Source organism: Primulina tabacum, chromosome 13 (assembly GCF_025594145.1).
Source record: "Primulina tabacum isolate GXHZ01 chromosome 13, ASM2559414v2, whole genome shotgun sequence".
NCBI classification, from domain to species: Eukaryota; Viridiplantae; Streptophyta; class Magnoliopsida; order Lamiales; family Gesneriaceae; genus Primulina; species Primulina tabacum.
In genome coordinates, this window is record NC_134562.1 from 32,803,909 (window position 1) to 32,915,578 (window position 111,670).

A 111,670-nucleotide genomic window follows, 5' to 3' on the forward strand; every position below is an offset into this window, starting at 1 on the left:
TAACAATCTCTCTCAATAATTGCATTACTTGCAATCAATAGGAGGAGAACACATGACCTTGAATTTGATATCAATTGTAGGACCAATCGCTTGTTGTTTTACCAAAAAACTATAGTCGGTGATAACGGTGCAACTCAAATCGTTTAAACCATATAACAGTTCAAACATAATATTCCGGTTGCTGTTGTGTTCCGATTGCTCTATCAAAAATGACAATTGTAATACTCCAACATTAAAATATTGTAATCGTGTTAATAAATCTTAATTGCAACCAGTGAGTGACTGAGTGGTTGGCTAACAAGGCACATATATATACACGTGCTCTTGATTTACAGAAGCCTTCTTTATTTTTTATTAATTTTATATATATATATATATATATAAAATTTAGTGAAAATATTTTATGATATGATTAGCCGTCTTAATTTGAATGAATCAAATCTAACTTTCTCAAGTTTTTGACTAATTAGTGCTTCATCACCTTATCGAAGTTTCAAAGAATCAGCTACATATTAATATTAACCTTGCATGAATTCCCCGGAAATTATATATACAATATATTTAATTCACAAGTTAAGTATTTATTATAATTTAAATAGCTATATATATATATATATATATAATTTGAATTTTACAATATATTTAATTCACAAGTTAAGTATTTATTATAATTTAAATAGCTCCTCATCATGAGATCAAAGATTATACTCAATCCACTTATGCGGTCGATTGACTGATGCAGACAACTTTGTGATAAGCTTGGTCGTGGAGATTAATTGCAATGCAAGAAAATAAAAAAGAGTAAACAAATCGTTACTTCCTCAGATGAAATTGATGATATATGATTTGATTATACATGAAATCTTTGACCTTTCTATCGAACTAGTCAATGGTATTATGCGGAAGCTCTTGCGTTTGGCCTATAAATTGGGACGTCCCTTGTTACATTTTTCATCCAAAGATTTGAGCACTCGAACACAACTGTAATATTGTGTAGAAAAATGGGTTCCAAGAGTTTAATGTTTCTCGGCCTTCTGTTTGCTGTGATAATACTGATATCTTCCAGCATGGTTTCTGTTTCTGCTGGAGCTGATCCTGCGACGGTCACTGAAACTAGTGAGTTCAAAGATATATATATATATATATATATATATATATATAGCAGCTTCCTTAACGCAGACTCTTTGTTTGTCTTCTTTTCTTTACATTTCTACTTTTGAAAATTTTTTAGCCACAAAATTTATGGATTCTTGATCAGATTTTATGATCATTGTGTCAAAAAGATGAATCCTGATTATCATTTATCTCCGTCGTTATCGGAATCCTTTGTTAATATGGAGTCGTAATGGCAAAGATTTCACTCTTGTTAGTTAATTTTTCTACATCTTACAAATAAATGTTCTCGAGATATAGATCCACGCAACATATTATATCTAACTGCTCGACTGTTTTGATTCTTTGTAAGAGAGCGACGTTGAAGCGGATAGATATCATGGAGGAGGGCATTATGGAGGAGGGCATTATGGAGGAGGGCATGGAGGAGGGCACTGCCACCACCCTCCGTGCTATGAGGGTAGCAGCGACCATGAAGAAGAATCAGGAGAAGCAGATCGACATTATAAACCCAAACCAAAGAAGTGCAAGCACTGGCCTCACTGTTAGGCCTGAGCTCCCGCATGCATGCAAGTGCGAGTGCTGGCTGACTGGCTAGCATTTTGCAATGGTTATCGATAATTTGCTTATGAATAAGGTTGCGGTTGGACCAGTGAGCTAATTAAAATATCTGTATTATTAGCTCGAAATCAGTTTGTGTGTGAGAGTTGTCATTTGATATTCTCGATATTCTGTTGAGGTCGTCTCATATAAATTATATGTTTGTGTGTGTTTGGTAAGAGATTTTTGATTCATGCAAAAATCATCTATAATAAAGTTTGTTTGTGAGTTATACTTTTTTCTTCAATTAAGTTCGAATAAATTGGAATACAACACGAAAATGGAGATCAAAACTACTTTTTATCAAATTTGGAAAAGTATAAAATGACGACCCAATAAGCGATCAAATAAAATAAATCATCCCCGTTTCCGGCCGATATACAGCCATCATTCCGGCAACTTCTGCCTCACAACGTCGCCAGAAAACCAGAAAATTCAATCTATAAAACTTGTATTATTAACAAATGATAATAGATATAATACATATAGAATAATATGGATTGAAACAATTTTTTTAAAAAATATTTATCCATCCACCTACCATACATTAAGAAAAATAACAAATAAAGAGAAAAAGAAAAAAAATGAACGATTTAGATAAAGATGAAATGACAATGAATAATCGGACTAGTATGTATCAAACTATAATGTTCCTAAGGGGACATATGAAAGACTTGGACTTATAACATGAAGTTAAATTATCTACCATCTTGTTAATTTTCTTGTTACATTTATATGAAAGATATGAATATAATTTATTTTTAACCATCCATCGTTATTGGTTCCTAATGTTATTGTAGGTAGAAACTATTGGATATTTTATTCATCCTTTTATTTAATTTAAATTAATTTTAATTATATAGTGATATCATGATAATTGAAGACTTGATTTATTACTAATAAATAAGAATATTAATAATAGGTCGTGGATACAAATACTTTTATAGTTTGACATCCGTTTACATAATAATACAATATGCTAATGATAATTTGTAAGGGTGTTTTCCAAATAACTAGAAATTCTTAGATTGATAAATAAGAAGATACTTGAATTAAAGAAAAAAAATTAGGATTTCAAGAATTCTTATATGTGTTGATTTATTAAATAAGGTACCACTATCAATAGTTCATTGGGATTGAATCCCTATATTATCTTGAATTAATAAGTAACTATATTGTGTGGGCACATGACTTGCAACTCATATTCCCAAAAATATTTATCGATAATAATTTTCGGACTATACAATCAGTAAAAATGGTTTGGTTGATTAATTATCAAATGTACTTGATATGTTGTCTGCAGTAAAATATTGTATATATTATGTTAACTAATTAATGTTGATTTTTTTACTTGACCCAAAGTTTATTACTATAATTTAAGATGCAGTATATCAAAATTGTCATTTTAGTAAAATAATTTTTTGGGAAGAACATGGAAATTAAATGTAAACCAATTGATGGTGCATTCTATATGCATATGTATGTATTTATCCTTTTATGTATTGACACGCATTTTCATGATTGAAGTAGATTGAAAGAACGAATGAAGGCGATCCGAATAGTTAAAATCTTTTAATTTGAAAATTTTCGCATAAAAATAAAGCTTAAAATGATCGAATAACTAGTTTTCAAGTTTTGTTTTGTTTTTTTGTTTTTTGTTTTTTTATAAAAAAATTAAATTAGTTATCATTATGAATACTATACACACGGAAAAAATACTTAAAAAAATCAGGTTTTAACTCTTTTTTTTACATCCAAATTGAAATTTGTATTTAACAAGATTCTAATAACTTTTCAAGGTGTGCAATACAATGTGACAATCACGTACATATTGATCGACATTATCGGCTCAATCATACGTAGCTATATAAGATGGCCTTCGTATAACATTTTTAACGAGGTTTTTTCACTTGGATGACCATACAATCATCTTTCTAACTAGAAAAACGATCAAAAGAATGCAATAGTTTAGTGCAGCTATCACACTCGTTGAAAAGAATGTCCTATTCGGATTTGTTTTTTTTTTTTTTTTTTTTTTTGGGGAAATTGGATGCAAAGTTTCTAAAGATAGCTTTTTGATCATGCATAAAATAACATATTTAATATCTTTCGATCAAGCATAATAAAATAACATTATTAGTCAAATTCACCAATCACCCAACTAAATCTTTAGTACACTACACCAATAAGCTGCAACAAAAGCCAAATAAAAAAAAAAAAAAGGAAAACGTCGAATGCACGAGTTGTGGTCAATATTTAAAAGAATTCACAGATTATCCCCACGACATGTAAGCAAAGTGCAGCACGACTAAAGCCCAAAAGGCCAACCAGTGCCCCATGCGGGTGAAAATAGGAAATCAAACAAGTTGAGCTGGCTTGAAGGGTCGGGCTGAAACTAAGGGTAGTAAGGACCCGGAGGAAAGCCTCGATATCCTGGTCTTGGAACTGGAGGAAGGTAATTGTCAATTGTATCCAGCACAGGTGCTCTGGGAACCATATTATTCATACCAACATGATTCGACTCACCCAATCCAGAAGCATATCGGTTCATTGCAGAAGTATTCATCCCACCATAAAATGGGATCGATGCTGCATTTAATGGTCTGCCTGGAGATGGAATCCCGGGCCCCAGATGAGATAGATGCTCGGGTCTTTGATTCCAGGAAATTGGTACCTCTCTTCTCGGAACACTTACATGTGGGTGATCTGTCCTTCCGAAGGGATGATATCCCATCCATCGATCATTCAAGCCCCTAAGATCATATTCAGGATTAAGAGACTGAGAGTATTGTTGTCTGCTGGCCATTCCGGGCATACTTGAGTATTGTTCCTCGGAATTCAAGCTGTATTTTCTCACCAAATAATCGTCCTGATTGCCATCATATACAGGTTGAGAGTAGGGGGAATATGAACTCCTACTATCAGACTGATGGTAATCATCCCTCCCAGCATTAACATGCGTTGTTCGTTCAAGGTGTCTGGAAGAATATAAGTCCAGTGGACGTCCATCAGCTAAATTTGGTGAAGCCTTACCTGATACAAAATGTTTGTTATTGGACTCATCAACAAGAGACTTATCGTTGTTTGATCGTCTTCTCTTTCTTGGCTTGTCATCAAGCCTCTTTTGTTTTGCTTCAGAATGATTCTTAAACGGGACATCTTTCTTATCATCTTTAGTGCTTTCTCTGTCGTGTGGATAAACAACCTGCCGACTTGGAGTTGCCCTAGCTTCTTGTTCCTGATTTTCTTGTTTATCGGGATTTTTATCTTCCCCTTTCCTAACACAGGGTTCATCAAGATTATGACATTCCTGTTTAGGAATAAACGAGTGCATCTCGTGATGAGTTTCCTCCAAGCTATTTTTCTTCAGAGCTCCAGATGAATGGCCATGCCGTACAGCAATATCCTTGTGTTTGGATGTCCAATCTGGATGACTCCAAAGGTAAATAACAGGTGCAGTATTGTTCCAATCCTCAATTTGGTTGTCATGGACATCAACTGACCCAGGTAGGTAAAACGACTGAAACAGACAGCACATTAAGAGCGATACTCAAACAACCTTATCAGATATGATCAATATTAAAATGCAAACAAAAAACTGAAAAACAAAAAAATAAAAACAAGCTACCTTGCCACTGAACATCTGATCATCCTCCCAAATAAGATCATAAGGGAATTTCTTTTCATCCAACCTGATCAACAGAAGAATAACAGACTTAAACTTCTCCACAGGATACAGATGATAAACATTTTCCTTGTTTCAACTTTTGAGCTTAGCCAAAAAAGTAAAAATTTACCGCTGTGTCTCCCGTGGAACAATAAGGATTAGGAGCTTTGGTTTAAACTCGAGGGCTTTATCAATAAATTTGTTAGCAAGAGCAGCATTAACTCCAAATGGTGGGTTCAGCCCCATGATCTGAGAGAGAGAAGGAAAGAGAGGGAGAGAGAGAATATTTTACGAGGCACCAAAATTTGTAAAAGCAGAGAGGGAGGATTTTCTCACCAATCTAGATCCGTCAGGCAACTCATTTGGTCTCACTCCCATCCAGTCCCTTCTTTCAAAATAAAAATCATCCTGCAATAGAGACGACGCTAAAATTTAATAGATAGGTAAAGGTAAAAAAATGACGTGTCAGAGATTTCCTAAGACACAAACAAATTATGGGGACCGCCACCGTGTTCAATTCCCAAAATGTCAAATTTCTCCCCAGAGTAGCCTTGACAAAAACAAAACAAAAAAAGAAGGAAAAAGTGCAATACTAACAAATGATTCAAAAAGTAAAAAACCAAAACTTTTACCATTCAAGTTTTATCCAAAACTCTGAGCCCATTCAAATGGTGAATTCAATACAGATAGGACCATATTCTTTTGAAAAGAAGATATGATATTCATTAGAGGTTGCCCTTTATGCTAGTAAAGCCTCAAGGTAATAGTGGTACACAACTTTCTAGAAAATTAAAGTAACAAATTGGAGAAGAAAAAGAATGGAACAAGGTCTAAGAAAAAAGATAATCTCATAAAAGCAACATCCGACTCTAGAATCAATGGAATCACGACAATCTTTCTCATTCCCCAGCTAACATCCCAAGATCAAAGCAATTGCACCACATTTCACGTATCAACAACTAAACAAGTAGATATAAACTATGATTTGCAAACTTCAAGGACCCATCTATCTGTAAAGTAAGAGAAACCATGCTCAAACCCAAGGAATGTAATGATGTGTGCAAGAGAGAGAAAGAGAGCGCATGTGTTTCATATTAATTTTCTTCAAATACTACATGAAGCATCATGAAACTTAACCAAAACTTTCTTTCTTCCACGATATTAATTAATTTAGTTTATACATACCTTACAATATAAAAATTATAATAATTATTGTTGTACAAGGGAACACGCATATTTCCACAATATCATGATATTGTCCACTTTGGGTATAAACTCTAATGGATTTGTTTTTGAACTTTACCCAAAAACCTCATGTCAATAGAAATATCTTCCATCTTATTAACCCATGATTTTTTTCATGTATTTCCAATATGAAACTTTGGTTGAAGGAATTCTCCACTCAAACGAAGGACCATCATTATTCTCATGATCTATATCTCCCTTCAAGCCAATCCGTCCGTCCTCTCCACTTGGAGGATCATACATTCCAATTGAGGTCACTCATCTCCACTACGTCGGGGAGTACACGCCTAACGTGAAATACTTGGAGCACCACCTGCCTTGAGAGCTCATCACGAGTTTACTGGAAACCCCACATCCTTCGTTTGAGTATCCAATGATTCCACCACATGGCTCAATCTAAACCATGACTCTGATACCACTTGTTGTATACTTGAACCCGCATATCTACAAAATATTATGATATAGTCCACTTTAGGCATAAACTCTCACAGATTTGTTTTGAAACTTTACCCAAAAAATCTTATACCAATGGAGATATATTTCCATCTGATTAACTCGTGATCTTCTTCATGTATTTCCAATATGATACTTTGGTTGAATTGCCAACAATCCTACCCTCAAACAAAGGACCATCATTATTCTCATGGTCTGGATCTCCCCCCTCAAGCCAATATGTCCATCCTCTCCACTTGGAGGATCATATTCCAATCGAGATCACTTCTCTCCACTGTGTTGGGAGTACACGCCTTACGTGAAATACTTGAAGCACCACCTGCCTCGAGAGCTCATCACTAGTTTACTTGAAGCCCCATCCTTCGTTTGAGTATCCAAGGATTCCACCCACAGGACTCGATCTAGACCATGGCTCTGATACTACTTGTTGTACAATTGAACACACATATCTACAGAATGACATGATATTGTCCACTTTTGACATAAACCTCGTGGATTTGTTTTGAGACTTTACCCAAAATGGCTTGTACCAATGGAAATATATTTCCATCTTATTAACCCATGATCTTCTTCATGTATTTCCAATTTGAGACTTTGGTTGAATTCTCGACAATTATAATAAAAACTAAAAAGCATTTGATCAGTGACCATTGAGCTGCTCTGTAGTCCTCGATGGATCTTTCATAAATTTACTTAAATCTTAAAAATTACGTAAAGTGTTTTTTTTATCGAAAACAAGAATATATTATAATATTAATAAAGATTACAAAGTTAGTGAATGAGCGATCCACAATACATAACAGGTATCACCTTTGCTTGATGTATGTCATAGTTTTTGAATGAGCACCTCCTTCCGACCTCGTCGAGCTTCCTTTTTGCGAGGCAGCTGAAATCGTTTGAACCGCAACAGAAATCGACCAGCTGATTAACAAACACAAAATAAGATGCAGGACAATCATTACGAAAACATGTAGGTTAGTAATTGATACTGAATTAATTCCATCTCAATCTGAGCTTCGGAGTGCATTCTAGAAACGAAATGCAAGCAACTACAGGTTCAACAATAACTAGAGAAATTTAAACTTCAAAGAAAGATATAATCAAAATCAACTGAATAAAAAGGGGAAAAATAAGAAATAAATGCAAACTATTGAACTATCTGGCTCAAATTGCAGCTGCATGTGTAAATGCAGGAAAATCTGTCATGAACTCTCATCCTTCAAGCATCTTTTCTAAGATGATAGCCATCAACCAGCACATTATTAAACAAAAAATCATAGGACACACAAGAAACATAGAAACAAATCTGAAAGTATTAAACCAATTCAAAGGGAGATTCTCAAGTTCAAACGGTACTTTACATCACAATATCACATTCATAAAGTCAATTCATCAAACACAATGTGAATTGGGATTTTCTGGATTTTGTTTTGATGAAAAAGGGGTTTGGAGGGAGATGGAGAAGGTGGATCAAAGTATGTGTGTCGAATGTATCATTTTCTGCTATGATTAACGGGAGGCAAAGGGGTAAATATAAGGCGTATAAAGGGCTTAGACAAGGAGATCCCTTTGTCTCCCTTTTTGTTCAATTTGACAGTGGATGTGTTGGAGAGATTGATTGACAAACCCAAGGAAGGAATTTTATAAGGGGGATCGAGGTTGGCAGAGACATGATAGAGATATCTCACATTCAATTGCGGAGGATACACTTTTCTCTGTGAGGATTGAGGACCATATCAGGTTTTTGGTGTAAGTTGTGAGATCGTTTTGCGAAATGTCTGGATTAAAAATCAATTGGGAAAAGAGTGCTTTGTTGAGTATCCACTGTGAACAAGGAGAAGTTAAACTGTTAGCACAACAAATTGGATGTGGTACGGAGAAATGGCCTATTAAGTATTTGGGAGTGCCTTTAGGTGGAAATCCGTTACAAGCATCATTATGGGATCCCATTGTGGCTAAGATGTCGAAAAAATGGGCAAGTTGGAAAAAAGATTTTTGTCAAAATGGGGGAGATTAACATTGATATCATAAGTTTTAAATGCAATTCCAATATATTACATGTCTGTTTTTAGGATGCCTAAAGGTATAGCAGAATTAATGAAGACTTCGAGATATTTTTTATGGGACGGAGCGGATGGAGATGTATATAGTCACTTGGTCGCGTAGGAACATGTGTGAAAACCTAAGGAAAAAGGCGGATTGGGTGTTGGGAATATTATCTTGAGAAACAAGGCCATATCGGGGAAGTGGTGGTGGAGATTTTACGCGGAAAATGGGCCGTTGTGGAAGAAAATCATTGTAAGTAAATATGGGTTATAAGAGAATGGGTGGGATGCGGGGTTGGCAAGAAACGTTACGTTCAGCTGCCCATGGAAGTTTATTTCCCGAATATACCGACTTTTCAGCAACGAGTTTCAATTAAGGTGAGAGGAGGTAACAAGGCTAGATTTTGGGAAGACAGGTGGTGGGGGGATTCTTCTATTAAAGAATTTTTCCGACATTATTTCGGTTATCCGTGGTTCACAATTTGCCAATATTACATAATCTTGACAATGCCACGTCTACTTAATCATGTGATTTTCATTTTAGAAAGGTTGTGAGAGATGAGGAGCTTTTTCAGTTGTCCGAGTTAAGGTGTGTTACAGAGCACTAGGTTGATTGAAACGGTAGATGATTTTGTGTGTGGACAAAAGATTCTTCTGGTATTTTCTCAGTCAAATCTTTTTTCGAGTCTTTTTTTCCCCAATCTCGTTCCCCGTTTTTCCTCTTTTCCATGTTATTTTGGAAGGTAAGCTACCGACATCGGAGATGATGCAGAAAAGGTGGCCCTCAATTGCTATGTGCCCAAATCGGTGTGTGTCGTGTAGAAATGAAACAAAAACTCGGGATCATATGCTCATCCATTGTCCATTCACGGCCGGATTATGAGCTAGAGCTTTGCAAGAGCTTGGATTGGTTTTGGTGATGCTTAAGTCAACGAGGGATTTATTCTCTATGGAATTAGGACAGCTAACTGGTACGAAGGGAAGAATTTTTTGGCAAGTCGTGGTTCATTGCATATGTTGGATAGTATGGCTGGAAAGAAATCGAAGAATTTTTATGATAAGGAAGAAACTAGAAAACATTGCTAGGAAAAAATCACGATCAAAGTTACTATGTGGATCGGCACTCATGATGATTTTAAGAATGTCTCGATATTAGATATATTGTGAGATTGAGCTTATGTGTATCATTAATACAACATTTATATTAAGTACTTCATGATGAAAGTGGACCACTAGTTCACTGATGTACTTATTTCTTATGATATTATTAATAAAATATCGTTTCTTATATATAAAAAAAATTCATCAAACACAAAAACTTGCTCATTCTTTTCTATGCCTCAGTTTGAGTGCTCAAAGTTAGACGAGCTGGTTTCTAAAGAATATACAGGTCAAAGCAAGAGTCAATTGTGACCTTGTTTTTATCTCTGATGTTTAATCTGCTCCAGAAGTAACATATATAGCATTATTCAATAGTTACATTTTAACCCGATACACTTTATTATTTTTAAATTTAAAGAACCTCCTTCCTAGACATCATTCACACATATCAATTCAAACAAATTTAGTAATACTTTCAGACCCTCTAAAGCAATTGTAAGCACTCATTCGTTACGACAACATGCCAAATGACAGCATATTCTACAACTTTCCTAAATTCAGTTTAGTCCAGATCACAAGTTATAAAATTTAAACAGCATTTGCTTTCACTTTTAAAGGGTCTATAATTCTGCAAGCCCATATTTTTTCTTTTTTCTTTTTTCTTTTTCAAAACAGATCCTCATGGACACTGCAAATTTATTCATCTTTATCCCGTGTATGATACAATACATCTCTCATGCCTTACCATCTAAGCAGCTGAAAATCTGAAGCCATTTGTTACGGCAAGACTGTAACAGCAATAAAGCTGCTGTTGATTATTATCTTGAGATGACATCTCAGTGCTCCGCAAAATGAAGAAATGTTTGGTTTGAGCAGTTTATAGCAAGAAAAGTTTAAAAATTCTCAGGTTTTGAATCCAAAACATTTCACAGGTCAACAAATGAATATAGAAACAAAATTATCACGAATTGAAACATAAATTTAACTAACTAAGCTGATCATGACACAGTACCACTTCTTACACTATGACATCATTTCTATGCAAAACTTACTTATTATTTAAAATTTCCAAAGCAAACCAATCTCAAAATTTCGGATAAAATTCAACACCAAAACTATGAAGGGCTATTCAAACACAGCGTAAATATTTCCCCCTATTTCCGATGATTAATTATCAAATATTTAGTAAACAAAATAATTGAATGATACGGTACCTCCAGAGATAATATAGAACTCAAATTTCCTCAACCATAGAGCTCAGAGGTTGAAATGACACGGTTTTCTACAACACTCATCCACTTTGGTATTAAAAAGCTCAACAATTTCATCTAGAAATAAGTTATAATAGACCAATATAGAAGAGTGGTGGTCCTAATGAATCAGAAGAAAAGGTAGACTATTACCATGTCACCATCTTGAATGTACCAATGCAGCACATCAACGATCTGCATGGTGAAACCACACAATCAGACCAGTAAACAAAATAAAAGATTCCATTTAGGAAATTCAAGATGAACGGGTACTACTGAATCACATGAATTAGGGAGAAAACATTACTTTGAATGGGAAAAAAGTATCCCGCAGGGTTCAGGATTGCTACAACGATGCAAAGGACCGTAAAGGAGACTCGCACATGCATTTCAACAGAAAATATGGAAAGCCACATGCATGTATTCACACAAAAGCTTACTGCATATCGGGAGTAGTTTGTGCTAAAGAGTACCAACACAAACAGCTGCTTCTTTTTAGTGAAAATAAGAACAAGTGCATTTTTCTGAGAACATATCATGAGAGCTTTAGCACCAGGCCCTAAGATGAGTAAAATTATAGGTACTAAAATCATGATTTCAAACGTGCTCATTGGTAACACTAAAAATAATTAATGATTTCTTGAAGCAATAAACATAAATCTCTCCCATAAAAGTTCTAAGAAATCAACTAACCTCTTTCAGTTTTTCTATTTTGGTGAAATGCCGACCAAAGGATGTGTAGCGCATGCCATATAGAAATGGAGCAAGATACACCTTCATCTTTTCCTGCACAAAAGACATCTACATGTAAAACAACTTTGCTCGTGTTCACTATACACAATTGGCAAGGCCATTGGATTATAAAAACTTCTCCGTCGCTGAATCTTGACTTAGGACCATTGATTGGAGAGTACCGATCCCTTTAATCCAATGTAATTTAGTTTTGGTACACGATGTAAGTAAATAAAATTTTCATCACTAGATAATCCAAACACTAGCATCTGATAAAGGATTTAATCACATCTTAAGAGAGTCTGACTCCTGCTTAAAAATACAATCTTAGAGCATTCCAGATCCTGCTTAAAAAGGAAAAGGAAAAGGAAAAGGAAAAGAAAAGAGCATTTCTGTTTCCATAATTTGTCCAGGTAACACACAACACCAAAATAGTTTCCAGAGTCAGATAAGCTCGGGGCAGTGTAACAAAGGCAACCTCGATATTATTTATCCACTTAATCATCAATTTTGTTAAACTTCTACCCTTGTACTACGTTACAACCACAGAATATTTAACGTACAAACAATGGAAAAGAACAAAGGATTTAAGGTAATTTACTGGAATATCAGTGCATATAATTTTAATAACCCCAGAGTTGAATACTTCATACAATAATTCACAATATCGTTCCCTAGCCAAGCTAGCAACTTCCCATTACAAACTTATAAATGACAGAATGTATGACCGTTTCCAAGCTCCCCACTATATCCCCTTTTTCGCGCACGTGTATATTTTATATACCTTACTTAACATTGAACATTCTTTTCTATCCTTGAACCTCTATCATAAAGTATGGAAATGATTCCTGGCCAGAGGAGTCATGTAGAAAACAGTTAACGGACTTAGTTCATTGAACCTAAACTAAAATTTATAGTTGTATCCGGTTTTACGTCCAAAGAGTAAGGATGATGCGAACCCAGGCATTTTTCACATCGCTTCACACGATGACATCTGCTTTATGACAACATATAAGGCAGAAAAGTTTGGTGTAATACCACAATGTAACAAAAACACGGCAAAATTATACCTTCCCGTAGCAAATATATATGTTAAACTTTTATCTTGCTAGTTACTAACATCCTGTCCTACCCTTGATTTGTTTCATAATATAATGCAAGATGTTTGCAGAATCTAATCAAAGTTGTTTCACATAGAAATTAGTCAACAGATTATAGTTCCTTACTCTAGTAAACTAAAATGAGTATTTGCAGTGTTTCAATTACACAATAGTATCGGCTTATAATTACATCTAAAGAATAAAATAAGTATCCACATTCACTTAAATATTATATTGGCGTTTGCTCATGTGCTATCAGAGAGGCTATGACAATAATTTCCAATAGCACATGAGCAAACGCCATTCTGCCTCGTCACTCAACTTCCCTATACACTGGTCAAACATGGAACCTAAACAAGCATACCTTAATACAGCCGTGAGCAATTCTATTTCCTATCCAGGTTGCGGTAAGTAGGTATATAAACTCTCAAACTAGAGAAATCAGTGAGCTATGGAAACTATGGTAACCAGGAACCACCTCTTTAAATTTGGTTATTACCTTGTACTAATCAAGATTTCCATGTATTTGTTTTTTAAAGTTTCCAGAATATTGTTAGGCAATTGAAGGGGTAACTTGTACCGCTGCGATGCTTCTCAAAGCTACAGAATGTATAAACCAAAATATGTATCTCTTTGAGATGCTTCTTGAAGATGCATGAGGTATAAACAAAACTTTCGACATATTTCTCCCTACATGATCCAGCAGAAAACTACCTTCCATTTCATCGTCTGGACGAGAAGATCATTCCCGCATACTGCTTTGGCATCTTCAATGCTGCCTCCTTTATCCAATTTCTTTAGTGCACCACGTATAGCCTGCAGTGACACCAAAATTTAACTTCCATTAAGATTAGTCAGTATATTTCCAGAACCCCTTAAGTACATACCTGTACTGAACCCTCCACCTTCCCCAATGTAATATGTTCTGCGGCAGATCTTGAAGAATGACCATGAGTAGATGGTCCTTTATGCCTTCTCTTAATTTGCTCAATGGTAATTGAAGATGAAACATCTTTCATCATAGAGGATATTCTGCAAACAAAAAATAAATGAAAATAGTAAGTTACAATTTATAGAAAACTCTAATACTATGGCCGTGTACCCCTGGATGTTTACATACCCTAGCAAACAAGTAGACCATGGCCAGGGTTCACATAGGGGGAGAGAGAGAAATAGAAAAGGAGGGGTATAACCACATGTAAGGAATAAGCAACACCTTTTTTTCGTATCAGCATCGAGAGCCAAACAACTGTATATCCTCTTCTCAGGCTTAAACTTCTGGCATTTCTCATATTCGACATCACCTCTTTCCCCCCTGCTAGACTTCGCTGGTTCAGAATCAGCACCGTAGAAAGTGGCAAACAATTTACCGCCTAAGGATGTGTCACTATCAATAGTGTTGGATTGATTCTGCTTGACATGACAACATCTGTTAGAAGCCACTTTCTGCTTTTTAAAAGACCCCTGTTGAGGAAATTTTTCCAGTCTCTTTCTAGAAAGATCACCAAGATTTGAATTAAAGGACAACTTTTCCACCCCTTCTGATGGTTTTACAGCATTTCTCTTCCCAGCATAATTTTCCAAAGCAGAACTGCTTCCCTTCAACAGAAGCTTCGTCTTGCTGGACTCCAATGGAAGCTGTTTCTTGATCTTTTGCTGAATGCCCGGGAATTTTATATGGTTCCTGGGAGGGGTCGCTAACTGAGGATCGATATCGTGTTTTCTGATTCAAAAAATATAATTAGGTGAAGCGTAAACAACTAAGAATAAACCAGATAATAAAGAGGGTATGACACTCACAAGCAATATATTAATATACGGTTAGGAATCAGTCCCACCCAAGCTCTTTGCACTGTGTTTCGTGACATATCCACATCCTTTTCAAAAGCAATTTTCCTGTCAAGCATCCAACCAAAGAAAATGATAGAATGCTAATCTCAAACAAATTTGCTAACAGGATTCAAATTACCTAGGTAGGATTCAAATTACCTAGGTAAACACTTTCTGTGGAATGCCCGAGGACAACGGCGACAAATGGCAAATTGCAACTCACGATCCGACCTCACTTCTAATCCCTTGCAAACAGAACATTTGTGTACAGGGCATGCAAACTGTTCCCCAGAAGAAATCTTTTCTTGTTGTTCTTTTGCTGCAGCTTCATTACCGGGATGGAGAAGTTTTGCCACACAATAGGGATGATAAAAGTGCCCACAAGCTCCGTTACCACAACGAAATACCTGCGAGATGACAGGCCAGAAACATTTTAGATACGAAGAGACACAATAGCAAGCACCTACCAATATGTTGAGCGTTTCCACATAGCCAAAAAGAACCACAAAAACAATGAAATTATAACAACACAAGAAAAAGGACAAATCGAAATTAAAAGAGTTGACGGGTATTGCAGAAATGTCAACCTTTGTTAAGTCATTCCCACAAATAAGATGACTCTCAGTAGGAGCTCAGCAAACTAATGCAATCAAAGTTCACAGGAATGTTAAAACCATAAGGAGCTTCACCTCAAGCCCCATCAAGGTTCAATGTAATATGAATCAGGAGAAAGGCACTTGTTTTGGTGCATCAAGTAACAGTGGGAAAAAGCCATTTCCACATGACAACATATAGTCTTCAATCAACAAGGGAGTGCCTTGTGAAATTTCATGGTTCAAAACTTGAGAAGGACAACATACCTCAGCAACAGATGAATCATCAGAGGATCCCAATTCCCCACATGCGAAGCATTGGTGCCTTTTATGCTCGCAATTTTTACAATAAAAATCAACATTTTTTAATGCCTGAAATCATGAACACACACACTCTTAAAGCTTGATTGTGCTGAAGAAAATCCATGAGAAAATATTACTTGACGAAAGTAGAGAAAGCAAATGTAGGAGGTAAAATAGGTGGGAAACATACTTCTACTTCTGCATCATTAAAGCCAAGAGATTCACACTTCGATTCTTCACCATCAATAAAGTTTGCATGAAAAGATCTCATGCACTTTCCCTCACAACTAATTTAGACAACATGAGACAAATCATCAAAAGACAGGAAAATAGGTTAATTAATTATTTGCAAAGCAAAGAAGGCAAACATGAAAACATTAGTACAAAATACAAAATCACCAAAGGTAGACAAGACAATTGCATGGAGGTTGCAAAAGAAACAACGGGTTCACACAACAAAAGGTGCTGTACAAAATAAAATAAATGAAAGCAATAGATAATTCAAGAGAAAAGCGATCACCCATGATAATTAAGCATAGCAACTTTTGTGATGGAATCATAACATAAAAACTCTCCCCACAGCAATCCCACAGAACTGTCTCAATAACTAAGTTTCCTATAACTCCATAGGCCATTCAAAACATCAATTCAACATGAAGTCCATAGCATCAAATTTTTCACAGCCATTAATACACATTATTTCAATCCCAGTGTCAGGATTTTTTGTTAAAGACATCAATAGACTTTGCGATCCATTTGAAATTCAAGTGGGGACTATGAAATGGACAGGGATAATTTTTGACTAATAGAATTTCAGTCGTACTCGTACAGATGTGAGGTGAACTGAATTATGGTGGAAAATATTTTCGAGAGAGAGTGGTATATGGAACATTGCTACATCCAGGATACGAAAAAAGCAGCACATGATACTCTGTATCGTGCAGAGAGAGCATGTGAAAGTATGGTAATGTGATCCAGCTATGTGTGGCTGGAGGTATATCCAAGGTTTTTTAGAGAAAGCCAGAAAAGTAATACACTGATGGATTGATCGACAGCCACTAAAAGGTTACAAGATTTAAATCACAATAAATAGTAACAAATAATATGGTCCTTTCTTCAAGTTGGAAAATAATTAAGAACCAGAATATTCATGATAAAAACGAAGGACAACGTGAGCTTCCATAGCATCAAATCGCATAAACATGAAAAAGTTCGTGACACAAATGAAAGAAAATGTGAGCTTCCATATTAGCGTATAGACAATGCAAAAATGTGAAAAAAGTTAATGCCGCATGATTAATGATCTTAATACAAATTAATTTACAGGAAAAAAAAAATTATTAGCTCATAGACAACGCATAAATGTGAAAAAAGGCAATATAAACATACAGAATTATGTTGCCCCCATTATCACAAATTGCACAAACGGAGTCAAAACAATCATCCTCCCCATCCGACTCATGTTCTTCACTTTCGTCAATCTCGTCAGGCTCCTCGTCTTCATCTTCATTATCATCAACTATGAAAACAGGCTTCGCGTCCTAAAAACAATATTATATGATTATTAAGAACAGTAAATTCAGGTTATAAATTATGTCTCCATCCTTGTGCATCACTGCATCAGTATATGTGTAAGAGACGTAGCACAACCTCATTTATTGCCTTCCTCTTCAAAGCTTTCTCCTCCAGAATTGTAGACAATAGCTATAAATAAAAAAAGTTACGGTAGATCCAGAATTAGAGTACAGCAGAAACTATGAAGAAAATTAACCATTGACAAAATCCACAGATAGGAAGGGAACAACTTTATCTTTATTTAAAGGGAATGTTTCTAATTTGCAAACACTGGATCTCAAAACTTTTTCCTAAATTTCTAAAGTCCAACGAGTAATAAGAAATGACGACAAACCTTGGATTTTGCCAAAATTTCATCCCTCTTAACAGCTTCATTAATCAAAGACATATGATCAAGCAAATCACCCTCTGAAGGCCTGACTTCGAGCATCCTACATATTGCGAAAAAGGTGAACTGTATGCAACAAGGCAAAAGGTAATAAAACACAATGAAACCCCTTATCAAAACCTGAATGATTCTGTAAGATGATCCCACAAAGCTTTGCGTGACCCTTGAGGATTCCACTTGGCGAAGTGTAAAAAATTCACAGTGATCAAAATTGTTCTAATTATGACCACAAAAGCATTCCTTGGTTTCAGAAGATTGATCCAGTTCCCATCTTCAGAAAACACTGAAATCTCAGGCTTCTCATATGAAAGATCAAATTTCCAAGCAGTAACTGGCTTATAGATTTTTCGAAGACCATTATCAGTTTTTCCTTGCAAGAAGATTTGTTGCTTCCCATGCAATGGGCTTGTCCTGGTTTTATTCCACCTAACAGGCAACTCAGTGAAAGATATAGTTTCGTCCTGACCAGAAATAAAGTCATACTCTGATACATTGCAAATTGTTTCGCCTTCATCATCAGAAGAAACCATCTGTTATTCAGACACTTCAAATGAATATCACTTGTTTATAAACATAACTACAAGAAACAGACAATACATGGGAAATTAAAATGTTCTTCATATGACAGCATATGAAATCTCAAATCACACTCCTTTTTGCATGAACAAGAAGAAGAAACACTTGAAACCTATGGCACTTTTTTAGCATTTGAATGGCTTCACAAAAAACGTATATTCATAGTATATATTCCTTTATTTTTAAACAAAATAATCTCTTATTTTTCTTTCTTCGATAAAAATAGAGAAAAAAAAGGGTCCAAAAACAATAAAAGAGTAAGATCCATCCATATAAGTTTCCTATTTCGAACAGTCTAACTATGGCTTAAACTTGGAATCAAACAGAAAAAAGTTCAAACTTTCCTTGTCATTCAAACAATGTGACCACTCACTGAACCATAACTCGGTGAAGAACAGACAAGGCAGAAAAAGCAATGCAAATCTACAAGAAGAATGATTAATAAGTCAAATTCCACTAACAACTCCACACACACACACACACACACACATATATTAGGGTTTTAAACAAATAAATTAGATGTAGTAACATGTGGAGTACCAGTTTGCAAGGTAACAATTGCACACACTATTGGCCAAATTTTGCAGAACCATAAAAAGATAACCCACTCACGAATTGGCCAACAGAGCAATAACCACAGCAATTCACAACTACGATAATTCACCACAATTGGGTGACATAGCATCCAGGAACCTAGGGTTAATACCGAATATAGAATGACGACGACGACGATTACCTTGTAACGATGAATTACAATGGGTTTTACAGGGAATAACGACAGGCTATTTCCCTCTGCTTGGAGAACAGGATGAAATTCGCCTCGCCCCTGCAAATTTTCGGGGAAATGAGGAAAACGGGAGTCACGGGAGAGGGAGAGTTTCTTAAAAAAAAGGGAGCGAATATAATTTACTTTTTTATCTTTCGTTTAAAATTTGTTTAAAAATTAATGTTTCATTAGTGTATTTTAATTTTATATATATAATAAAATTTATAATTTAAATAAATAAAAAAATTTACTCGACTCAATTTTTTCATTTTTTCCGACTCAATCTTAGATCTCATCTCATTCCTCACAAAAAAAAAAATTTTCTCAACCTTCCATCATCTCATTTTTTGGCTAACAATTAACCATAAGACTACAAGTTATTTTTTTGCAACAAATTCAGCAAAAAAATCAGTAAAAAATTTATTTTGAGATGTGAAATTTATTGGATCTCGTTAATGTTCACGACCCAGAGTGAATAGCTTCACCCTGGGTCGTGAAGCCCAAAGGTCATGAAGCACGGCTTTCACGACCGACGGCTTCACAACCCAGGGTCGTGAAGCATAAGTCTTCACGACCCATTATGCTTCACGACCCACTCGTCACAAAATTGGGTCGAGATTATACTCGACCCACGCGACCCAATTTTGGTGGGTCGAGATGGGTCGAGAAGCATAATTTTGGCTTCTCGACCCATAAAGCTAGCTATATATATATATTGTAAAATCTATATAGATTTTAATATATTGTAATAGATGGGCTGAGAAGCATATTATTATAAAATTTGTTAAAAATTTTAGTATAATTATAAAATTTATAAATTTTGTTAATATTTATATATAATAAACATTAATTTCATATGCTTTGATATACATTGAAATTTGTTATGAATTTTTTTAGTTCTATTATTATAAAATTTGTTAAGAATTTTAGCAGAATTATAAAAATTTTTAATGTTTATATACAATAAACATTAATTTCATATGCTTCTATATGCATTCATTAAAATGAATATGTAATGAAATATTTTATGAATTTTTTTAGTTCTATTTAGGGATGTAATCGAGTCGAGCCGAGCCGAACTCTTGAATGTTTGAGCTTGGTTCGTTTATAATCGAGCCGAGCTCGATCTTTATTTAACGAATATATGCATGGGTCACGAGCTTATTCAAAGCCTTTATCGAGCTCAAACAAGCTTAATAAATATGAATTATACATTTAAATTTTCATTAAATTAATTAAAAAGTAAATTATATATTTAAAGAAAAATATATTATTCTTATTAAACTTTGTAAATTTATTATAATAAATAAATTTATTAGATTTTTCTATATATTTCATAAATAATATGCAAAATCAATAAATCAAATAGAAAAACTATTATTTTTTCATCGAAAAGATTACTCATGAACTTACCAACGAACATGTTCACGAGCTAACGAGCCGAATAATGTAAAGATTGAGTTTGGTTTGTTTATCTTAACGAGCCTCATTAAACGAGCTCAAACGAGCTTTTATCGAATCGAGCTTCTAATAGATCACAAACGATTTGGTTCATTTACATCCCTAGTTCTATTATTATAAAATTTGTTATGAATTTTAGTGGAATTATAAAATTTGTTAAGATTTTTAGTCGAGTATAAATTCAACCCACATTGTTAGAATAAGAGATACATTCTTCTACTTGTTATGAATTTTTTAACTAACATACTTAAATTATAACATATAACTAATGTTTACACAAATAAATTTTTTATATATATTTACATTCTAATCATATATAAAGTGAATTATATATTATAAAATGATCAAAACTCAAAAATATCAAAAATTTCCAACCCACTCGACCCATCTCGACCCAAACCCTAAACCAAACCTCTAACATTATCACTCGACCCACTCGTCCCAAAATTGAAACAATTTACCACCCGCCCGACCCAAATTTAAAAATCTACTACACACATTACAATCTTGTCCACTTGACCCATACCAAAATTAAAAATTCACCACAAACACATTACATATTAATAAAATCAAATCAATTGTCTTTAAATTCAAACAAATTACATATCATTCAATCTTATCTTCTACCAAATTCTCCTATCTGTTTTGTTTTTTCCTTCCAGTCTTCTCTTGATCACATGTGGCATAACCTACAAAACATAGATAAGATTATTATATTATAGACAATAGTATGAATTTAAAAAAAAATGCTATATTATAAATATGATGTTATATAGACGTATTATGTGGGTCGAGGTGATGTGGGTCGAGGTGTGCACATGCACACCTCGACTCATAGGTTGGTGCACATGCTGTGGGTCGAGGCACCTCGACCCACTCGAGACAATAGCCAGAACTATCACTCTTTACTCACACTCTACTATTCAGACATAGCACATACGATCATACTCGAATCACACTCCATCCACCTTCTCGACCCACAAAATAAACACGTTCCTCGACTGTAAATACTCACATTAACTCCATTCACAAAAATTCTAAAAAAAAAAATCAGAACTAAACTGAATCAAATCTAGCAATACAGAGTATTCGAGTATATACTTCTCTACAAGTCTTCAAATTTTCAAATGATTTTTGATTATTTTGTCGTGAAGAACACAAAAATAACTGGAATAAATGAAAACTCAAATCGAGGAGGGATATATCAATTAAAAAAATATTTTTAAAAAAAATAAAATCTAACTAACTAATTAATGACCTAATAAATGAACTCACTTAATTAACAGCAGTCAACTCCCTTTTTTCGATTTAAAAAAGTCAAAATCCCTTTTATTTAATTAAATTTAAAATGAGTCGTATATTTTTTATTGTCCCCAAATTTTCCAAGCAACACGCAGATTTTTAAGTTGAAAGTCATTATATTTTTTAAAATTAAATATGTCATGAAATTTAATAATTTTTTTATATAATTATAAAATATAAAATTTTAAAAATATTTTATAAAATTAAATATATATTAGAGTTAAATATGTGAAAGAGTGGTTGTGGAAATGTGGAATTAAGAAAAAAGATTCACTAAAATTGGTTAATATTCAATCATCTTGTTTTATTATTTACCGTCACACACATAGTTAACAAAATTTTTAAATTGAAATTACGATATTTTTCCATATGGCATGAGATTTAATAACATAATTTTTTTTACAATTATAAAATATGAAAGATGTAAACATATTCTACAAAATTAAATATGCATTAAGAGTTAAATATTTGAAGAAAGTAGTTTTTGAAGTAAGAATTTTTTTTATCAATATGAGTGGGTCTCTTGTGAGACGGTCTCACGAATCTTTATCTGTGACACATGTCAACCCTACCGATATTCACAATAAAAAAGTAATACTCTTAGCATAAAAAGTAATATTTTTCATAGATGACCCGAATAAGAGATTTGTCTTACAAAATACGATCCGTGAGATCGCCTCACACAAGTTTTTGCCTATCAATATTGGTTACTATTCAACCATCTTGCTTTATTAATAAGATATATATATATATATATATATATATATATATATATATATATATATTGTGTGTATAGTACATGCAATGAAAAGTTGTGGCAGCGACTTGGTCCTCGAGAAATACCACAATACCTAATAGCATCTCGTGAGAAAATACTCTTTCGAAGTATTGTAGATAGTAAAATAAACTTGTAACTTTATTAGCGGAAATGAATCGAACAAAATACTAATAAATTACAATAGAATTTTATAAGACCAAACTAAAACATAAAATTTAAAAAGACAACGATTTATTATAAATATTTCACACAACCGCTGCTAGATCATTCACCAATATTTCCTTCTTTATCCAATTCATGGATAACCGCATCTAGAAATGACTATAGATAAAGAAAATAGAGAGATTAAGTCTTTAAGGACTTAGCGAAAATCAATTAATAATATATATTATGTTAAATTTAATAGAATGATATAATAGACAATACGATTAGCATCGGTTATATGAGTGCACAAAAAAAATACGGTTAGCAAGGAATAATGAGCCAAGTGAACTAATATATCCGGACCAAAGTCACGTTATTCAATGGACATAATCTCTAGACCAAAGTCTGTAGTCCAATGCTCTGTTTCGATCAATCGTTTTTAACATTCGATGATTAACCAAAAGCTCATTTAGTGAAAGTTTGATAAGAATCACACTTGTTGTGATGATATTATAATGAGAAATTTTCATTGAAGCATTACATTGTTACGTAATAACAATAATGAGTAAATTAAGTAGAATATATTTTTTTAAATACGATGTGATCAAGATGATAGATTTGATCGGTAAGAAGGACATCAGCGTGATTGAGGATTTATTATGATAGAATAAGTGACTGTGGAACTGATCATCAACGAGATTAAGAGATACAATGAATATGCACAAGCACAAGAAATCAATAAAACATGACGAATATCATTTAAAAATATATCATATCATAATTTACAGGCCAAATGTCAAGATTATAGAAAGAACGGTAAAAAAAACATCACCTTAGTGACTTACTATAGATGAGTGTGAGAATCTAAAGTTCAAGCCAATCCTATTGACCAAGGTGATTATCGTCAGTATAGTATAACATTTTCTAATTCAAGTATCATATTATATCTGAAAATAGTAGTATTAACATTTAAAAATTTACAGTAAATGAAATACTAATGTGAAATTCACGAAACTTGCACAGTAGCCTAGAATAATATAGAACATGATTCGAAAAATAGAAATTTTATTTTCCACCAATGCATGTAGTCGCCGGTTATGGCGGCACGTGGCCGGCGTCCGACCAATACGCGCGGCCCAAAATTTTCCAGCATATGGGACAAAATGATTTACTACAATTCGTGTATTATGAGTTTTCTTAAATTCGCAGCTGAAACATGCCAGAAACGAAAAAACTAGTAAAACTCACACCCCTATTTTGACTATCGGAAAAAACTATTTTCGAGGTCGATTCCGGGAAACCAAAGACATAAGTGAGAAGTACGACATATAATGAACAACTTTCATGCTCAGACTAAGGTATAATAAGGTAAGCAGAGGTACGAAAAATGGGAGTGAAAACAGTACCTGAAAAATAAGTTTTTCGGCACTATTTCCTTTCCGGGCAATGGTGGTTTCTGAATTTTAACGAAAAATTGGCTTCTGGTTTTTCAACACTTCCTTTTTTGATAACTTTCTGGGTAAGTAGAAAGTGTTCTGGAATTTTTCTTGGAATTTTAGAGGAGTTTGAGATATATAAATGATTTTTTCCTTTTTTTTCAACTATTTTAAAGCTACATCCTCTTACCATTGTTACCCTATTTTAGACCATCCCTTAAAACTCGAAAATTATGCTAAGAAACTGTTGAAATTCTTCAGGTGAAAGACTTCATTTTATAGGCAAGAACCAAGCATTTCCTCCAATCCATGTTGGACAACTTTCGATCACCGGTTGGACAAGAAAATAGGTGGTGTGTTGGTTAAACTAGCATAATGATGATATAGTTATGTGAGATCGTCCCTACTTAGTGAATAATAATACGAGTTTCTCATAGCTAATAACTTAGCCCTACTTATAACATGATCTCAGGTAGTGTTGATTGCTTTATACATTAACTGCTAAAGGTTAATGTATAAATACGAATATATCAAACTAAAACAAGTAACCTAGAATATAAACTCTCAACACACTAACAACAAAGATCGAAGAAAAATAAAAATTTGAAAAAAGAGAAAATAAAATTGATAGTAGTAGCAGCAGTAGTGTAGATTTGGCGTTGTTGGTGAGCTTCAATTGCCCTCGAGAAATGCTAGCTGACACAGCCTAATTGGAGGGCCATTCTTTCTGGATGTCAAATGTGTAGTTGATCTCCAAATAGCATTTGTTGTCGTCATCAACGAACTGAATCAATACATGATAAGGAATAAACCATCCAAACAAACCACCCTCCCTCAATAAGTTGTTCCTTTTTTGTTGGTGTGGAAATTCTTTCTCAATAATAATGATGATAAAAATTTCAAAAGAATACCTTAGTTCTTGCTGTATAAGACCCTCTGGCAAAGATTCCGGCCGGAGTCGTCTCTTCTGGCATTTCATGGGTATAGGGCTCCGACTGAGGACTAAAGGTCCCCATCATCTCTTTCGAGCCGTGAACTGTGCATACCATTTAGCTTTTGATTAAATTAACACATTTGTACTTTGAGTTGCAATATTAATTGTCTTTACTAGGAGATTAACATTCTAAAGTTACGACCGGCTATAGTATTTAGTAAAGCGCTAAACAATTGTATTAAATAGGTAATATATAATGGTAGATTAAAATAGAGCTCTAGCTAGCTATGGAACCTTTGATTCCAGTCTTCCACACGGTATTAGTGTACTTCAAGCCACAGACGATATCATTGCTGACTTTGATGGAAAATCTGAGGTGGTAACGACTTCCTTCTTTCAGTGTAAACCACAATCCTTTAGGGTTTCCATTCGTCGGTATCGAAAGCACAATATCAGGTCTACCCGCTGACACGATTGTGAGGCTCAAAATCTTTACATCTGGTTCTTCATTCTCTACAAATCCGCGATTTAAAATAAGTTTTATACGTGATATTCATGTATATCAGGCAATCAAATCGTGCACATGCAAAAGAACAGACATATACCGCACCTTAAATGGAGACAATATGTTTGAAAATCTAAGTTATATAATGTTAGAACATCTTAAATTACAAGTGAATCGTACTCCATTATTCACTTCAAATTTTGTGGGACAAAGCCAATCTGACAAGAAACTAGAGCCAACTTTATAACATAAACTTGCTAGGAAAATTGTCCAAATACCTTGAACAGCAACAGCATCCAAACCCCCTAGAAGTTGTTCTTTCCACCTTCTCAAGCTCTCATCATCCTAGATTTTCAACAAGCTATAAAACTTGCAAAACCGAAAGCGAAACCGTGAAACGAAGAGATAGTATAGAATCAACCTTATCTTTCTCAAGGTGCTCTTTGATACTCCACTTGGGGCCTAACTGAAGGGACAATTCTTCATCTTCCTCGGTTGCATAGCAAGAAGCTTCACTAGCCTGCCTGCTAATCATCCCCGATTCGGAATCGGAGGCCGTATCCAGATCATGCCCTGCATTACTATTTCTCTCTGTCTCGCTCTCTGAATGATGATTCACATTCATTTCTCCTTTGTTTCCTTGAGATCCCATCTCCCCAAAAAACAAATTCGAAATTGAGCTGCTAAGAATTCAGGGTTCTCATATCACCACACTTGCATGCGTTGTGATGAATTATTTTAGTTGCATGAGTGATGAAAAATGGTGGTAAGGGAGAAAGGGAGGTGGAACATTAATCCCGATGGAACAAGTTTTCAATTAATATGTGGTGATCCGATTAAATGTGCACGAAACAAATTTTTTTTTTTTGGGTGAAAATGGATTAATACTGGTTTTAGAGAGAAATCCGAGGCAGTGATTGATTAATGCTGAATTTCGAGAGAGATCGAAGGCAAGAATGGCGGAACTTCTACTAGTTTTTGAGAGATTTTAGTTCTTTGAATGGAAGTAGATCTTTTTCCAAATTATTACACCAAGAAACAAGATTTTTTTATTTCGATTTATTGGAAAACGACTTTTTTTTAATAATAAACAAACAAAATATTTATATTAAGGGAAGATAATTTTTTTAAAAAAATTCTGTTTTAAATGAATATTACAAATATTTTGTAATTAAAAATGACGTGTGATTTTATTTCTGTTTGTGTTAATTTTTAATTAATACTATTGATTAATAAGACTTGCAGTAATTAAGAATATTACAAATATTATATTAGTAAATACTGAAACAAGAATAATTTAAAAACTTGATTGAATGAACATTAAAAAAAAAACAATGATATCAACAAATAAATATTCGTAAATAGTGTGTAGATTTATAATTATTAGATTATTAATGTAAATTTTTTTATGAGATATATAAGTTATTACAATAATAAATAATAATTTTAAAACAAAAAATGGCTATGAAATAAATAGAAAGTGAAAATAGTATATATATTTTTATATCAAATTGAATAATATTAGAGTCGTATGAGAAAAAAAAAACAATTTACAATATTCTAGTCGGAAGATGAACAAAATTAAATGCCAAAATGTAACACTGAAATAAAAATGTCTAAACAATTTTCAAAATTAACCACAGAATATTTGACTGAGCGAGGTCAGCATGCGGACTGATTGCTTCGAGGCCCCCCGAATATTGGTCTCATGTAAGTATCATCAAATCTCCGCCAGAATGAATGAATGGTGTAAACAGGCCTTTCCATGAGCATGGACAAACTTTCTTTTGCTCGGAGAAGATTCGAGCTCGTGGATTCTCGGATCGAAAGCAGAGGAAGCATCATATCCTCCTTGTTTATACTTGGTTCCCGATCAATGTTGGCACTTGTTGGAGTGTTGGAATGCGGAACAAGATAACTTACAAGTGGCCTTGTTAAAAAGCCAAAGACCTGCATTCCAGAAGGAAAACAAAAAAAAAGTTCAGAGAAATGATAGATGGTAACACTTAAAATTCAAGAATCTCGACTCACAATTGTGCTAAAGAGCACAATGATAATTGTTGTGGTCACCAATGTGGCATGGATGGGATCCAACGTCACGCCCATCTGGGTAAACTGCATTTTCGACGTATATGAGCCATTTTCAAGTGAATAACACCACCATGCAAGCAAGAGAAATGGGACTTCCCTTAAACAGATTTACCTGTTTGAAGGCCAGAGCAATAGAGACTGCTCCTCTCATCAGACCAGCCCACCAAATTATTATCTAAGTTGAAGGACGGGAGAGTTAGCAAGTACAGTTTAAAGAGAAGTGGAAAATTACATTCCTTCCAAGAACAAATTTCACAAAAGAAAGTTGTTCCAAAAAAAACTAATCTATATAGGAAGTTCTAATTTTGCCACGACAATTCCCTCCCCAATGCTCGAGCTATTTGTGACAGAAAACATCACTACGCTCAACTCGGTTAGATCTGTTGTGCGTGGCAATTTTCAACAAACGGAGTGTGGTAATAGGCAATTCAAGGAAATGATAAAAAGCAATTTACCCCAGGAAGGATCTATACGAAGGCAATTCAAATGTGCTAACCTGGTGCTTAAATGTTAAAGATGATGATCTTGTAGGAGATCGGTTCAGACAATTTGATAGGGCGCCGAGAGGAAACACAAAAGCAGCACGTCCAAGCAATATTAGAAGCATGACGCTACTATAAATACCAATCGAGTTCCCAACACTGTAAAGAATATAGTAGAAATAAACATTTCAGTTCATTTCACAAAAAAGGATAGTTAAATCAAGTACAAAAGGAGAAGGTGTTTACTGAAAACGGGGACTCTTTAAAATGATTTTTTAAAACAAAGAATAGCAGCAGTTATTTTTGAATATGATAGTTAATATATATACTTCATTTTTAAAATAAAAACCCAAGCAAAAACAACTAAAAGATGCCATTCACCATTTCAAAATTTATTGAAGCATAAGAAAGTAGTCGATATTACATGTAAAATGGGTTTTCTCAATAAAAGGGCAACAGATGTACTATCAGGTCACTCGGTGAGCAAACCAGTTGAGCACCCAGAATGACCGGATCACGATCTCTACTCTCTTGCTTAGTCTAATCTGATGTTTGTAACTGTTTTATGTGGCCACAAAGGATAATAGAATTCTAACATTAATCACATCAAGCTCTGAAAAATGGGATTCCTCTTTTCATAACAGTTATACCTCAATTTGCTCATTTTCCACTTCTCAATATCCAGGGCATCGGTTCCCACATATAGAAATATGAATGCTTCTGCAATAAAGGACATCATTCCAAAAACATGCCTGCAAACGAGAGTGAAATATGAAGACCAAGATATTGATTGCCAAGTGAATCTATCGTTACAATTTTAGCTATGGCAAATTTATGCTTACTTGGTGGTGATCCTTGAACTGTCAGTCACATTATGCCACGCATAATGTGACATGAAAATTCCGGAGAAGAAGACAGTTAAGATGCCACTTAGACTAAACAGCTGTGAGGGAAAAAAAATCCAAGAATCACATGCCTCCTCAATGGTATCATAACCTAGTAAAATAATGCCAGCCCGAACATCGAGAAATAGGGGGAAAAAGACCAAGAATGTGAATGTGAATGTGAAAGTTTCCTTGACCCAATTAATTGTAGAAACTAAAAAATCTTGTTGAACCGGAGTTATTAACAGAGTACAGGGGGCACGCATTGGCTTAAGACACAGCATGGCTCAGTCCTTGCACCTAGACAGGCACAACTCTTGTATGAAGAGTGCATCTTGACCATGAAACACAAACCTAATGAATATTAGTTTTATTATGATTCAATAGCTTGTAAAGTATAAGTTGGATGAAAAGTAACGAATTTTTTTATATGCATTCAAATTTATGTATTTGATGCCTCAATGAGCCTCATTTCTGCAAGACTCGTCACTTACGCCCTGCGCCTTGATATGTCTTGCGCCTCTAATAACCTTGGGTTCAAGCACCGGAAGATGGAAAGAGGGAAAATCCATAATTACCATTTGACGGGACACAAGTGAAAGGGTTAGTTGGAGATGAACAAATGTGAAAGTTCAAGATCATTTCAAACCCAAAATCCTAAAGAAATTAGATGTTTGATGAAAGCCTCTACTCTACTGCACCGTCAATATAGTTTTTGCCTACTGTAGATACAAAGAGACGAAAATAAATACGACATATATAAGTAAAAGGAGAAACTATGTACATTTATTTACCTCCGCCAACATGTACGAAAGATATGCCATTAGAACCATCAGAGAAATTTCTCGAATGGTCGAATGCCTGCGGACAAAAATAAATACCAAATCCATAAACATTGCTCAATCAAAAGCATTTATCAAACTCCACTTTGTATATCAAAGCTTCTTACCCAATGCAATCTAGTTGTATCATGCTAGACCAAAAGAAATAGATTAAAGCATTTTACCTGCCAAAGTACAAGCCCTTGAGAACAATTGCAGTCAAAAGCCCAGCCTGAAAGCATAGGGAAAAAACTGAGCTTGTGCATTATCTAGCAAGAATTAAAATGCTGAGCAAGGTACCAATATAAAATGATTCCCTGACTTGAAAGCAGTATTCATTCCTGGCCCAGGATATAATAGAACACAAATTATTTTCTTTTCTTTCACATCTTTTTCATTAAAATGAAAGGCTGGTATCCAAAGTGTGACCACTCTTAAGTTCCCACCGATACACATATCTGATCTCAGTCAAGTCACTCTTTTTTAATGCACAAAACATAAGCATTCTTAGTTTTCAGTCTCGCAATAAAATTTTGTGCAAGTGTCAATGTGTCATTCACTGGTAAAAATTAGAAAGGGGCACCACATTCAAGGAGCTATGAAATTAGATGGAGGATGCAACTAAGTATAGTATGGAAAAAGTGTGAAGAAATTTGAAATTTTCTCGTTAGCTGCAGACTTCACCTGATTGCCCCAATTAGGTCCATCCCTAGACATTCAGATGCGAAACGGGCGCAAATTTGGAAGGAGTGAACAGAGCAAGGAACTTTAAAACAAAGCTACGCAGTTTCATTAAGTCCCGAATAATTAAAAATTCTAAAACTCACAGCAACTCCTAGCGCAGTGCTTGTTGAGAACAAATACAGGAAGTCCACAAGAACTTGGACTACCGTCCATCTGTCAATTCTACTGATATCAAGCTTTTGAATCGCGTTGAATAGAACAACTGAAGTGGCATCATTTACCACCCCTTCTCCAAAAACTAGGCTGTACAACAAGGGAGTCTCCTCTTGATGAAGAACCTGAAACAGGATGCCACATACCATCTCTAGAACTTAATCAAGAAATCTGGTTATTTTTTTGGGAATGTTTACTAACCTGCAGCGTGCATACGGTGTCCGTCGAAGAAAAAATTGTTCCAATTGCTAGTTTTAAAACCAGTTAGATATCATGTTAGTTGAAACATGACAAGCTAAGAGAAGATCATTTAATCACAGTAATCGGGACCAACCAAGATAGTCGCGTGGTTTCAAGCCGACCAAATCGAACTTCGGAAATAGGAGATAGCTGCCTACATCAATGACACGCAAAAAAGCTCTTGAATTCTACAAAAAACCAAAACCAAAGGATATAGATGGACTGACACGAGAAATTACCAGCTGTGATGATAAAAGATGATATGAAAACTCCAACTACTCCGAACAACATTATGGTAAAGAAGTTGTGGAAGAACTGTTTCTTCTTGACCTGAAATCTGTAAGAAAAATTTCAATGACAGCACAAGATCAACAAAAGCTATTAAACTACCAAAAAATACACCGGTAATGGGAAGATCAAACATCCTCACCCAGCATTGAATATTATTGGTGGAAGGAGATAGATGAAGAAAAGTTCCTCATCAAATATCAGTATATGCGAACTCTTCCCCTTGCTTATGAACAGAATTATTGTCCCCGTTACACAACCCTTGTCAAAAAACACACGTACATTATCATAAACAGATAAAATAATAATAATAATAATAATGAAACATGAAGGATAAAGATCGAAAACCCCATAATTCAGAACAAACACCAATATGCTAGTAACAAATGCATTCAAAATCAGAAGAAAAAGAAAGAAACTTTGAGGCATTACGATTATAAGGGCGGTGATGGATTCATTAACCCAACGATTTTCTTCGAGCAAATGTCCGACCACTAAACAGAAACAGAGAACCGCGACGAACACTGTTAAGGGTACCACCTGTTGGTGGGTTCCTGAAAAATTTTCCCACAAAGCCTCCATTAATTCATCCGGAGTTTCTCATCAAATTGCATCAGTAATAGAGAGAGAGCACGAACACTGATCTGATTCGTTTTTGATAATTTAGGATGTGAACAAAAAATATATATATATATTTTAAGAGGAAGACAGCTTTGAAGTTGAGCATTTGACATATGGAACTCTGTTGGATTTTTTTAAGGCGTGTCACCTCTCCCTGCTGCATTGCTGTATGGAATTTTCTACTACCTTTTTTTTGTTCGTTTTATTATCAAAATAAAATTTGTCATTGTTTATTTTTTAAAATAAAATAGCAATTATTAATATAATTGAGCAATGATACCCTGCACACTCTTTTCCTACACACCTGTGGGTGCCTGTCTACGTGGCACGCCCACAACCACACAAATTTTTTTGTTTTGATTTTTTTTAAAAAAAGGATGACCAACATGTATTGAAAGATCCATTAATACAAGCATGAAAAATAAAAATATTAAAAGTAAGAAATACGTCCGTAATTTTCTAATCTAATCTAAGTAAAAAATATATATATTGATTTTTTTATGCATGACCGAAACATAGAATGCCACAACTCAATAATTAAAGCATCTAATACTTAAGATTTCAGAACATTTTTTGTTAAAAATAAAACTTTAAATAACGTTAAATATATATTAAAAAAAAAACCTCAAATGTCGTCATCAGCAATTAAAAAAAATAATCTCTTTTGACAATTCAATGACAACATAAATCTTTAATTTAAAAGCACTAATCACATCGATGAAATTCATTTACTTAATTTGAAAATGCGGACAGTAAAATGATTCGGATATGTGATCTTCTACACTAGACCATCTTTTCTTGACATTTAGAACCACTTCATTCTTCTTTATCTGTATCGGTAAAATATAATGAGCCTACGAGTTCAACACGTAATTTTCATTGGTCTTTCCTCATACGTTAGATTCAGGGTCAATTGAAGTGACTCACAATTCAGTACATGCGACGGGTTATATGCGTGTTTTTCATAACGTAGAGACATGAAAAACGTTGTGCACTACTGTCAGGTACTGTGGTAATTCCTATTTGTACGCCAACGTCCTATTATTTCCAAAATCTCAAGTTTCCAACAAACCTCAGACTCAATTTCCCTCTCCTTCTGAACCTCATTATACCCTTCACCTGCGTTACCTTAAGGAACATGTTGTTCCCAACCGCAAATTCTAATTCTCGATGGCACTATCTGCGTAACTTTTATGTCAACTTTGTACGATCTTTATTCTGTACCAAATTCTATCAACTACCTTCGTTGTCTGTCTAACAATTTTTGGACCCATAATTGCATGCTCACCCACATCATCATAATGGATTGGTGATATTCATTTTCTCTCATAAAAAACTTCACAGAGGGTCATCTCAATAGAAGTCTGATAATCATTATTGTAAGTGAACAATACGAGTGGCAGTGTTGAATCTCAACTCCTTGGGAAATATATCGCACGGCCTCGTAATAGATCATCAAGGGTCTGAATTACTCTCTTAAATTGCGCGTTCGTTTGGGGTAGAAAGTTGTGTTAAAAGCCAACTTCCCATTGCCTAGTGAAAACTCTTCCAAAATGCTGATGTAAACCGGGGATCCTTGTCCGACACAATGAAAACTGAATACCATGCATTTTGACTATCTCACTTATATAAATCCCAACATACTTATTCACATTGTACGACGTCTTCACTTGCAAGAAATGAGCCGACTTGTTGAGACAGTCGATTATCACCCAAATTGAATTAAGCTCATGTAAAATCCTCAGTAATCCAACCATAAAATCCATGGTGACGTTCTTCCATTTTCACGTAGATATGTGGAGTGGTCTTAACAATCCAGCTGGACTCTAATATTCTTCATTAAAATTTCTCGTATGAAAAAACAAAAACGTGAAACGATCGTGGGGCTTGGCTCGAGACTAATGCACCAGACTTAGCCAGCATGCACAACACCTACGCACGTAGGATCGTGGGCTGCTCGGTCCATGCCAGCCTCCCAGCTGGGCTTCGCACTATGCCTCTCTCTTTCTGCTCCTCGCTCGGCCTTCCTGCACGACACTGAACACACGAACCCATACTCACCACACACACCTTTATTCTAACTCACACACACACACTGTGGGGACCCGGACGCTAATCATTTTCTTAATCGTCATTGGGATAATAGGATCAATTTAATTAATCTGGGTCTAATTTTTTTTTATACAAATGCGGAACGTAATGGAATTCATCTAATATACATATCAGTATATAAAAGTACGAATCTAGTACAATATACATTTATCGAAAACTAAGGTTCAACACTAAACATCAAGTGTCCAAAACACTATCAACATCAAAGTCCGAAGTCTCCACTCTAATCACGATATCTCCTCTTCATCTTCTCGACCCTGATCCTGCCCCACATGTTGCCATGAACACATACAAACACGACAACAGCCGGATAACTCCGGTGAGAATATAATCCCAATATAAGCAATGTAAGCATGCAATCATATCCAACATATAAAAGTATGAAACAGATATCAATAACATTTAATATAATCTGGAAACATGAATCGATATAAAACTGTAACTCAACTAGTGACTCGTCATCTCCGACTCAACTCACCTCTAATCTAGGGATCCCGGTTCCTGGACATTGATACATATATCGAATCTCAGCGATATGAGTCGATCCACCCCTAAGCAATATCGATATAATTCAATAATCCAGTGTCTTGGCATATCCGTCACAGACTTGGCATATCCTGCCAAAGCTATCCTATGACATGTCCAATGGGCCAATAACAACTCAGTCACAATCTGGCCCTTCTGTCAATGACTCTCGCTCAATAGCTATCAGCTATTCTCTATTTTCTATAATTCAATAGATTAATCATATCAATGTCAAACAATTGCAAATATCAATGCAATAAATAAAAGTATGTGGTTTTAGGGAAACTAGAGTCCAATCTGACTCAAGTTAATCTCCCGGTTAACATTGACTTATACCTTTTTTTTTCCGGTTTTGAAGCTACGATCTCGAGTCCGAATCTTCTACACCAATTCTGAACATGCACAATTCGAACAACACCATATCAATCAAACCATTCAAAGTAAGATTTGGTTTGATCACAACTCAATCTATATCAATTCCGGCGGCATAATGGCGCAAATTCGATATACCCGGTAACTCAAACATCAAAAATCTCATACCAACAACTAAAAACATCACAATATCAACCACAACATAATAACATCTGCACCTACTAGGTTCGAACAACATGCTGAATTTTCCAAACCAATTTATACGATATTCGTTCTTCGATCCGATTACGGTTCTATACTCTCTATATACTCAAGAACACATATCAACAATTAAATCACAAATCCTCCAACATCTAAATTTCGAAACATGCTGGAATTGGATGAAAATTACCTCCCCTTGAAGCTCTTAAGGTAAGGATCAAGAATCTATACTTGGATTAATAAGTTGATGGTTGGATGTTGCAAAATGAAGGTTTGAAGATAAGAAAACCATTAAGGAAGCTAGCCATGGATACTCTCGGTTTTTCCCATGCCAATTCTGAATTTTGAAGTGAGCAATGACATGTTCAAGGGATGACCAAGACAAATGTCCCACTCAATTTTCATATTTGCACTTTAGTCCCTCAACTTTTCACTATTTGCAATTCGGCCCCCGCTCAATCTTTTAATTCAATTTCAATCCTAATTAATTACAAAAACCGTGGAATCTAATTCATCATTCTAAAATTCGTAAATTAAATAATCTCGGATTAAAGTGATATAATCTCGGGCCTTACACACACACATATATGCTCTTTAAATCAAAGTTTTCAAGATCTTGTAATATCCAACAATAAACCTGAAATTTTTTACATAAAACATAAATTATCAAAACCTAATAAAATTTCATCTATACATCAAAAAAAAAAAAAAATTTATACTTGCCTTAGATTTTCACATAAATGGTTTGGAGATAATTTCGACGATAGAAAGACACCACGAACAAGATCAAAATCTTACAAAATAAAGCGGATTTTCGACCCTTTGGAGTACAAATCCTATCCGTTTCTCGATATTTTTTATGCTTAAAATTTTAAAAAGTATTTTTAAATAAAAATTGGTTAAACACTTGAACACGTCACTAGGGTCTCTTGTTTAAGAGTGGGTCTCATGTGAGACCGTCTCACGGATCTTAATCTATGAGACGGGTCAACTCTATCCATATTCACAATAAAAAATAATACTCTTAGCATAAAAAGTAATACTTTTTCATGGATGATCCAAATAAGATATCCGTCTCACAAATACGACCCGTGAAACCGTCTCACACAAGTTTTTGCCCTTGCTTTATCAATACCTACCAAACCACATACAAGATCATTTGAATGCATAAAATTTTTGATCTATTTAGTAATTTTAACAATTTTTAGTTTTGTTATGATTAAAACTAAAATATACTTATCCGATATTTTTATAAATTAAAATAAGGGTATATTTTCATAAATTCTAAATAAGGAATAGAAATTTACTAAAAATATTTTTAACATAATTTTTTATTTATAAAAAATAGGTGTATTGTCCGCTTATTTAAAAGAAAAGCATCTATCTTCTTATAGATCTATATTTATAGCGTCTAAAATCATAATTAACCACTTAGAACACACAAAATTTATTTTAAATTATTTATTTAGGTAAATGAATATAATAATTGAATTGTTTATTTTTTAGTTTGACTTTCAACACTTTAAATATTAATTAAAATGTCATTTTTAAAACTTTCTTAGCAATTAAAAAAATTAACTACTTTTTTAAACTATAAAAACTTCTATATAAGTCCATTTCATAAATCAGTTTTCTGATAAATATCTCTTATTCGATCAAATATATGAAAAAATATTATTTTTTACCACAAAATATTAATAACGGCAAAAGACCTTAAATGATGATCGTAAGCTACTGTTACTAATTAGTTAAACAATATCAACAAGACGAACGAAATGTGAAAAAGAAATAAAATTTAATAGCAATTATAGTAAATAAGAACAGCAACTGTTTTTAATAAATGAATAAATATATTATCCACTAATTAATATCCACCCCTTTCTATGTATATATATATACAGTTTTGATATATTGCACACCTATCGTGCACACCTACGTGAGCACCGATGAGGTGTCACTCATCCATTGGATGTGTCCCGGCGTAGCCCCTCCGACGCTCAAGCCAGAGACTGATGATATAAGGGGAGAACAGTTAAGGGTGCTGCTGAAAAATAATATATTGAATCAATGAATTAGACACACAAGTCTAGTATTTATAGAAGAATACATGTTCCTATAATAGGCCTTCTATCTTGGTTGGGTATGGGCCAGTAGGGGTGAGCATTCGGTCGGTTCGGTTATCGACCGAACCGAATTAACCATAATCGAACCGAACCGAACCGAAATATTTAGCCATAATCGAATCGATCGAATTAATTTTCAGAACCGATGTAAACCAAACTGAATTAACCGATTAGTTTAAAAAATTTTGTGATTTAACTTTAATTATATATGTAATTTTTTTTAAACACTACAATTTATACAAATGCATAAGAACATAAAATCACACACATCACAAATGTATAAGTTTTGTTTGAACATAATTAATACATATTATATCGATTTTAAAATTTAAAAATATATAAAAATTGATAAATTATAAAAATTTATTAAATAATAATATTTATTATATCGGTTAATTCGGTTAACCAATTTCAAAATTTTGAAAACCGTAACCGAACCGAATTAACCGATATAACCGAATTTTTTTAATTTGGAAACCTAATTTCCGAAATAACTGAACCGAATTTTCGAATTGGCTCGGTTGGGTCGGTTAATTCGGTTTAACCGAAATCTTGCTTACCCCTATGGAACAAGGAGTTTGGGCTTGAGCTTAATGGCTCATCCATGAGGTATCATATATATATATATATATATATATGATTTTTTATGACACATATAAAATTACTAAAAATAAATAATATTTATTATATATAAAAAATATTATTTATTATTATAAATATATTTAACTAATATGATGGATAAAGATGGTGATAGAACGTCAATATTGGATAACCATTAATTTTAAAATTATATTGCATCAACCCTTCGTAACCAACAGATCATCACACATGCATCAATCCAACACGTAATGTCTACAATATTCTACACGCTTTCCTAAATTTCCAATATATACATATATATATATATATATATATATATATATATATAGAAATCTCTATGTTTTTTAGATTCACTTTTTTACATTTATGTAGAAAATCGAAAATAGTAGATCTCGTGTGAGAGACGAGTCAATCCTACCGATATTTACAATAAAAAATAATATTTTTAACATAAAATCGATCAAAAATGGTGAAAACCACTGAAAAACAGTCTATTCACGTTATTTTCCATAATTAAAGCTAAATATAAATAAATTATAAAATATTTAGAATAAAAGATATATTATAAATGGTGTTCAAATAATTAGATATTACATTTTATATTACAATAAATGGGTGACGTAGCAGTGATACGTATATCGGTCATATCCTCTAGGATAAGAACCTTTATTATTTAGATAAATTACTTTTTTTTCCAAAATCTATATTATTTTCAATTGGGAAAGTGATATTTATTTATTTATTTTTGTATATTTATATCATTAAATTTTTAATTATCATTCATAATATATAACTAAATATATAACTAGTACATCGACGCATGCGTTGCGTGCTTATATAATATTTTTTATAATTTATTGATTTATATTTAAGTGATTATCAACATATAATTATAACAAATAATGAAGGACAACACTGTAATTTTGATATATAATGAAAAATAAAAAAATAAAAAAAATGAATTCAATAAAAATTGAAACTATAACCTAAACCCCAAGAAACAATGATTCTATCCGCTGAACTACATATAACTTACATTAAATTTTATTAATATATATAATTATAAAAACATACCATGATACCAAAGTTAATTACTCTAAGTATCTCAAACTTAATAAAATAGTATAAAAATATAGATATATATACGAAAAACGAAATATTTAATAATAATATTGGGATAAATTTGATTGATCGCGTAGAGTAAATATGGGATTAAATTTAATTTAATGCTCGGTATAGGTTGAAGGAGGCAAAGTGCAGTTCACCCATAGTCAGCGATACAGCTAGGCTTTTGTGAACTAAAATTTGAGATTTTCCACCACAATTTTAAAAAAATTGATTTCAAAATATTATTGCTTAATGATGTCATGCTTGCTAAATAATGGCGTCATCCTAAATATTTCTATTCCAACCTCCAATGAGCTTACTCGGTCGCGAGCATGAACGAATTGAAAGCCTGGTTGGACTAAATATTAAATCATGTCAAGGAAATTAAAATTTAGCGTACAAAAACTATATTTTAAAAATTTAATTGATCGAAACTCAAAATTTTAAAAGTTAATAAACCGCGATTTTTTTCATGGAACGGATTGAATTGAAATTTTAGCGATCAAGATTCATACAGATGACAATGGCGGAATTTTTTTTTTATACAGATGACATTCAAAGAAAATCATTAAGTGGCTTGAGTGGTATAATAAAAATTTTAAAAAAAATCAAAAATGTTGTAAGATGACATACGGGTAGCGTCATGCTGACGCCAAATGATCCTGGATCACAAGGAACCTCTCACGTGGGACCCACTTTATTACTTTGACTATGAACGGATTTCAAGTTTCCTGATTCCCTCCCTCTTTCCGACTATATATATACACAGCGCAGATTCATGAAACCTTCACAAAAACATAGAGACAAAAGGAAAAATACAAAGAAACAGACATGTCAAATGTTGTCATGGATCCTCGGCCAGTTGCCAGAAAATTGCTGGCGAGGCCCCAACAAGAAGGCGTCGGTGCTGTTGTGAGAAGAAGCATTGGAAGGTAACAAAAAAACAGATACTGATTTTTGATTTTTTCCTTGAAATGGACAGTTAGATACAGTTAGATATTCCGGTGGTTTTTTTTTTTTTGGCAGGTTTGAGCTGAAACATTTTGACCCTTTTCTTCTTTTGGATGAATTCTCAGGTGGGTTGTCTCTATTTTTCGCCTGTTTTTGATTGAATATGAGTTTTTATTAAGATCAAGATTCTGGTCATCCATAACTTATTACGTGTTAATGTGGACACAGTGTCTTCTCCTGCTGGATTTCCCGACCACCCGCACAGAGGTTTGATATCGACCATTAAATCGAAGTTCCATCATAGTAATCTGTCAAGTGTTTAAGATTTTTTTTAATCTCAGACGTTAATTAAACGATTTGAATTGGTTTTTCTGTACCATTTTACAGGATTTGAGACGGTCACCTATATGCTCCAGGTAATAAAACTCACACTTCAACCTCCTCTGTTTTGTGCAGTTACAATATTTAGAGATTCTGATGTTGGGACTTGATGTATTTAAATTTGGTAATATTTTTTCTTTAATGCTGTACTTTATTTATGGTTGAATGTCGACGCATTAGGTAGACATGCTGCATCATGTCCTAGAGCCTGAAACCACCTAGAAACTTTGCAAAACATTTTAAAAAAAGACTAAACCATGCCGGCAACGCGGCTAAATTTGCGTGATTATTTTTTTATAAGTCAAAGAAATCGCGAAATAGACGGTTGATACATGTGTCGTTCAGGGAGCGGTGACGCATGAAGACTTTGAGGGGCACAAAGGCACCATCGAAGCTGGTGACTTGCAATGGATGACTGCAGGGAGAGGAATAGTTCACTCCGAAATGCCTGCATCTCAAGGAACTCAAAAAGGTTTGCAGCTGTGGATTAACCTCTCCTCCGGATATAAAATGTGAGTTCCCATATTTTGTAAATTTAGCGGATTTGATTTGATTTGTTTTGAAACTGATCATATTTACCTTTTTCCACAGGATAGAGCCAAGGTATCAAGAAATGAACAGTGAGGACATTCAAGAAGCTAAAAAGGATGGAGTCAAGGTTAGAGTTATAGCAGGGGAAGCAATGGGAGTTAAGTCACCAATATACACCAGGACCCCTACAATGTACTTGGACTTCACTCTCAAGCCCGGAGCTCGCATCCTACAACACATACCCATGTCTTGGAATGCATTCGTGTACGTTCTGGAGGGCGAGGGGATATTCGGAAATTCACGATCATTACCCGTATCAGCACACCACCTTTTGCTTCTTGGGTCGGGTGACGGCTTGGATGCATACAACAAGTCCTCGAAATCATTACGGTTTATTTTGGTTGGAGGGGAGCCATTGGGAGAGCCTGTTGTGCAGTATGGACCATTTGTGATGAATACTCAAGAACAGATAGACCAGACTATTGAAGATTATGAGAATTACATCAATGGATTTGAGAAAGCAAGATACTGGAATTCCGAATCCACTGTTGGATTTGGTCATTAGTTTTTAGCTTTATTTATATTTTGTCCCTTTGTGCTTTGTTTTGATCTCGAGGTTCCCTTTTCTTTAACTGACCGATTTGTTAACATATTTAAAAACTTGACATGAAATTAGTGATGTTGTTGGGAGAAAAACGAAAAGAAAAGTAGAAAATATGATCAATTTATTGGCCACACTCGAGTATAAACAGGCTAGATCTGGTGGCCTACTTGCCTACTCTAAGCATAATCTGATTCAAGTAACGTCTAAAAGGAAACATGTACACACGCCGCACACGGCTCCCTTCCATACCAACATGAACGGCCAAAAGCTGAAGATTCTGCTCTCTCTCTTCGCATTAAACTTCCTCTATCTCTACTATTACTTCTCCTCCCACCCGGAACACCATCATCCACCGCCGGTTATTCTCTCCTCCTCGGGATATTCCCCGCCTCGCCTCCCTCTCGCTGTCAAGCCTTGGCCAATATTACCCTCGTACCTCCCATGGTCACACAACCCCAATACGCCATTCAGGTCTTGCGAAGCATATTTTGGCAACGGGTACACTCAGAGAGTCGACCCTTTGAGACCCATTTCAGATCACCCACGGAAAATCTCCCCATCTGGCGGCGCTGATGGGTGGTTCAGGTGTTTTTACAGCGAGACTTTGAGGAGTTCGATATGCGAAGGAGGAAGAATCCGGATGGTTCAGGATAGGATTTCGATGTCCAACGGGGGCGAGAAGTTGGAGAGTGTGATAGGGAGAGGAGAAGATGAAGAGTTGCCGTATTTTGAGGATGGGGCTTTCCAGATTAAGGTTAGTGATAGATCAAGAATTGGAGAGAAGCTGGTGGATGAGGAATTTTTGGATAAATATTTACCAGAAGGTGCTGTGCACAGGCATACCATGCGTGGATTGATCGATTCGATCCGGTTAGTTGACGCCACTGAATTTACTTGCTCTGAGGTTAGTTTGTCTTGTTTTTCCGGTATCTGAAGTTTTGATCTTTGGAATTGAATTGGTAGCTTTGGGTTTGGATTCTAATTCGGGTTCGTGAAATAATCCTGATGATTGGATCATCGAAGGAAGCATTGTTAATTGCACGCGATAAATAGTGAGGATAAGGAAACTAGAATCTTCTTGTTCTTGTATGGAAAGTACTTGAATGAGATATTCAGGATTCTTCAGATAATCTGGAAATGTGCATTAATAGCTCCAGTCTATTGGATTTTGGTCGTATATCCATAAGTGAATTCTACTTTTGTATGAAATTTGATTTTATTCGAAGAGATTTCAGTAGATACCCTGGTTATTATATGGAGTTAAAAAGTTGAGAACTATGGCTTCAGAAAGGTCTGCTCTTTCCCTTTGTTACTTAAGTTTCGCAATCAAATTGAAAAATTACAAGGGATGGGTGAAGAAACTAATAGCTTTTCCATGGTTGTGAAACTTATGGACAGAGTAATGGAGCGAATAGCCTTGAAATCCTGTTGTCGTGCAGTAAAATGTGGAGAATGGAATGATCTAGACTGGCATTGTGGATGCAGAGTCTAATCCATGCTCGAAAAACATTCAAGATAAAAAGTTTATTTGGCTGGCGAAACTAATTTTAGTAGATTCTTTATATCATTTTTGTTGGGGTTTTACTTGCCTACGAGATGATGTATCCCTCTTTAACATCATAACAGGATCAGGAACTCTTTATATTGTCCCATGTCATTCGTGCCATTGGTTTTGTTTTAACATTTCTCAAATTTTTGTATTTTAGTGGATCGAGGAGCCAACGCTTTTAGTCACTCGCTTTGAATATGCCAACTTATTTCATACCTTTACGGATTGGTACAGTGCATATGTGGCTTCCAGGGTTACTGGCTTGCCTTATAGACCACGCTTGGTTTTTATAGATGGCCATTGTGAGGTATGCCTTCTTGGTTTTTCCTTATTAGGCAAATTTCTTATTGTGTTATACTGTTCAATTTTGCACGATAAATAAATAAACCATTGCTATATTCTTTGACAAATCAGACTCGCTTGGAAGAAACATGGACAGCTTTATTTTCAAGCCTTGCTTACTGCTAAGAATCTAAGTGGCCCTGTTTGTTTCCGCCATGCTATTCTAGCACCATTGGGATATGAAACTTCTCTATTTAAGGGTCTTTCTGAAAATATTAACTGCCAAGGGGCATCTGCGCATGATCTTTGGCAAAAACCGGATGATCGGAAAACAGCTCGATTGTCTGAGTTCGGTGAGATGTTAAGGGCAGCCTTTGGGCTTCCAACGGATAGACGTCATATTCATAAGTCAGTCTCGCATCACAATATCCTCTTTGTACGACGAGAGGATTATCTTGCTCATCCCCGTCATGGCGGCAAGGTACAAACAAGACTCAGTAACGAGCAAGAAGTGTATGATTCAGTAAAACTATGGGCTTTAAACCATTCCAACTGTAAATTAAATGTCGTTAATGGGCTATTTGCACACATGAACATGAAAGAGCAGGTTCGAGCCATCCAAGATTCTTCTGTCATAATTGGTGCTCATGGGGCGGGTCTCACCCATATTATTTCTGCGACGTCTATAACTGTGATTTTAGAGATAATTAGTAGTGAATATAGGCGCCCACATTTTGCATTGATTGCTCAATGGAAAGGGTTGGAGTACCATGCCATAAATCTTGATGGATCGTATGCTGACCCTCGACTAGTTATCGATGAACTGAGTAGCATTTTGACAAGTCTTGGGTGCTGATGCTGTCACGTATTTGAAATTTGGTTTTTCTTCTTCAAGTCATTCAAAGGTTTGACAGGTTTAAGGACATGTTCTATAGATGATTATTGATTATCGAGCAGGTATTCACGCAGAGCTGTGGCAAAAGATAGGCAGCGGTGTCAGCTAATTTGTCTTAGGCTGTTCTTCCCTATTGCTCTTTCCTTGACCCCATTACGCTTTAGGGGGCTGGTTCGCAGTGACATTCCTTGCCCCTATTGCCCTTTAGGGGTCTGGTTCATAGTTACAGCGGTAAGGCTAATCATCTGATCTCAAGTTATTTTTGGATAGACGGGCTGCTTGATGGCAAGCTCTTGTATCGTTTTTCTTTTGGAGATAAGATGTTTAAACTTTGCACACGAGAAACCATTACAAAGCTGTGACTTTTGGTATAATATATCTGTAATACTTACTCTCTTCCATCAGAGGTCTATCTCTGCCTTAAAGAGACCCTATGAATACGAGGGACCACCAAGTTTGCATGGGAATCAGCTTGGCCATAAACATGAACCTGAAAATCAGATCGATCCCATGTTTTGGGTAAGTATCAGGTTCGAGTTCATTCGAAGATGAGTTGTCTTGGTGTTTGGATATGATAATCATAGCCGAAAACTCAATCTCCTGCCCAATTTTATTTTATTGGATGTCTGAGGAAGGGCTTTACGTGGGTCTCGAACTGGAGAAGTGTCTTGAATCGAGACACTCGGCTGCCCAAATTTAGAATCAAAGATGGGAATTTTTTTCAACTTCAATGATGATTTTATCGTATTTAGTAGAGAATCTATAAAGATTACCATAAACCAGTGTTTAAGTTGTCATAAAAAAAATGGACGCAAAGATGTGACACTACACATATCGTCGCAATGATGTAACGTCCGAAAAAGATTAAAATTGCAAATAAAAAATAACGGAATAAAACTGAAATTCGATAAATATAGATACCAAAATTGCAATGGAGCAGACATTCAATACCAAAAAATTCAAATTTCCCAATTACAATTCAAAGATGTCAGTTATAAAATTTTAAATTTTGAAAAAGAAAATAAAAAGCTATAAGTGTCAAAATTATGTTAAAGTAGATCTCTTGTGAGACGGTCTCAAAGTTTTATATCCGTAAAACATGTCAATTCAACTTCATACATATCATGAAAAGTAATACTTTTGATATGTAAAATAATATTTTTTTCATGAATTGAGTCAAATCGAAAATATGTATAACAAAATTATTCTACAAGATGATTTTACATGAATTTTTGTGAATTATATATTTCTAAAAATAAAAATCATTTAATAAACAGTTTTCATTTGAAGTTGAAAGTGTGTGTATATATAATAATATCTTTTGAAACAAAAGTTTTACATTATATAGTTAAAAGCAAACAAATGGGTGGCACAAGATGCATGAAAACTATTATTAGAAAGAACAAAAAGGTCCATTTTTTAATTTTTATTCTTGTGACTTCAGAAGTTTCACATTATTCTCATAATTGTTGTTCCCTTTTCTTCCACCAACCCAACTGACTCATTAATTTGTTACTTTGGAGTTTGGAGGATATACGCCAGGATCGGAAATTTTTTTTTATTTATTTTTATATGCTAAAATTATGAATTTTTAATTCTGCGTAACTTTTTTTTTAAAATTTTTTTTTCAATAAACAATATAAATTATTCATATATTCAAATTTAAAACTCAATATGTTAAAATCTAGAAATATTTCCTAAAAATACTTTGAATTGATTTAAGAAAGCTAAATAAATATATTTTGTTACATCGTGTTTTTCAAGAAATTGTTCGAATAACAAAGAGTTTTATATAAATTATTTCACGCTTGATGGTATGTTCTAATGATAAAAATGTTATATCACAAAAACTCTAATGAGAATGTCTCACGAATCAATCTTGTGAGATAAATTTTTTATCTCATTTGACTCGATTCATAAAATATTATTTTTATGTCAAAAATATTACTTTTAATTTTAGATACAGAGTCAACTTATATCACAAATATATAAATATGTAAGATCGTATCACAAAAAATATAATCTTCTTATATTACATCTATAGAATATAAATTTTATATTTTTAACCTCAGATGAATTGTGTAAATTTTGAAAAGTTACAAAATTCAACAAATTAAAACAATCGATCGTCATATTATAGTATAAAACCCAAGAATATTGGAGATAATGGTTCTCCCGAATCCTACGAATTTGTGGTTTTCTTCTTCTGTGCTCTCTCATATTTCGACAAGGACTCAAAATCTTCAATAACCCCAATCACACCAGAATCCTTACATGGGATCGCTTAATCTCCCGATTCTGTCCTCTCTCCCTCCATTATACAAGAAATCTTTCGACCCACGAACCTCTTTTATCCAATTCATCTGTCGGCTTCAATATTGATACGTACGTGAAACTCCGACCAAAAAAAAAAAGAGAGAAATATCATTGATTTTTGAAGGACACATGATGTCAGCGGAATCTCATTTTTTTGGTATGAACAAGGAAGAGAATGATCAGCCTTTGAGGAGGTCTGTTTCTTCCTTGAATTTCAAGAAGCTTGTTCCTAAGCTTTTACGTAGCGGTTCCATGAAAAACCTCTTTAAACCCAAGAAACCTCGGACTCCCGTCGAGGTCGTACGTCAAACGAGGGAATTGCTCTTGTACCTCGATTCGGGCGCTTACGCCGGCAGGTCTAAACGAGATGAAAAGGTGTTTTTTGTGATCGTAAGAAACGTCCATCCATTATATTGATGTGTGTTCTTGCGCATGCATGTGGTCGCGTTTTTTATTATTGTTCTTCTTCAGTTTGGAATTCTAATGTATATATTGAGCTTTAATTGATTTTATGGTTGCATGGTATTCATTTAAAATGTTTATTGTTCACTTTTATTCCTTTTTTGTGTTCTTTTTCCATTGAATTATTTCCTCCTAACAAAAGGCGAAACTGAAGTAGCAGAAATTTAGAAAAAGATTCAGATATATATTGGCTTTGGAATTTGAACAGAAATTTGAATTGAGAACAGTCTTGTTTCTTGATCTATCTTATTTAAATGGTCGCTGGCAATACAAGGGATTTAGTTCTACTGATTTTTGCACACTCAGGAATAATACCATGATGGATTTGTCTTTTTAAGCTTCTAATCACATCATAAATTCCGGCCTTTAAATTTCAGTTGGAGCAGTTGGATGCACTTATCAGGGAGCTGAAGGGGATTCTTTACGGCATCGAAGATTCAGAACCTGTAGCCGAAGCTTGTGCACAATTGACTCAAGAGTTCTTTAGTGATGACACCCTGCGACTCCTCATTTCGTGTCTCCCTAAATTGAACTTTGAGGCAAGCACAATGATTTGATATTGTATTTCGGTTCTTTTCAGCTGAAGATATATACCTTCTTTTTTAATTTTCCTTAAAAAATATCGCAAGAGATTGGATGTACACCACTTTGTTGTCTGAACATATAATTGACAAGTAGTTTTCTTTGTAGACTCGCAAAGATGCCGCTCAAATTGTTGCGAATTTGCAAAGACAGCAGGTTCAGTCACGATTGATTGCTTCTGATTACTTGGAAGCCAATCTTGATCTTATTGATCAGTTGTTAACTGGGTGAGCTATTTTCGACCTCGATTTTTAACTAATCTATATGCACATATAGTCTTTTTTTGTTACTAAAACTTACACAAATTTGACTGTACAATGGAGACCAACGGATATACATAGTAAGATGGTTGTACATGATAATTTAATTGGTTCGAAGCTAAATTTAGAAAGTTTTTCTCAGGAGTTTTGGTTTTCTTTTAGAGGCAGCACAACTATGCATGATACACGTCGTCTGCATTGTGTGGAGCTTCTTGTTTTAATAGATCACATGAGACTTGCTTATGGACCAAATTTAATGGGTGAATGATTTATCAGCTTAGGAGAATTAGAAAATAAGACTTGATCCGTTTAGTAAAAGGGCTGATGACAAGAAGTGTAATCGTGTTCAGAAATGTTTCCTTGTGGATAAGAGATGTGTTATGTATAACACGTTTCTGTAACCTTCTTCAGTTGAATAACTTTGTTGATTCATATATGTGGACTAATTCTGTTTTGTATTTTCTACAGGTATGAGGATTTTGCCATTGCTTTGCATTTTGGAGCAATATTAAGGGAGTGCATACGACATCAAGTTGTTGCTAGGTAATCAGCAGATTACATACTAGGAAATGTATTTACATGTTCTCAAGCATAATAAGACGCCTTTCCCTTTCCCCCTTCTCACGTGCAGATATGTGTTAAAATCACAGAATGTGAAGAAGTTTTTTGATTACATGCAACTCCCGACTTTTGATGTTGCTTCGGATGTTGCAGCTACCTTCAAGGTTGTTTATGATTCTCTTATTCTATCTCTCGAAAAGAGAGTTTCTCTTTTATCACCTTTCTTTATCTATTTTCAACATAATTTACATGTGCAACTAAGTCAGTGTGGTTCCCAACATGTATTTTTGGTTGTTTCTGTAAGTAGAGTCAGTTTGGCTTTTCTTAAAATGGTAGATCTAAAGCACAAAATCAGAATGTGAATTCTTTTTTTCTGTTGGAATCAAAAGGCTCTTTCTTTCCTATCATTTGTCTTAGGTAAAATGGTTCAAGATACCCTCAATAGTGTCTCACCCAGCATCTAACGTGCTTCGAAGCTTATTAATATGCACCAGGCTTAATGGCCTGTTGAAATACTACAACAATACGCCTGATTAGGCCTTTCTCGTGCATTCTCGAATGTATCATATGTCTAAAGTTATGCGGTTTCTGTAATATCTTGCAGGAGCTTATGACAAGGCACAAGTCTACAGTAGCAGAATTTCTGGCAGCAAATTATGTCTGGGTAAGATCTGATACTTGTAACACAAACGTGATTGTTCTTTTTTCGCAACTTGGTTCCATAATTTAACGTCCTTCACGTGTAACTATCTAGTTTTAACCATTAGGAGTTGATATGATCCTAATATTTTCCTTTCTATGAACGTCTTTTCCCCTAGTTTTTTGCTGATTTCAATTCGAAGTTGTTGGTATCTTCAAATTACATGACCAGACGATACGCTGTCAAGGTATACAGAGAGAGTTCTGTTTGATGGCACTTTACTTGTTGATGTCCAATTTCCATGGACCTGACACTGTTTGTGTTTATCCCTTCAATTTTCAGCTTCTGGGTGATATTTTGCTGGATCGTTCGAATACTGGAGTGATGATAAGCTATGTCAGCTCCAAGGATAACATGAGAGTTCTAATGAATCTACTAAGGGTAAATACTTGATTGGTATTCCTTTCTTATTACTAACTTGTAGCATCATATAATCCAAAGAAGATAAAATTTTTACACAGCAACATATTCATCATGCACGTGTCTGCATTTATTGCTGCAGGAATCACACAAAAGCATACAGCTTGATGCATTCCGTGTGTTCAAGGTTAGTCTTACTATACTTCTAACAATTTGTCGAAAACGTAATGAAACTCAACTAGTTTGATATATTTTTAATATGTATTTACATTTCCACGTTCCAGTTGTTTGTGTGCAACCAAAACAAACCTCTTGACATTATCAATATATTGTGCGCAAATAAAAGCAAGCTTTTGCGGTTCTTAGATGCCTTCAACATTGAAAAAGGTAGTGCATTTCTCTGTTACAACTTTAACAACCATGGGAAGTTGAATTCTAAGGTCCTTCTATTTTTGTTTGCAGAGGATGAATTGTTCGAGGCAGACAGAGCTCAAGTGGTGAAAGAAATTGAGGAATTTCAGTCAACTTCTGTTACCTGTTCTGGAGTACTGTTCAAACCAATAGTGGTATAATGAAATGTATTCTTATTTATTTTCAAAATCACCTGTTTTTAACCAGTATCATACGGTACAGACTTGTTCATGCCATGAAGCATAATTTACGTTAATGCAAGATTCTTTTGCATTTATGTTTCTGAAGCTTATTTTGAGATTGGAGCCTTGTGTAAAGAAAGATGAACCCCTCGTATGATTTTTTTTTCGCTTTTGAAACGCGAATTAAGATCGGGGCAAGAATAACTGTACCATAAGTATCTAATAGCAGCAAAAAGATTGAAGCAACAAGAAAAAGAAGAGAAAATTAACAAAATTCTCATAAGCCATACGTAAGGCAACTGAAATGTTCAACACAACTCTAGAAAACTGCAGTAAACTTTAGTTCAATACATTCAAAAGACAACCAAATAGATAAAAAAAAAAAGTTCAAGAATGGAAAGTTGCAATGAGATCTTCGCAACTTAAGCACCACCAGCACCCTTTCCTTTCTTCCTCTGGATTTTCTTCATGTAAAATTCCAATTCCTTACCCTCCAAAATATATCTGACGAAGACAAAATTAAGTCAGACCAAAAGAATATTGAATAATTTGTGCAATCGGCACCCACATTTGGTGATTAAAAATCAAACAAAGTAGTACAATTGGACACATGAATAAATTTATAGCATGTACATACAATAGATACTCTTTATTGTGACAATTAGTTCCCCAAAAACTTGAAGCATAAACAATTCTTATAATGTTAAGAAACAATCAGACTGATGCCAGTTCTTGGTGCAATCAGAATTTCATTAAAACCTTTTACGCATGTGAAATCAGGTGTTCAAGATAAAATCACGCAAGTTAGCACATACCCATCCGCTCTGCCACACTGGCCAGGGCGTGAGGAGATTGCAGCCAACAAACGGCCACCACCGAATTGTTCCTCAAGATGTGGGTCAATCTTGCGATCAGCTTGACGCTTCTCAATTTTTCTCTTAACATGATTGCTCTTCTTTCCCTCTTCAGTAGTAGCTGCCTCAGTCTCCTAAAGCCCAATTAAACAAAAATATTTATCAATAATTTGATTCCTAAATCTTGCGAAGTGAATTAATATTTTTCTGCAGAATATTTATTATTGATAACACATCAAATCCTAGCCAATTGCAATTTACAGAGGATATTATGACTTGATAATACCTCTGCTTCAGCCTTTGCAGCAGTCTTCTTCTTCCTACCAACATCAACTCCATAATGCTGGAGATACCACTGTTTGAATGGTGCTGCATCCACTTGGATAATAGCACTCTTCACCAAAGTTTTGGTCCTGACCAACTCATTGTTTGACGCATTATAAGCAACATCCAGAATACGAGTCTTTCTTGTCACAGCTTCGCTACCCCATGAATAGTTTCCAGTATCCAGCCTTAAGGCACGCCACTTCACATTACCCCCTCGAACCCTCACCCGGCGTACAGTCTTGTCACTCGAGATCTTTGTGTTTGCTGGTTGTCTTCCGAGTTCATACCTGATAAAATAGGTTGCTATCAACTTCTGATAAAGAACAATTTAAAAAGTAAAATTGGAACCTAAGATATATATGTCAACAATGCAGACATAGGGCATAGCATCTGATTGAATAGACGACACCAATTTTTTAAATGGGTGCAAAAACAAACAAAAAATCTTTTCACGTGAAAATTGAACACATGTAAACAAGTCAACTTGTGGATAAAAAGTAAGGAGAAAATTTAACAAAAGTGAAACCTTCATAAAAAATGCATTAGTTCTACAGAAAACAGATACATTTGAAGAAAATAACATAGTATAAATCAAATTCTAACACAGCGAAACTAACGCAGAACATTGGAATGAGAAGAGCTAAGAATGCTTATCCAACAATAAATACGAGTGAAATAAGATCTGTCAGATCAAATGAAACCAATTCTCAACGAGCGCAAGTATGAAATATTTTGTTCTTCAAGATCCAACACACTTAAACCAATTAAAAAAAGAAATTAACTTCACGAAAATAGAAATGTACTCATAAAAGGTTAAACAATTGCGGCAAAAGAGAATACACAATATTCAACCGAGCACGCAGTGTATTACATAAAATAGGCACAAATATATATAATTTCATAGACAAGAAAATTTTGAAAAAATGGGGAGATTTAGCAAGGAAAAATTGAAAAAAAAAATTTTACTTTCGCTTCTTTCTCCAAGCCTTCTTCTTTCCTCCAGTGGCACGCCTCTTGTGCATAGAATCCCGAGAAATACCTACGGAAAAACAACAATTCACTCACTTTCGTCGTGAAATAAACACCGAATACATTACAATGATTATCGTAAAGATACAAAAGATGAACAAATTGATCTTGTACCCATGATTGCCGACGGAAGGCCTTGCGTTCACGATAGATCCCCCAGAAGAGTGCAGATACGAAAACGGCGAGGTAGAGAAGAAGCAAGGCAAGTGGTTTGGGCTTTATTAAGGCTCACTCTAAGCCCTAACCACGTTATATTACCGATATACCCTTAGTGCTTCTCTTTTACGACGTCGTTGGCATTTCTGTTTCTCTTGCATCTTTATGTCATCGCATATTTGTGTGTTGAATTTTACATATTTTTAAATTGTGATTCTAAAAAACAAACATAAATTTTTGTTATCAAATAAAATAAACGTGCCTGGATTTTTATAACATAAGGGAGAAATGTGTTTGTTTTTTTTTTTAAAAAAATAAAATTTTAAACTATTCACAAATGATTTATGCAATTAGCTCTCAAAATAATTTATCGAATTAATTTGAAAATTTGGTTCAGATATTGGGAATTTTAAATTATTTTTAAAGACAAAAAATTGTGTGAGACGGTCTCACGGATCGTATTTTGTGAGACGTATCTCTTATTTGGGTTTTCTATGAAAAAATATTATTTTTTAGCTAACAGTATTACTTTTTATTTGGAATATCGGTAGGTTTGACCCATCTCACAGATAAAGATTCATGAGACTATTTCACATGAGACTTATTCATTTTTAAAATAATTTGTTCAAGTGGGTAAAATCTAATTGATTTCGGTTATTTCCATAAAACATGTGAAATCTAATTAAATGAAATAGTTTTAAAATAAAATAAAATATTTTTGTAGGGCCATGATAGTATAGTATTGGCCTAGGTTCAAGTCTTCAAGATCACTCAAGTAAAACGTTGTGGCCCATTAGATTTATAATAGTGTGTTTTTTGTTGAAATTTTTTTTATTCACGCATTTCAAATTATTTTTATTTAAAAAAAAAAAGTTTACTCATGATGGGAATCCTCTTACATGAGTCGATGGTTCCTTGACCCGGTTGAAATAGTAAATCGAAGGATATGTACGAATAGACATAAACTCAATAGATATAACCACAAACACCAACTTGCCGACCACAAACACCGACTCATAGACCATAATCCCAAGCATATGCTCACATAATAATCGACATACAACGTAACCTCAAACTTTAACAACTAGCTTATGTCCTTGGTGGCACATATTTCAATTTATTATTCATTTATTATGCATATTTTGTTATTTCATCTAACAAGTCAAAAACAGTGTTTAGTCAGGTTTCTACTTGAATTACGATTTTAGCCCTTATCATTTTTTTACTTTTCTTTATTACCCTTTATTCTTTGCATGTATCATGTAACTTTTTGTAATTCCGCATATTTCTTATTACCAGTGTCATCATTAGATTGTAAATGAATCAAGATGATTCGCGAGTTTTTCGAACTAAATTTAATTCAAAATTATTTTGTTCGATAGCTCGTGAGTCTTATTATTTTATTAATATAGTACAATTATATATTAAATATTCATGTATATCGAGTCTTTCGGAAGTGTCGATCTTTCAAATCTTCATTCTTGAACCTTATTGTGAGAAAAATAGTTTGAAAAGCTCGTGAATAATTTCGAAGATTTCAAGCCGAACTCACAATCAAACTTCTTTTTTATCCGAACTCAAGTCACATTTTTTAAAATTTCTAGTTTCCAATCGGCTCGAACTTGAATATACCTGATTCGAGCCGAATTCAACATCAAAATTTTTACTAATATCGACTCGATTTGATTCGTTCAAACCTCTAGTCATAACATGGATTTTGGGGGTCTGTATCGAACTTAAAAAATCTGATCTCTCGACTAATGTCACCGTTTTTCAATAATATATTTTTAACCAATTTTTTATCATCTGCAATAATGTTAGCACTGTCCTCTTCATTGAATTTATTCACAATAGAAGCTCAAATTACTTTATAAATTCTCAATACCAAATTTTAATAATTGCAAGTAAAATGTAATACTAAAGTTTAATTATCTAAATCATTGATTACAATGATATTAAATTGAAAGAAATGATAAATATCGTACTTTCATAGTATAATTAGACTTAATATAATGTTAAAAGATCCTTTTTATTTTTGAAATTATTGGGCTTTGTATAGCATAATAAAAATTATTTTTTGACTATTTTTTAAGCTAATTGAATAAATTTTTTTGGAGACGACCACCTCACGTACCTAACCTCAAGCATGAGCCTGATTATTACCACTGAGTAATATTTTAGTTCCATTTAATGAATTATAAAAACTGGAACTCGAAAACTTGGTCGATTGTTCTTGATGTGATCTTGAGAATATATATCCAAAATCCCCAAATGACGAACATATTTCGACACCTAATCATGCATAAATACGATTCAAATGAACAAAGATTCAATGGTTTAGATTCTAAGAGTAATAATGAACCAGCAGAGGATATATCGGAGTCTATTGATAACCTTTCGTCGCGGTGAACAACGGACATCAAACTAGAATGCAGAATGGAAGGTTGTTCCGACAGGAAATTGTTAATATGTATGCACAAGAAGAGCATGCTGCAATTTACCTAGTCGTTAACCAAATTGTACGAGTAAATAATTTGTTTGATCGTTGCAGCTTTTGGCTCATGCGATACAGCAGTTTTCCTTTTGAAAGTATGCCTCTCAGTTTATACAATGTATAATCTTGGAGTAACGTGAAAAAAGCAAAACAATCTAAACATGCATGATGATTGGCTTCTGTAACTTTAACCAGTAAAGAATCGCCTCCACGACTGCCATGGCAAAAATCCACCTGCCATGATCAGCATACATAAAATGAACAAATGGGCAAGTAAATCCACTAGTTCCATGCACATAAAGTGCAGCTCTCATAAAATACATATAATGAGAGCCAATATTGTTAGATTAATTTTATTTACGTGAATAATTATGCGTTGTGGGTTGTTTGTTAAGTTAAGTCGAAAATAAAGTGATCAACTAAAATTTCGGGTTATTGGGTTTTAATATATCTACTATGTTGTGAGTCTTTAATGTATAGAGACGTAGGTATAATTTCTGTTTTTATAATGGACAAAAACATTAAAACAGAAATATAAGAAGATATCGATAGACATTATCTATATATAGGTCACGTTCCCTAGATCACGCTGCGTCACGTTCCCTAATTTTTTCCTCGTTGAGAAAATAGTTTAGAAAAGAAAACTAAAAAATTCTCTCAAGAAATGATCGCGTAGATTTGGAAGATCAAAACACGTTATACAAAATTCGGGATTATGACTTCAGGTACGTTTTCGCTTAAGTTTTCAGTCAAATTCTTAATGATTTAGTCTGACGTAGTATGTGGTTTATGACTTATGAGTTTCTCCAACATATATATTTAGTTTAGTTAAAAAATTTAGGAAAAGTGTAAATATATGTATGTGTACACACACACACACACAAAGTAGCCTTTGTCTTTCGTATGGCATTGCTGCCGGTCTGATCTCTTATCAACAATTTATAGCATCCCAAAATACGACGACTCAGATTTGATATCGGGCTTTGGGAGATATTCTTGACTTTTCCGAAACAAAAACTTTTCAACTTATGTTATGTTCGATCTTGCTTAGAGTTCCTGACGTTCATACTAGACTCAAACAAAATTTTATAGCACATAAAGACCTATATTTTTAAACCCGAAAACGGGTTTGATTCATGGCTGGACAGCAGCGAGGCGCAAGCAAGACGAAACTGATGGCAGTGATTACAAGAGAGTAACTGGTATGCCTACCACAACCAGGGCATCGAAAGTAGTACTTGTCCCTCAAGACCAGACCCGACCCTTTACACACATTACACTTCTTCTGTGCCACCTGCCGTTTTGACATTCCAACCACCAAAGTTACACAAATATGGAAGCTTACTACTTACACTTGATCACCAGATCGAGTTACTTACAATCCTCTTGCTGAACTGAATCCCAGCGACCACGAAAGGCGTTACACCAGCTGCACAAATGAAATATATAAACATATTTATGTATAATTTAAATCGTGGTTGAAGGAAAGCAAAAGAAGTAAAATCTTGTTTATTTTACCCAAAGAGCCGATCACAATTTGCCAAGTGAGCTCCGGCTGAGGTGGGTCTGAAGTAAACGCAGAAAGCTCAGTAACACCGCTGATTTTCGAAGTTGATGGGGAATTTTTGGTTGGGAAGTTTGCTGCAGGCTTTGGAATGAAGATTGTTTTTGAGGAATGGTATGGGTTGGGGATGAACTGAAGGGATGAGAAGATCGGAGCCGCATTCATTTTCGGAAAAGTGCAACTGAAATTGTGGCCGTTGTTCCAGTTAAATCGGGTAGCAATTTTCAGCCATTGGAGCTGGCGAAGTCGAGATTGGTCCACGTCGAATTGGAGAATGATCCAACATCGATTTTCCCAAAATGATATTTTTTGTCCTTATAAAACCATTTTGAGGGGAAAAAAAGATTCAATTAAATTTTTCTAGTTCAAAATAAATTCGATTTTTGAAAATTTGCTTTCAATCTCACCCTTGCTCAATATATTGTTGATTTAGAATTATTCTTATTATTTGTGTGGAATTTAAATATTTTTAAATAAAATGATGAACTAAATTAAAATTAGAAATTTTTTTTTTTTGCTATCAAAACTTGCCAGACGCTATGATCGATTTCTAGGGCGAATAATAATAGCACAAGAGTCATGTTGTCACATTCATTGCTTGTTTGAGGTTTCAAAATTCGATTTAAGATGCCAACGTCTGGATCAAGCTGTAGTGTTCCACTCAATGAAATCACGACTCGACCAGGTGAAAAGGGTTGAGTTCATATGAATTATTGTCCCGAGTCCATACAAATGTAAACATTTATCGATACATGTAAAGTCAAACATTGTTTTTTAGTAGACCTCATATGTGAAGACCTAAATTACCCTAAAAGTAACATGAAATTTTCCAATGTTTTGGTCATATGGGTAGGCCTTGTATGACCAAAACAATATAAACCCCGTTGTATTATCTCAATACCTGCTGAAAAGAAAGGAACACAATTCGTGAAAGTATACATCTAAGACGGGGCATTAATGTATATTCTCCATATGAATGTGAATATTGTGCAAATCTGAGGTTTGGAATATGATGCATTAAATCTTGACGTGTAACATCTGAAGCCGATATTGCTCGATGGGTTGTGGTATATCGAGCATGTAACAATCCATTCGTATGATCTAGATTATGCGTCATAGGAAATTGAAGACGTAGATGGACTCGCCGTGTCAATTGAAACAAAATAACAAATATCTTTGAAGCATCACCAGTAACAGCAAAGTAGTATCCCTAGTAAATTGACCACGCTCATCGAAGAACTACTACATTTGATTTTACCCTTTCTTCTCCATGTATTCCTTCTATTCCTAACCCCTACTAGGGTTCATTAGAAGGAAATTATGTTTTGTGGTTATTGAGCCACTCTCTAAACATTTGATGAGCTTTCTAGTTATCATTTACATTCCTCCCTTCAACGAGTTATGAAATCTGTCATCATTTCAGATACCGTGGAATGTCCCGTAGCATTCTAAATTGGCGAAGAATCCACTCAGGGTGATGCATTTCAACAATTTCATATAATGTCAAAGATACTGGGATGCCCAGAACTCGTCAATTAAGATCAATGTCAATGATAATTTGAAAAAAACAATTTTCTCTATATGGTTGACATGCTAAATTTTGTTAAGATGAGCTAACATAATGTTTGGTTTGCAGCAAACAACAATATGGAATCAATATGTAAATTTTACTTGCTTGAAATATTATCAAGAATGCTCTAATTAACATTCAAGTAGTTGCTCCAAGTTTCTGAAATTCCGAGTGACAAAACTCATATGGACACCAAGCAAATCAATCAAGAATTCCTTTCTTAAACAAGTCCAAATAACACATATAAGCTCTTCTTTACCAACAAATGCACAGACAAGGTTCGAACAACAGAAACAGTGAAAGGATGCAGCTAACCCAAACATATCAGGGGATCATAGCACCATGAGATATCACAGAAAGAAAAAAACGATTATCGGAGTTAAACAAGAGACTATCCACAGACTGCGGCTAATGGTGTTCGAAATCGTTGGCCAAAATACTGTGACTAAAAACAAACAATTTCAACCCAAGAAAATATGAACATTCATCCGCATTCAGAAACCACGAGTAGTTATTAAGAGCATCATACAATTGGTCCATTGCTTCTTACAGATACTCAGAAAAAAGATTATATCAGAAAGGCCAACATAGCTTGGTCTCAAAGCAGCAGTCCCACAAAACAAAAAGAGGGAAATGATAATAGCACGTCATAAAAAAAAAGTAGAAGCCACGAGGGTAATTACTTCTTGTACTTGGCAACCTCGCCGTCGTTGGGGAAAAAACCCATGAGCCTGCCGGCAGAGTTCTGGTAAGCGTACATAAAACCTCCCAACAACCCAATCATACCTCCCGTCACCATCGATGGTCCCTTAATTCCGGGTTTAATCCCTAAATCACGTTCAACACAAGAATATTCAAAACTCAGAAATTCACACCACATTCTTCAAAGATCTATCAATTAATTAATCAGTGAAATAGAAAGGTAATTACCGGAGAGGTAGCCCACAACGACGGAGAAGCCAGTGATGGTGGAGAGGCGGAGGTAATCGAGGGTATTGAAGTTGGCGACAGTCTTCGTGAATGGAGGATTCCGATCAATCACCGGGTATTCGGGCTTCACCGACGCAGTTATATCGGTGTTCATTCTTCCTTCTTTCTGAAACGCAATGCCACTGTTTCTTAGCTTCGGTCTTCTCCTCCTCAGGTGGCTTTTGCGAGGTGAAACAATGGTCCTGGGCCAAAATTGAGTAGCATCCATGGGCCTCCTTTGAAGCCTGGTAGGGTGAGTGGGCCAGGAAAATCAACTTCCTAATGGGCTAAATTTTACCTGAATCTTAGCTGACATTAAAACAAGTCAACAACGAGAGATTAAAAGTTTTTTGGCTTCATACCCCCTCCCTTTTTTCGTATTACAAATCTGAGTAGGTGTCTTGTGAAATGATCTCACGAATTTTTATATGTGAGACGAGTCAATTCTACCGATATTCACTATAAAAAGTAATACTCTTAGCATAAAAAGTAATATTTTTTCATGAATGACACAAATAAGATATCTGTCTCACAAAATATGACCCGTGAGACCGTCTCATATAAGTTTTTGCCTACAAATTTATTAGTTTTTTTAGCTAATATTTATATATTTAATATATGTACAGTGGATTTTATTAAATTATATCATTATAAATAGGAATTATCTAATTTAAAAGCATCAAACGTAACAATTATCATACAAAAATTTATCCTCAATAATTTTTTTAAAAATCAATTTTAGTCATTTTTTGCCTTAGATATTTATCCTCCGTTTTTTGTCAGTTTTAGAGTGTTGATGTTAACGCCACATTTATGTCACGTCAGCGTTATGCAGGAAAAAAGATTAAATTACCAAAAAAACAGATATAGCAGACTAAGACTGATATAATATACTAAAATTAAAAAAAGACAAACATATGAGATAAAAAGGATGAATTTTTTCCAACCCATTTTTATACTACAAAGAAATTTATGAGGTCAAACTTGTAACTCTTTAAATGTCATTGAATACATTGTCTTTGATTGACCAAACATCTCTTACTAGATTTTCCATAAAAATTATAAAAACTTAATGTATTTTTAAAATTTTTTCGTTGTTCAACAGTACACAATCAATCAACTGTATATACAATCAATCACAAACAACTCAATAACACCATCAAATAACTAATTACAACTAAATACAAAAAAATATCAAGATGACAGAAATAACTCATAAAAGTGGGCCTCAAACCCGACAAACTACTAAGAAAGTAGACAAACTCACAAAAGTCATATTGAATGTCATGTGAATTATCGGATCTAATAAGTGAATGTTACCTCATTGATAAACATATACATATAATTTTATTATCCATCAACTGTTGTTTTATTATCTATCAATCGTATTCATTATATATATATGAGACATGCTAAAAAAAATTTCCCTCGTACATGCACATGTTTCAAAAGCTTCGATATCAAACTTCATCTTTTCTATTTATTAAAGTTGAGGACATGATAGTAACTATCTAAGAAAGACACCAACTTTTTCTTCCAACTTTACCCTTATATGATTATAATATTACACTTTTTTTATTTTTTTTCAAAAAATTTCAACAAATCAAATATCAATTTAGTTCATCCATAGTTTGTCAAATTTCACTTCAGTTTATCGATAATGCTAAAAAAGACTGTATACACACGCATCGCTTGTGCAGAGTAACTAGTATTTAACAAAATATGTGATCCGAATTAATATTTGAAATTTACACGTGATCATATATATGTATTGGATAACCAAAATCTAGAAGAAAAACCCACCCAAGACAGATAAATAAGATATGGGTATTGCAGAAAGATTATACACATGAAAATACCACTGAGAAGAAGAGGTCTCAGTAGTAAGATTATATATAGACAAACACACACACACAAGTTATTCAAATATGTACGATATATCGAGTACTTCGTTTGATGATGAATCATCGAAGTTCTGAACTCATATATTTTTTTGGGTCGACTAAAAATTTCAAAAATAAAATCCTAAGAAACCGTTAACTTTTCTTGCATGCAAGTACTTATTTGTATTATCCAATATTATTTCCACCTTCCAATCCAAGCATTGGAGAGGGAATCTCTCTGTCGTTCCTTCTCTACTGGTACATATATTTGCAGCTTAACTTTAATTAGTCAGCAAGTTGAAAGAAAACTTTGTTCTGTCAAACTAAGATGTGGATTTCTCTAATGAGCACCTCTATAGCGTCGAGTTAGCAACCTATATGACCGCCGAAATATTGTTAGCGACTGCTGATGCAAAGGGGCTATCCGGGAGATTCAGTCCTTGGGCGCTGTATGAATGAAAAACATAATACGGGAATTAAATATATAATGTACTCGTATGAATAAGAAAGGTGAAATGATAAATGAGAGGACGGATTTCGCCAACCTATCATGATCACTGCAAATAATATTGACAGGATACCTGAGATTATCATCGCTAGTTGAGCCAGTACTGTTCAGAACATCAAGCAGATAATTGTAGCATTCTATAGAGTGAAACTTGGGGTGATGATCTGCAAAAGTTTGATAAGGAAATTCTAATGTGAAACGAGTATGTTTTGCAGTAACACTAATTAAATATCAAGTTAAGATTCAAATTATGTACGAGGTTAACAAACCTTCGAGGACTTTTGGCTTGTTTGTGGAATAACACAAGTGAGATTGGTTGGCCACAGGCTTGTGAGAAAACTGAAGTTGTGAGAGTCGCATTGTCTCGAGTTCAAGGGCATGTTCGCGTTCTTCCATTAGCTGCTTCCTAAATAACCTTGAAGATTCCCATCCTGTCAACAAAAATTCATATGAGCATGGTAAAATACCGCGCCTATATGAAAAGCGCTTGAATTATGATCCAGTAGTGCACACTTATCATCAAGGGAATGCTTATTCTAAAAATAAATTGGTTTTATCCAATCAATAAAAGGTTTATCTCAAGATTATCGCAAATATCTTACTCGCTTGAAACTCAGGGTCATAATCTTTAGGGTATGAGTGGTGATGGAACAGAGGCTCAAATTTGTCTATGTACTTCCTGCGATGATGATTAAAGCGAGTTATAATGAGAAGATACACGAACATGAGTAAAGTTGTTGGCAGAGTTCAAAGATCAGACATCATATTGTAGCCAATAGGTGTGAAGCAAAATTTTAATAAATGATTAAAAATCAGATAGCAGGCATACCTCTCAACAAGCTTTGATTTTTCTCGATACGGTTTCACGAGGACACGAGCTCCACATACATAATGTGGATTTCCCTTTGACAATATTAGCTTAACCGTTTCTACATTCGCAAATGTCACGAAACCAAACATCCGTTTCTGCTGGCAAGGAATCCTAACATCTTGAACAGGACCAAAGGTACTAAAATCGAAACCAATTGAATATTGATTATACTTCATATTGCAGTTCAATAACATATATCTAATTGCCGAAATATAGATGGTATTACCTAAAATAACTCGAAACATCTTCCTCGGTGAAGGTGCTCTCGGCAGGAAACGTCATATAAATCTGTCGAGAACCAGAAACGATCTGGCCAGGGTCATTTCTCTCATTTCTAAAATCCATATACTTTGGAGCATCTTCTGCAAGAACCACGGCATGCTGTCCATGAGGCCTAAAACAAATCAAAGAAACCAAATATTAGTTTATAGTAAGCGGCAAATAACAAATCATTAGCAGAAATGATAACCGAAGTGTACCTATCAATCACCCGAATACTATTTTTCAGCCGTGTAAGAAGTTTGGTTAGACTATAACCAGCTTTACCGTGTCTTTGGCTTTCAGTAAGATACCCTTCAGCTTGTAGAGTTTTTCCATAGTGCTCATAGTACATCATTGGCAGGGAAGCTATCGAAACAGGGTTGCCTTTCCAAGATCTCAGAAGTTCTGCTATCTCCAATTCAAGTTTCTCTAGCGATCCAGGTATGAAAACTTGATCATCACCAGGAACTTCATAAGGACTCGGGCCAAACATATGGGGATATGTCTCGGGGTAAGATTCATCATGGAAATACCTACAACTACTGCCATGTTTGCAAAATCCTTTGTTGAAATAATGACAAGTTTTAACCGGATAGTCCACAAGGCTATGAGGATTTCTACTACCCCTAATACTCAGATTGCTAAATGCACCTTCAGGACAATAGTAATCATGCAAAAACCCCGACATCCGTGTTCTTGCCTTGACAACAGTTTCCGAGGCTTCCTCCAAACTTAAAAATTGGTTTTGTAAACCATATTCATCAGGTACGGAATCAGGGTATGGAGCAACTTTCATCACCATATTGTGAATTGCCTGTTGCTCAGAAGCTAACCGAGGATCCCAACACCTTCGAAATGGAGCCGAAAATGGGTGTGGTGTAGAAGGCGAAAAAGCACTAAATTGAATGGGAGAATCTGATAAAGTGTTTGGATTCGTAGTTGGAGAAATTGGGGGTGAAATTAATGGTGTTGAGGCTAAAAGAAGTGCATTTTTCGCCGTATTTATTAAGTTGTGGATTAAGTTATCTGGTCCTAAAGCTAACCGAATCATTTCTTGATCAGGGAGGTCTTGCAAGTACACAAATCCAATGATTTTCCTAGCAACATGCTCTGGTTCCAACTTCAAGATTCTGTCGTGGACAACCTTTGCAGCTTCAGATGAATCCATGAGTATCTACTTATCGCACACCAAGAAAAAAAAATAAGTAAAAAAATAAACTCTTTTCGAAGAAGTAAATTAGGAACAAGCAGTGTTTTTCTGACAAAAAATAACGTATGCACACATCAAAGATTGGGGTTTTCCCTTTACTTTCTTCTGTATTTGCTTTAGTCATATGATGTCATGTTTTTCATGAGATTTGAAATTCTATTTAACCATAAAAGGAGAAAAGAACCAAAAAGTCATTAATCCAAAACCAGTAAATAACTGTAAATCAGATCTTCAACCACAAATCACATGCACTCGAAAAAGTAATCCAAAACAGGATTCCCGGAGAGGAAAGCATTAAATTAAATCTCCTATGTATTACGTTAGAATACTAGAATTAGACTAAATAAAAAACATAATTTACACAACTAAATCTCGTCTTCGCAGACAGAAACTCAAAAAAAAAAAAAACCACAGATTATTACCGTGTTACTACTCACTACTCGCAAATCAAAATCCAAGATCCCAAATCACAAAGAAACCCTTCAGGAAAGAAAAAAATCCAATAAAACCAAAGCTTACAACATAAATAAATAACACACGGAGAATTTAGAAGTTGACAGGCAAATCCACCAAAAAAAAACAATCTTTACACATAAAAAACACACTTTTCGGCACAACCCATGAGTGAAACAGGGTCAACCACAACGCTATGGATAAACACAAGAATACTGGAACCAAGAAAATCCAACCCACCACTTGGAAACGTGAAAAATAGGTCACAAAACAAGAAAAGAAGCTTCCATCACCATCCCCATTTCAAGAAACTCTTCGTTCTCTCTCACTCCAACCATTTCTTTTTTGTTCACTCTCTCCAACTCCATATGCAGAAACTTCACCGCATAAAGAAAGAGAGACAATATTAATCTCACAAAGCAAAATGACAAATTTTGGATGTTTTTAAAGGGCACACTGTAGTAGTTCCCTCAACTCCTCACTTCAACAATATCTATTTATTATTACTTTAACATCCTTTTACATTACATTTAATTTAACAAAAAAAATGACCAAAGTTGTCGTTTTTATTCGTTCCAAGTGAAAAGGAAAAATCTTTTCAATTTCCAGCTAATGAGTGGTTCATTAATAATTGAGGAATCATGACAGCTTCAGCACTCAGTTACAAGATTGCCCTTCTGAGATAAACAAATTCCCACCAGCATTAATTAGGTTGCCAATAAATTACTCAAAATTTTCCAGAGGATTGAAGTGCTTTTCATTTATTTTAATTTAATAAATAAAATTTCAGTATTTATTTCATTTCAATAAAAAAAGTAAATGATAGAAAGAAACATTGATGACTATGATTGGATATTTTATCTTTTATAGGGGGCCAATACATTTGTATTGATAATGTCATTATACAATATTTTTTTCTTCTAAACTACAGTGTCTATCGCAAATAATTGTTACAGCTACGACTATGATTAGATTCATTCATAATTAAAATGTACCCACCTTAATTAGGTGAAATACATTCCTCACGTCGCCGAAATTTCTTTCATTTCCTCGCAAAAAAGGGTATACATAAACGTTTGTAAAATTTGTATATTTGATTTTGGATGTGAGTTTATTATAATTAGGTCTCGAATTCAAATTCGTTTCCCAAATTTGAGAACATGGTATTAAATGAACGATAAATCATCGAACACGATATATATATTTAAAACTTCACGGGTTATAATAATCAGTGAATTAATGAAATACTAGTAAAAGATTATTTTTAATTTGATTAAATAAAACTAAATAATTAACACGAAATTATGTTCGATTTAGAAAATTTGTTCGATTTAAAAGGAAAATTTTGTCTTGATTTTTTTATATTTAAAATATAGAGTGATTTGAAAAGATTTTTAGTAGAGTAAGAAGGGTAATTATGGAATTAAATATTTTGGTGTTTTGAAAGGTAGTTATTCTAAAGCCCTCACATTTAATATAGAGATATAGATAATAGTAGAGATAGTACAGAAGTATAGATTATGTATAAAAGAACAAGAGAGGAGGGCATAATGGGAAAATGGGTGATTGGAGGGCCGTTTCAAAGGGCGAGAAGGAAGGGGAAAAGCAGTTTCCTCCTTTTTTTCAAAGTCTAATAATCAGTTTTCTTTTTAACTTTAGGAGGGGAATAAATTTACAACCCGGGGGTAAAATGGTAAAATGGGCGTGAACGGATAGAGCAGTTCTGTCGCAGTAAAAAACTCTGCTATTCTTTGGGGCTTCGCTTTTTGCGGTTACGGAATATCAGTGTTTGACTATTTTACGTACGACTTGGTTGTGTACCTCATCCTCCCAATTAAATTCAAATATGTTTATATATATATAAAAAATAACATTAAAATAGTTTCAATATTAATATTAAACTGATTCATGTGCACGATAATTAGATATTACAATGAGTCGAGTTTAAGTAAGATTTCATATCTTCCGTGTCAATCCTCATTTATTATATTTATCTTCGTTCTCACCGGGTATTCAGTTTCATCTATATCCTCATATTCGTCGTAGGATTGATATTCATAATCTACTCAAATATCATATTAACACATATAATTGTATTTTTTCAAATTTTAATTATTTCGAATAAATTATGGATATTTACTAAATTATTAAGAACAATAAGGAAAAAATATAAAAATTAGTAAATTAAATATTATATAAAAAAATAACAAATTAATATGAACAAATTATTATAACATCATTATCCAACAAAAATAACATCTCTATATTAATAATTTTCTTCATTTCATCTTACTAATATCATTCAACAAAAACATATTAGAATTAACATCATTGCCGAAAAATCATATATATATATATATATATATATAATAGGATATTCGAGTATGATATTAATAGGATTTTTTAAGACCCAACTTCATCCTCATATCTGATTATTCATTTATTTAATCGGATAAAAAATCCACGACATACCCCTTCATTCGAATCGAATATCATATTCTGGTCATGATGAAATTATCATCCTTGATAGTAAAGATTGAGTTGTTAACCTTATTTGTCCCTGAATTTACTATTTGTAGTGTACTTTCTTTTAAGCATGGAGGAATATAAATGTAGAATAATAGCTTAATAATCCAGTAATAATAATATAAAAATATATAATTAAAATTTTAAATAATAAATATTTTTTAAGTGGATATCACAACATGACTCTCTTGTAAGACGGTAACACAAATATCTATTTGTGAAACGGGTCAACCCGTACCGATATTCACAATAAAAAATAATATTCTTAGCATAAAAAGTAATATTTTTTTCATGAATGATCCAAATAAGATATCTGTATCACGAACGTCTCACACAAGTTTTTGTCTTTAATTTAATGTATATAATCGAATAAAAAATTAAATCAGCTCTAGTATCCGATCAACTTGCTGATGATAAGAGAAAACTTTATAAACTATAATATAATATTTTACGCAATGAGTAAACAAAGGTCAGTTTCATGAAAAATATAATTTCATTTTCTACACCTCATTCATTATCCATTCACATGGTATTATAGCGATAAACTATTATAGGAAAAAAGTTGACTTTTACTTATTCCTTTCGATCAGTTTTTTTACTTGTACATACATTTGTGGACATAGTAGATGGAGATGGCGATACGATTTCACTAGTAGATTTATCCGATCCATACTCGAAACAAAAATTAATAAAATCATTTTTTTCATGGGTCGAATAAAAGATCCGTCAACTAAAATTGATTTGTGATATGATCTTACAAGAGTTTTTGTGTTAGAGTAGGTCTTTTGTGAAATGATCTTACGAATCTTTATCTGTGTGACGGGTCAACCCTACCGATATTCACAATAAAAAATAATACTCTTAGTATAAAAAGTAATACTTTTTCATGGATGACCCAAATATGAAGTCCGTCTCACAAAATACAACCCATGAGATCGTCTCACACAAGTTTTTTTCCCTTTGGGTTGTTAATATAACTTGAAAATATTTAAAAGAGATGAGTTTTGATTCTCAAAATAATACTGTGCAGTAAGTTACATTATTCAATTTATTTATTTTTATTCAGTTTTAAAATGGGAATCACATGGAGGGAGTCTTTGTGTTGGGGGAAGATCTTATCCCAAAAGGATTAAATTGATTGGATGGTGGGATTTGGGGGGATGACTGGACAGATAGCAACTTGCTTCTTCTTCCGTTGCATCCAACAAAAACACCACGTCCTCAATCCTACTCACTTTGTCGCCTCCCAATATTAAGATCTTATATTTTTTCCGCATAACCAGCACGGCAGCACTATTAACAAAATGCCAAACACTGGACTGGAGATTCCAGTAACACCAACCAATCTTAGCTGAAATCTTTTTCTAACTTGATGCATATATCTATACAGAAACAATTCAAATGGTGTCCCCGCCCAAACCACACCCCCACACCCCCCACCCCGAACCCCCCCCAAAAAAAAAAAAACCCCACCCAACATTTTTCAATTGCTTACTATGTGTGAGTACAAAATTATATGAAAAAGTTTATGTCGCTGGTTCTACTCTCACTGAAATTCTGTATTAAATGCTTAGGTAAACTGGTCCTAAACATACCACGTTGATCAAAAGTCTATGCATAATATAATCCTAACAACAGAGGGTGTAAGGATCATATCCCGTATCGAATTCGAGAAGAATATTTCAACAGATCGTTAACTATATAGCTAAATGGTGTGTATTTACCATTGAATATCAAATTCTCAACTACCTCTCAAATTCTCAACTACCTCCAACTACTGTCTAATGGGCATTGCAGTTTTACAATGAAAACTTTCCTCCAATTAATTTCATTCGTGAAGGTTTAAAAGAATGGGTGATTCAATACAACTAATAATGTTTACTCGCTTCGCCAAAATTGTCTTCTTTTACATTAGCTACATATTTACCAGGTGAAACAAAGTTATCGCCTGTTACCTGAAACTGGACAGCATCAGTTTCCGTCTGATCTGTTTCTTCGTCAGTACTCCCTTTTGCTTTTGTAATCTTGGGAACCAAATGCGGGAACCCTTTCGTCTCCAATGATGATTCATCATGGGTTATTAGTTCAAATCGAACAGAACTAACCTTTCTAGCATTCCCAGCTAGTATCTGAGCCAGTTATAAGGCCATTTTCATCTCAAAGAATTTAAGATGCTTATAGTATTTAAGCTCCATCTTTGATTTCTAAGATGTTATGAAGAAGATATTGACAAGACAATACCTCAAGCTTGAAGAGTTGACTCTTCTTGTTTTCATCTTGTCGGTCGGATTCTGTTACACTATAGTCTCCTTGTTCTTCTTGGTTTGCTCTTTCAAGTATCACTTGTGTTGTCTCACCTGTCCTTGGGATGTATCCAAAAGCTTCACACACGAAGCCTGACACTGTTTCGTACTGGTGACCCTGGATAAGCAAAACATAAACACAATAGAGTTCCTTGTACGGAAGATTTTTCAATATTTCTGCACAAATCTCAATAACTTCCAATTTAAAGAACCAAGGGATGTAAGTCAACTCATGCAAAGCCAAAAGAGGATAGAAAGACCTCCGGCATTTTAATGTTAAGGTCTTCAGAAAGTTGGTCAGTGGTTGTATTAGCATCCACATCATAAACGCCCTCAGCACGCATGACGACGTAACCATTTTTTTTCCGTATTTCCTCCTGCAATAAGTAATAAAGAGCAACACTATTCAGTATTAGGACATGTTTCAATGCTCTTTCATAATAACCAACTCAAAATTTATCCTTTTAGCTTAGCAAATTTAAACTACAGGCTCTCTCATAATTGGATACTAGATCTTTTGCTACCACCGAGATGATTCAAACTCTTACCAGTATGTAATGCCTAGAGGGAAAAGTAAAACTTAGTGACAATGTGTCGAGACTCGCTGATTTACAAAGTAAGATTAAGTAAAAGAGTATGATACTACTCTTCGGAATGTACATTGATAATGACCTTGAGTGATTTGTATCGATACTTGGCTTCGAAAGCATTTAAAGTTCGAGAAAAATGAATATTTGCAGAAAATTATCTTTCACCACCAGCTGGGGGTTAAGAATTTAATACCGAGGTCATCCAGAAGGTTTCTCCCATGATAATGATGCAATAATACAAAAGTAAGAAATCAAGGTGTTTTGAGTTGAAAAGCATTCGATGGTAGATGCCACTTTCACCAGCCATCCGATACAGTACAACTATTATACATATTGGTCAGCTCAATCACTACATTTCCAGACAGAAAATAAAGCTGCCAAAGATGGTGCAAATTTATGAATGCGATCACACAAGCACATGAGTGATATAGACATATAGTAATGCCCAAAATTACAAAATGACCTTACTTTTGAATCATTTTCGTCAAAAATTTCACCAACAATTTCTTCGACGACGTCTTCAAGGGTCACTATCTATTGCAGCAAAAAATAAATGATAAATCAAATAAACAAGAATAAATCTTAGTTTTTCTGGAAAAATTGACCTACAGATGGATGATGATACTTCAAAAAATGTATACAAAGCTGAAGAATAGCTTACTCCAACAGTTCCTCCATATTCATTTAGAACTACAGCCATGTGCACCTTTCTGATGCGGAACTCTCTTAGAAGATTCCACACAGACATTGAATCTGCAATATTGCATGAATTCTGTAGATCACTCGAGCCGCTCAAGTAAATCAAAGCTATAAAACCATAGATCAAGACAAAAATCAAGATATAGTGCAACACTCTTGACTGAGCAGTATTGTAATTTGAAAAACTAACACTTGGGTAGCGGTTGGAGCTTCAAAAGCATAGAAGTGTCTTAAGAAATAACTGGTTAAGGGAAACTCGATGTTATTATCACTTTAGCTGTATCATCAACATCGGGATATGATTCTTATAGATTAAAAAGGCAACACAGTGAAGTCATGCAATGTTATAAACTGCTGTTATTTGTTGAACTTGAATCCTTATAGTTTTCCGAAATATACGGAATCTTGAAATCTTTTTAAATATGGAATCTAGAATTCCCATTCAAATGTTAATATCATGATTAAAAAGCTTGGAGTTTACCAGGAACAAAGTATGCTGGTTTATGTGCCATGTCTCCCACAACTGAACTTTCCAAAAGTTCCCCCTTCAAAACCAAATAGAATATCATTCTCCATGCTCTGATAATTAAGTGGCCAGTGAGAAAATATGAAAGAAACACATTCTGAAGAAATAAATATGCATTAGAAATGAATTGACCTTCTGCACATAATCCAGAAGATCCATCGCATATGCAATACCAACAATATTGTCAATGCGCTCCTCAAAGACAGGAACCCTGAAAGCAAGTGCGTTTATTAGGTGGATCTTAGCATGAAAAACGAGTAAAAAAGGCAAGCAATACCTGGAATACTGATGATGAATCCATGAATTGTGGAAATCGACCAATGTTGAACTAGCATCAATAGCAATGACATTGACAAGAGGCGTCATGACCACTCGAACATGTGTATCTTTTATTTCTAAAACATTTTCAATCATATCCTGTCAAAGATCATTCCAATAACTCTTACATACAGCATTGTGAAAATGATACATTATATAGACTCCAAAGATACAATATACAGTTTCATCGGTTCATAAAAAGAACCATCAAGTATAAAGAGAACAAATTTCTATTTTGTACAACATGGTTAACAAAGTGCTGTATCTTCATGTGTCAACAGTATTAGTTAATGGACAATTTTGCAAAACCCATTTAATCACCTGTTCTTCCTCCTCGATTGCCCCACTCAATTCTGCTCCTCGTAACATCAATTTCAGTTCCTCTTCAGTTACATAAGGCTCACTAATATATCAAAGAAACAGGTAAAGCATTAGCGCAAAAAATAAAAATCATGTAGAATGTAGTGCATCAGAGTTAAGAGACCATAATTATCAAGTCCACACATTCCAAATATCATATTATACAAAATAGAAAACATTGGACAAGACAAGAAAACCACACCTTCTCCCTTTAAAACCTAGCAGTTTCAACATCCCCATTGACAAAAATGTAGCGATTCTTCCTACAGGATATAAGACTAAAGAAAGCCACGCGACTGGCCTGACCTAATGGCATCAGAAAGCACACATCATTATAAGTGTCTCTTGCATACATACACGGTACCATAAATGCCTTTATTTTACATTCCTCAATAAAATAGACTTAATTCTCAAGCTATGCGCCAGAAGATTACTTACCACAAACCTAGCAACCTCAGTGGCATTGTGAACAGCTATACTTTTTGGTGTAATCTCAGTGAGGAGCAAAACTGCAACCTGAGGTTATTGACAATTTCAGGCATAGCAAGCTTGTTAAGGGAAAACTGAACACTCATCACACGTCAAGGTGAGATCAAGTTTTATTTTATGGCACAACATCATCGCAAAAAGAAGCCAACAGAGGTGGAACTTCTTAAAACATAGCTACAGAGGAATTTTTACATTTTTAAGGGAAAATATGACCAACAGTCCACACAAATGATCATGACAAAAGGTTTATTTGATTTCATACTTTAGGAAGGAAACTAATATGATGTTGACAAGTAGAGGCATTGTTTGATCATTCCAAAAAAAAGGGATGAAAAATGGCACAATGCACACATTCTTCATTAAAAGTTGTAAAAACCAAACATCCTTTTGTAGCCTAGTTGCACAAAGATGGCAAAAACCAAGCATCATTACAGAATTGTAGAATGGCCCTCTAGAGATTTGTCTTGCTTTTAATGGATGAAAGCAAATTACTTAATCTCAGTCTAGAAGATAAGAAATAATTGCTCAAGTCTAGACATACTGTCATAACTCCAGTAGCAGCACTAACACCAGCTTCACCAAACATTGTTGTTGCAGCTTCAGTGACCAATGCCGTAGCACCAATATTTACAACTCTGAGTAAATTAAATATCTACTGTTAAAAGATGGTTTAGATTCCAAAAAATAAACCAGAGTTAAGTTAACATAACAAAAGCAATACGTGGTGCCAATAAGGATAGTTGTCAGGAACCGAGTAATATCATTCCGCAGCATTTTAAAGACACCATTATCAGACTCTTTTTCAGCCAATTCCCGCACCTGACATATTAAAAACCTTTTAGATTAACTATATTTAGCTTTCTTGCTTCACCCTGATGAAAGTAGTGGATGACAATTACACCAAATATACAGAAACTACCTAAAAATAGGTCAGAGTAACTGAAATACATTCTTGTCTGGGAAAAAAGGGTGGTCAAATTGTACTTCCATTACTTAGGATACAATCTTTTCCTGACTGTGTGTGACCTTAGTTATTCCTTAAGCCCATCCATTAGTTAAAAACAGAAATTTGTAATTACGGGTTGCATCTAGATCTAGGGAAAAAAATATAATCAATATTACCTATAAACAATAGCTGAGTTTCTGTGACAAGAAACAAATGACACATAGCTTCACCTTTGATGAATGAGATCAATGTACCTAACAATTAGTCAACTTTTCCAAAATGGACAAGTAGACCCCATTCAGTTTGTTAAAGCAGAGATACAATTTCATTTCAACCATGTCAGGATATCGAGTCATAGTCAAAACGGTTTCTTATTACTTGACAACAAAAACAATAATATAGCCGTGTCTGGTGAAGTCAAAATTGTATTTACCACCTGCACACAGCAGCTGAAAGGAATATCGCTGTAACATCAAGATGGCTTGGCAAAAAGTATATCCAGATTTAAATACAAAACCATTGGCATTTCCTTGGGGACGAAAAATATAGGGAAATAATAATTAGCTCATCCGCAATCCCAATTCCAATACCTTCCAAGGCCACAGAGTCGTAATCGAAGTCTCAGCCATGGAAAAAAACGCTGAGAGCCCCAAAAGCGTCGCAAGAATCAAACCATGCTCTTTGACAAGCGTCAAAACCTGCATAATCGTAGGCCACGAGGTCCTCAACGCCAACAAACCCCGCTCCCAGACCTTATAACCCGAACTCCTAACCCCTTCCAGTGCCACCACTCTTCGGCAACCCAGTATCACCACCACCCCAATTGCCGCAGCCACAACCGCCGATCCTTTTCTCCCCCAAAATGAAGCTGAAACATCCACATCATCGCTCCCATCATTAGCAAAACATCTAGTTTCCACGGTCCGTAAATACAATGGAGATTTTTTAGATGAATCGAAAAGGAGGAAGCAAGAATTGTACGGCCGAGTACAAGTGATGTCACAACCGACAGTTTTGAGCAAGAATCTTGAGGACATATTTAATCTAGGATTGCTGATGACGAGAAATGATGAATCCGAACTGTTAATGTATGCAGCCCGACTCACGAGCACGTTTCCCGGCATGGCCGCGGATATTGAAGCTGCATCCATGTAATTACTACTTCGCGAACAATAAAAATTAAACATCGAACACACAATGAAGAATAATTAAGCACATCTAGGGTTTTATACGAGGTTTGAAGAGGTGAATTGTAGCAGACGAGAAGGCCATCATCGTGTCGGAGAGCGGCTACTGTGGAGCTCTTCTTTTCTATTTTTGTTTGAAATGACATATTTACCTCTCCATCGTTAGTGGCACGCCCACAGCCCACAAGTCCCTCCAAAACAATTAAAAAAAAAAGTCGCTCTATCTTATTGGATAAGCTCTCATTTTTGATATAGGCTTTTTATAAGTAATGTTTTCATGATAAAATTGTTATATTATATAATATTTTAAAATTTCAATATAGATATATATAAATAATAAAAGTTTAAAATTTTTAGCAATATATATACATTCAAATATAATTATATCTAAATTTTGTAAATAAAAAATAAATCAAATTAAACTTTTAACGCTATTAAAATGATATTTTCAACAAAATTTAAAATCATTTTATGATCGGTCCGACCGATTCTTGATTGTTTTGACCAGTAAATCATTTTATAAGCCTGGGCCAGATCAGAAAATGATCGATTCACGGTCGAACCGGCATGTTCGATCCTATTTTAGAACACTTCTTATAACCTTTCTTTATTCTCTATGGTTTTGATTAGCGCCGACTTGAGTATCAAAGAGTTTTCGTCGGACACTCCCCGACACTTCTAACATTCTATATGTATGACGCGGTCACGCAGATATTGATATACTATTTTTTTCTTAGGATTTTTAGGTGCGACTTCTGCAGACCTAAATCCAAAGCTCCTGCTACATCCTTAATACAAAACTGCAGACCTAGGTCCAAAGCTTCTGCTATAACCTGAATTCCCTTAATACAAAACTAACAACGCTGAAACAATGTCCATATATTGGATGTGATGAAATTGTATACCCAATAAGTCATATCAAATAAACTATATATATATATATATATATATATATTAATTTAGAATACAACCTAATCAAACATAGAAGATTTGATTATTCATAGAATTTGGCAAAAAATGTTGAAATTCTTCCTAGGGCTTCCACACAAAGATGCCCCATTTCTTCCATTTGCCAAATCTTGCACTTTGAAAGCAAACCCAATTTCAATAACAATATTCATACATTAGTAAAAGGATTTTTCCCGTGATAATGTACCCCACCCAGCAGCAACAAACTTGAATTCTTGCATAAATATTTGGGAGATGCCAGTTTCATCATCATCATAGCTCCTTATTCCTGAACATTTGTAAGATTTTCATGACAGGAAGTCGATCTCATGCTATATTCCGCTACGAGCTTCGAGAATGAACATGATTTGACCTCGAGCAACTTTCCGGGAGTATCATACTCCTTCAAGAGTCCTGCACCAGAAAATCAGCGAGCAAACATCAAGAGGAGATGCTGACAAAAGTTCGAAGCAGTTGTGCCATACAGTGATCTAATAATGCTACTCGAGAACGGACGTTTTCCTGTGTGCGATGGTGGTCGACTGGTCGAGTTAGTGAACTGCTGCTTCAGGGTTTGCTGAATCAGGTTATCTGTTGCTGTGGCCTCGTCGAGCACGAGGACCTGGCTTTTCTTTAGCAGAACACGTCCCAGACAGACTAGTTGCCTCTGGCCAACGCTCCAGTTCTCTCCATTTTCGGATACTGAAATGGTGGTTACAATTCAAGAAACAATGCATCGATGATCAGTAAACACCACGGAGGATTTTAGCCACCACAAAACTATCTCACGAACACTTCATGAAACGTTGTTACTAAAATAATATTAGAATCAGGTGATCAAAAGTTCAAGACCCCTACTGCACAATCTCCTTTATATCGCAAGCATTGGATTTCTATTTCAGGGACTTTTGAAGAAAATGATTTTTGACCAAAATGGAAAATTTTGGAAGTAAGGTCGGTTTAAGACGTAAACATGAATTTATCAACCAATTCAAGTACAATTTTTAATGACGACAAATGTGAGCGAGGGCTCTCCGCTGTTTCTCTGTCTGATGTTAACGTTCTCCCCAGCTATTCGTTGTATCAAGAACTCACTCTCCTTGTATTCAAAATATGATCTCTTTATTGCCGATTATATTGTTTCTCGTCTTCTGCTGTATCACAGCACCACTTGTTGAGGCAACTTAGATTGGAATTTCTGCTTGCATTTTATTTTCTGGTCTATGTCCCAGAACATCATATTTTATTTTTGCAATCCACTATTATTTCTTTTGGGATTGGTTGACAGAAACATCTAAGTTGTGTCAATCTCTTTTATCATGTTTTAACTCGAGCACGTTCTTTCTTGATTTGTGTTCGGCAGGATGATCTTATTGGCAATGGAAAGGATACAGTCAGCTTTAGCTACCCAACACTGATCTGATGGGAATGAGATGTATAACAGTCTGGCGACTTAGATTGTTGGGATCAAGTCTATTTTTTGTTGTTCAGAGAACTAAAATCCAAAACTCTGAATCCATTACTTACATGTATTATATAATATTTTATGTTAATTAAAATAAATTTTAAGTTCAATCATTATACTAATAATATTGAGCTAAAATTGTTTTATCCCCTTACAAATAAAGTAAAATCAAAGCTCAAACATAATATCCTACTAGCATAATTATATTTTATATAAAAATTTAACATACATGGTTTAAATATGTAAAAGGTTTCACATGTACATATTTTGATTATTTATCGCACACCAATCAAATCATTTAATTCAAATTACAATCATCATCATTCATATATCTATTTTATTTGTAACAATTAATAACTGAAAAGGTAAAATCGTCATTTACAATGGTAATACTACAGTTCCTATGGTTAGAGCCACAGGCAAGCAGAAATAACATCTCGGTTCTATGATCATTGTTGCTCTGCTCCAAGTCATCAATTAGAAATGAAGGATCCATATATTATCTGAAACCTAGTCTAAGAGGATTTGCACAAATACAGTCCTATAAGCACTACTTTGTTTAGTATACTCCGAAACATGTCCGTCCATCCGTCCACAAAAGCCTAGAAGAAAATTGAAGCATAAATTATAGTTGTATCTAAACAGTAGCAAACAATAGTAAGGTAAGAAATATTTGATACGACAAGAATAAGGGGACATAGTCCAACGTTTATATCTCCACATAACATGACAGAACTAACAAGCTGATAAGACAAGAACAAGTGGACATAGTCCAAAGTTTATATCTCCACATAACATGACAGAACCAACAAGCTGATAAGACAAGAAAAAGTGGACATAGACCAAAGTTTATATCTCCACATAACATGACAGAACTAACAAGCCCATATAAGGAGCAATCTAACAGCTTTGATGCCTATGTGAATAGGAGAACTCAGTTCTCTTTTACAAGCATAGAGAAGTTCTACAGTCTAAATAAAACAAATACAAGTGTAGTCACTCTAAATAACATAATCAGACCACTCAGATATATCTGATGTGTGGTCCATTGTCAAGCTAGGTATTTTATCTAGCTTAATTGGATTATCCTTCCCTCCAATCAATCTAGCAGGGTTTCCTACAGCAGTCGTTCTAGCAGGCACTTGCTTTAACACCACAGATCCTGCACCAATCTTAGCCCCGTCTTCAATTTTAACATTTCCCAAAACACAGGTTCCTGCACCAATTAAGACACCATCGCCGATCTTCGGGTGCCGGTCACCAGAGGCCTTCCCAGTGCCACCTAAAGTCACATTATGTAAGATTGATACATTATTCCCAATTACTGCGGTTTCTCCAATCACAACTCCTGTCGCATGATCGAGCAAAATTCCCCTACCAATCTTGGCTCCTGGATGAATATCTACCGCAAAAACTTCGGACACTCTATTTTGTATCACCAGGGCCAAGATTTTCCTCCCTTCAGTCCATAAATTATGAGCTATCCTATGAGCCTGGCATGCCAAGAATCCTTTGAAATTCAAGAAGCAGTGAGCGTAGCTGATACAAGCTGGGTCCCTTTGCTTAACTGCCTTCAAATCATCATGAGCTGCTATCATGATTTCTTGATCCCCCACGAGAACCCCCAGGAAAATATCATAAAGGGTACAGCTAGGCAAACTAGAATCGCTCAATTTTATAGAAAGATGATTCGCTAGGGCACTCTCCATGGATCCATGAGACAAAATTGAACGAAAGTACCAATTTGACAGAATGGGCTCCTGTTCAACATCTGACCTAGCTTCGTCCTTCATCCGTAGCCATAAATCACCAATCTTTTCATCAGGGTCCACGTTCGTTTCTTCCAAAACAGTGTGTGTGTTCGTGCGGAGGATATTCGACGTTTTCCCCGGAATGGGTACGCAAGAAACAAGATCGGGGAAATTGGGTCTGCAGTATTTTACATAATCGCTGAAATCACGATCATCAATCTTTGGATTGGTCTGGGAATTTTCTGTTCTGGAGGAGCGTAGACAAGTGGACATGGTGTAAGCGTAGAGCTTCGGAGGCCTGAATAATGGCTGATGCAACAAAAATGGGTATCGAAGAGAATTTGTGGACATAGATATGAGGGCGAAGGGAATTATAATAAGAATCGGAGTGAGGAGAGAGATTTATAGAGGCAGAGAAGTGGACAAAGAGAGAGAACTATATCTTTCTTGCACGACAATTTACTTGAAATTTGCAGATTGAAAACAAAATGCAAATTAATTACACCGATTCATCGTGTTCCTCGTTACAATTTATTTAAATTTATATCGAAGAACAAAACAAATCTCACAATATAATTTTTGAATATTGAATGTCGGAGATTTAATAAAATTAAATTTATAAATCATGCGATTAAATCAATATATCATAACACTTCAAGAATTCATATTGAATTATCAAAAAACATAAATAAGAGTAAATACGTATAAGAATCAACTGATTGATCTAGCATCAGAGTTATGGATCTTATAAGACAACAGAGAATTGACCATTTATTCTTGTGAAGAAGAGAGATCTAGAATATGTGTGCCGTATATACTCTGTGTCTTGGGGGACCATAACTTTAGGGATCTTCGACCCATCATAGAAGAGTTAATTGTGCTGGATTTCTATATATAAGGTAGACCATACTAATTTATTTAATACTTTGGAAACTTATAATTAATTGAATGAGCTTATTGAATTCTTTATTAGATTGATTTTTCGTTTATAATTAATTAATTATGTGAGCCCACAAGATACTTCAAACATTGAACAAAAGATTTATTAATGTAACAAAAAAATTACCTTGAGTTCGGTCTAGTGAGAAAATCTTCAACACCTTAAGGCTCGGGTCAAATGTATTGGGGCCGGGCCGGATCTGCATAGATCAACAGCTGTTAGGGGGCGTCATGAGTGTTTTTGTCATGACTTCTCCGATATTTAAATCAGATACTCAAGAAAATATAGACGAAAAGTGCAAGAATAAGTAATGTTGAGTGTGAACAATGTTGAAAGGTCCCGAATCATAACGCATACATGAGTATTTATAGGTTTACTCGACCCTACCCCTGCTGGCAGTGCCCGCAAGGGTCGATCCAACGGCTCGAATTTTTCTGAGTCAATTTTTTTTTTACATGGAGGTGGGCCCGGATCACTCATGTGGAATGATCCGGGCCGTTCATTGCCCGTGCAGGCAGCACGGGTCAGGGTGAAACAATCCGTATTTATAGGCGGTAGGAGAATTAAATTACCTTATTGAGCAATAACCTCAGTTAGGTAAATAAGTTGTTATCGGATTTACACTGACACGTATAACATTTTGGCAGCTTTAAGTGTATCCCAAGATCATCGGGATTTCTTTCCTTCTTTAAAGATTCATATGTGTGTTCCATCTTTACAAGGATCGGGTATATTAACTTATGAGTTGTTGGTGGGGCTCAGGTAGGGTTTGAAGAGGGGTCGGACGCCCCGTCATACCACCCTCCCCGACCATCGGCCCGAGCTAGTCTAGTCTCTCCTTGGCCGAGCAGAAGTTATTTCCTTACCCCTAGGTTCAGGTAGGGGACATGCTTCTTGACGGAGACGGGTCAGTACTTGTAGGGAATTGAGATAGGTCAGATCACATGGGGTCGGTTGCTCTTCTAATGGTGCTCGGGTTGGAAATTGAGAGAGGTTGAACCACATGGGGTCTTATGCTTTTCTGATAATGCTTGGGTAAGAAATTGGATTGTTGAGGGAAGAGCAAGGTGTTGGAGTAGATGTCATGTAAACCAACGGTTGACTAGAGAATTTATCGACTCAGTTGTAATAAATAGTCTTTATTTTAATATGATTTACGTTTCATGGTTTCATTTCACTTTATCTCATATTCGTTCAATCGATATAGCATTGATTATACTTTAATACAAATGAATCTTAATTCGATCTTGAAACTCATTTGTAAATACTATATATTCTTAATTTATTTCTAGTCAATTCACCGGCCTAAAAACAAGGATAAAGGCCGCTTGAGCTTGAAACTAGCATATGTGATCTTGTGTACCGTGTTTCAAGGTAATGGAATAGAGATGTCCAATCATGCAGATGAGTAATCATATAATGATTGTACCGAACAACCATCCCTCAGACTTTTCAAGTGGTTATCATTCATCGAGAGAAAAAGTCTATGGTTGTGATTGTACATAATTAGTCCTTATGACTCGGGACAACACTGAGTATCTACATAGTATGATTGTGTTTTGACTCGTTTACCGACTCCGCGAGGGTCATAAGGTGACGAGGTTAGGTAGGTGAAATTGCGACATGTGTAGGAACCAGTGCGTTGTAGTCGGGAATTCGCCTCTCACCTACGGATGTGGATATCCTTTGTGATGTAACGAAATAGTAGTACATGAAATCTCTGGCAAGAGTGTCAGATGTGCATTAGAGACAAAGGTTCTCTAGTTGTGCATGTGATGACACTATGAATATTTCATGATTGTATCAAATAGCTATCGAATCTAATATGCAACCCTCGATGAACCAATGGTTGCAGATTCGATCGGGATATATGAGATGAATGGACCGTACTGTACGTTAATCATAATTGATTGGTTCTTGCAGGCACTATCAGTGATACCTAGAGAATCATGGGGCGATGCTACTAGAAACTCTTACCATTATTCAATGGGATTAATCAGGAAATGATTTCTGACATTCTCATGATCAAATGTTTACGTATGGAATGAGGCAAATTAGGGTAAGTCCGAATAAAGGAAAATGTCTCGAATCACAAAGAGTTGTTAACCCGCGGCTAGCTATATCTCTGAATCATTAAGGGTCAGACAAGCACTGGATCATTTGTTCTCGTTGAGACAATAAATTCAACTCTTTGAATTTATATAAAATTACGAGATAGTAAATTTAATGAGTTGAATTTATGATAATTAAAATTGGAGATAATAAATTCAAGAAGATGAATTTATGAAAAATTGAGAATTTAAAATATTAAATTCAGTGGTTGAGTTTATGAAATATTAAATTAAATGTAGTGAGAAATATGTGTAATGAGCTTGTAAGGAGTATAAATCCAACATGTTAAATAATTAAAGTTGTTAATGAACTTTAATATATTTAAGTAAACTAGTTGGACTAGTCCAATTAATTAACTAAGTCAATTAAATTTGATTAAAAACTCTTAACTCATAATTAAGGTAATTATGTTAACGATTCATATTATAGTAAGGAGACCATTAACCCTACCCTCCACTACTCATCAATTTCGAAAATATCTCTCCTCCTCTCTCAAATTTTTCGGCCACTTCATAAAAGAAAAAGGGTTTGAGCCGTCTTTGAATTTTTTTTTTTATCTCAAACGATAAATCTCTTCTAAATTTCTAGTGCAATAATTAGAAAAAGAACAAAAATTCTAGTCGCGGACTCGACATGATAATTGAAGAAATGAGTTCAAGAAGATTGTTCGTAAGGAATACTACAAAAGCTATATCCGTTAATCCCGGAATAGTTGGTGTCGAGTGGTAAATTCACTAAAAGTAAATTCATAAACACTCTATGAATATTTCTATTGTTTAAATCATACGAGTGTCCAAATACATTATCGGAAAATCAAATAATTTTTTTAAAAAACCTTCCGCTGTATTTTTTGAAACGAGAAAACCGATTATCCAACAGAAGGTTGTCCTCTTCTCATGATACTGCTCTTCCATGGTCGTTACGGGGTAAGCAAAGAAAGAACATAGTTTTGTTCGAGAAAAAAACATAACTCATTTATGGGCATCAATAATCAAACATTAATAATAGTTAAAAAAAGTAGATAAAAAATTTATCTGTATAACTATTTTCTGATTCTTTGAATCACGACTTTCAAAAGTATCATGATAATTCAACATAAAAACTTTTGAAATTACCAATGTTTCTATAATATATAATATATAAAATTCCGTATGTCGGTTGTCCGACAGCTTTTTTTTTAATATAACGAATAACACACAACTGTTATTCTTGGAACTTACACTTAGAACAATAATTTGAAAACTTCTTAATCAAGTAAACATGTCGATAATTTCAAATACTTTATTGATAAAGGTTGGATTTCAAATGATTTAATATTGTTGGGCACACGCTTGCGATTGGTTTGTCCGAAAACAAGCGACGTTAGAAGCTTAAATCAATTACTGCATTTCTAACAATAAATAATGCTCTGAGACAAAAACTAACTGTGAGACGGTTTCACGGGTCGTATTTTGTGAGACAGATATCTTATTTGGGTCATCCATGAAAAAATATTACTTTTTATGCTAAGATTATTACTTTTTATTTTGAATATCGGTAGGGTTGACCTGTCTCACAAATAAAGATTTATGAGACCGTCTCACAAAAAATCTACTCATGCTTTGAATTGTCTTTTTTGTTATACATTAAACCTATCGTTTTTCATTCACAATGATTGAATGGATACGAGCAGTTTGTGGTCGGATTATAAGGGTCCACGATATAGTGGCATCCGAAAAAGTTGACAATACTTGTTAAATGTGCGACATTAGTTGGATTCACATTGATAATTGTATGTACATTTTTTCTGTGTGGGCATTGATTTTGTAATATCATATTGGGTGTTTATAAAATTTATAATTTATGGTATATCGTCTTTATTAGAATTTAATATAATGAAATAATATATTTTTTAGAAGGGTTAAAAATGGGTGAGATTATGTTGCACACGTCTTCAACTCATATTTTCTATTTTTCATCATCTATTCTCCAAAATTCTTTAACTCATATCGTCTATAGTTACTAAATAATCAATTTTTTTATTTAAATAATTACACAATGTATCGTATAACTGAACTTTATTAATTCGATAAGGTTGAAATAATACATTTATTTGTAGTATTGTTTGTTTTCTGTCCAAAAAATCGCATGTTTGTCAAGTAAAATTAATTCGATAATAAGTGTATGTAATAAATTATATTATGTATTTTTTTAGTCAAGACCTTGTTAATTATTTCCATTCGGTGTTTAATATAAATAGTAAAATTATAATAAATTAATGAAAATAATAAAACAAATCTAATAAATAAATTAAAAAGAGATAAAAATAAATAAAGTGGTTGGTACTTACCAAACAAAATTTTGTTACGTGACGCACTATGCGAGTTTAGTGCACTGCTAGTACAGATTCTATCTGGACCACGTTATCCTTGTACTACTCATATCACTACTTTAATATTTTATATTGAATTCGCGAAATATTATAATATAAACGGTCCAAAAAAAGTAATACTCTTAGCATAAAAAGTTATACATTTTCATTGATGACCCAAATAAAATATTCGACCCACAAAATTGATCCGTGAGATCGTTTCACAAGAGTTTTTTTGTGAATTGATAATGATAAGATGTAAGACAAGATTTGTTTGATTGACTTGTAAAGATTTCCCGAAGACTACAGAAAACATAATGCTTATATTATTCAGAGATGATATCAGTTGTTATACCAAACTTTAAAGAAGAAAAAACCTAGTCATCTATTTGTGTTGACAATTGCTACAACAAGAATAAGTCAACACCACTATACTCATTCCGTTTTTTAGAGTTTCAATTGCTAGATGTGTACACACATTCAAAGTTTCCTCAAATCATTACTCGATAGAGGAATGAGTCGTTTTGAGAGATAACAATCTGCATTATTAAATAGAGTTGGATCGAGACGGAGTTGAAGATGAGTGATGAGTTGAACATGTTCAGCAGATTTCATTTGCCAAATAAAAATGTTTATTATCCATTAGCAAAATAAACAACAATAAAGAACAAATCACTGATACCACAACATACCACATATTTAATTAGTATCAGAGCGGATCCTAAATTTTTTGTGCTATTATATTTGCAGGCATGGATATTGGACGAGAAGATGGTTCTATCAAATTACCATTATTGGAAGGCCAGCATGAGAGTGTTCCTCAAATCAATTGATGAAAAGGTGAGATCAATTGTGACTGGATGGACACCCCAATGAACAAGGAGGATCTTAAGATGAAAGAAGACGAGACTATAAAGTATAAATGACTTCAATACCAAACTATGTGACATTGCATATGAGATCTTTAATTTAGCTATAAAATACTCGGATACTAAACTTCTACGACAAACCGATTTGATGTAAAAGTGATGGTCATCGAAGAAGCAACATAGATGTTATGGGATCTTTATTGACTCGTGAAATGAAGTTCAAGCGCATGAAAAAAGACACGAGAATTTCTTAATTTACAAGCATCTTAGGACATCGATGTATGTGGAAATGATGATCAACTGATTAAATCAGTGTAATATTTGGCCAAAAACTTGAGTGAAATGTATGTAGTTGAAGTGGAAAAATAAAGATAAGTATTATATTTTTTAATAAATCTTAAAATTTTGATAATTTCAGAAAGAGAAGCAAAGCAATTCAATGTATGAATGTGATGGATTTGCCAATGTTCAAGCCAAATGCACCAACACTGTGATAGGCTCATAATAGTTGTCAATTTTTGTTGTCATATCTCTCATTGTTACCATTTTCAACGTGCTTAATTGACACATTTTTTGTGTTTTATTGTAGGATGAAGTTTTCTGCTCTTGCGATAAATTTGAGCTAAAAAAAGAATTCTCCAATCCAATCACCACAACTCACGAAGAGAGAAGAAGAAAAAGGCTCAAGAATTTCTCACCTCCTTTCCACACTTTTAGGCTAAGTTTTATTTTTGATTCAAGGGATATTTTTACTATTTCGATTTATCACTGTGAGGCTTTTTGTGCTTCAATTTAATATTTGTGTTTGTTCAAGTATTTGTTGATTTATGATTTATTTATATGAAAGTTGTATCTCGGTTAATCTGACAATTTAATTTGATATATAATTTTCTACTGCTATCCATGAATTCAGTGATCCGTAATTGTCATGAACGATTGGTATATGAGTAGCGATAGATTAGGTGTGTTGTGCTATCATAGCATATTTAATCTAAATAAATCAACGAAACTCAATCTATCAATTGCAGCTATCTCGGTTGTTAGATTTAGGATTAACTGTTTTCATAAAAAGAAAATGCTATTTTTAATTAATATGAAACACTATCGTCCCCAGTTGATTATTGATAAGTTTTGACCGGATGCTGGGTTTGGTCAATTAATTTAGAAAAACACAAGAATTTTAGCGGCTATCCCTATTATTCTAAGGTTAATTGCTTGGAATAACATGAATAAATGATTTGTTAGCCGATGAACAGTGATATAATTAATTAGTAGAACCTCCCTTGAATCAGTATTTTCTCGTAATAAATTCTTCACTTTATTCTCGTCGATTAATTTTCAATTCTAGATTTAGTATTTTTCTTGCTTGGTAATTTTAGTTTAGGTTATTTTATTTAGTAATTATCAAAACAAATCCCCCCTTTTTTATTTTCATTATCAAAAGAAATAAATCTACCGTTCCCTGTGGATTCGACCCTACTCACCATTATACTCATTATTATTTAAAAGAGTAGGAATTAATTTGGTGGTCAACGACAGCACACCACACTGTCAAACAAATAAGCAAGCCTTGATTACCACTTGGAGTGGCGTGGAATATGATCGTAGTTAAGAAGAATACATGATCCACGGATCCAACCTAAACTCCAATTAAAAGAATACATGATCAACTGACTCAGTGATCATCGAGGGACATGAATGCGCACGACACTTGTCATCCAAAAGGGGAAGTCTCTCCCGAGTTAAAAGCATCCACGAGCACACAACCACATAGTAAAAACATAAAACTCGAGAGGGATAACTACAAAAAAAAAAAAAAAAAAAGCCACATAGTAAAAACATGCTTGGGTAGCACACCTGGACGCCGCACCATAGTCGACCAAATCAGTCTCGGAGCAGGAGCTGCTTTCCTAAATAATGAATAATCCAAGCCAAAAGTTTTAGAGGAGCACCAACCACTGAGCAAAGCAATGGTGCTTGATACTCCAGACAAACCCCCTACAAATAACATACATTTTATCTAAAGAGAACGGGAAAAATAGATAACCAAAAACATTCCGCTCCGTGTAAGACTTATCAGATACGTTCTAAATTCCAGCATAAGAAACCGGCCAAGAATGAACTTTCCGAATAAGTGTATCTATAAAAATGCTATAATCAGTGGATCTCAATCTCTCCGAGGCATGATGAATCCTAAGATATTTGAATGACATGCAACCCTATGCAAAATTCTTACATGCAATCAAGTCTCTCATCTCCACATCATCAACCTCAGCCTCATAAATTCTAGACTTGAGCTTGTTCATATGTAAACCAGGACATCTCCCAAAGATATCAAGAGCCTTTATAATATCATAATATTCTTTTGTCCGTACCATACATTTATATTATTATATTATTAAACTTTAATACCTCGTACTAACTAACTTTTACATGCTAACCTGATATCAAAATATTTTCACAGCTTTAATTCATAATATTTGTTCGCTAAATTTGTTGGTGTTGATTTATTTGTAATCATTATAGATCTTTCAATTTTTTTCTGTGTTTTTCTCCATATTATTTCTAATTTATATAAAATTCCAAACTATCTCTATATATGTATATATATCATAAAAGACAATTCAAAATTGAATTCATACTACCACTTGAATGGCGAAATTTGAATTTTAAAAGCTTCCATAAAATTTGAAGAACTTCTATCAACAAGTAGAAAAATTGTGGTAGCTAAGATCACACAAAGAAATTAATCTCGAAAGCGAACATCCAGTTCAGTATCCTAATATTAATCAAAAGGAACATAATCCTGGTATGTTTCAATCAAAATGCAAAAAATTCGAACCGCGATTACTCAAATTAACTATTGAAAAAGTCGAAAACAAAAATAAAACCAGGTAAATTGATATACAGTGAACAGACTGGTGATTAATTATCTTGAAAGCTCGGAGCTATTAACGTTTGCATAACGGTGCAGAATGAAGCTAAAGCTTGACCTCAACATCGACCCCAGCAGGCAAGTCGAGCTGCATCAAGGAGTCGATTGTTTGGGCGGTAGGGTAAAGAATGTCGATAAGACGTTGATGAGTTCTAATCTCAAAATGGAACCTTGCATCTTTGTGGACGTGTGGAGATTTCAGAACACAATATATTCTTTTCTTTGTAGGTAATGGCACCGGCCCCACAGTCTTTGCATTGGATGACCTTGCAGCATCCATAATCTGTTTGCAGGAGTCTTCTATCAGAGGTACCCAGTATGACCTCAATTTGATACGTATCTTCTGCTTAGGAGCCATCTAAGAAAATATATGATCATTGTAGATTGTTTAGTGAAAGCTTAAGTTAAGGTAAGAGACAAAAGAACTCCAACAATACATATAGGTTGAAAATTAATTGTTAACCCAAAGGAAGTAAAATTATTAGAGAAAGACGGAAGCATTTATCCGTCTATACATTTATCTTAGGCAACACATCCTTAGCATGTAACATGTAAAACAACTTTCAACTAAAAATACACGAAGGGGAAAAAGGGTAAAATTGTCAATTACACATTGCAATCATTCATATCGCAACTCACAATTTTACAACAGTCATGACTATCTATCATAATATTGCAAATCGATCAACTGCAAGTATCAAGGAAGTGAATTTTTAACTATTCAATCCCACAGTTGACGAGCCTCTGTTTTTGCATGTCACCTTTGTGATGCATAGACAAGAGTTATATATAATGTTGGATTCTTGTAAGGAGCACGTCATACTTTCCTTAAGGACAAAATAAGTATCAGTTATGCTAAAACCAAACATCCAGTAAGAGTCCTAATCGATGTTACTACAGTATAATAAATAGCTGAGTATTCAAATTTAACAAATCCAGCAAACACATTGGTTAACTTGCTAGAAATCTAATCATGAGGGCGCAGTTGTTGCTCAATTACCAGCATATATACATTTTGGCACATTGGGGGCACTTATCTTGCAACTGATATTGGAGCTAAGATAAAATCTTTGATTTCCATAATTCGCATGTATTCTATGATTGACATTTGACAGGGGATTGCTGGTGGCATAGCAACCCAACTGTGCTACTTAAACTGGTCTATAGTTTAAAAGAATCAACTTACAACGCTACCACCAGCTATATCCTTTTGGGATAGAACAACAGACACTTAACCTGACAGTCGTTATCCTCTGTCAAATGACATTGTCCTTTAATTGTTAAATTCCCATCCCTCTTAACATTTGGTGATTCTATGATACAAGAGTATGAGTTGAGGAGAGTAAACTACTCATATTTTCATTAAGTATTTACACTATCCAAAAATTCCAACTAGGGTTCATGTAGCAACTAGCCTAAATGGCCTGACTTGCTGCAGTGATACACCGATCCAAACATACATAAAACAAAGTGAGGATCTAAGATTTTCAACTAAATATAGCAAATGCAATATCTGCTAAATAAAACAGGGCTGATAAACCAGAAACCAATCCAAACCTTTGACAAGAAAACAGTTTGATGACAGCAGAAATTCAGTTCAATAAGGAGACTTAAAATTTTAATACAGGTGCAGATATAATATCTTTACAAAATTTTAACAGTCTTCCCTCAACCTTCGGGTCTGCACCCTGAGTTACCTTAGAACATAAAAAATAAAGGGGACCAGAATTCGATCGACACCATGAAGACCTCAACTAGTCCAACTTAAAGAAACCACATATAACCGCAAAATAACCAATTTCAACCATTACAATTTGAAAACAAAAGCTGTTTGGGTAGCAGCTAGCAACACAAACTTAAAGCATAATTTGTAATCCTACATTTTACGCAAAACCACAATTCACAGCGAATGATAAAGATAAACAAGTCGAAAATGAAGGGAAATAAGTCATCCCGGATATTTAAAAACTACACAACAATCATGTTTACCTTATCGGAATTTGCACCGACACTAAGTGTTGAGGCAGAAGTAGCTTCATTCTGAGAACCCAAATATACAAAATCAAAAACCCACCTCGAAAATACAACAAACAATTACAAAATCAGCGCTTGAGCAAAAAACAAAACCAGATTTCAATTAAACCTCAAGAGCAGCAGTGACAGCACCGGATTCCAGGACTTCCGGAGCAGCCAAAATTCTAGAGGAAGAGATTCGAGAAGGTTTCCCCGTCAGTAGACTTGGAAAACTTGAAGCAGGCAAAGCAAGCAGTAATCTGGAAGAACTATTCGAGCAATTGCATACTGGAACTGAAATTGGCGCAAGAGAAAGCGAAGAAATTGAAGCCATTTTTTAGTTCTCTCCCCAAATTCTCAGCAGCTTTATCCGAAGTTGACACGCTCTGTTGCTTACTGAATTAATATTGGGCTGGATAAGGTGTAATTTAAGCCCAGTATCTGTTGGGCCAATATCAGGCCTTTTTAACAATTTTCTGTTTAATGTCAAAGTATAAATTTGTTATTTAGATTAATTTTTATTGACTTGAATATTGCCAATAAATTTCTCAGGCAAATTTATTTTTACCTATATTTATGGTTTTATAAGGGTTAGTGCATAGTGTTCTTGAATTGATTATAACTTCTGGGGAATTTATGTCCGTCTCCGACGTCGAAAACAATGTCAAATTCATCAGGACATTTCAAATTATTTCTATGTCATCCCTCGTCGCTTGTTTGGTGGTCATTTAGTTGGTATTGTTTTTTTTTTAGAAAAATTCTAGTTAAATATCTTTTTGATTTATTTATATAATATTGATACAGACCTTTACTTGTACAAAATTAGATTTTATTCTGCAAACTCAAGTATTTTTTTCGATTTTTTATGGGTAAAAATAGGGATTATTTTGTAAAAAATTAAGTAGATGCAATAATAGATTGTTGCACAACTTAATTGTTAATTATGTGTTAAATTAGTAAAATAATAATAATAAGAAATTAAAAAATTATAGTAAAATTATACATATTATAACTTGAAAAGGGTGAAATAATTGTATATCGGTTTGGGTAATTCAATTATTTTGCCATTAAGCATGTATAAATATATTCTTGATCAAATGTTTTAAGTAATAGTTGCATAATAAAATTTTTGGATATATTACACCATATTTTTTTTTTACTTTTTAGAAATTAAATAAAAATTAAGTTCTACAACAATTTATTATTTTGTCTACTTAATTTTTAAAAAATATCCCTATTTAATTTTTTTTAAAATATGATGATCTATATAATTTTAATTTAATAATTATACAAGTGTGTACCGAAAATAAAAAACGCATAAAAAATTGATTTCGCAAGAATAAAATGTAATTTTTAAAAAATAAAAATATAAAATAATTTTATGGAAATAAACCAATAGGGTATTTAAGTAAAATTATTAAAAAAATGCGACATTTCCTAGGTCCGCCCTTGGTTTGATCGCTGTCTGAATTTCTCCTCGTATGATTATTTTCAAACAGCATTTTATCTCCTCGTATGATTATTTTCAAACAGCATTTTATTTCAGCATGCGATTTTGTTTTTTGCTCGAGTTCTTGAACTTTACCTTGTTTTTATTTAATATATTTTATATTTTTATTTAAAATTTATAGTGTGCCATTGGAATTTTTGATTAGTTAACTCATATGTTTGTAATGAAAGAAAATACACAAAAAAATATTATTTTTTAAAAAAACGCAATCATTTATTTTGTTTTAAATATACATTTAAAAAAAAATTCAAAGACAGAGAAAAATAGATTTTTTTAAAGACTGATATGATTTTTATATTAAATCTCAGAATAGATCTTTTTTGAGACGGTTTCACAAATTTTTAATCTATGAGACGGGTCAACTCTATCGATATTCACATTAAAAAATAATACTCTTAGCATAAAAAGTAATAATGACCCAAATAAGATATACATCTCACAAAATACGAACCGTGAGATCGTCGCACACAAATTTTTGCAAAAATCTCAATAAAAGACTGATATTGATAACCATCCGTTTAAACCAGAGACAAGATTAATTACTATTAGAATTGCAATTCAGTCAACAATCGTACTATAAATCATGTTCGGCTTTATTGGATCAATTATTTTTCGATTTGGTCGGTTCTTTCCCCCTAACAACTTTTTTTTTAAAAATATATTAGTTCTATGGTAAATAAATATTAATATATAGCTTAAGATGTGAAATTAAAAAACGATTTTGATAATATATATTATTAAATTTTCGTTTTAGTTCGTTATCTTTATTGTTTTTTTGTTGCTGTAATTTTAATTCTTTGAATGTCAGTCAATCTTACTGTCATAATTTCGAGATGACACTTCGAAAATTGAAAGATACATTATTAAAATTCTTCGCACGTGCTGAGTCAAACGAGGCATATATGATATATAGAATATCAAAATTGAATTTTTACTTAGAGTTAAAGGTTCACCATATCGACTTGCTGCAACTATATAAGTAGACCTCATCTCTCCATTTGAAAAGAGAAGATATTTGAGCAAATTCTTGACCTCTGACCCGATGAAGAAGATGATCACTCAGTTATTGCTCTCACTTTCAATATTTTCTTTCGTATTCTCTTGCTGCTCCTTGTGTTCATCTTCCCAATCTCACCCTCCAAGGTTGCCCCGTCTTTCTGCGAACCCTTTCATGAATCTCCACTTCTCCTCCCATGCAGTGAACAAGAACTACGTATTTCTCATCTGCAACGCCCTCTTGGTTTTCCTGTCCAAAACCTCAGGTTTACTTCGTTCTTCTTCAGGTTTCGATCTCAACGACATGTTGCAGAAAAGGGTCGGCGATGGAATACTGCTGCAGACATATAACAATGCGACAAATGAACCCTCCTTTCTGCAGAGGCCACAGGAGGAAGACGAAGAAGGTGAAAGGATTCTGATTATTGAAGAGACAAAAGATCAGATTTCAATGGAGAGCGATGAAGAGTACTTACGTGGGATTTGTGATGATCATGATTTTGAAGCAGATGCAGATAAAATCCATGAAGAAGACACTGAAAATTGCTCACTTGCAGTTGACGGTATGATCGAAGAAGAAGAAGAAGAAGAAGATAAATCCATGGATCAACAACAAATTGCGGAAGAAGATGCGTTGAGTACCGAAGAGTTGAACAAGAAATTCGAAGAATTCATAAGGAAGACCAAGGAGGAGATCATGATGAATGAAGTTCGACAACTTATTATTGTCAAGTGATTCAATTACTTGTATAAATATTCAGATATATATATATATATATATACATAAATATATATATTCCTAAATCCATAAGTACTCGTGCCATCCAAAGGGTCTTTATTAATTATGATGATAGGAATCTTTATCAATCCAATTATATTTTATCTGATGACATTTTGCAAGAACTTGAGAGAGTATCAATTTGATATATTTTGTGCTCCATAATTTATAATTTTAGTCATATAAGGTCTATATCTGTTAGATGATGGGTCAACTCGATTCATACTTATCATAAAAAGTAATACATTTGTCATACAAAAATAATATTTTTTCTTGAAGTAAGTCGAGTCGGAGATCCGTTTCACAAGAATCTTTGTATGTGTATATATAATAAAAAATTGATATGTATGACAAGTAAATAATAAATGAATAAAGGTATAGTACGCAAAAAGTCGATGGTTAACGAGTAAGGAACAAGGGTTACTTTTTGTCCTTTCAGAACGGCGTAAAATTTATGCAACCAAATTTATAAGTTGGGAATATATACTTGTGCGTGTGCCCGACATTGTAGCTTTTGTTCGAGGAATCTGTATATCCAATTAATGAACCGAGATATGTGTCGCGAGGCGGTTCACATGATTTCGGGAAACGAAGCAAATGATTTTTTTAATATTAAAAAACCTCACAAAAATTCTTTTTTTTTAAAAAAAAAAAGACATTCATTTTTTTATCTCGATATAATATGTTCTATATATATAAATAATTAATTATATACTGGTATTATTACACATGTTGTGTGAGTAAAAATCTTGAATATATTATAATTTTTATATTTTAATTCATGTTTTTGTTTTTTACGATCTAAATTACATTTGAAAAAATATTACTAAAATACATAATATTGGAAAAAAATATAAAAAATATATATGAATGATGGATTACTTTAAATAATTTTACAAATAAAAATTATCATTTAATATTTTAAAACATGAAATAGAGTGTGTGTGTGTGTGTGTGTGTGTATATATATATATATAAAATTCAATTCATTATTTCTATCTCATCATGAACCAAACGAAAAAAAATGATTGTATCTGGAAAACTCACAACACTTCTAGTCATTTGCCAAATTCCCAAGTGCATGCAAACTTTTAATAATAGAAGTTATGAAAATGACCAGAAAAATTTTCAAATTATCACTCGAAAATCAATTGAATTTCTTTTAATTTATTATTATTTATTTTATTTTATACAATTTCATGTGTAATCACTATCATGGGAGTCAAGTAGTGAACAAAGAATTCTCTCGATATCTATATTCTTCAATTATTGTGCCTGAAAAAGTTATATATATATATATATTTTGATATTTTTGAATTTGAATGATTCCGAATCACGTGCATTCAAACGATGAATGATTTTGCACTAATATTCCACGAGAAATTTAAATAAATTAATGCATGGTGGATTTGAAATTAGTCCGATTATTCAAATGATCATATATTGGATTTCAAATGACTCCATCCAAATACAATCATTAAAAAATATCGTCATATTTCCATCGTTATGAAATCTGTAGCTGCTACAATAGTCGAGATTTTCATGAATCACTCTTGAATCCGATTAGAACAAATTTTTTTTAAGAAGTATATTAGAACATATTTCACGTAAGTTAAATTGTCAGGTTATAAATCCAATAAGGCTCCGTTTGATATGTGTGATGGGATAAGTAAATGATTAGTAATTAGAGTGATTAAAAAATGAGATATATGGATAAATATTATGGTGGGATAAATAACATGGTGTTTGGTATGATTTTAAAATGATGGATTAATTTTGTAAATTTTATTGCAATGACCAAAATGCCCCAAGTGTTAATTAAATATATATTCTTAAAATAATTGAATAGATAATTAAATATTTATAATTATAATTTACATTTATTAAAATTAATTTAAATATATTTATTAGAAATAAATTTGTAAATATGCATTTACTTTAACAATTAAAATAGCAATAATATTTTGAATGTTAATGTTAAATAAAATTTAGTAATAATTACAATATTATTGTTTTTTAAAATAATTATAAATATTCTTAAAATAATTTGATAGATAATTAAATATTTATAATTATAATTTACATTTATTAAAATTAATTTAAATATATTTATTAGAAATATATTTGAAAATATTACGGTAATCATTAAAAAAAATAAATTAGAATTTAATAAATATTTATTTTCATAAAAGAATTATTTAACAAGATTAGAAATTTATAAAAATTTAATTTAAGATAGATTTGCCTTACAATTTATTTTCTTTAAAATGATTGAAAATAGTAAAAATATATGAAATTAATTTATAAAAAAAATACAATAAAAATTTAAATATTATATTAATTTATCATTATCACTATTCACGAATTATACATTATGACAAATTTGAGAAGGGATATTTAGTCACACAAATAACATAAATAGTGAGGGCTTTCAAACATAATCAAGGACCTCCATGCTAAATTAAAAATGAACCAAACATGAGATAAGTGATGATTATTTAATAGTCACTATCTTATCATGGCTACCAAACATAGCCTAAGTGTATTATTCCGGAAAGCTTGCCTATTGGGTTCATAGTTTTAATGTTCGATGTAAAACAATTGTAACATTGCCAACATCTTGAGAAGTCGACGACGCGGAGCAGACACATTTCACTCACCTTTCGGTGTTCAGTGCATGCACCTTGCACCTTAATTCAGCTTATAATATATCTTCTTTTATTTTTTATTTTATTTTACACAACCCACATTAGTCCGAGAATAACTTTTTTTAGTTTATAAGCCCAATAAGTGTATCATCCCAAAATGCTTGTTTATTTGGGGTACAAACTTCTTGGTTTATAAACAATTTTTTTTATTAGTTTTAATGTTCGAGGTGAGACAATTATAACGTAAATCATCTGAAAAATAAGCGGTCTTCGTATCAATATCTCATAAAAATTATGACCAGAAACCAAACATCGGAAACATGATTTTTATATATATGTAAAATTTGTTAGTTTCTAGGAGTTCGAAATATAGGAATATATTAAATAAAATTATTATGGCTCAATTCTTAGGGTCAATAGAACTTTGAACGCCATGAGAAGAAACCTTGGGAATGTTTTTCGAAGACAACAGCTTCCGGACGAGGTGCAACTTTGCATATTCATCGCATTCTTCTTTGTTCACGCACCGAGTTGTGTAGTTGTTTGCAGCTACGGGGGGCGATACTCCGGTCGGGATTCGATTGGCCAATAGATCAGCATAGTTGATGAACTTCTTACCCTCTGCAAATTCTGAAAGAAACGATGAAACAACAAGAAAAGCCACGGTACACGCCATTAACGACGTCTTCGCCATGCTTTTATGCTGATCGATCGATGAAATTAATATATATATACGTCGTCAATGGTTTAGTTGTAAATGTATATATACATGCGCATGGAGAATAAAAAATAGTACAAATATATGCATGGATTTTTTTATACAAGAGCTTGGTAAATGCATAGACGTTTACCCAATATTGATTGGTAATTTGATGGAGTTAAATCATTAGTTTAGGAGAACCGACATCAACAACAACAACCTTTTAAAAATAATTGAGGGGAGTGGCTATAGGATCCTAGGATTTTCCTAGGTTGTAGGGGTCAAAAACTATGTTTTCCATCCATTCGAACGGTGGTAGGAGAATGGGTTTAAATTGGAATAAACACATGCAAAGGAAATATCATGTCTTTCTAACGGGAAAGAATACGATTTGGGAAGATTGTATTTTTGATCCTGAATGATTTTAGTTTTCTATATTATAAATTTCGGTCTCTCTTTTTTGTTTTTATTTTTTGACAATTTTAATCATTTTTCATCTAGAATATTGATTCATATGATATTATATATTTTAGCTCCCTCGTTAACGTCACGTCAAAAAAATAACAAAAATTTTCGATTGCGGCCAGCATATTAAAATTAAAATTTGATAACATAGATAATCGAAAATTTTCACACTTGTTTTTTCATTTGAAATGAGATGATTTTACAAGAAAACGTAAAATAAAATAATCAAATGAAGTATCATTATGTTGAACTCAAAAAGGTTAGCCTAAATAATTTCGCATTCCAATAAAAAAAATTTAAACTTAAATTTAATATGCTTTTCAAATTTAATCATGAAGATCTAAATGATTGCTCAAATTGTGATGTGACCTTTGCTCTCATTACCATTGAACACCTTAGTACAATTTTGTCTAAGGTTTTGCAATTATTTGTTAGTTTGTTTTTTCGATTTTTTTAAGTAAATAAGTATTTTTTTCTCGAATGGTATAATACTCATATACATTACTTACATCTTGATATATCACAAATATTCAATATAATCGGTATTTATTTGTATCATATCGAAATTTCGATATATTGAGATCTCATATATCAAGATCTCAATACTGTATCGATACAATACTGTGAATAGATTTAAATTCTATAAATATATAAAATTCAACAAATAAATGATATATTATAAATAAACAATTATTTTAACCACTCACTGAGCTGCTGATGCTCCAGAAATTGTGAAAATCACTTCGCAATCGAGAGGAGCTACGTACCTTTGAGTTTTAGCTTCGAAAACCTATGTAAGTTTCACCTTCTCGTCTTCGTTTGAACGCTTAATTTCCAATTGTATAATTGTAATTGTGGAATTGTACTACTCATGGTGTTGTTCTTCTTTTGTGGTGATTTGGACGTATGAGTGCTGAATTTTGTTTGGGGTTTTGCGTTTTCCTATGCAATTTTGGTGTCTGGGTTGCGTTTTGCTGCTTTTTATGATATTCCTTTTCCTGGTTTGGTGAGCTAATGACTTCGGTGTGAACTCTGCGTGGGTTTTGTTCCATAGCGGAATGTATGTTTCCCCGGGATGTCACGTTTAACGTATTTTGGGACATATGACAAAGAACTGCAATTTTCTAGTTAAATTGATACTCTGTTGTACAACAACATTTCGTTGCAGTTTATTTTAGGGTGTTATGGGTGAGGAAAGTGTCTTGTCTGAGGAGTCGGAATCAGTGATAAATGGAAAGGCAGAGGGGAGGGCCAATGTGGCGGAAATGACCAAGGATATGGCAGTGAAAAGGGGTGAGCAATGTGGTGGAGTAAAACAAATAGAAGAGGATAAAGGTCGGGATGGAAATGTTGAAACTCAGGAATTGCATGTGGTGAAGGAAGAAGAAGTCAATAAAAGCAAGAAATTTGAAGAAAAGGAAGCGAAGGAAAGCGAACAAGAAGGAACTAAGGGAGCCAAAGGACAAGAAAATCAAGACATCATTCCCGAGGGCTAAAGAGGATGACAAAAGCCAAGAGAAGGCGGATGACACCGAGAACATTACCCAGAGGGAGAACGAGGATAAGGTTGACGAGGAGGACGATGTAATGAAAGGGGTGGAAAAAAATCCAGAAGAACCTAAAGAAGAGAAAATCTGGAAGAAGCGGCCAAGAAGTAAAATCAGTGCTGGAAAACAAGAAAAAAGCAAGAAAAAGAAACCTGAAGAGCATACAGAGAAAGAATCTAAATCCCCAACTGACAAAAAGATAAAAGAGCCTAAATCCATGGTTGAGGAAAAGGAGGAGATGAAAACACCTGCAACTCCCATGATTGAGCGTCCTGTGCGGGAATGGAAATCTGTGGAAAGGTTGGTTGCATCCATTGATAAGGACTCTGCCAAGGAGTTCCGTGTCGAAAAGGTATTAAACTTTAAGTGTTAACTTCGTTCATTTCGATCTCCATGCCACTACAGTTATAGTGTCTGCAAGATTGAAATTAAGTGGCTTGGAATTGTGTAGATGGATATTTACCTTGTGGCATGTATATTTTTGGTTTCAGGGTCGTGGAACTGCACTGAAAGACATTCCAAAGGGTATTCTTTTTTCATTAATTTCGTCAATTATGTGTTATGCAAGCAAGCACACCAAATTATCTTTGTCTCATGATGTCCAATGGGCTGCAATATTGTGATGCTGCTTTGCTTCACTACGGGTCATGTGTCATTGCATATCTAAAATTTACAAAATCAAGTCTAATTACACAATACAATTGAGAATATTAAAGGGGAAAACTATACAATCACTATGGTTTGGGTGAATTTCAATTATTGAGGGTCAACAATTCTAGGATCCAATACAAAATACAATCCCGATGATTAATTGATTATGCTAATGCTTTCAATCCATACATTCAAACTTTCTTATGTACGAAATTTAGGGACTCATGTGAACATTTAAGCAAAAATATGAGTATCACTGATCCCAAAAAGTTCATTTTATTAATTTATTATTTTTGAAACCAAAAGTTCATTTTATCTTGAGTATGCTAACAATGCGTGATGCCTAATTACAGCACTTAATTGTTTTTCTTTCCATGTGATTCGTGGATTTTTTTCATAGCCATTCTGGGTAAATACAATACTACGACTTCGAGTTGAATTCTTTTGCTTTACCATCTTTTTATTTTTTCTTATTTTAATTTTGTGTCACTTACTTGATTAGGTAGCCATCAAATTATGAATCAAGTCTTGTAGGGAATCCGATCAACACATGCTAATGCTCTAGCATCTGATTATCTATCTTAAGTTAATCATGTCCTGAATTCTTCATACACATCTAGACTCTTGTATTCATGACTTCTTATCTGCTGGTGATCTATTTTCCCAGTGGACATTTGTATGATGGTACAGAATGACATTATGTGGGCTTAGTTATCAATGGTATTAATACATAAATGAGTGACTAACAATATAGAACTTGAGTAAAAAATTTAATTTTACAAAAATAGCTGAATTCAAGTGAATCATTTGATATATTGTTGGACTATATTGTTGGGCTTTGCCACCTTGGTAAAAAAATTTACCCTTTTTCACCCATTTCAGCTGTTGCTTTCCCACTTTCAAGTGAGAAATTAGATTGTTGATCTAATTATATGAGATGTATGTTGGAAATAGTGATGTATGCAATTTGGAAATGGTAGTAAATATATTTTTAAAGTCGAGACAATAGTTTCACCCTTTGTCTTTATAGAATATCAATCATCACCCAATATAAAACTATTTACTTCTCATAGTTATAGCACTGCACTACAAAGCACAAGAACGCCAAAATTTAAATGTATAGATGTTTTAAATACGCTACGATAGGCAATTAAATGAATTTTCAGAAATATGGGGTCCTATTTATAGTTTTCTAGAGTTGTCATACATTTTCTCTGTTATATGAAACTTTTTGAACCCTATTCAATTCAATTCGTTGGATTGTAGTCTAGCAGTCCAGATTCCATCCCTCCGCAATGGGGCATGAACTTATGGTGTGACCCTTCAACGTGGAGCGGTGCAGATTGATCCCTTTGTGAGGAGAAGTTCTCATGCTTTTGAATTGTGATGCACCCCTTCAATCGAGATTAATCTAAATCATTCGATCGTGAACAGATTGTTCGAATTATATCAATTCTTGAACGTTTATGACCTTATCATGCACCCCTTTAATATAGCCCGTGTGATCGTGATCCAAAGGTTTTATTGCACCAATACATGTCTTTGCCAAACCATCTCCTTGTCAATGGTCAATCCCATGGTGTCATCTGAGGTGATGCTGAGTGTACAGTATGCCATGTCATTGAGTGATTACAAGCCATAATGGTTTTTTCTATATAGAGAAAGGCTTCCAGCTTCTCTTAACAATGTGTACAGGCAAAGCAAGCCATGCAACATGCGCATGTGCGGCTACGCCGGGCACGGACATGGATTCAGATGGTTTTAAGCACCATATTCGCAGCTCGTTGAATTGGCGGTTTTTGTTGCTTGATTGATTGAATTGTTCCTTATTGCCTTGAAAAAAATTTCTTCAAGTAGCTAACGTATTTCTAACACTAGCTTGTTGTAGAATTCTCGTTGGTGAGTTTTAGCTCTTTTTAGCATGTATTTGAGTGTTAAATTTGCTTTCTTGATCACAGTACAGCTAGGTTCTTGTAATTTCTCTGCAAGATCTTTGCTCGAGCGGTGAATGTAGACCTTGTAGTTTTGATGCTACAATTTTTATTATTTCTATTTTTTTGATATGCCTAACTACCTAAACGTATCAAAGAATTTAATTTTATTGCTAAACATTTTTTCAGTTGCACACAAGTTGTCCAGAAAGAAAAATGAAGACACATTCAAACTACTGCATACTATTCTTTTTGGAAGGAGAGGAAAGGTAAACCTTGAGTTCTTATTCTTGGGATTGGGGGTTAGTGATAATAATGTTTTTGAAAACTACAGCATGTAATCATGTTGCTGACCTTTACTTTCCGTCATGCATTGCGTTACTAAACTGTTGACCTCTTGTACTTTGATGCTAGAATGCAATTTGTTTCATCTAGAAGCTTTGGTTTATTCTATACGTCTTGGCAGCATATCTGTTAAATTGTTGTCATCAGCAATTCATTGAGGGCCTTATCTTTTGCCAAATTGTGCGATTTGTACTAAATTATTTTGGTGAAAGCAATAGAAGGTGTACTACATACGTTATCTTGTGGATAAAAATGTTGGCATGTTGTGTTGGCCGAAGTAGATTGATTTTGTTGATAACATCGGATTTCTGTTGTGTTTATACTCGTCTGACATCTATAGACTGCTCAAGTCAAGAACAACATATCAAGATTCTCTGGATTTGTTTGGCATGGTAATGAGGTAATATACAAAACTCAATATGATGTTTCCATTGAGTTCCTTAGACATGATAAACTTTCACCTATCCAAATTCAACATTGTCTCAGGAAAAGCAACTGACAAAATTAAGAGAAAAACTTGAAAAGTTTGTCAAAGAGAAACTGTTGGAGTTATGTGATGTCCTATATTTACCAATTTTGAATGCAAAAAAGGTTTGTTGATCTATCCCCACAATCTTGTTAGGATTAATGGCTCATAATTGCATATGGATGCTATTGTCCATGCCTTTAACTGAAAAAAATTACTCTTAGTGCACATTTTTATTTATTGTTTTGTTTGGAATTATAAATAAGCCTCGTGCTTTACTTATGATTATGCTCAGCTTAACACTCTGCTAAGTACGAGTATCAAATGTGCTGTAGCATTGTTCCTTTTTTGCTTGCCCATAAGCTCTTAGATTTTTTAATTTCAGGAGGATATAATTTCAAATTTAATCAAATTTTTGGAGGCCCCTTATGCAACCTCTACTGGATTGCTTGCTGAAAAAGAGCAGGTTCTGTACTTAAGTTACAAGTTTAGAAAATCTTGCTGCAACATAGTTGGTTGATTTGTTCTATCTTATTTACATGAATATCCCTATGATTGACCGGTCAAGTAAAGGAAAAAAGAGAAAAAGGACCAGAAAATCAGCCTCTGATATAGTTACACCAGCAAAAGGCTCAGCTAAGGTACCTTTCTGTTGTCATTGTAGTTCTTGTGCAAGGTTTTGTTTCTTAAATAAACGGTTGTGAGGATTAATGATTCAACGGTTCATAAGTTCTTGATACGCTGTTTTTTATTCAAGTATGAATTTGGGGTTTTAGACACATGATGAGAGGGCTAAATAATGCTTTGACTTATAGAAGTTGATGTGTGAAACATACAAATGCCACTTTCAAAAGAAATTAAAGTAATGAGCATTGTAGAAGTTGATGTGCAAAACTTTAAACTTGAAATACTGTGTAAATCTGTCTAACATTCTCGGAGTCAAAAGAAAATTGAGCGGGCATCTAAAAAGGAAAGAGAGGCAAAAAGCTCCCACCCTGAATCAGAAGAGGAGGAGGATGTTAGAATTATAGGTTTTTTTTCTCCATTATTTATTCATTTATTATTAAGTGACTCATCAGTTGTTAACTTATCTAGTTGGTTGCTAGCTTATCTAGCTGGTTGTTGGGCAGATCCCAGTATTATGCTAGGTTTCTGTTTCAGTTTTTTTCTCCCTTCTGTACTATATAAGTTGCGGCTATTTCTTCAATAAAGTGATGTGAATTATATTCTCAAAACCTACATGGTATCAGAGCGGCGTCTCTTTCTCTTTCATGGCAGCAAACGCCGACAATAGAGGTGTAGCCTTTGGCACATTCGGATTAACATCTGAGTCAGAGGTAACCTCAGGAAATACCGCTCCTACCTCTATACACGACATGACGTCTAACTCGATTCAAATTACTGTCCCATCGGTTAAATGGTCATAATTTTCTGGAGTGGTCTCAATCAGTGAAATTGGCAGTTGATGGACGAGGAAAACTGGGATATCTTACTGGAGAAACTAGCCAGGCCTGCAGAGACAGAGCCAACCTTCAAGACATGGAGGTCGGAGAACTCTCTTGTCATGGCATGGCTTCTCAATTCAATGGAACTCTCCATTGCCAAACCCCACATGTTTATGAAGACCGCGAAAGAGGTGTGGGATTCTGTCTGAGAGACCTATTCAGATTCTGAGAATTCTTCCCAGATCTTTGAGTTGAAAACAAAACTCTGGAACTTGAAGCAAAATGATAGGGAAGTTACAATCTACTGCAACGAGATGGTGGCCCTATGGCAGGAACTAGACCAACATTATGATGATGTGTGGGAGAGCAAGGAGGACTTTGCGAGGCAGAAGAAGAGGGAAGAGAATGATCGTGTCTATTTATTTTTGGCTGGAATGAGTCAAGACTTGGATGAAGTCAAGGGGAGAATACTTGGCCGAAGACCTCTTCCATCAATCAGATAAGTCTTCTCTGAAATTCGCCAAGAAGAAAGCAGAAAAAAGGTTATGAATAACCAGGTGATACATGAGACTAATGGAGGATCTGCGAATGATACATCTGCCCTTGTGTCCCGCGGTAATGATCCAGGATACAACCTCGACAAAAAGAAGAAACCATGGTGTGATCATTGAAAAAAGGCATGGCATACTCGTGAGACGTGTTGGAAGCTTCATGGAAAGCCCGCTGACTGGAAGAAACATCCTGAGAGAGCCCTGCAAACTACTTCTGAACCGACACAAGGGATAGCAACCAACTCTGGACAGTTTCTCGTTCACTAAGGACCAGATAGATCAGCTTCTCAGGTTACTTCAACCAGCAAACCCAACACCTTCAAATTGTACCCTTGCTCAAAAGGGTAAAGTCCCTGGTATGTCTCTCTTGTGTTCACAGCCTGATTGTACCTGGATCATAGATTCAGGTGCAACTGACCATATGATCGGGTCCTCTACATTTTTTTCTACCTATAAACCATGTGCAGGGAATAGGAAAGTTAGGATTGCAGATGGCTCCTTCACTCCTATTGCAGGAATGGGAGACATTAAACTGTCATCCACCATAACCCTGCTAAATGTTCTTCACGTCCCTAAATTGTCATGTAGCCTTATCTCAATAAGTAAACTAACCCGTGACCTTCAATGCCAAGCTAAATTTAATGATTCTCATTGTGACTTTCAGGATGTGGCTTCGGGGAAGATGATTGGCAATGCTAGAGAATGCGGTGGTCTCTATATTCTTGATGGGGAAACCGACTCTTGTAAACTTGCTCAGGCTTTTTCCGGTTTGAAAACTACGTTTATTGATCCGAATAATGAGATTTATTTATGGCATTTCCGTTTAGGACATCCTAGTTTCCATTATATGCAACATTTGTTTCCCAAGTTATTTTTGAATAAAAATCCTTCTATATTTAAATGTGAAATTTATGCCTTGGCAAAACATCATAGATCTTTTTATCCTCCAATACACTATCAACCGAGCAGACCCTTCTCACTAATCTCCATAGTGATGTTTGGGGTCCCTCTCGTGTCACTAGCTGTTTTGGTAAAAGATGGTTTGTAACGTTCATAGATGATCATACTCGTGCATGTTGGGTGTTTTTATTGAAAGAAAAATCAGAAGTGGAGACTGTTTTTAAAAACTTCAACCATATGATTATACTCAGTTCCAGACAAATGTGCAAATGCTAAGAAATGACAATGGAGGAGAGTATTTTAAGGAAACTTTAGGTCAATTTTTTAAAGAGAAGGGTATTGTTCAACAAAGTTCATGCACTGATAGTCCACAACAGAATGGTGTCGCTGAGAGAAAAAATAGGCACATTTTGGAAATAACTCGTGCACTCCTATTCACCAATAAGGTTCCTGAATACTTGTGGGGAGAAGCAATCTTGACTGCAGTATATTTGATGAATAGGGTGCCTTCTAAGGTGTTAAATTTTCAGACTCCTCTTGATAAACTTAACGAACACTTTCCAAACTCTAAATTGTTTTCAAATTCCCCCACCTTGCGCATGTTTGGTTGTACTGTTTTTGTGAGAAATTTGGATAGAAACATGAGTAAGTTAGATCCTAAGGCAAAAAAATGTGTGTTTGTAGGGTATGGCTCTACTCAAAAAGGTTACAAGTGTTTTGATCCAATGTCAAAAAAACTGTATATTTCTTTCGATGTAACGTTCTTTGAAGACAGATCATATTTTGGGCCTCATCTTCAGGGGGAGTTCAGAGGTGTTGAAGATTCGGAAATATTTCCTTTTACTATTTCAAACCAAAATGATAAAAATATCCTAAGTAATGACTCCTCTTCTGAACATAATAAAGGGACAACCAACACTCTAGAACAAAACCCTATAAATCTGGATGAAAATTCCGAATTATATAAGGAATTGAATATTTCTCCATCGACTCCTAAAAACATGGGATACATTGACCACACAAGTGTGGAGAACAATAATAAACCGCATAATAATGAAATTGGACCTAATGGTCAAAATAATTCTCAAAGTTCTCCAATTAGTAAAATCAATAATCAAAAAGGAGAATTCTACGAGCAAGTCTACCGGAGAAGATTTCCAAATCAAGAAGTTAGAGACAACGTACCTCTTCATTCTCAAGCGTCTGACCAAGAGCCATCTCCTGAAGGTAAGGTCTCAAACCCCCTTGATCTCCCGATTGCCCTTAGAAAAGAAAAAAGGTCTTGTGCTAAATACCCTGTATCTAACTTTGTTACCTACAATAGATTGTCCCCAAAATTCTCAACCTTTTCAGGAAATGTTTCCTCTGTACACATACCAAAAAATATACAAGAAGCCCTAGAAAGTCCTGAGTGGAAGAAAGTTGTTTATGAGGAGATTGGTGCCCTTGAGAAGAATCAGACGTGGGCAATGGAGAATCTGCCTAAAGGAAAAACAACCGTGGGATGCAAGTGGGTTTTTACACCCAAGTTCAATGCCGAGGGAAGCCTTGAGAGGTACAAGGCACAGCTGGTTGCAAAGGGGTTCACTCAGACCTACGGTATTGATTACTCAGAGACATTTGCTCCGGTCGCTATGATGAATACATTTCAGATCTTGTTGTCAATTGCAGTCAATCTGGACTGGCCTTTACAGCAGCTTGATGTAAAGAATGTCTTACTAAATGGCAACCTAAACGAGGAAGTGTTCATGGATCCCCCTCCCGGCTTTGAAACTAACTTCGGGACCAAGATATGCAAGCTACAAAAGGCCCTATATGGACTTAAACAGTCCCCAAGGGCATGGTTTGGCAGATTCACAAGTTTCGTTCTGGATCAAGGATACCTACAAGCTCAATCCGATCATACTATGTTCATGAAGTTCTCAGGTTCAAGAGTCTCAATTTTAATTGTCTATGTGGATGATATTATTCTCACAGGTGATGACAGAGAGGAAATAAGTTCACTAAAAACTAGACTATCCAAAGAATTCGAGATCAAAGACCTAGGAGGACTAAAGTACTTTCTGGCCATGGAATTCGCTCGGTCCGAGAAGGGACTTGTTGTTTCTCAGCGCAAGTATATACTCGATCTCCTGGAGGAAACTGGTATGAGTGGGTGTAAACCAGTAGATACTCCTATTGATGCAAACAAGAAACTTGGCGAGATGAGCTGCAAATCTCCGGCCAATGTGCATCAGTATCAGAGGCTAGTCGGCAAACTGATTTACCTCTCTCATACTCGACCCGACATAGCTTTTGCGGTTAGCCTTGTTAGTCAATTTATGCATGCGCCGTCTAGAGATCATCTTGAAGCAGCAAATAGGATCTTAAGGTACCTGAAAGGATGTCCGGGCAAAGGACTTTGTTTCAAGAAGAGTGGCAGGAATGTTGAGGTATATACCGATGCTGATTGGGCCGGTTCTGTGACAGATAGGAAGTCTACATCGGGTTACTGCACATTTCTATGGGGAAATCTAGTCACGTGGAGATGTAAAAAGCAGAGTGTGGTAGCTCGTAGTAGTGCAGAGGCTGAGTTTAGGGCAATGGCTAATGGGATAACTGAAGTTTTGTGGGCTCAACGTGTTATGAAAGATTTGAAGCTCGAGGTTACATTACCGATCAGATTATATTGTGACAATAAGGCGGCGATTAGTATAGCTCACAATCCAGTTCAGCATGATCGAACCAAACATATTGAAGTAGATAGGCACTTCATAAAGGAGAAATTGGATCAAGGTCTGATCTGCACACCATTTGTTCCTTCCTCAGAACAGGTGGCTGATATCTTCACAAAGGGTTTGTTCAAACCTGTGTTCGAGGGTCTTGTAAGCAAGTTGGGCATGTTTGACATTTATGCACCAACTTGAGGGGGGTGTTAGAATTATTAGGTTTTTTTCTCCATTATTTATTCATTTATTATTAAGTGAGTCATCAGTTGTTAACTTATCTAGTTGGTTGTTAGCTTATCTAGCTGGTTGTTGGGCAGATCCTAGTTTTATGCTAGGTTTCTGTTTCAGTTTTTTTCTCCCTTCTGTACTATATAAGCTGCGGCTATTTCTTCAATAAAGTGATGTGAATTATATTCTCAAAACCTACAGAGGAAGCACCTGAGGAGGAAGGTATTGATAGTGTTGCCGAAAGATCAGATGTTAAGACGTCTGAACAAACTGAAACTGAGAAGAAAGAAAGTGACTTGGAAAAGGGATCTGATAAAGACAAGGGAAAGAAGAAGCCAACACGGGCTAAGTCATCTGTGCAAAAAAGATCTGCTCAAAATGCTAAAAACCAGGAAGTAACTATCTCAAAGAAGGACTGCTCTCCATCTAGAAAAACAATGGCAAAATCTCCTCGAAGTCACTCTAATACCTATAACCACAAGAGTGCAAAGAAGTCTTCAGGGAAGAAGAAAGATGAATCAGACAAGAAGTTATCAAGTCCAAAGAAATCTGCGTCACAGGAGAGCATCGGTGAGAATTGTAGTTTTTCCATCTTCAATCAATTGTCTACTGAGATTAAAAAACTCAAATATGACCATTTGGTTGTAGTTGAACTTGTTATGTAAGTGCCCCACTTTCCAACCAATATGCGACCCTTGAGAATCTTTGGGTATCAATATTTTGTTCTGTACTAATGCAGGCAAGAAGGTTCTGAAGGTGAAAGTGGATAAGCCTGCTGAGGAGAAATCCAATATCAAAGATGACGATATCAGATACGCGATTTGCGAGATCCTTACTGGGGTCGACTTCAATAAGGTTTGTCTCTGGATTCCTCTTTGCTTGAGGTCATGGGGGTCAATGAGGAAGATAGTTGAGGACGATTTACTTGCATGTTAATTTATTCGTTTGCTTCTCGAATGAGGCATTGGCTTTTTCGGAACTTTATCATTGTTTGCATCATGGTTGAAGGTCTCTCTAAACCTTTGGAGTCAATAATTTTGTCTTGTCGTTCACACGTTGTGTTATTAGGTATCTGATGACTGAGAGTGTTCATAGGAAATTTCCTTTTCATATGCACTTTACTTTTTTTTATTACTACAAAAAATGACAGCTATTAACGATGGAATTTTCGTTAAGTGTATCATCTTGCTCGTTGTAAAATTGTGATGATGGGACATGATGTCCATCATTACAGTTAACGACGGACTTTCCATCACTAATGATGGCATCTCCATCGTTAATTATTAAACAAAATGACCAGCACTTAACTGTTGGTCTCACGTACGTAATTTGAGATAATAAAACTCGAAAATAAAGAATAAACTGGACACCGAGATTTACGTGGAAAACCTCTAAAAATTATTAGGGTAGAAAACCACGGGCAAGATGAAAAGAATTCCACTATAATATTTTGTGGTGTACGACTCACTCACTGTGTTTCCAAAGAGAACACACACTCTCTTAATACAGGAGAACAAACACATCACAAATATTATAGAACTAAGCACTCAATGAACAATAACATGTCAATCACATTAATTAAGTAAAGAATCGAATACCTACTTATTGGTTTATTGTTTACATCACCTACTCCATCAAGACATACAAAATTGAAACTTGAACTGAGATATGACAACCCAATCAGGGGAGGTGAACCCTGTCATAATTTCATAATTATCATATTATCTTTATTGAATAGTTCTCTTGTGAGACGGTCTCACGAATCTTTATCTGTGAAACGGGTCTATCATATATTTATTCATAATAAAAAAAATACTCTTAGCATAAAAAATAATACTTTTTCATGGATGGCCCAAAAAAGAGATTCATCTCACAAAATACGATTCGTGAGACCGTCTCATATAAGTTTTTGTCATCCTTATTTTATAATACAAATATCAATATTATCATCTTACATTTCAGAAAAATAAACGTCTTATCTATATTTATAATAAAAAATAATATTTTTTATATATAAAATATTTTTTCATTGAAAATCTAAATAAAATATCTGACTCACGGAAGTTTTTGTATAAACACAGCTTAACCAGTATCACAGTTACAAACAATCAACCAAAACTTTGAAAACCATTAATAATCACATTTGGAAACAGGGAAAAAAAAATCGTAACAAACTAAAGTCATTTTACCGTACCAAACGACACATATACTGACTGATATACATAATATTTATTGCCTATGAAATATATATTAATTACCCATGACCAAGGACTACCACCACCAATCAAATAGGTAACAGGAGTCAAGCTACCTTGCTCGCCCGCCGGAGCCACCCGACCTGGCTCCAATATGATAGCCCGATCCGACCTTCCCGGATCCACCAGCCATCTGCCCATACCCGTAGACGGGTCCTCCTTGGTGGCCCATTATATTCATACCATACATTCCTTCATATCCGCCGGTACTATTCCCTATATTCACTGCACCACCATTTCCGCCGCTGCCCTCCTTCTCCCCTCTTCCGGCCATGGCGCTTTTCTCCCCTTCTGTATCCCTGAACCTCTGCAAGTAAATCTTAAGTGGCTCGACGTAATCCTCGAATCCTAGAGTGGTCATCGCCCACAGCAAATCGTCGCCGTTGATCGTCTTTCTCTTCTCTCGCTGACACTTGTCGGACGCCTCACCAGTGATGAAGCTGATGAATTCAGAGACGCATTCTTGCACTGTTTCTTTCGCGTCTTTGGATATTTTGGCATTCGCGGGCAAGGCTTTTTTCATGATTCTGCTGACGTTTGCGATCGGGAGGAACCTGTCCAGCTCTTTTTGGGAGATTTCGCTGTGATCCTTGTGCCCCCCCGATTCATTGTCTGAATCTGCCATTTTTTCCAGTGAAAAAATAAACCCAAGATTTGAGTATTATCAGGGAGAGATACTCGGAGATTAGAGAAGGAGAAGTGGATATGGAAGTTTTCAACGGAAATTCAAAGTAAAAAGTTGGACTACAATTTTGAGCCGGAACCAGAGAATATGAAAAGAAATTCGAGGAAAAAAACAAAGAAAAAATCGGATGAAAAACGTGAAGCTACTCTGGTTTCCCACTGAGCTGCAGGAGAATGAAATTTCGGGGAAAAGAGAAGCGAAACTCAAATTATCGAGAAAAGAGAAGCAAAACTCAAATTATCGATAGCACGAAACTTCAAACCTCGCAATAAAATCCGAAAATCATCAGCAAAATCAAGGTTTTGACAAGTAGATTAACAAATTTAAAGATCGTAAAGAAAAAAGAACAATAAATTAGAAAATCCAGAAGAAGATAACTTTTACAGAGAAGAAAACATAATCGTACTCGGCGGCGAACGTGTATTCCGGCGGCGGAGATATGGTACAGCGACCGGAGAGGGAGAGGAGGGAGAGGGAGAGGCGAGGAGAATGTGCGGTCCGTTGGATCATTCGATATAATAACGCTATCAAAAGGTACACGTGGACGCTTCTGGACCGTTCCAAGCTGATCTCTGGAAAAGTTTATTAACCATACGATTGTTTCTCAGTGGAAGGATCCTATCCGTCGGTTTGGCATCTGGCACGTGGTCCACCGTAAATGGCCCTCTATAAATTACCTCTTTCCAAACCCTATAATTTATTATATAAAAATTAATTAACTTTATTTTAATTTTCAGCATGTGATATTACAAAAAAAATTCATATCACGTGTGAATGACAAAAATGAGAATATAATAGTTTTTTTAAATATTAAAATGAAATTTATCAATTTTTAAAATGAAATGATGATAAAATATACCTATGAAAAATTTAATATGAGATATGAAGTTGAGTGGTTAAATTGTAGTATTGGAATTATATATATATATAAAAAAAAACATTTCACCAACATATAAAGGTAAGGTACTAAAATTGATGTAACTGACATTTATATAATTATTTTGAATTGAATGGATTAATTGACATGACATTTTTTTTTAAGAATTTATTATTCTTATTATTTCCTTATATTGATTTTGATTGAGAATGTCAATGGA

The 111,670-nt window shown here is 34.4% G+C and overlaps 15 protein-coding genes and 1 long non-coding RNA gene across 23 annotated transcripts; 5 read left to right on the plus strand and 11 right to left on the minus strand.

Moving 5' to 3' along the window:
* The first annotated feature begins 752 nt into the window (after window positions 1-752).
* LOC142523385 (uncharacterized) lies at window positions 753-1,947 on the plus strand. Its single transcript, XR_012814636.1, has 2 exons — window positions 753-1,116; window positions 1,466-1,947. It is a non-coding gene; the product is annotated as an uncharacterized LOC142523385 (long non-coding RNA).
* Window positions 1,948-3,785: 1,838 nt separating this feature from the next.
* LOC142522245 (protein ENHANCED DOWNY MILDEW 2) lies at window positions 3,786-22,207 on the minus strand. Of its 3 annotated transcripts, XM_075625477.1 has the most exons (20): window positions 22,173-22,207; window positions 19,308-19,400; window positions 18,116-18,525; window positions 17,942-18,038; window positions 17,683-17,736; window positions 17,422-17,573; window positions 16,223-16,319; window positions 15,997-16,101; window positions 15,296-15,543; window positions 15,107-15,202; window positions 14,523-15,029; window positions 14,194-14,338; window positions 14,021-14,122; window positions 12,168-12,260; window positions 11,628-11,669; window positions 7,889-7,999; window positions 5,717-5,788; window positions 5,511-5,629; window positions 5,342-5,405; window positions 3,786-5,233 (listed from the first exon to the last, which is right to left on the minus strand). In XM_075625477.1, the coding sequence occupies exons 3-20, from the start codon at window positions 18,523-18,525 to the stop codon at window positions 4,109-4,111; spliced, it is 3,639 nt and encodes a 1,212-aa protein (XP_075481592.1). In that variant the 5' UTR covers window positions 19,308-19,400; window positions 22,173-22,207; the 3' UTR covers window positions 3,786-4,108. The 3 variants fall into 3 exon arrangements, with proteins under 3 accessions (XP_075481592.1, XP_075481593.1, XP_075481591.1); XM_075625478.1 differs by lacking the exon at window positions 22,173-22,207 and having other exon boundaries at window positions 16,229-16,319; window positions 19,308-19,459; XM_075625476.1 differs by lacking the exon at window positions 22,173-22,207 and having other exon boundaries at window positions 19,308-19,459.
* A 2,857-nt stretch (window positions 22,208-25,064) lies between these two features.
* On the minus strand, window positions 25,065-26,741 carry LOC142522686 (rho GDP-dissociation inhibitor 1-like). Its single transcript, XM_075626220.1, has 5 exons — window positions 26,319-26,741; window positions 26,176-26,242; window positions 25,687-25,905; window positions 25,370-25,494; window positions 25,065-25,242 (listed from the first exon to the last, which is right to left on the minus strand). The coding sequence occupies exons 1-5, from the start codon at window positions 26,547-26,549 to the stop codon at window positions 25,165-25,167; spliced, it is 720 nt and encodes a 239-aa protein (XP_075482335.1). The 5' UTR covers window positions 26,550-26,741; the 3' UTR covers window positions 25,065-25,164.
* Window positions 26,742-27,412: 671 nt separating this feature from the next.
* Window positions 27,413-32,297, minus strand: LOC142523265 (sodium/hydrogen exchanger 4). Its single transcript, XM_075626999.1, has 14 exons — window positions 32,033-32,297; window positions 31,743-31,861; window positions 31,552-31,649; window positions 31,407-31,466; window positions 31,274-31,320; window positions 31,003-31,197; window positions 30,361-30,407; window positions 30,149-30,215; window positions 29,313-29,413; window positions 29,121-29,222; window positions 28,485-28,629; window positions 28,101-28,163; window positions 27,929-28,012; window positions 27,413-27,847 (listed from the first exon to the last, which is right to left on the minus strand). Exons 1-14 carry the CDS (start codon window positions 32,180-32,182, stop codon window positions 27,560-27,562), a joined length of 1,566 nt encoding a protein of 521 aa, XP_075483114.1. The 5' UTR covers window positions 32,183-32,297; the 3' UTR covers window positions 27,413-27,559.
* A 7,738-nt stretch (window positions 32,298-40,035) lies between these two features.
* Window positions 40,036-41,721, plus strand: LOC142522332 (pirin-like protein). The gene is made up of 6 exons (XM_075625638.1): window positions 40,036-40,193; window positions 40,288-40,337; window positions 40,441-40,479; window positions 40,600-40,628; window positions 40,939-41,105; window positions 41,185-41,721. Exons 1-6 carry the CDS (start codon window positions 40,093-40,095, stop codon window positions 41,687-41,689), a joined length of 891 nt encoding a protein of 296 aa, XP_075481753.1. The 5' UTR covers window positions 40,036-40,092; the 3' UTR covers window positions 41,690-41,721.
* A 28-nt stretch (window positions 41,722-41,749) lies between these two features.
* Window positions 41,750-44,894, plus strand: LOC142522331 (beta-1,2-xylosyltransferase). Its single transcript, XM_075625637.1, is given in 4 exon segments — window positions 41,750-42,632; window positions 43,435-43,584; window positions 43,692-43,739; window positions 43,741-44,894. Coding segments are annotated over 4 exon segments (1,665 nt in total). The 5' UTR covers window positions 41,750-41,840; the 3' UTR covers window positions 44,416-44,894.
* Window positions 44,895-46,634: 1,740 nt separating this feature from the next.
* LOC142522462 (putative MO25-like protein At5g47540) lies at window positions 46,635-50,434 on the plus strand. Its single transcript, XM_075625883.1, has 11 exons — window positions 46,635-47,145; window positions 47,610-47,771; window positions 47,923-48,041; window positions 48,543-48,617; window positions 48,706-48,799; window positions 49,240-49,299; window positions 49,454-49,522; window positions 49,618-49,716; window positions 49,838-49,882; window positions 49,980-50,082; window positions 50,158-50,434. The coding sequence occupies exons 1-11, from the start codon at window positions 46,900-46,902 to the stop codon at window positions 50,265-50,267; spliced, it is 1,182 nt and encodes a 393-aa protein (XP_075481998.1). The 5' UTR covers window positions 46,635-46,899; the 3' UTR covers window positions 50,268-50,434.
* Window positions 50,435-50,543: 109 nt separating this feature from the next.
* LOC142522463 (small ribosomal subunit protein eS8) lies at window positions 50,544-52,759 on the minus strand. Its single transcript, XM_075625884.1, has 5 exons — window positions 52,613-52,759; window positions 52,436-52,508; window positions 51,429-51,756; window positions 51,104-51,276; window positions 50,544-50,792 (listed from the first exon to the last, which is right to left on the minus strand). Exons 1-5 carry the CDS (start codon window positions 52,614-52,616, stop codon window positions 50,711-50,713), a joined length of 660 nt encoding a protein of 219 aa, XP_075481999.1. The 5' UTR covers window positions 52,617-52,759; the 3' UTR covers window positions 50,544-50,710.
* A 2,397-nt stretch (window positions 52,760-55,156) lies between these two features.
* Window positions 55,157-57,015, minus strand: LOC142523401 (uncharacterized). The gene is made up of 4 exons (XM_075627183.1): window positions 56,667-57,015; window positions 56,528-56,577; window positions 56,361-56,442; window positions 55,157-55,382 (listed from the first exon to the last, which is right to left on the minus strand). The coding sequence occupies exons 1-4, from the start codon at window positions 56,875-56,877 to the stop codon at window positions 55,336-55,338; spliced, it is 390 nt and encodes a 129-aa protein (XP_075483298.1). The 5' UTR covers window positions 56,878-57,015; the 3' UTR covers window positions 55,157-55,335.
* Window positions 57,016-58,741: 1,726 nt separating this feature from the next.
* Window positions 58,742-59,438, minus strand: LOC142522449 (uncharacterized). The gene is made up of 2 exons (XM_075625860.1): window positions 59,213-59,438; window positions 58,742-59,110 (listed from the first exon to the last, which is right to left on the minus strand). Exons 1-2 carry the CDS (start codon window positions 59,364-59,366, stop codon window positions 58,962-58,964), a joined length of 303 nt encoding a protein of 100 aa, XP_075481975.1. The 5' UTR covers window positions 59,367-59,438; the 3' UTR covers window positions 58,742-58,961.
* A 1,622-nt stretch (window positions 59,439-61,060) lies between these two features.
* Window positions 61,061-64,917, minus strand: LOC142522423 (zinc finger CCCH domain-containing protein 18-like). 5 transcript variants are annotated; one of them, XM_075625800.1, is made up of 8 exons: window positions 64,678-64,917; window positions 62,993-63,951; window positions 62,740-62,907; window positions 62,472-62,651; window positions 62,245-62,321; window positions 61,912-62,073; window positions 61,716-61,830; window positions 61,061-61,581 (listed from the first exon to the last, which is right to left on the minus strand). In XM_075625800.1, the coding sequence occupies exons 2-8, from the start codon at window positions 63,940-63,942 to the stop codon at window positions 61,509-61,511; spliced, it is 1,725 nt and encodes a 574-aa protein (XP_075481915.1). In that variant the 5' UTR covers window positions 63,943-63,951; window positions 64,678-64,917; the 3' UTR covers window positions 61,061-61,508. The 5 variants fall into 5 exon arrangements, with proteins under 5 accessions (XP_075481915.1, XP_075481914.1, XP_075481919.1 ...); XM_075625799.1 differs by having other exon boundaries at window positions 62,993-63,948; window positions 64,678-64,915; XM_075625804.1 differs by having other exon boundaries at window positions 61,716-61,806; window positions 62,993-63,948; window positions 64,678-64,912.
* Window positions 64,918-68,697: 3,780 nt separating this feature from the next.
* Window positions 68,698-74,550, minus strand: LOC142522566 (putative DUF21 domain-containing protein At3g13070, chloroplastic). Its single transcript, XM_075626028.1, has 14 exons — window positions 73,785-74,550; window positions 72,970-73,067; window positions 72,790-72,883; window positions 72,198-72,275; window positions 71,962-72,065; window positions 71,721-71,802; window positions 71,359-71,498; window positions 71,214-71,292; window positions 71,037-71,100; window positions 70,518-70,609; window positions 70,325-70,390; window positions 69,527-69,643; window positions 69,205-69,384; window positions 68,698-69,092 (listed from the first exon to the last, which is right to left on the minus strand). The coding sequence occupies exons 1-14, from the start codon at window positions 74,379-74,381 to the stop codon at window positions 68,832-68,834; spliced, it is 2,052 nt and encodes a 683-aa protein (XP_075482143.1). The 5' UTR covers window positions 74,382-74,550; the 3' UTR covers window positions 68,698-68,831.
* A 2,991-nt stretch (window positions 74,551-77,541) lies between these two features.
* LOC142522907 (serine acetyltransferase 1, chloroplastic-like) lies at window positions 77,542-79,000 on the minus strand. The gene has a single exon (XM_075626488.1). It carries the CDS (start codon window positions 78,894-78,896, stop codon window positions 77,796-77,798), a length of 1,101 nt encoding a protein of 366 aa, XP_075482603.1. The 5' UTR covers window positions 78,897-79,000; the 3' UTR covers window positions 77,542-77,795.
* An 8,562-nt stretch (window positions 79,001-87,562) lies between these two features.
* LOC142523011 (small ribosomal subunit protein uS10c) lies at window positions 87,563-90,142 on the minus strand. Its single transcript, XM_075626648.1, has 3 exons — window positions 89,895-90,142; window positions 89,741-89,791; window positions 87,563-88,109 (listed from the first exon to the last, which is right to left on the minus strand). The coding sequence occupies exons 1-3, from the start codon at window positions 90,096-90,098 to the stop codon at window positions 87,798-87,800; spliced, it is 567 nt and encodes a 188-aa protein (XP_075482763.1). The 5' UTR covers window positions 90,099-90,142; the 3' UTR covers window positions 87,563-87,797.
* A 2,303-nt stretch (window positions 90,143-92,445) lies between these two features.
* Window positions 92,446-93,006, plus strand: LOC142522025 (uncharacterized). The gene has a single exon (XM_075625201.1). The coding sequence runs from the start codon at window positions 92,446-92,448 to the stop codon at window positions 93,004-93,006; it is 561 nt and encodes a 186-aa protein (XP_075481316.1).
* A 16,678-nt stretch (window positions 93,007-109,684) lies between these two features.
* Window positions 109,685-111,090, minus strand: LOC142522863 (nuclear transcription factor Y subunit B-3-like). Of its 2 annotated transcripts, none has more exons than XM_075626438.1 (2): window positions 110,958-111,090; window positions 109,685-110,827 (listed from the first exon to the last, which is right to left on the minus strand). In XM_075626438.1, the coding sequence occupies exon 2, from the start codon at window positions 110,511-110,513 to the stop codon at window positions 109,941-109,943; it is 573 nt and encodes a 190-aa protein (XP_075482553.1). In that variant the 5' UTR covers window positions 110,514-110,827; window positions 110,958-111,090; the 3' UTR covers window positions 109,685-109,940. The 2 variants fall into 2 exon arrangements, with proteins under 2 accessions (XP_075482553.1, XP_075482554.1); XM_075626439.1 differs by having other exon boundaries at window positions 110,980-111,045.
* Window positions 111,091-111,670: the final 580 nt, after the last annotated feature.

Coding starts and splice junctions, on each gene's coding strand:
- LOC142522245 (XM_075625477.1), bottom strand. CDS start 18,525: ATGGTTTCTTCTGATGATGAAGGCGAAACAATTTGCAATGTATCAGAG. Junction 16,320..17,421: donor AATGGGGGCAACATAATTCT/GTATGTTTATAT, acceptor TGTCTAAATTAG/TTGTGAGGGAAAGTGCATGA. Junction 5,406..5,510: donor GTTCCACGGGAGACACAGCG/GTAAATTTTTAC, acceptor TCTGTTGATCAG/GTTGGATGAAAAGAAATTCC.
- LOC142522686 (XM_075626220.1), bottom strand. CDS start 26,549: ATGGGATCTCAAGGAAACAAAGGAGAAATGAATGTGAATCATCATTCA. Junction 25,906..26,175: donor GGATGCTGTTGCTGTTCAAG/GTATTTGGACAA, acceptor GCGGATTTGTAG/AGAATGAAGAACCAGATGTA. Junction 25,495..25,686: donor GTGGAAGACTGGAATCAAAG/GTTCCATAGCTA, acceptor TGGTATGCACAG/TTCACGGCTCGAAAGAGATG.
- LOC142523265 (XM_075626999.1), bottom strand. CDS start 32,182: ATGGAGGCTTTGTGGGAAAATTTTTCAGGAACCCACCAACAGGTGGTA. Junction 31,467..31,551: donor ATCTTTTATCATCACAGCTG/GTAATTTCTCGT, acceptor TCATTGATGTAG/GCAGCTATCTCCTATTTCCG. Junction 30,216..30,360: donor AAGGGCTTGTACTTTGGCAG/GTAAAATGCTTT, acceptor TTTTGTCCGCAG/GCATTCGACCATTCGAGAAA.
- LOC142522332 (XM_075625638.1), top strand. CDS start 40,093: ATGTCAAATGTTGTCATGGATCCTCGGCCAGTTGCCAGAAAATTGCTG. Junction 40,338..40,440: donor TCTTTTGGATGAATTCTCAG/GTGGGTTGTCTC, acceptor ATGTGGACACAG/TGTCTTCTCCTGCTGGATTT. Junction 40,480..40,599: donor TCCCGACCACCCGCACAGAG/GTTTGATATCGA, acceptor ACCATTTTACAG/GATTTGAGACGGTCACCTAT.
- LOC142522462 (XM_075625883.1), top strand. CDS start 46,900: ATGATGTCAGCGGAATCTCATTTTTTTGGTATGAACAAGGAAGAGAAT. Junction 47,772..47,922: donor TCCCTAAATTGAACTTTGAG/GCAAGCACAATG, acceptor TTTTCTTTGTAG/ACTCGCAAAGATGCCGCTCA. Junction 48,618..48,705: donor CGACATCAAGTTGTTGCTAG/GTAATCAGCAGA, acceptor TCTCACGTGCAG/ATATGTGTTAAAATCACAGA.
- LOC142522463 (XM_075625884.1), bottom strand. Junction 51,757..52,435: donor GCTTGGAGAAAGAAGCGAAA/GTAAAATTTTTT, acceptor CTATTTTATCAG/GTATGAACTCGGAAGACAAC. Junction 51,277..51,428: donor CTGCAAAGGCTGAAGCAGAG/GTATTATCAAGT, acceptor ATTGGGCTTTAG/GAGACTGAGGCAGCTACTAC.
- LOC142523401 (XM_075627183.1), bottom strand. CDS start 56,877: ATGAATGCGGCTCCGATCTTCTCATCCCTTCAGTTCATCCCCAACCCA. Junction 56,578..56,666: donor AATTGTGATCGGCTCTTTGG/GTAAAATAAACA, acceptor TCATTTGTGCAG/CTGGTGTAACGCCTTTCGTG. Junction 56,443..56,527: donor TTCAGTTCAGCAAGAGGATT/GTAAGTAACTCG, acceptor TCAAAACGGCAG/GTGGCACAGAAGAAGTGTAA.
- LOC142522449 (XM_075625860.1), bottom strand. CDS start 59,366: ATGAACACCGATATAACTGCGTCGGTGAAGCCCGAATACCCGGTGATT. Junction 59,111..59,212: donor CGTTGTGGGCTACCTCTCCG/GTAATTACCTTT, acceptor AACGTGATTTAG/GGATTAAACCCGGAATTAAG.
- LOC142522423 (XM_075625800.1), bottom strand. CDS start 63,942: ATGGATTCATCTGAAGCTGCAAAGGTTGTCCACGACAGAATCTTGAAG. Junction 62,652..62,739: donor GATGTTTCGAGTTATTTTAG/GTAATACCATCT, acceptor TTTCGATTTTAG/TACCTTTGGTCCTGTTCAAG. Junction 62,074..62,244: donor TGACCCTGAGTTTCAAGCGA/GTAAGATATTTG, acceptor TTTTGTTGACAG/GATGGGAATCTTCAAGGTTA.
- LOC142522566 (XM_075626028.1), bottom strand. CDS start 74,381: ATGTTTAATTTTTATTGTTCGCGAAGTAGTAATTACATGGATGCAGCT. Junction 72,276..72,789: donor CTGCTACTGGAGTTATGACA/GTATGTCTAGAC, acceptor CAATAACCTCAG/GTTGCAGTTTTGCTCCTCAC. Junction 71,499..71,720: donor CAATCGAGGAGGAAGAACAG/GTGATTAAATGG, acceptor GATCTTTGACAG/GATATGATTGAAAATGTTTT.
- LOC142522907 (XM_075626488.1), bottom strand. CDS start 78,896: ATGTCCACAAATTCTCTTCGATACCCATTTTTGTTGCATCAGCCATTA.
- LOC142523011 (XM_075626648.1), bottom strand. CDS start 90,098: ATGGCTTCAATTTCTTCGCTTTCTCTTGCGCCAATTTCAGTTCCAGTA. Junction 89,792..89,894: donor CTGTCACTGCTGCTCTTGAG/GTTTAATTGAAA, acceptor TTGGGTTCTCAG/AATGAAGCTACTTCTGCCTC. Junction 88,110..89,740: donor TCGGTGCAAATTCCGATAAG/GTAAACATGATT, acceptor ATATTTTCTTAG/ATGGCTCCTAAGCAGAAGAT.
- LOC142522025 (XM_075625201.1), top strand. CDS start 92,446: ATGAATCTCCACTTCTCCTCCCATGCAGTGAACAAGAACTACGTATTT.
- LOC142522863 (XM_075626438.1), bottom strand. CDS start 110,513: ATGGCAGATTCAGACAATGAATCGGGGGGGCACAAGGATCACAGCGAA.